At 41.8% G+C, this 119,521-nt stretch overlaps 1 protein-coding gene across 2 annotated transcripts; it reads left to right on the top strand.

Annotated features, from left to right (window-relative positions):
* The first annotated feature begins 18,593 nt into the window (after positions 1 to 18,593).
* PRTFDC1 (phosphoribosyl transferase domain containing 1) lies at positions 18,594 to 117,001 on the top strand. 2 transcript variants are annotated; one of them, XM_043564689.1, is made up of 9 exons: positions 18,608 to 18,747; positions 28,677 to 28,783; positions 34,788 to 34,971; positions 98,983 to 99,048; positions 110,625 to 110,642; positions 111,999 to 112,081; positions 112,542 to 112,588; positions 115,583 to 115,659; positions 116,842 to 117,001. In XM_043564689.1, the coding sequence occupies exons 1-9, from the start codon at positions 18,700 to 18,702 to the stop codon at positions 116,887 to 116,889; spliced, it is 678 nt and encodes a 225-aa protein (XP_043420624.1). In that variant the 5' UTR covers positions 18,608 to 18,699; the 3' UTR covers positions 116,890 to 117,001. The 2 variants fall into 2 exon arrangements, with proteins under 2 accessions (XP_043420625.1, XP_043420624.1); XM_043564690.1 differs by lacking the exon at positions 98,983 to 99,048 and having other exon boundaries at positions 18,594 to 18,747.
* Positions 117,002 to 119,521: the final 2,520 nt, after the last annotated feature.

The raw sequence follows: 119,521 nt of genomic DNA, 5'->3' as shown, positions 1-119,521 counted from the left end.
AGTGCCCATAAGCACCAGAGTTTGCTATCACATGCTCAAGGACCCCTGTTCACCAATAGAGTTAATCAAGACAAAGGTAACTGTCCAAAGCTTCTCATCAGCAAGGAAACCAACAGAACAGAGGCACTTAGCAGCTGTCTACTTTCCTTTCTATTCCCTGGCTTTTGTGAGGCCAATACAGAGGACAAACCCTAATCTTGTGCAATTCCCACACATGAACTGTGCTGGTTTGGACTAATGCAGGTTTCTTTTATCTTTCCTGGCTTTGAGGAGACATCGAATTTTCTTCTGGATGAGCTCTGTGGCTCTGCATAGCCAGCAGGCTTAGGCGTCAGGCCCAGAGCACCCTGGAGGCCACATGTGGCTTCATCTGGACAAATACTTTAAAACAAATTCCCTGGCTTTTCTTCAGACTTATAGAGATGACAGGCAAGTGCCACCCACGTAGTAAGATGGTGTCCAGCACTAACCTGAGGGCCTTCTAGGGTATGGGTAGTATAAACAAGTGAGATGGGTGAGTTAAGCCTGAAATTATAACATTATCGTAGAATTTGGATCACCATCTTACTATAGCATTGAACTGCTGTAGTTCTTTTGTAACGCATCTAAAGTTTTTTTTTTTTTTATCACTTTGACACACCCTTTGGAGAATTAAAATACGGTAGTAAAGCCTAAAAGACTCCGTTTCTTCTAAGTATATTTTATAAAATAAAAAGTAAAATAAAGAATGTGCCAAGATTCTAAGTGTTCAAAATTTCTAATTACTTTAGTACGAGCCAGGAAATTGATGGAAACTGACCCTTATGCTTTTAAAACTTTAAATAAAATGGAGAATTCTAAAAAAGTAAAATGTAAGCCAAGGGCTTTAAGCAGAATATGCTCTTTGTAAAAGACGCATTATTCTATCAGCATTTACTCTTATGTTTCTAGTATTATCTCATAAGTTTAAGTATATTTTAAGTAATAACCTGGCATTGATTCATCATCTGGTATTTGAGGATTTTTTTTAGGCTTTAAATGTCATGTAAATTCAATTCAATTCAGTTATAATGAGTCTTTAGATTGATACTTTATTATTACAATCATTTTAGTACACACATTGAGACCAATTTTCTGAAAAATGTTAGATTTTAAAACTATTTTAATTTGTTAGATTCTTTCACAGCTCACATCAGAATTCATGTGTGCTAGATAGTTTATTCAAATGTTTAAGAGAAAACTAAATCTAAAGTTATTATATTTGCTAACTAGTATTTTTCTGGGGGTCTTATGTTGTATGATCTTTCACTCCACCGCCACCTCACATATTGAACTTCTGCTTTTTTTAAATGTTTATTTATTTATTTATTTATTTATTTATTTATTTATTTATTTAGAGCCAGACTGCATGGGGAAGGGTTAGGGAGAGAGGGAGAAAGAGAGAATCCCAGTGCAGAGCCTGATGTGGGGCCCGATCCCACAAACCATGAGATCAGGTTATCATGATCTGAGCTGAACTCAAGAGTCAGATGCTTAACCAACGGCCACCCAGGTGCCCCTGAACTTCTGCTTTTCTACCGCGTATTCTCAAGATCAGATTTTCCTTATTCATCCTTCTCCCATGCCCATATCTCATTAAATCTATCATCATAGATATATCATTTTACATACCATTAAGAAAAAAAACCTTAACATACTGTCACAATGCTTTCTTATCACTCAGAATTTTTTGTTTAATAGGAAAAGAACCCTTTTCAACTTAAGATGCATATTTCTCCATGTAGTCTTATGTGAAATAGAAAGATCAAGGTTAAGGTAACCCTAAAATGTCTTTGCCTTCAGAGCTGCACTCCAATCCAGCTCATTTTGGAAGCATCCAGAACTGTAACCCCATTGGACACTTCCCATTGCTCACGGAACCCTATGAAGCTGCTTACATGGTGCTATTACGTTTGCCCTCTTTTTCAGGATAAATTCTTATGAACCATGCTGTAAGAATCCTCTCTGATATTGGTTAGCACAGCTGCCAGCTGAGAGTTGGGGTGATGCCCTTCTGGGAAATTAGAGCAGAATATAAAAGCGATGGGCACTAAGGTGCCTATTTTGATGGTCTGTTTATCAAACCTGGTTTGATCATTGGATGTGCAAAAATTTTTCCTTATATTACAGTTCGTATCCTTTCCCTCTAACGTCAGTCTAGTAAATCCACAATCTGTTGGATTTGACTCCCAACTGATGCTCAATTGATGTAGCTCAGACATTTGTGTGGAAATTTACTACAGTGACTCCTCTTCCATCTAGTAGGGAAAAAGTTTTGTTCCTATGGTAACTGTTTCAGAGCAACGCATACTTACTATACTTCTAAAATATGCAGCCCATCCTTATGGGAGTACACATCATCCTGAAAGATTTTTTACCCCTTCAACAAACATTGATTTTTTTTTCCTTTTCACCTGATTTCAGAATAACATAAAGCTTTGTTTGTAAGAACTGCTAAGGAAGAGCTTCAGGAAATAAGAACTATGGATGAGACTGGCCCCTGGCAGCTGTCGTGTGAGAGCAGAAACACAGTGCTCAAGTGACTTCTGGGAACCCGCGACCAGTCCCTCCATAGCTGTATTTCTACCAGACTCTTTCTATTTTCCATGCATCATCATGTTTGCTGTGTTTGGGATGTTGCTATGCAAAACGATATAAAAGAGTGGATTTTTTTTTTCCTGAGGCAATTAAGTTTAGCAAATGCTACTTTAGCATGATGCAAAAGTTCCTTAGAAAAATTTTAGAACTCCTTGGGGAATGATCTAAGAATGTTCATGATAAGAAAGGATAAATTTCAATAATGGCCTAAAATGTCATTCTGCGTGATAAAATTCATCAGTTCCAGGGGCTTTGTGACAACTGACATCACTTAAGCCACAGTTTTCAAAAGGGTTCTAATTTGTATTTTGCAAACAAAAGGCCCTTGCCATCTTTTTCTTCAAATTCATTGGCCTCTATCAATTTTTCCCTTTAAAAATTATATACTACAATCCTGTTATACCCAAAAAATAAAAAATAAAAAAAAAGGGAAGAAAGAAAGAAAGAAAGAAAGAAAGAAAGAAAGAAAGAAAGAAAGAAAGAAAGAAAAAAGAAAGAAAGAAAGAAAGAAAGAAAGAAAGAAAGAAAACACCAAAACTACAACTTATAGCATTTGTTAGGAAAGTTTGCATCATGGGGTGCCTGGGTGGCTTCAGGCAGTCAAACTGACTCTTGGTTTCGGCTCAGGTCATGATCTCATGGTTTGTGAGGTCGAGCTCCACATCAAGCTCTGTGCTTACAGCACAGAGCTTGCTTGGGATTCTCTCTCTCTCTCTCTCTCTCTCTCTCAAAATAAATAAACATTAAAGAAAAACTTTTTAAAAAGTGTGCATCACGGTCTCCTTTTCATTTTATCTTTCTTTTGTGGGTGTGTGTGTGAATCATTTTCAGAGCTCACTCACAGAAAGAGGGGTGTGGATTCTGTAGTTCTGTGATAGAACATGTAGAAGAGGAGTCATAAAGCATGTTCATAGTATCTTAAGCCTGTAACCACCCCCCCCCATCCTCAGCAAACATGGCGTATGGACTCTAAAATAGTGAGTCTTCATAACTAAAGGGGCAGCATGAACTTACCCAAGGTTTGGCAGCATCATCTTGCTGCTTATAAAGAAGCCAAAATACAAGGGTTGGGAGAGTAGAGAGTGAGTGCTTCTACATGATCCAGCTTTGGGGCCTCCATAGACAGCAGTGCTTATGTGCAGGTCAACCCAGAGTAAGATACAGAATTCCTAGGTAGATACTATGGGTTTCCAGACATCCTGCCTGCCCTCATCGACATGCTACAGTACTGGAAAAGTCTTATCAGGTCCTCTGGAATTAGATTATCCAAATAGGTAGAAAGGCCCCAATGGAAGGAGTCAGAGGGCACGTAAGGGAGTAGGGGCAGTGCAGGGACTGAAAAAAAAGCCATGGGCATGCAGTAATATTGTCAAGGCAGGTCTAGGGGGCAGGACCCTGGGGGAGCTTGGACAGCAAAGGATATTGTGAAGGACAGTGGCTGCTTGATGAGTGAGGGAGTGTCAACACCTGTAAAAGGAGATTGCTGAAAGACCTAGAAGCCTTTCCTTCTTGCTAAGTTTGCCTTGCAAGACACTAAATTGGTGTCATCTCATACCTCGTGGGCAGGAGTGCCTCAGCATGACTAGGCTTACATTTTTTTTTTTTTTGCCTTGTTCATCAGCCCTGGAAAGGATTGTTGTTAGGGAGAAAGCAAACAGAATTCTTCTTCTTGGGCCTAGGAAAACCTCACTTCCTGTATCGAGATCAGAAGGAAGAAGCAATGGTACAGCGAACATCTTACTTGCTGATAGGCTTTTAAAAAATCTACTAGGTAATGACATTTCCTACCATTATTTTCCAGTCCTTTGGTGTCCCAATGATGATTTTGTTGATAACCAGAAACACCAGAAGCCTAGACTGTGGAAATCTGTTAAAATATTCTTTAAAAATTATGCATTGCGTTACTACATTTCCTTTTATTTTTAAGATGAGTAACTTCTTAAAAAAATTTTTTTAATGCTTATTTATTTTTAGAGAGAGAGAGGGAGAGGGTAAGTGGGGGAGGGGAAGAGAGAGAGAGAGAGAGAGAGAGAGGGAGAGGAAGATACAGAATCTGCAGCAGGCTCCAGGCTCTGAGCCGTCAGCGCAGAGCCTGATGTGGAGCTCGAACCCACAAACGGTGAGATCATGACCTGAGCTGAAATCGAGAGCTGGACACCTAACTGACTGAGCCACCCAGGCACCCCAAAGATGACCAATTTCTTTCAGTGTTGGGTGTGTTAGGCCAAAACTATTTGGTCAAAATAAATATATATCTATACTTTTTACACACATATATACATATAGGTGTCACCACTGTCCAAGTAAGGACATAAAGAAAGGTCAGGATCATGGTGAGACTACTGGAAAGTCTCTTGTAGAATTTCTATTCAAGGATATAAATATTGAATTAAGCAAAGAATCATGCAATGAGAAATACTAGGGCTTAACTGAATGAGAAAAAAAAAAATACAATTTGTCAGCTTTCCTGCCCTACCTCCATGGTGAGTATTCAGCTCATTTGGAGGGATATTCTCATTTGTGAGAGCCAAAGCTTTTCATCATTTCTGGGCATGGCATCCATTAAAAGCAGGCCAGGCGGTGCCAGCTGCGTGTGCTGAAAGAAATCACACGGTTTCATTATGTAGAGTAATGACAGAAGAAAGGACAGTCTGGACCAGCTGGACCCATCTCTGCCACTCTCTCAGTGTGTGTGAGCACACACACATGCTCACACATGCACATACTACAGAAAAAGAAGGCTCTGAAGCTCTGAATTTGTGGAGGCAGAAATTGAACCTGGTACTCATGGAGTCTAAAATCTTGTGATCTTGGGGCGTCTGGGTGGCTTAGTGGGTTATGCCTCCGGCTTCCGGTCAGGTCATGATTTCACAGTTGGTGAGCTCAAGCCCCATGCAGGGCTCGCTGCTGTTAGCATGGACCCCGCTTTGGATCCTCTCTCTCTGCCCCTCCCCTGCTCATGATCTCTCTCTCTCAAAGATAAACATTAAAATAATTTTTAAAAAATACAATCTTGTGGTCTGTTATGATGAGCAAAGCAGTGGGTCTTGCTCATAGTGGGGACTAAATCTGTTTACTAAATTAAAGAAAAAATAACTGAATTGTTATATAACTTTTTGAAGCCACAAATAGCCAATAAAATGATAAACAGAGACATTGCCACATTTTCTTCTCCGTGACAGTAATAATATCAAACATCTACAGTAGTTACAGCATCTGTATTGTTCTAAGTGCTTGACTTAAATAAACTCACTTAGCCTTCATAAAAACCTTATGATGTAAGTTTGATTATCACCCTCTCTTACCAATAGGGAAACTGAGGCATAGATAGGTGGTTAGGTAATTGTCCAAGATCCCACCATTAATGGTTGGTTCTGTAAGGGTTGATATGAGAGTGTGGATGTCCATAAATAAAGGTATATATTCGAGCAACTGAAGGAGGCTAACTGAAGGACATCTTACAAAGCTTTCACTTCATCTCGAGCATTCTTCCCGTACCATATTCCATTGACCTCAATGCCTATGGATGCAGAGTGGCACGTTCTAACAGAGCGAGATTGCAGAATGGAAAAGGCATTTGGGAACCGGGCTGGCAGCACGGGCTGCTCAATTGACACTGGAAAGTGACTCAGAGGAAGATGTTTTGGGTGTCTAGAAAAAACCCTAGAACACTGGGAGAAAGGATGAAAGGAAACTGGCCAGGGGGCTGGGGGGAGGCGGCAGGCATGGGATCAGGAAGGGGTGTTATGGTCCCAGAGAATGTCAGCACTGCTTTCAAATTCAGTGAGAACGTTGCACACACTACATGTAATGGGGTCTTTCCTTGATTAGCCGCATTACTGTTAAGGTCTTTTCACATTATTTTTTTAAGAATGTTTTTATTTGAATATAGTTCACACACAACGTTACGTTAGTTTCAGGTGTACAACACAGTGATTCGACGTCTCCATACATTATGCGATGCTCACTACAACTGCAGCTACCGTGTGTCACCCTTACGGTGTCATTGCAATATCATTGGCTATGTTTGCACATATTTCATTTTTCTTCTCCAATTACAAGGGTGACATACATGCAAATTGCATAAAAGACATGTTCAAGTTTCTTTTGCTATTTTCTAGACGTCCCTGGGGAGGGGGGGGGGGTGTTCATTCATACTCCCTTGGGAGTGTGTTTGAAACTTATTCTGGAGAAAGCACGGTGAATCTGCATGTGTTCTGTAAACCTTTTACCTGAAGGTTCCGATCACTAGGAGTTCGGGCACCTTCCAGTTGATACAATTCCCAGTAAATGCAAGAAAGGAGACTAGGTTTCAGTTGGTCGGGTGGCTGAGGAATTAGTTTCTTTATTTTGTATCTGGTATGTTCACATATAAAGCCATTAAATGCAGCAAACGTATACGCCCATAACTTGCCAGTGGGCACGCAGCTCATCAGTGAAGGAGGAAGAAGATGAGGAAGATTCATTAGTGAAGGAGGAAGAAGGGTTGTTCCAGAAGAAAACCCAAAATGTACAAGGTAGGGCAGTAGCAATAATTAGAACTTATCTAGACGGGTCTGAGCACCTCTCGGTGGAAGTATCCTGACCACCTGTCAGGAACCTGCCCCATCCTAGATTAATTTCACAGAGAACTTAATTGTTTATATGCGTAGACATCTAAGCACTTGGCAATTTAATGAAACCACTTCAAGTAGTGATAAATTGAAAGACCACTCTTAATTTTTTGGAAACATGTGAACTTGGTTTTCTAAAAACCTGCAAGGTGGTGGTGATCTTTCCGTAGTGCTGGGACTCAGCATTGGGGCTAAGCAAGTATGCGAGGGCTGTGGCTCCAAAGAGCCTGGGCGTGTACAAGGAATAGACACAGCAGAGGGAAAGAAAAGGGAGGGAGGAAAATGAGAGTAACGTGAGTGACAGTGATCACGATGCTAATGTAACCATCACAACAATCCCATCAGTAAATCATTGTAATTCTCATTTTTCACTGGGAGGAACGGAGTCTTGGGCTCATGAGTCCGAAGGTCAACGTAAACTGGCAGAGGCAGGGCACAGGCTTTAGAGCTGTGACTCCTGATTCCAGGTTTGCCTGTGAGAACAGGTGGGCTCACCCATGTAGGAGCTTGTTCAACATGGCCTGCACAGCTCTATATTAAAGACAGGTGTAAGAAAAGAAGATCACTTCCAGATTCTGCTGTAAGCCTTGTGAATTCAAAGTATTGGTACTTTGGGAGTGTCTGGTGGCTCAGTCGGTTAAGCCTCTGGCTCTTGGTTTTGGCTCAGGTCACGATCTTGCAGTTCATGAGTTTGAGCCCCGCATTGGGCTCTGCACTGACAGCCCAGAGCCTACTTAGGATTCTCTCTCTCCCTCTCTCTCTTCCCCTACTCTGTTTGCTCTCTCTCAAAATAAATACATGAATTTTAAAAAGTTAAAATATTAGTACTTTGGGGGCACCTGGGTGGCTTAGTTAGTTAAGCATCTGACTCCTGATTTCTGCTCAGGTCATGATCCCGAGGTTCGTGAGGTCAAGTCCCGCGTAGGGCTCTGCGCTGGTGGTGTGGAGCCTGCTTGGGATTCTCTCTCTCCCTCTCCTTCTGCCCCTCTCCTGCTTGTGCATGCAGGCTTTCTTGTTCTCTCTTTCTCAAAAATAAATAAATAAGCTTAAAAACATTAATACTTTGGACAGTCTTGAGTGTATGGGTCATCCTCCCCCTGAGACTCATCTTTCTTTATATTAAATGGAAAGAATTTTTTTTTAACTTTTTTAATGTTTATTTTTGAGAGAGAGAGACAGAGAGAGAGAGACAGAGTTCAAGAAGCACAAACTGCGAGATCATGACCTGAGCCGAAGTTGGATGCTTAACCAACTGAGCCACCCAGGTGCCCCTCAAGTGGAAAGCATCTTAATGAACCTTAGGGCTCTATTAATATTATAAACTCAAATTCCTATTTTGAAGGACTAGGAGAAAATGAAAACTGATTGAGTCAATGAGAAAAATTGTAGAAACCAAGTTTTGGTTTTGCTTTTTGGCCCAAACTTTGATGTGTTTCTCTGTGTTGGAGACATAGTCAGTGTTTTCTTGATGTCTGGTTATGTTTCTCTATTCCAGGAAGCATGAAAGAGAAAAAACTCTCCCTCAAACTTTTCTCACATTATGCCACAGCCAAGAGGGCTATTAACATCCATGGGTCTGTTGGCTATCGGCTACCCATTTTCCTTTACCTCTTCAAAATAGAGTAGGAGACAGTTGAGGCCAGTATAAGAGCAGTTCTTCTAGGACATGCCTCACCGGGAACAATTGGGCTCCCACCCACTGGGAGGGGTGTTTGTTACTCTCTGGAAATATTTTTAACTACCACAACTGGGACTACTACATCCTACACGACGAAGACTGATTCCTCCTCAATGTCAATATTGCTAACGTTGAGAAACCCTGGTCTAAGTCCAGATAAAATGCATGAGAGTTGACCCACCAGGACACTGCCACTGGTGGAATCTTTTAGGCCTTCAAACCTAAGGAATCTCACTGCAGTGGAGTTGCCTAGAGCTTTCTGACAGATGGAGAAGGAACATCTTTCCTGCATTCGCCATTAGTTTTCAAAGTTCATCGAATGAGTTTAGATCATTACTTCTACCATCTCCTTTCTGGTTTTCTCATTACACGAAAGTAACCTGGCTTTTGAGAAATTTCGCTACTCTGTTGTACATCGCTTTTCGTAGTCTGATGGTAAAGCCAGAGTTTCCCTTTTATATATATATATATAAGAAGGAGAAAATGTGGAAGAAGATTTGGAGAAACTTTTCCAAAAATGTCCCATCTCTCTAAGAATGGGAGAAATCATTGAAAACCTGTTTTAGGTTTTCTGTATTAATACAAAGAGGGTTTCTAACTAAATGCCCAAATGACAACTTCTGTACCAATTCTCAACATTTATCATTTTTAAGAGTCTACTATTTTTAAAAACAATGCAATCCAGGGGCACCTGGGTGGCTCAGTCGGTTAAACGTCTGACTCTGGCTCAGGTCATGATCTCGCAGTTCCTGAGTTCGAGCCCCTCATCGGACTCTGTGTTGACATCTCAGAGCCTGGAGCCTGCTTCAATTTCTGTGTCTCCCCATCTCTCTACCCTCACCCCCTGCCTCAAAGATAAATAAACATTAAAAAAAAATGCAATCCAGTTGATTAGACCACTGCACCAGGCCCAGGATATGTGCCTAAATCAAGAACTTAGAAACACAGATTACTTTTAAAACTTAAAAAAAAATAGTGAAAAAGAAGGCAAAAAGGTCCCAGATAACAAACAAGTCATAACATACAAGGTAACACGACGTGGCTGTCAAGGTGAAAAGGTAATGAGTACAGAGTTCAGGTGTGACATTTATCACATTGAAGACTGTCTACACCACTTAAGATTTGGCAGAATCCCCAGACGGTCAGAAAAGCCTGACTCACTTGTCTCTCCTTCCTGTATTCTCTGTAAAAGGTGACCTGGTTGTATATTTTGTGGCCAAATGTGCAGAACGCACTGAGGAATCTGGGCTTGAAAGGCCAGTGACGTCAATCCTAGGTTGAGAAGGAAATTATTTCTCAGGTAAGCATTTGGCCTTTTAGCATACAAACTAGATTCTTCTGATCTCCAATTCCTTGGGATGGCCCTAAGTTAAAGGTGTGTTAAAATGTTTCACCTTTGTGACTTTGAGGACTTGTTGGCATTTCTGTGTTTCGTATGAACTGAAGAGAACCTGAAGGTTATTTCTCCAGCCAGGAACAAAGTCTGATAATGTCCATGTTGGCCTGAGCTTTGAGTTTAAGAGGCTCCTGATCGTTTGGCTGAGCCAAGAAATAGTGGAGAATTTGGGGTAAAGTGAGGACCAAACCAAGAAAGCCACTGGCCGCAGTAACTGAATAGCATCTCAAATGGCCTACAAAAACAGAGCTCTGCTTCACCCAAGTACTAAATGCAAATGCCCACTTCTGCACCAAGGGACACCTTTTCACTATGAGACCTTCCCGGTTGTTCCTTACAGAAACACTATGAAAAATGGTGAAGATTTTTTTTTTTAATTAAATAGGCTCCACACCCAACATGGGGCTTGAGCTCACAACCCCGAGATCAAGAGTCACATGCTCTACTGACTGAGCCAGTCAGGCATCCCTAAATGACTTTTTAATTTGGTCCATTTATACTTATTCTTTAGATATAAACTATAGATATTGAGATTAGTGATGCATTTATGTGTGAGAAAAGCTTATTCGAAGTATATTAATACACTTTGAAGTTCACTTTTACTGTTATCCTTCATATTCCAAAGATTAAAATCATTAAATCAAGCTAATTGTTTTCTTTCTAATGTAAAATTTAAAAATATAAAAAATAGACTTCTTACTTAAGAATCCATCATTCTTGGTGCTCACTAAACAGAAGCTTTTCCTGTAGGTTATTTTTGCTTCACACACACACACACACACACACACACAAACACACGCACGCACACACACACAATACATATGTAGAACAAATTGATAACACAGTTTTGAAGGAAAATATTAGCTCATTTACATGAAGAAACTTTTATAGATTGTAGGTTTATTAATTCAAAACTCTTCAACTGATCCATTTATTAATGTAGAAGTTCCACTGACTAGAAATTCCATTTAAAATTATTCTATTTTGATAATAGATGAAATGTCCTAGGCACTCCTGAGGTACTCAGTATTTTGAATACCTTATTTTATCCAAGCTTCACAATGACGTTAAGAAGTAGGAACTAACATTATCTTCAATGAACAGATGCAGAAACTAAGGCAAAGAAGTTAAGAAACTTGCCCAAGGTCAGCCGGTAGGTGGTGAGGTATGATTTTAAAGCTGACTTTGCCTGACTGGGAGCCAAAGCCTGAAACAGAGCACCATAAACTTTTCATTAGTCTAGGTATTACTTTATGGACTATGACAATAAAAGCACCTTGTTTTAAAGTAATCTTTAGTTAAAAATTAATCACAAATTCAAACTGACTTTTCTCATTAGTTCTCATTGCTAAGCTTCTAACATATGTTAACTAACACCCTTTTCCTCAAACCTCAAAGCGTTTTTGCAGTAAAATTTTACTCAATTTCAGTTAAAAATTGTATAAAGCTTACTATAATTTTCCATCGAAGAGAGACATTAATATTGGAAGCTAAATTTAGCAATATATGTCAAGAGCCTTAAAATATTTATACCTTCTAACTTAGAAACTCCATTTCTGGAGAATTTATCCTCCAGAAATGGTTAAAATGCATATAAATGTTTTATTACAAACATATTTATTTGTATATACTTATGAAATCAAAATTTGGAAGTGATAAAAACATATTGGAGAATGGCTAAATAAATGTTGGCATTGCTGTTTCAAGTGATGTTTACACAGCATTTGTTAGACCATGGAAAAATACTTGTGTTATGTGTTTATTTTGCTTCGAGTGTAAAACAGAGAAGTGAAGTGTAGAAATACAGAGCAAGCATTTAGCCACAACTATGTCAGATACTTTCTAGAGTCACAAATTGGAAGACCCCAGAACATGTTTAAAATGCCTTCATGTTTTACTTCTATTCTTCCAAATGTTCTGATTTAAAATTACTTGCACATACTAAATTTGAAATGGAAGAATGTATTTGAATATTCTTTTTAAAAAGTTACAGGTCAGCAAGATGGCAGACTGGGAGGTCTCTTGCTCATAACCCCCACAACGACAATAACTTGGCAGATATCCTGGGATACAAACGCCTCTGTGGAAGCTCTGGATCCAGGCTGGAGGTTATGAAGCCCTGGTGGAGCCCAAGACCATTTGGAGAAAGCAGGCCGACACCCACAGGGCAGACTCAACAGCCATGTACCTGGCTACAGACCCAGAAACAGCCCTGTGGACTTGCTACAGCCCTGTTTGGGGCTCGTCCTGCCACCAGCGCCATGCCAAGGGACACGGGAAGAGTCACACCCTCTGGGAATCAGATTCAGCTTGCCATGAATCCTACAGGTACAGCTGAGGCAGTGAGTATAGTAAAGAGATTCCTAGTGAGAAAACAAAAAGAACTCAGTGCCTTCAAGTACAAACCACAGGACTATTAATGTGAGTGCTGCAGTAGATGTCCATTGTCCTGGATACGATAGAGACCTCCTCGGAAATACCAAAAGCCCAGCATGCCCACATCCAGTGTAACTTGCTATAGCCCATGCCAACTTTGCTTACTGGTTCATCTGGATAGTCTCTATGTTGGCAATGTCAAAAACAATTGTCTTTGAAACCCACCACACTATCGTTAAGGGAGACCAAAGGGAATTGATGCGGTGAGATGGCGTTCTCTTTTCGCTACTCAGAAAGTTGATCTTGTTCACAAGCTGGGGGGAAGAAAGAAGGCATGTATGGGGTGGGGTAAGTTCCTTGTCTTGTAGGACTATGCAGAGTTTCGTGTCAACTTGAAAGGCAGTACAGAGAGGCAGCCTTGCGAAAGGCCTCAGCCATGTCTATTTAAGTTTTTATTGCATATTTTAAAAAAGAAAAACATAGCAATAAATAGTTTCAAAACAATGCTGTACTGAAATACTTCGTTCTTTCAGTGTATCTTTAAGACCACATAAAACCTCTTACTGAGAGATAATATTAAACGTATCAATTTGGGGCACCTGGGTGACTCAGTCGGTTGTGCTTCCAACTTCAGCTCAGGTCATGATCTCGTGGATTGTGGGTTTGAGCCCCCAGTCAGGCTCTGTGCTGACAGCTCTGAGCCTGGAGCCTGCTTCGGATTCTGTGTCTCCCCGTCTCTCCTCCCCTCCCCTGCTTGTGCTCTGTCTCTCTCTGTCTCTCAAAAATAAATAAATCTTCAAATAAAATTTTTAAAGCATGAATTTAAATATTTCATGATAGTGTAATTTTAAAAACCTTTTATAAAACACCCCTGCTAAGGTTTCCATGGTCAAAAAAGTTAGGGAAACACTGCATTTTGCTAAAGTCTTCTTGAATATTGACGGTACGTGTTGGCATATTACAAGCTCTGAGAAGTTCCACAAGATAGAAGTATGTTTAACTTTACTTGTCTCATTATTTCTCCAGCCTAATGAATTACAACCTCATCTTTTTCAAATATAAAGACAAGCGACACAAAACACACCTTGGGAGGTATTGCTCTAGGTACGCCGGTGTCCAATCTCTTTTTCTTTCTCAGTCTCCTCCCTCCCATGAGAGAACTCCAGGCCTCAAGCCACACCTCCCCAACCTCTTTCCCAAGCTCCCCCTACTTCCTTTCTAAAATACAATCCAGAAACTGGCGATAACTGGAGTAGTTCCTGGGATCTTGCCCGTGAGTATAAGACATCTATGCTGATCAAAAGAGGGTCTACGTACAGTTAAGAGAATAAACAGCTTGGTTCCAATTCCAGGTGGTCTTCAGCCTCCCCACATGAGCCAAAGTTTAAGGAGATCTCCTTGGTCTGGGGTTTTTTATTTATTTATTTTTATTTTTTTTTGAAGTGGACTTCTTTTCATCAGAAACTCAGCACTGGCTGAGGCACCAATTAATTTTGCATAAACTGCCACGGCACCATCAGATGCTAATCCGTTCATTCATAACCACAAGGTATTGTGTTAGGGTCATGTACATGACTTGTGCCTCCAGCCCTGTGGATTTATTTAGTGCTTAGCCTCCAGTTCCTGCAGCTGTGTCCTTTCAATGACTGCTTTATGGTGGCCAAGAGAGTTGAGGTCGGCTGCCAGGACTCTGAGATCTGGAAGGACACATGGACACATTATTCTTTTACTCTGAAGCTATCCGATTCCTGTTCCGGTCAGATGGGGAGATAGTGGGAGAATATCTCTGAGGCAGCCCAGCACTTAGTGTTGATGATATTACTCATGCCTGACATTATTGCAAAAAAAGCAGGCTTAAATCTACCCATAGTGGGTTCTTCCATGGAAGGTTAATTACTAATGAAAGTGTAATCATACAAAACATAATTCTGAATGTAGCTCCTGGCTTTCTTTGTAAGAACTACTATGGAGCCATTATTTCCTTTACTCTAAGACTACACATTGGATCCAGTCTGCTTCAAACAAGAGGCCATGAAAGAGGGCTTACTATGCTAATTGAATACTAATGAAGCTCTTGCTTATGTTGTTTTGTGTTACAATTATTTGCAACTATATTTCTTCTGGATTTATGTAAAGGGGAAAAATAGTCAAAGGTAGCAAGATTCTTAACTTAGCCTGAGTATTTGGGAGAAAGTATCTTGCCACTTTTTCTTCTGTTCTTGCAACATTTATAAAGGGTTTTGTGCAGCACTAAGGAAAAGCAAAATATCATCATCATTATTACTGGCCTTTGTCCACAGTGGATTTCATCCAGATTCTAACCAGTGACTCTGTGACTAACAATCTGAGTCACTAAGTTTCATATGTTTATGTATTTCAACACAATTCCCAGGCTGAGAGTTTTTTTTTTTTAATTTATTTTCATGTTTCAGGGCTCAGAAGAAATAAATGCCATTCTGTATTTTTGAATCCAGGGTTACTGAGCGACAGACTCTAAAGCAACTCAGTGCAAGGATTGAATTGCTCCTTCCGTAACAGATTAGTATTGGCAAAAGTTTAAAAACCACCAAAGTGTCAAAAAATCAGTATGTACTTTTAGGACAAAAGTCTTCTAGCCTAGTGGAGAATTCAGGTGCCTATAAATATTTGTGTGTTTACCATGGTAGCGGTACAAGATAATCTCAGAATTTAAAATGCAGGGAACATACAACTAAAAGGTGATACAGAGAATGACAGGCAAACTCAAGTTTGGTCACTGGTTGTTAACTTCACAAAGATGTACCTCTTTAATCTTACAGCTCCTTCAAGGAAATACCAGAAAATGGACAGTCCGAGCTAAAAATACCCTTTTTGTGTGGAAAATTCCATTATTTTAATAATTTTCTCATTCCCTTATCCATTCGCACACCAGCCCCAACTTCTCCGGATTGGTCATGTCACACCCCTCTTAAAAACGCAAGTACCTTACCATTTCCAGATCAACCGACTTTACAAGCATTTGCTCATACATTTTCACAGCATCTCAGATCAATGACACCTTACAGGCTCATAAGATTTGTCTAAGATTCTCTTCATGTCATCTTAGGTTAATCTCATCATTATATGCAATAGAGCAAATGATGCATCGCCCTCTCCTATAGATGAGCATATTAAGGCATATTATATTGATGTCATTGGCTCAGCCTCACTGGCTAAGATCATATGGCTTATTAGTAAAAAACCAGAATCTTATTCCAAAGCTCTTCCACTCGACATGCAGCAGAAATTTGAGATTTAAAAAGAATTTTTGCCTTCAAATTCTCATAATGCAAGATTGAGAATTAAGCCTGGACGGATGAGCTGTTATTCTTGGATATCGGTCCTTGCAATTACTATTTATGATATCACATATTGTATCTTATTACATTAAGGCTGTCCAAAGTACCAAAGTATAATTAGATCACACAACATGTTATCAAAATATAACAAGATAATAAATTTACTTTTTGAAATGATTTGTTAAAAAAAAATGGTACATTTAAAAACCGGAAGAAAGAAATCTAACCAGTTTGTGTCAACTTTTATATTGCTTATTATAATTTCTCCCAAGTTCTTCCTGGAAAGTTCATTAATCAATTATATTTGAAATCTCATCCTCTTCTTTTCTACTCCCTTTCACTTTAAGTCAATGCAATACATCCTGGAATACTCTTGATTTGCAATAACCAAGTCTGGAAACCACTAACCACATGTGGCCATTGAAAACTTTAAATGTGGCTACTTCAAACTGAGATGTGCTGTAAGCACAACATACACACTGGAATTCAAATATTATGAAAAAGTGAATAAACATGTCGCAATAAAGGTTGAAGTGATGTTTTTTCTATTGATTTAAATAAAATGACTTGTTAAAATTAAAAAACAATGATTTGTTCCTCATGCCTCAAAAAAATAATTTGGTCTTCTTAGAATGGTCCTATACAGGTCTATACAGCAAGTTCTTGAGCGTACATTCATAAGGTTCCTGTTGTCATTCAAGCAAGTTATATTTTTTTCACTGTGATCCTCTTTGGTTTTACATCTGAATTAATGGTCTTTGTAAGGAAAGATTTATGGACAGTTTTTCTTCCATCTTCCACAGTGTCTGAGCTGGGCTCAGAGTTGTTCCTTCTTGATTTCTGTCTAGCAGCTACACCTATCATTTGTTTTCAGGTTCTTGCCCCTAATCTGGCCCGTGCACCCACACTGAGCCTCTTATGGGTGAATTTGATTTTGACTTTGCAGCAGTAAGAGACCAAGTGGGATACTTTAAAGCATGCTTGGAGAACCACCTGCATTACATTCATCTGACAGCCTTAGTAAGCATGGATTCTCACCCACGGCTTCTCCAAATAACTTGCCTGGTGGCGGTGGGGGCGCTGGGGGGGGGGGGAGAAAGCGGGGGAGTGCTGGTGTGAAATTGCCTTAACTTGCTCCCCAAGGGAGTGTTGTGAACCCTGAAGTTTGCCCACACCGTAATGATAGTACCTTTCAGTTTCCTGAAAGGTTTAGTGACGTTGGTTGTGTAGATACTTCCTGGGTTTGGTTTTCGACAATGCCAATGCAAGGTAGACTTTCACCTTTGGGAAAAGAGGTGAGAGGCACACTATAAAAAACGGCCCTGAACCAGGACCGCTGACAAGTACTGAGCGGAAAATGTTTACCCATGCGCTAGGAAAAGGTATCACCCAGTTCATAGGGGCCAGTGGGCAAGCCTGGTGCCCAGTCTTGGGGACCCAGGGTGCTGTCTTCCTTCCTCTGCGCTGGCATCTGGGAAAGCCTAACAAACAGTGCTCAGCACGGCCACGTCTGAATGACTAATAGTTTTCCAACCTAGAGCGACATCAACTGATTATTATTTTCCCCTCAAACCAGGCAAAATCAGCATTCCTCTCCCTGCCGTGTGCCAGAACCCGAGCATGAGCAAAATAGTCTTTTGGAGAGAGAGGGCTGAGTCTGAGAACTGTGTCCAGCTCAGGGCTTCAAACCCAAAGAGGGGCTGCAAAGCACGCGACGGGACTGCTGAGACCAGGGGAATGAATATATATATGCAAGGAAAGCGGAGACTCTGAGGAATGGACAAAGAACCGGCACATTCGGTTGTGGGGAGGCTGGAATCAGGGGTTCAATTAACAAAAGATTCATAAAAGAGGCTGTCGAATCTGAGAGCGATTGCTGTTAACCGCAAGCCGAAAGCGTTAGAATCTGATCAAATGGTCTCACAAAAGTGGCAAAGTGGATAATCTGTCAAGAATCTCTCTTTTCCGCATGAATGCGGTGAAGGAAAGACCCTACTTGGAATTCCAGATCCCAAACTTTGGGCTCTGGCCGGGGTGAAAACAATCACAGGGCTCTTGCAAACTCCGGGCTTGGCGGTTCGAGGATTTAAAAACACACATTTGGGTTAGTTTCGTCCACAGCCATGCTTGGAGAACATCCCACATCGCAGACTCTTTGACGGATTCGCTTGGGATGAAGAGCGCGTAAAAAATTAGCAGGAACGATTCAACGACATTGTTCGCTTGAAAGCTGGGACCGCAGCCTTGGGGAGGCGGGGGCCATGAGAACACTTTCTCTTCCTGTAAAATTCCAGCCGCGGGCAGCCGGGTCCGCCCGAGTCCCAGCGGGGAGCAGGCGGCGGGGCTCCGGGGCTCGCAGACGGGCGGCGGCCGCGAGGGACGCGCCCTGGGCCCGCGCCCAGGTGGAGCGCGCGCGGCTCCGCAGCTGCGCCCCGCGCCGCCGCCCTGCGCTCCCCGCCGCCACCCGCGCCCCGGGACCCGCCGGGGAGGGGCCGGGCGGGGGGGACGCGGCGGCCGAGGCTCTGGAGCCGCGCCAGACGCGGGGTCGGCGGCGCGCGGTCCTTCTCCGCCGGATGGCCCGGGGCGGGGCGGCCTCGTCCCCGTCCCCAGCCGGGTCCCTAGTCCCATCCCCCTCCCAGCCCTCGGCTCTCCCAGATCCTTCCCCCGCGCCCTTCTTTGCTTCCCGCTTTCCCCGGGAGAAACATGGCCGGGAGCAGCGAGGAGGCGCCAGACTACGGGCGAGGCGTCGTGGTAAATGCAAACTCCCGATTTCTGGGCTGAGTCGTGCGCTCCCCGCTCTCTCCCCTCCCCTCCCCTCTTCTCCCCTCCCCTCCCCTTCCTTCTTGGCTCCCTCCTTTTAGATTAAATGCTTGAAATGCATTCGGGTGAAATGCAAGCGGGCCACGGCTTTGTTCTCCCGTCCCGGCTCGGATCGCTTCCATACTCTCCTCCCAGCCGCCCCTCCCCGCGCCCGACCTGACCCCACACTTAACAGCCCTTCACCCCGCGTTCTCAGTGTCCCCCCTCCGCGTCCCCTCCCCTCCACCCCCCAACTCGGGCCAGGAATCCAATAGTCTAGCGCTAAGGCTGTGCGGTGCCGGGTTCCCACTCCTGCTAGCCACCAGGAGTCACCTTTGGGAGCAGGGCGGGTCTGTGAAGACCCCCGCGTGCTGCTCTTGTGGGCCCCCTTCCCTTTGTGCTTCCTCCTGACCCTTCCACGGCAGGCTTTAGGTTTTGTTTTCCAAAAGGATACCGAGGATTCTCGAGGGCAGCTAGGAAATAAAGTAGCTCAAATGGACGGAATTTGAACTTTGAAACGTGGGCTGGGACGCTGGGGTCTTTGCAGGAGCTTGACACAGGCTAGTGCCTCTGGAGCGTCAGTTGCCTTGTCTACAAACGGGAGACAGGGCATGCTGGACCTTTGAGCGAATTGGAGAGGTTGTATGCAAAATATCTATCTAGTAGTGTGTCCGTATGGGAGGATGTGGGATGATGGGTTCCCAGACTAGAGCCTCTTTATGCCTGGGAATCCCTCCAAAAGTCCATCAGAGGGTACCCATCTCTCAGCGCCCTGGAATCAAATCTGGTCTTACCCTGAGGCCACTGGCCTCCACTCCCACATCCTGTCCAGAATGGTTTCTATAGAAGGTGGTGGGTTTTACTGTATCAGGTTTAACAATGGTGAGGGTGGAGAGTGGGCCTAACTTGCTACATTAACATTCCCTTTTCCCCAGAAATCTGTGGTAGTCACAGATAAGGCATCTGTGACTATGCATGGATCCTTGGAGTAAAGGGGGTTGGGGAAGGAAACCCCACATGCTCACATAGAACTTACCAGGCTGAAATGTGTTGCTCAGTTCTTAATTTAGCAGCAGGACTTTTCCATCTTATTTTTATTTTTTATGTTTTTCAAGTAGGCTCCATGCCCAACATGGGGTTTGAACTCACAGACCCTGAGATCAAGAGTAAGATGTTCTACTGACTGAGCCAGCCAGGTGCTCCAGGACCTTTCCATCTAAGGATGAGGAGTTCATTTATTTAATCACTCTACACCTGTTGACTGTCCTGCAGGATTCCAGCCGGTGTTCTAGGCTCTAGGGATACAGCAGGGAACCACACAAAGCCCTGTCTTCCTGGGGCTCACATTCTAGAGAAGGGACATAAGTAAGCAAATACGTAAAGAAGATGAGCTCACCTAGTGACTTGTGCGATGAAAAGAAGAGCGGGTAATGAGACACAGAGTGATTGGAGGAGAGCTGGGGAGCACTGCTTTTGCTCAGGTGGTCAGGATGGCCTCTTGGCAGTGATAGTTGAGCCATGACCTGAAGGGTGAATAGGAGGTAACCATGTGAAAACTCAGAAGAAGAGATACAGGGCATACTGGTTGCAAAGAAACCATTGTGTCCTGACAAGAAATCATCACACCCAATTTATGCTTTAAAAAAAAAAATCACTCTGGTTGCCATGGAGAGAACAGTCAAGCCTGGGGTGTGGGGAAGGAATGAAAATATAAAAAAGGAAATAAGTTCAATTCTGGACAAATTGAGTCTGTAAGACCTACAGGTCAAGATGCACTGCAGGCAATTTAAAATTCATTTTTACATTTGAAGAGAGTGATTGGATAGACTTGGAAATCATCAGAAAATAGAAAAATATCTGATGCTTGGAGTGGATAGGGAAGCCCCCAGAAAATAGAAAAAACATCTGATACTTGGAGTGGATAGGGATGCCCCTTGAAAATGGGGGGAAAAATCATAAACTGTTGTTACGGGTAGAAATCTGGAAAGCCCCCAATGTAAGAGGCAGAGTGTCCAGGAGAAGTCCAATAAAGAGACCAAGAATGAATAGCAAAGTCCGAGAGAACAGAGAGGGTGGTAGGTGTCTAGGGAACAGAGTTTTTTTTTTGGGGGGGGGGCAGGTAGGGGGGCCATTAAGAGTGTCAGATACTGCCGAGAGAGCAAATGGGATAAAGACAGAAAGAGGCCATTGTGTTTAACAATGACAAAGCCATTAGCAGTGAGGATCATTTAAACAACCATCCCATCAGTTAGAATGGCTACAATATAGTACTTCTATTTAATAACATATACTCTTAAAAAGGAATTAGGTAAATTTATATGACTAATAAGATAGGCAGATTGTTCAAATGTAAAAAGCAAATGATGGAACAGTATAAAGAGCCCATTCTCTTAGTATCAGAAGAAGCTCTCTGGGAAGCAAGATAATCTTGTGAAAGCTGGAGGGAGGCAGTGAGAGGGTCTCACGAGAGGTTGGAAACGACATGTAATGGGGATAGCCCTGGCATTGATGCCATTTTCTCCAGTAGAACTCGGGATAGTTAGATTAACTCAAGTTGGAAACAGGTAGGGAAGGCAAATTCAGAGTGAGTTCAATGTGCTGATGAAGCCCATGATATCTAGGGTAGAGAGGAAAGGCAAAGCTCAGAAGAGTATAGATACAGGAAAAAGAGAGCCCTCAGGATGATTGCAAAAAATAAAAGGGAAGATTTAGTACTAGTGAAAGAAGAGGGGGCAGGTATTAGTAGCAAGAATTTATTGACTTTATAAACTTACTTATTGACTTTATAAACTTATAAATTTATTGAATTTATAAACTTACTTTGTAGTTTTCCTGTGTTATTTGTTGGCTCCTTGACGATCTGTGACATAGGAGTATAATCTCTGTTTACAGAGGAGGAAATGGAGGCACAGAGATTAGGTAAATCAGTCACGTAACTCGCAAATGACAGAAGCAAGATTTGAAGTCAGGTTTTACTCACTGTGCTTCATAAAAAGCTGTGATTTCAGTGAAGTGCTTCAGAGGTGGGATTGGTCTGGAAGACTGGATTATGCTAATCTGGAATAAAGGTGTAGTAATTTGGGTTAAGGCAGGTGAAGGAGCCACAAGACAGAGTGGCTAGTAGGATGATCAAGGCAGGTTTGGGGGCTGTCTGGAAATGAGGTGGACGAGAAAATTCTCAGTTGGTAGAAACTGTGATAAAGATGACAAGGGGCATAGAGCCAGATGACTTAAGCGTAAAAGAAGTATGGTTTGTGCAAGAGAAGGGAATATTAAGAGATTTAAGATGCCTTTTGCCTACAGATGACTTTCAGGTGAATTGGGGAGATAGGACGCTAGTAGATTATTAACAATAAGTGCTAGTGGGGCGCCTGGGTGGCTCAGTCGGTTAAGCGTCCAACTTCGGCTCAGGTCATGACCTCAGGGTTCGTAAATTCAAGTCCCGCATCCAGCTGTCTGCTGTCCGCACAGAGCCCGCTTCAGATCCTCTCTCTCCCTCTTTCCCTGCCCTTCCCCCATTCACTTGCAATCTCTCTCAGAAAATAAACAAACATTAAAAAACAACAACAATTAGTGGTAGCATATATGAAGCCAAATAAACAATATAGACCCTGAGTTCAGAAACTTTGCTCAGGAGTGACTGGTCGCTTGATCTGGACCTAGTAAGGTCACCCGCCCATGGTTGGTACATCCTTGTTACTTTGCAGGGAGAGATAAAGATCTCTACCCATCTGGCCTTTTGAGATCAGGTTCTTAGATAGGTTTTGTTTTTTACCAAAGCATTATCGAGAGAAACATAGTACCTACACAGTGAGTTTGGAAGGAATAAGGAGAAGAGAAAAATCCAAAATGATTGTGGTATTTCTGTCATGGGTGGCTCCCACCTACCCCACCCCACCAAAGAATGGGGGCAGTATTGGAGATAAGTAATCAGATAATCCATCTACAACACAACTTGACTAGGTCGGGGCCAAACCCCCCACAGAAGAGGAAGGCAATGCGTGTGATATAAGGTATGAAGGTATTATTTGGTCTGTCGAGTCCCGTTTATTCTTCTGGTAGCAGAACCTGGAGCCCTTCTTTTAGGAAACTGCTTTCACACATTTTCTCCGTGTGTGTTGTGATGCCTCCATCACTGCCCGCCTCCTTCCCTGGACCGGTCAACGTTTGTGTGTGAGATTCTTGGAAGCAGAGAGGAGGGATGAGACTCCTTTCCTCTCTGACAGTCGAGGGGTAGATGTGAGCCTAAAAATTGGCAGCAACCATGGTCACTGCCTGAAGGAGAGAGTGGGGCCTAGGGTGTGGGGCTCAGAGGCCGAGAGGAGCAGGGATTTGCTTTTTGTATATGTTTCCAAACTATTTTTCTCCCTGGGGGAGAAACTTGAAAAATGGTGCAAGGCATGTTTTCGGCAAAAAGTTATTTTTATTGATTTAGAAGTTTCTCAATATATCTTCAGATGAGAAAAAAGAGAACCCAAGTGAGTTCCGGGTTTAAATTTTGTATAAAATGGCTCAGTTAGTGTGTTTGTCGCTTCCCCAGCTTAGCCATGTTTTCTGCCTTTGAACAGAGAAAGCATTGTTCTGAATAAACTTAGAGCATATTATCTGCGATACTGAAACTATTTAAAGATTTCTTGTTTTGATTTTTTGAAAAGCAGATGAATAACATAATTATCTGCAGTTCATAGCAGTCTCCATTCCTTCAGATTTAGGACTTCTTTGCAATGCAATTTGCATGCACCATTAAGAATTACAAGGATAAGCCAGTAGTTTCTCTCTCTCTCTCTCTTTGTAAACAGCATATTACCTTTTTTTCCCCATCATAAGTGTAGTCTTTAATCCCCATCACCTATTTCACCCATTCTCCCCACCCACCTCCCGTCTGTTAACCATCAGTTTGTTCTCTATAATTAAGAATCTGTTTCTTGATTTCTCTCTCTCTCTTTTCCCTTTGCTTGTTTGTTTCTTAAAGTCCACACATGAATGAGATCATATGGTTATTTGTCTTTCTCTGACTTATTTTGCTTAGTGTTATACTCTCTAGCTCCATCCATGTTGTTGCAAATGGTAAGATTTCTTTTTTTTTTTTTTTTTACGGCGGAATAACATTCGTTTGTATATGTATATATACCTCATCTTCTTTATCCACTCATCTTTTGATACATACTTGGGATGCTTCCATAGTTTGGCTATTGTAGATAATGCTGCTATGAACATCGGGGTGCACGTATCCCTTTGTTTTTGTACTTTTTTGGTAAATACCCTGTAGAATGATTCCTGGATCCTATAGTATTTTCAATACTTTTAATATTTTGAGGAACTTCCATACTGTTTTGCACAATGGCTGCTCCGGTTTGCGTTCCCACCAGCAGTGCACGAGGGTTCCTCTTTTTCCACATCCTTGCCAACATCTGTTGTTTGTACACCAGTAATTTCTTTATCTCTAGTTGCCTTTTATCTCAACAAGGAAAACACACTGAGACGCAGAATTAAAGCCCCCAAGGTCTCACAGCTACACACCCGTCCTCACATGTACGGGACTTCTAAGTCCATATGCTTGACCACTACTCCATGCTGCCTCTGAGCTACGAATTATCATGACAGCTCTTATGAAAAGGTTGGTTTTGTCATTTGCTTATCATTATTTTCTCCTCCTCCTCCTCCTCCTCCTCCTTCTTCTTCTTCTTCTTCTCCCTCTCCTCCTCCCCGTCTTTCTCTCCCTCCTCCTCCTTCCCTTTCCCCTTCCTCCTCCTCTCCTTCTCCTCCTCCTCTTCCCCCTCCTCCTCCTTCTTATTATTATTCCTCTTCTTCTCCTCCTCCCCCTCGTCCCCCTCCTCCCCCTCCTCCCTCTCCTCCTCCTCCTCCTTCTTCTTCTTCTTCTTCTTCACCACCTCCTCCTCCTCCCCACCTCTTTCTCCCCCTCCTCCTCCTTCCCTTACCCCTTTCCCCTTCCTCCTCCTCCTCCTCCTCCTCTCCACCTTTCTCCCCCTCCTCCTCCTCCTCCTTCCCTTTCCCCTTCCTCTTCTTCTTCTTCTTCTTCTTCTTCTTCTTCTTCTTCTTCTCCTCATCTTTCTTCTCCTTCTTCTTCTTAAGTAGGCTTCAGGCCCAGCACAGAGCTTACTGCAGGGCTTGAACTCACAACCCTGATATCAGGACCTGAGCTGAGATCAAAAGTTGGATGCTGAACTGACTGAGCCACCCAGGCACCCCTTTTTTGATCTTTTTGGTATCATTTATTAGGCACGTATTCACCAGGAAATGTCCTAGGAACTCTAAGATCTGTTCTATCTTTCTTTCTCTCTCTCTCTCTCTCTTTTGTTTTTCTTTATTTGCTTTAAACAATAGACATGTAGGGGCGCCTGGGTGGTGCAGTCGGTTAAGCGTCCGACTTCAGCCAGGTCATGATCTCGCGGTCCGTGAGTTCGAGCCCCGCGTCAGGCTCTGGGCTGATGGCTCGGAGCCTGGAGCCTGTTTCCGATTCTGTGTCTCCCTCTCTCTCTGCCCCTCCCCCGTTCATGCTCTGTCTCTCTCTGTCCCAAAAATAAATAAACGCTGAAAAAAAAAAATTAAACAATAGACATGTATTTCTCATAGTTCTGGAGGCTACAAGTCCAACATCAAGGTGCTGCCTGATTTCATTCCTGGTTAAGACAGTCTTGCTGACTTGTATGTGGCTGCCTTCCTATTCATCTCTTTGTGTCCACACATGGAAGAGAGAGAGAGGTAGAGGGAGAGTGGGAGGGAGAGAGAGAGAAAAAAAAAAAACAGAGAGAAGAAGATCACTAGAGATCTCATTATTTTTCTCTTATAAGAGCACTGATTCCATCACAAAGGCTCCACCCTCATGACCTAATGGCTTCCAAAAGGCCCCACCTCCTAATGTCATCGTAATGCTTCAACATATGACTTTTAGGGGGGCATAATTCAGTCCATCGTCTCGTAGAGGCAGCTTCTTTGCAGTAACCTTCCAATGGGGTTGTTCCTACCTGCTTTGGAGACTCTCCGTTCTCTGTTAATCCTCACCCCAGCCCTGTCCAGAGGTTTTATTGTGTCTTATTTAAAGGAAGCGGCAACAGAGTCTCAGACAGGGTGAGTACTTTCTCTAGCATCACAGCCGAGTAAGCGTCAGAGCTAAGGTCTAGAACACAGAGAGGAATGTAGGCTCTGAGATGCAGCCAGACCAGGGGGCAGTAAAGGGTTTGCATGGTCGGAAGAATGGGCTCCGAAGACCACTAGTGAATGATGCCACCACCTGGAAGGGTTCCAGGGAGTGGAGTGGGTAAGCGTGTGTGGTCTGGAAGGGGAGCCGGAAAATGCCGTGCACTTGAATGATCACCCTGGGGCCTCATGCTGGTTGGGGTTCTTTCCTGGCCTTTACTGTGGCTTGCCAGAGGATCTTCTGGAGGCTCCTCGCATACAGCTGGTGTTTAGGCTCTGACAGGGACCTGTGGTGTTAGCGGTTACAGCAGGCCCAGGGAGTTCTCAGGGCTGGAAAACAGAGCTGCTGTGTGCAAATTCAACAGTTGCACGCAGCCAATTTGCTGATAGAAGCAGAGCAAATGTGATACTTTTCAAATATGCAGATGACACACACCATTTGGCTAACAATCTGCCGGTGGTAGATGTGAATTCCCAGAGCCTTGAATAGTGGTGCTCTGTATTACAAGGAGACAAACCAAGACAAATCAGTTTGGGCTGGAGCTCAGGTAGGATTGGGTAGTCTGCGGGTGGAGAATGTGTCATTCGTTAACTCGTTGAACATTTTTGAGCACGTACTATATTCCAGATCCGTGTCCTGAGCACTGGGGTGCCAACAGTGAATCAGACAGCGTCTCTGTCAGAAGGCACTAACGTTCTAGTCGGGGGAGATAAGACAGAACACAGAGAGACATGCATGTGTCACATCCAGTGGGAATATGTGCTGTGAGGGAAAGTAAAGCTGGGTAAAAGGGATACAGCGATGAGTAGGAAGGAAGGGGGCGCTATTTTATGTAGGTGATCAGGTAAGGCCTCTCTGTGAAGGTGACATTTAAATGGAGACTGGAAGGAAGTGAAGTGTAAACCACGTAGAAATCTGGGGGAAGAGTACTGTAGGCAAGAGAAATAGCAGGTGTTGGTGCAGGAGCATGCTTGGCATTTTCAAGGATCAGCAAGAAGAATGTGGCTGAAGCAGAGAGAAGGAGGAAGGGAATCCCTGCAGACGAGTCAGAGAGAGCGGTAGCTCCTGTGGGCCACAGTGAAGACTCTGGATTGTGCTCAGAGGGAAATGGGAAGCCCTTGGGAGAAGATTAGCAGAAGACAGCCATGACATGATGTGCATTTTTAAATGAGCGCTCCAGCTGCCATGTTGGAATGGGGTGGAGGTGCCAACGTGGAAGCAGGGAGGCAAGCCTAACAACTATGGCAATGGTCCCGGAGAAATGATGGTGGCATGGACCGGGAGGCAGCAGTCGGGATGCTGAGAGCTGGTCCTGGTTGAATTTTGAAGGAATTGATCATGGGATTTGCTAATGGGTTTCGTGAGGGAACGAAAGAAAGAAGCCAACAACAACTCCAACATTTTGACCTAAGCAAGTAGGAAAATAAGTTGTCCTTTGCTAAGATAGGGAAGGGATAAATTTGGAAGAAAATGCCATGAGTTTGGTTTGGCTGGCATTCGTGAACCCAGAACTGGAGTGGGAGTGGGTGGGGGCTGGACCATAAGTTGCCCTTTCAAAACCTGAGCTAAGGTTTTGAGTCTTGGATGAGGAGGATGGAAAGTAGGGGGACATCCCAGCATTAAATGAAGTAAATGAGTTCTATAACAGGTAAGACCGAGTGAGTCAGAGGCTAGAAGAGGCAGGAGTCTTCTCAAGGAGCCTGAATGAGAGCCTTTAAAAAGACAGAGAGCTACAAGGAGCCCATTTACAAAGAGTTTGGGAGGAAAAATCAGAGAGCAGGCACAATCAGCAAGGCTTCCAGAAGGAAGTGGGGCCTGACCTGAGCTTCTGTGGAGGAGGCTGAGCTTGAGATACAGAGGAAGAGGGGGAAAGAAAGGGGCATGTGGGTGCAAGACAGACACATGCACAGAACCCAGAGAGCTGCGAAGGGTCACAACTTGATAGAAGACCACTCTGAGGATGGGAAGGCGATGGTTTCAGGCATTGGGCTGGGAAATTAAGATGGCTGTGCATTATGAAAGCTTAAAGCTGAAGAGAGGAGTCTGACAGAAACGTGCAGGAGTCATTCAGGAATACGAACCTGCAATACAGCTATGGAACGAGTTGAGTGCTAACACGTCCCTGTTGCATCCTTTCTCGATGATCTGAAAGTAACAGTAACTCACTCTTCACTTCATTTTCTCTCCCACATCTTCACTCTTCTAACCATACAACGTGCACAACCAGTGCTCAGCAAGAGTGGGATTTGCTGGCACTCTGGCCACTACATGAATAGGCAGTTTCTGGAGCAGTTTTTCCCGCTAGGACCGGCTGGAGTTCCTTATTAATATAATTCTGAACATAGTGTTACTTATAGTCATACACGACGTAACGTAGACATAAATTATGTATTTACACATATCCGCTCTTACAAACACTGCTATCAGGTGAGCCGTAAGACAGTAAGTTGATACTTGGTCGTATAACCCACCAAAAGTTAGGAATGGAATTCTCCGTTCATTTCAGGACTAGATTCTTTATCAGTTTTCGTGAAACAAATTTCCCACTGATCTTTTCATAGGTTGACAGAATGTAATTTAATGTCATATTGATCGTCAGACCTTTTCTCTGTTTTCAATATTATTCTTTTTGTTCCAAATGATCCTCTTTTTTTTGTTTAGTTATGCTTTAAAAATAAATTTCCAATGAAAAATATTGTAACCGAAGTAATTTGATTTGCAGATTACGGATGACTGGCCAGGATATGACTTGAATTTATTCACGTATCCACAGCACTATTATGGAGATTTGGAGTATGTCCTCATACCTCATGGCATCGTTGTGGACAGGTGAGTGTTATTTCTTGGCGTCAGTCTCGGTCCTGTGCTGGCTGGCCCTCTCTTGTGTGAATCATACAATACACTTTACACCCCTCCTCCTGAGTCTCTCGCACATAGAGGCAGACAGAGCTTTTATAGGACAGAGCATTTGGAATAAAATGAATCTCTACTTTGACTGAACTGTTTACCTGGACATTTCAGGGGAAATGGTAAGAATATATATATTATAAGTAGCAGCCTCAAAATAACAATGTCTTGTGCAAACTGGTAAAAAAAAAAAAAAAAGGATTTGGGAAAGCATTGCTCTTTTTGGGGGAGGGGAAGCATTGCTCTTTACCTGAGGACCTCTGTCTTACATTTTGTCACAGACTCTTAAATTAACCTGGAATAATTAACAGGTGAACTTTGCCTTCGTAGGACACACCCTTAAAGCCCAGGCTTTTCCTGCAACTAGCATTTAGCTGGGATCAGGCAACGTATCACAGATCGGCCAGTCTGTGCACGATTATGTTTTCCAGCCAGTGGTAATATTTTGGGAATAGGAATATTTTCAGCTTAAAAATATCTGCACAGCACTATTTCTAGAATACTATTTCCAGTTCTTTCTGACCATCCTGTATAGATATCCTTTAGCCCCTTCCTAGCCAGTTGCTTTTCCAAAAGACAACATTTTCTCTCCTGTTCTAAACCCCTAAGTCACCATTTGTTTCTTGGTTTTCAGAGAGCCTCCTCCACTTGAGTCTGCCCTAAGCATCAGGATTTAAAGGTCATATACGCCGTTTCACAGAACCGCTTAATGCCCAAGCTATTACCTTTCCATGTACCTCTCATTTCTTGTGCAAAGATCAAATACATAAGCCTTCACATGTATATGGAAAGCAAGCCTCATAGATTTCACGGTGCACTCCCAGGAACACAGAGGTTCTTCAGACACCCAGAAATGGGGGTGGGAGAGGCACCAGGGAATAGGAGCAAATTGAAACTTTGGACTCCCCACCCCTTATTTTTCCTTAAACCAGAGTACTTTTGCCTCTATTTTAAAAAATCTGTTCTATTCTTCTGAGTTAATATTTAACTTTATGAAATAAGTCCTTAGCCAAAGTAAAGTAAGAAAAACACAAGACAGTCACATTCCCAGGATATTATCTTTCCATCAATTCCTGTCTGTAAGCAAAAGGAAATGTCATTCTTTTCTCCAAGATTTTTCCATTGGATAAGACCTGCATATTGCATGTTCTCTCAAACTATAGTATTTTATTAAAATAAGGTCTAGTTTGGAGTTTCTTGTGGCCTAACAGGGCTGTCCGTGGAATACAAGCCCCAGTCTTCAGAAGGAACAAAATGTTCTGTGATCAAATAAACTTGGGAAATTTTGCATCTCCTGAATGGCCAGATCTCCCTGATGGCAATTCACATTAAAGATATGGAAATTCCTGCAAAAAAAGAAAAAAACAAAAGGGAAGGAAACTTGCTCGACTTTAACAATTATACCAACTTCTGTTGTGCAGTAAAACACTTGTATTCAGTTTCCCTCTTAAGAATTCAGAGCCATTTTTCCCTTAACATGGGTTCGAGAACCCTCTGGTTTAAACAAATTCCTGCTTTTCCCACCTTAATTTTGTATCTTTAGTTAATTGCATCCTGATCTAGTACAAGATTGAGTCCTGGTAAGGTTACCCAAAGCCAGTCCCCAGTACAGGAGACTTACCCAGTGAAGTCGTTAGATGCAATTTCTTGAGGCACCTGGGTGTCTCAGTCGGTTAAGCATCCAAGTCTTGGTTTTAGCTCAAGTCATGATCTTGTGGTTCGTGGGATCAAGCCCCACATCAGGCTTCCTACGGCGGTGCAGATCCTGCTTGGAATTCTCTCTCTCTCCTTCTCTTTCTGCCTTTCCCCAACTCTCTCTCTCTCTCTCTCTCAGAATAAATAAACTGAAAAAAAATCTTTTAAAAAAATGCATATTCTTACGTTTTATGTCTGGAAATTTTGCTTCAATGGTTGGGGGTGGAGCCCAGGAATGAATTCATTAAGATATAATTTACATATTGTAAAGTTTACCCATTGTAGATAAATGACTCAATGATGTTTAGTAATTTTTTATAGTTGGGCAAGCACAACTATCATTTTATAATATTTCTAGCATCCCCAAAAGTTTGTTGGCTGTCAATCCCCATTCCTACCTTCAGCATCAGGTGGTCACTAGTCAGATTTCTTTCTCTATAGATTTGTCTTTTCTGAACATTGCATATAAGTTAAATCATACAATACCTAATTATTGATTTACCAGTCGATAGTTATTTGGATTTCTAGTTTGGGGCTTCTAGGAACATGTATCTATGATCATTCACATGTAAGTTTTTGTGTGGATATATCTTTTCATTTCTCTTGGATAGATTCCTTGGAGTGGTATTCTGTGTTTGATAGTTAAGCTTGAGAAACTGCCACTTATTTCCAAAGTGACTGTACCATTTTACATTTCTACCAGCAAGGATGAGGGTTCCAGTTTCTCCACATAGTTGCCAACATTTAGTATTGCCTGTCCTTTTGACTATAGCCATTCTAGTGGATATATAAAAGTATCTCATTGTGATTTTAATTTGCATTTTCCTAAGGATTCATGTGCTTATTTATTTATTTATTTATTATTATTTTTTTTTTTTTGGAGAGATGACTATTTAAGTCTTCTGCCATTTTTACACTGTGTGGGTTGTCTTCTGATTGGGTTGTAAGGGTTCTTTATATATTCTGGATACAAGTCCGTTTGCAGATATAGGATTTTTGAATATCCTACCACCTTAGCCCGTGGCTTGTCTTCATTTTCTTATTTATATCTTTTGAGAAGAATGTTAAATTTTTTTTTTAACGTTTATTTATTTTTAAGACAGAGAGAGACAGAGCATGAACGGGGGAGGGTCAGAGAGAGAGGGAGACACAGATTCCGAAACAGGCTCCAGGCTCTGAGCAGTCAGCACAGAGCCCGACGCGGGGCTTGAACTCACGGACTGCGAGATCATGACCCGAGCCAAAGTCGGCCGCCCAACCGACTGAGCCACCCACGCGCCCCAGTTGAGAGAAGAATGTTAGATGCATTACTCTATAAGTGCTAGTTAGGTCCAGTTGATCTATGGCACTGTGTGGTTTAACTATATCCTTACTGGTTTTCTGACTGCTACATCTATCAATTACTGAGAGAGGGGTATTGAGGTCTCCGACTGCAAGAGTGGATTCATCTATTTTCCATTGTAGTTCTGTCAGTGTTTGACATTCTGTTGTTGGATGCATGCACATTAAGGATTGCTCTGCCTTCTTGGAAAATTGACCTCTTTATTGTTATATAATGCCCCTCTTTATTCCTGATAATCTCCTTGCTCTGAAATCTGCTTTATTTGAAATCAGTAAGTTGCTCCTGATTTCTTTTGATTAATGTTAGTATAGTATGTCTCTCTCCATCTTTTTACTTTTCATTTATGAGAGTCTTTGTATTTATAGACAACATATGTTAGGGTCTTTTTTTTTTAATCCACTCTAACAGTCTCTGTCTTTTAACTGGTGTATTTAGATCACTCACATTTAAAGTGATTATTGATATAGTTGGTTTAATATCCACCATATTTGTAATGATTTTCTGTTCACTGCCCTTGTTCTTTGTTTTTTGTTTTCATCTTCTACTCTGTGGAAACTGTCTCCCCCACAGTGTGTGGACTCTGATGACATGCAATTTATTTTTCTTGTTTTTACTTGTAAGTCTCACTTACTAAGGCTTAACCCCTGTGTCTGAATAGCCTAGTCTTCAGTCTAAGATTGGTTAGAGATTGTACTCAAATACCTCAAGCCAGTAAAGCTTCTGCTTTCTGCTGATGAATGTGTGTGGAGGCTGGCAAGTACGTTCAAATTGCCAGCATTTTTCAAGTTTTCCCTGGTTCTTATTTTTCACCGTGCTTTCTCGTACCTCTTCTGCCCATACTTATAGGCTCCATCTTTCAGGAATGTATGGGTAGCCTGGTCCTATGCTTGTTTCTGCTGTGCTTATGTATAGCTTCTGGTCAACTTGGGATATGTGAAGAGTTTATTGTCTACCCCTCTCCCATGACCCTAACCTTCCAAAACTCCCTATCAAATCCTTGACTAGACCAGTCTGCCAGTTAGTTGCTCAAAAAGGAAACTTTGTGATAATGGGGCCATTGGCTTTCTCTGGTCACATGCTACCAAGATGGCTGCACTAACTGATAATGCTCCCGGCCAGGTGAGCTCCCTCTGGCAGTGCCCCACCCTGACTGAACTACCTGGTTGAACAACAGAGCTAACGTGGGGCTCAGGGAGACGGAAACATTATTTATACCCATTGTTCAATGTTCTCATGAATAAATGATTCTCAGTTTGTTACATGCCTCTAGTTAACTTCCAGAGTGGAGAAATGGTTGTTTTTGACAGTTTCATCCAGCTTCACAGTTGCTTTTTTGTAGAGAGGATGTGTTGACCACCTTACTCCATTATGCTGAAGACAAATGTCCCTTTGAATATCTGGCATGCTGATATACATTTTCTTGATGATCATATTTTGAGAAACATCGCCTGAAGCCTGGTTGCCATTTTATATGTATATGTGTGTACATATGTAAGCACACACACATACATATAAGTTATATAATATATACAATATATAATATATTAGATATGTAGAACATATGTAATGTAATGCTTTCTGCACACACACACACATATATATGTGTATATATATATTCATATATATATATATTCAGATCATTCAGTTAACTCATTTTATTTTATTTTTTTTAATTTTTTTTAATGTTTATTATTTTTGAGAGAGAGACAGAGACAGAGACAGAGAGCAAGCAGGGGAGGGGCAGAGAGAGAGGGAGACACAGAATTGGAAGCAGGCTCCAGGCTCTGAGCCATCAGCCCAGAGCCTGACGCGGGGCTCGAACTCACAGACCGCGAGATCGTGACCTGAGCCGAAGGCAGCCGCTCAACCGACTGAGCCACCCAGGAGCCCCCAGTTAACTCATTTTAAATCTAATTCTGTCTGAAGTGTCAGTAGGAGTTTTTTGTTTGTTTGTTTGTTTGTTTTCAAGAGAGTGCACATGTGCATGAGAGTAGGGGAGGGGCAGAGAGAGAGGGAGAGAGAGAGAGAATCTCAAGCAGGCTCCACGCTCAGCACAGAGCCTGATGCAGGGCTCAATCTCACAACCCTGAGATCATGGTCTGAGCCGAAATCAAGAGTCAGACACTTAACCGACTGAGCCAGCCAGGCACCCCTGGAATTTGTTTTTTTAATATGCACCTTAGATCCTGCCTCCATTCAAGGTTTTAATGTTGTATGCATGTATTGGTAATGGACTTATAGACATGAAACAATTAGAAAAAATACAGTGACCGTTCCAAATTAGGCATTGGGCGCCAGCCCAAGGCTGCATCACTGCATAGCTCCAGAGAAACCTCATTCACATGGTGCTCCATGGAAATGATGTCTACTGGAAATTGCACTCTGGGCACCCTTCACATAGGTAATGTGCCACCTTTGTGAAATAGGAGACAGATGTTATTCTTTTGATAGTTTCTATGGGCTTGACTTTTCTTCCTGTGTCCTCTAGTGTTATAAGGTGGGTGAGTCATTCTCCATTTCCTCTCTCTCTGCTATAACATCACCAGATACTTTCACAGCATTGTTGTTAAGGTTATCAACCAGGCTCTGGAGTGATAAAATAATAGCATTCATGATCTCTGACATATATTTTACATCTTACTAATTTTTGTGACACAGAGAAGCAAAAATGTACTATTGATGATGCAGTTATCAGAAATGTGTTTTGAATACTCTCTCTTTGTCCAGCTTTCACAAAGCTTCTTTATCTGTAGCCTTCTGTCTCCCAACGTCTTCCACCTTCTCCTACATAATCTAATGTGTGTAGTGCATCATGCATTTTTTTTTTGAAAGGAACAAAAACACTCAGAAGTACTTATGCTTTAATATATCTTGTAATCCCTCTTTCAGAACTGAGCGGCTGGCTAAGGATATTATGAAAGACATAGGAAACTGTGACATTATGGTCCTGTGTGTGCTTAAAGGAGGTTACAAGTTCTGCGCAGATCTTGTAGAACATCTTAAGAACATCAGTAGAAATTCGGATCAATTTGTCTCTATGAAGGTTGATTTCATCAGACTGAAAAGTTACAAGGTAAGTTATTTATTCCATTTTCATTATACAATGTTTAGAATAGAGAATTTTCTAGAATAAAAGAATTGACAATGTGATGAAAATGAAGAATAATTTTTTTTAATTTGCTGTATGCAATCTGTAGTTCAAACAATAACGTCTGTGGGGAGAAAACCCCTCTTTCTGTTTTCACATATATGGAAAGTTGCTTGAGGAATGATTCATGGTTTCTTTTATGGTTATAAAGCTGAGTGGCCATTTCCTGGTGACTAGCCTCACAAGCGAGTGTGTTAACAATGAGTGTTAAGAAGGTCTGGTGAGCACTGACGTGTTTCCGCTCTGTATGTCACCGTTGGTCCTGGAGTTCTGTGGGAGGGCGTCCAGCCGCAGAGAGGACAGTATTAGTACTTGGGTGACTGCAGTCATGGCCTGGAAGTAGAGAAGGGAAGTCTGTAGGGACAGTGGGTTACCAAGTGCAAGGAGACAAGGTCAGAGAACCTCCAGCAGAAGGCCCCTCCACCAGTCTATCCTGGGCTCTCTTGGTCAGCACTGGACAGAACCAAGGGAGATTTTTTTTCCCCAAAGGTGTCATCCCTTTCGTGTTCCTCCTTCTATGATGTTACCTTCTGTGATGCTTTTTGATTCAATGGATAGTAAGTCACTAAAACCAGCCTACTATTGGGTCACCTGGTGGCTCAGGCAGTTAAGCATCTGACTCTTGATTTCGTCTCAGGTCATGATCTCACAGCTCATGGGATTGAGCTCTGCTGACAGTGTGTTCGAACCTGCTTGGGATTCTCTCTTTCCCTCTCTTTCTGCTTCTCTCCCCCACTCATTCTTTCTCTCTCTCTCTTTCTCTCAAAAATAAATAAATAAACTTAAAAAACTAGCCTACTATTTGGTGATGAACTCTTGGAGTCAAAACCATGAAATTATTCTCATTGATTAAACTGGCTTGACACATTTTATTTCACTCTTCAAATTGGTTTCTATTGCTGTGTGACAAATTCACTACAAACTTAGTGGCTTAAGCCAAAATGCATTTATCATCTCAGTTTTTCTAGGTCAGACACCGGGCGTGGGTTCTCTGCTCAAGAGTCTTCCCAAGTCCAAAGTCAAGATGTTAGCCGGGGTGGGATCTCAGCTGAGGTTTGCAGATGAGTGACCTTTCCACAATCACTGGCTGTTGACAGAATTCAGTCTCCACTTCCCTGCTGACTCGAGGCTGGAGATGCTTTCAGCTCCTGCAGGCTACTTTCGGGTCTTTGCCTCATAGTTCCCGGCACAGGAGAACCTTTCCATCTTTTGAGGGCCTGGCCCCTCTTTTAAAAGCTGACCTTGATTAGGTCTGGTTTACCCACGATATGCTCCCTTTGAGGAACTCAAAGTCAACTAACTAATCCCCTAATCACGGGAATGCCTTCCCATGGTTACTAGTCTCACCCACACTCAGTGGAGGAAATGAGGCACAGTGTATACACCAGGGGACAGATAGGCATGTGTCTTGGGTTCTGCCCACCACTCTCTGTGATTCAGTTGCTTCAGCTCTTGAGCATCTGGCAAATTGTTTCTCATTTCTTAAGACGCTCTGTATTCTCCCGATGACCTCTCAGGCCAGAATAAAGCGGTTTTTGAGGCGCCTGGGTGGCTCAGTCGGTTAAGCGTCCAACTCAGGCTCAGGTCATGATCTCGTGGTTCCTGAGTTTGAGCCCCATGTTGGGGCTCTGTGCTGACAGCTCAGAACCTGGAGCCTGCTTTGGATTCTGTGTCTCCCTCTCTCTCTTCCCCTCCCCCACTCACACTCTGTCTCTCTCTTTCTCTCTCTGTCTCTCTCTCAAATGATAAAAATAAAAAAAAATAAAGCTTGTTTTTGCAGACATCTTAACCTTAAATGGTTGGTTTCATCTTCTCCTGGAAACCATTCCTTTAAGTACCTTTCATCTTAGATGAAGTCACTGTGCTTCTTTGAAAAAATTTTTTTTCTCATTTACTTGGCTCTGATACTGTTTTTTTCCCGGGGGAAAACAGGTTTTTAAGCTCTTTTAAAAACTTAAAGTCGATTTGTTGAGGTATAATTTATATGCAGGAGATTTTATCTGTTTGAGTTTATAGTTCTGTAAGTTTTGACAATTGCATACAGTCATGTAAGTCGCCACAATCAAGACATAGGTCAGTTCCTCACCGTAAAAAATGCTGTGTCCCTTTGTGACCAACTCTTTCCCCAGATCCTGGAAACCACTGATATAGGTTTTTTGTCCCGAGAGTTTTGCTCTTTCCGGAGTATCATATAATGTAATCATATACCACGTAGCCTTAGTAAATCGTAGCATATTTCATTTGAGATTCATCCATGTTGTTATGTATACCAGTAGTTTATTTCTTCTTATTGTCAATTATGGTTTCATTATATAGATACATCCTAGTTTTTTTTTTAATTTTTTTAACATTTATTTATTTTTGAGATAGAGAGAGAACATGAACAGGGGAGGGTCAGAGAAAGAGGGAGACACAGAATCCGAAACAGGCTCCAGGCTCTGAGCTGCCAGCACAGAGCCCGACGCGGGGCTCGAACCCACCGACTGTGAGATCATGACCTGAGCCGAAGTTGGACGCTCAACCGACTGAGCCACCCAGGCGCCCCGATACATCCTAGTTTTAAAATCACTTATCAGCTGAAGGATATTTGGTTTGTCTCCTTTTTGGGGTGATTATGAAAAAGCTGCTCTAAGTATTCACGAAGAAGTTTTTGTCTGTACTTATATCTGCATTTCCCTGGAGATTTCTAAGTCGTATAGTAGTGTATATAAGAAATCGTAATGTATATAAGAAATCACCAAACCATTTTTTAGATGGATTGAATAATTTTGCACCTTCACCTGCAGCAGATGAGAGTTCTAGTTGCTCCATATTTTCAACACCACTTGGTTTTGCAATGATTGTTTGCAATGATTATATATCATTGTGGTTTTAATTTGCATTTGTTTCTGTGGTGAAGTGTTTGTTCAAGTATATTTTCAAAAATTTGGGTATTTTGCTTTCTTATTATTAAGTTGAGAGTTCTTTATCTATTTTGGCCACAAGTCCATTATTAGGTACGTTGTTTCACATATATTTTCCAGCCAGTGGGTTGTTCTTCATTTTCATAACAGTGCTTTTTTTTTTTCAAAGAGCATAATTTAAACATTTCTACAAACTCCAATTTATCAGTTTTTTTCTTTTATGGATCATGCCTTTTGTGTATCTAAATAGTCTTTGCCTCGGGACGCCTGGATGGCTTAGTCAGTTGAGTGTCCGACTTCAGCTCAAGTCATGATCTTACAGCTCGTGAGTTCGAGCCCCTCGTCGGGCTCTGTGCTGAAAGCTCAGAGCCTGGAGCCTGCTTCAGATTCTGTGTCTCCCTCTCTGTCTGTCCCTAACCCACTCGCATTCTGTCTCTGTCTCTTTCAAAAATAAATAAACATTAAAAAAAAATTTAAATAATCTTAGCCTCATTCAAGTTCACAATTTTCTGTTCTCTTTAAAAAGTTTCACAATTTTAGATTTAAATCTAGATCTATGAGCCATGTTGTGTTAATTTATTAATAAGGCACTCCTTTTTGCAAGGACTATCCACTCGTTTCAGGATCGTCTGATGAGAAGACTGTCTTTTCCAATTGTGAGAGACCTTTGCTCTTTCACTGAACACTTGACTGAGTAAGTGTGGGTCTATTCTGGACACTGTATCTAGTTCTATTCATCTGAAGGCTTATCCTTTCGTCAATACCACACTGTTCCAATGACTGTGGCTAATTAGTCTGGATATCAGGTAGCATGTACTCTTCCAACTTTGTTCTTTTTCATAAGTGTTTTAGCTATTCTACTTCTTTGCCTTTCCATGGAAATTTTATTTTATTTTTTAAATATTTGTTTGTTTGTTTTTTTATTTTGAGAGAGAGAGAGAGAGAGAGAGGGAGAGAGAGAGAGAGAGCACGTGAATGGGAGAAGGGGCAGAGAGAGAAGAAAGACAATCCCAAGCAGGGCTTGATCGAACCCCACATGGGGCTCAGTCCCATGAACTGTGAGATCGTGACCTGAACGAAAATCAGGAGTCGATGCTTAACCAACTGAGCCACCCAGGTGCCCATCCATATAAATTTGAAAATCATATTGTTGATTTCTACAAAGCAACCTGTTAAAATTTTTTTTTTAATTTTTTTTTTTCAACGCTTATTTATTTTTGGGACAGAGAGAGACAGAGCATGAACGGGGGAAGGGCAGAGAGAGAGGGAGACACAGAATCGGAAACAGGCTCCAGGCTCTGAGCCATCAGCCCAGAGCCCGACGCGGGGCTCGAACTCACGGACCGCGAGATCGTGACCTGGCTGAAGTCGGACGCTTAACCGACTGCACCACCCAGGCGCCCCAACCTGTTAAAATTTTTATTGGGATTGTTTTGAATCTATAGATCCATTTTTGGGAAAATTAACATCTCAACACTTTTTAGTCTTCCATCCATGAACAGGATATATTTCTTAATTTTTTAGGTCTTATTTTTAATATCCATTTGTCTAGTTTTCAGGAGTCAGATCTTAGACATCATTGGTTAGATTTACACCTAAATGTTTAAAATGTTTTTTGGTCCTATTATATTTGGTAAGTTTTCTTTGAATTTAAATTTCTAATTGTTTACTGTTAGTATATAGAAATACTACTGATTTTGTATATCAAATATTATGACTTTTCAAAACTCTTATTAGTTCTAATGGCTTTTTTATAGATTCTTTTGGAATTTCTATGTTGACAATAATTTTTTTCTGTGAACAGAGATGGTTTCACTGCCTCCTCTCTAATTTGTAGACTTTTTGTTTCTTCTTATTGCCTTATTGCAGTGGCTAGGACTTCCTGTACAATTCTGAATAGCAATGGTGAAGGAAAACATCTTTGCCTTGTTTTCAATCGGTAGGATATTGACTATTGCATCTCCCAATTTTTGATACATTGTTTTCATTTTCATTCAATTCAAACTATTTTCTAATTTCCTTTGTGACTTCCTCTTTCACTCATGAATTGTTTCTTGTTTAATTTCCAAATACTTGGGGATTTTCCGGAGATAGTTGTGTATGGTTTTCAGCTTAATTCTGTTGCAGCAACTATACTTTGGGTGATTTCAATTCTTTTACATTTGTTGAGGCTTGTTTTATGACCCAGAACGTGGTCAATCTTGCTGAAATTAACAGGGTTGTAATCCATGTGAGATTAAACAATATTGCTATCTCGCATTATCCATTTCTCTGAACATCTTATCCTTATTTGACCAATGTTTTAACCTAGAGGCACATATCTTAACACTTACATGGCCTGTTAACTCATATTTATGTGATACTAGTTCAGAACATTTGCATTTCTAAAACTCCAGTAGCGTTGTGGGCATTCTTGCCACATTTAGAAAGATATTTCCAAATCAGTATATTTTTCCTAGCGATAGGGATATGGCGGTTCCTGCCCAGGGTTCTGATGAAGGAGGAAAGCAATGGTTTTTTTACATTTTTACATTTTACATCTTCACCATCTTCATCCATTCTCACACACTGTGTATTTTAGCTTGCATCTCACATTTACATCCTGTAGGACCCTAGAACGATTGCCATGTTTCTTTTCTTACTAAATGTTCTTCTTCATATCTATCAACAAGGTGATACAGATCATCTCCTGAGAAATTAACTCACATAAAATGTAAAAGCCTACCTGCTCACTCAGAGCAAGCTTTTCCCCTAATTAGCCTCAGAAATGGATGGAAAAACCATATTCATGGACTGAGGTGTGATATGAATGGTTTTCTGCACGTAAGCTGTCCCCATCCAGTGATGAATTAATTGCTGTGTCATGTTGGGCTTGAGCTGACCATCCCTGTTACATACTTGGGCTCTTTCAACATTCCTGAGGGCAGAGATGTATTTTTAAAGAAACCAAAGACTAATAAACACCACCAAATAAGGGGAACAGGACCAGCTCATTTTCCTCTGAGGGTATTTGGTGTTCTCACATACCTCTAAACCTGTTCGTAGGGAGCAGACATCGTGAAAACATCTCAGCAGAAACAGTGACCACGAAAGTGTTCTTTTTATTCCTTTCGAAATTTCTGGAGGGAGAGCAGGACTTCGTAGAGTTCTGAGTGCTGGTCAAAAGCGTTGTGTAGTTTTACTTCCTTCTAGCCTCTTGCTCTGTGATTCTTTGTAGGTTGCTTATTTGGGGCAGAAAAGTTGAAAGTCCAGTTTGCTCAGAGGCAATGTTTCTTCTCCCTGTTATAACCATTGGCATTCAAAAGTCACTCGAGGGGCTCTCATTGTTTGATGCCCTCCACTCTTTGCTGAGGGACCTTCCTGAGTGGTGGATGTCTCCAAACATCTCAGATTCCAGGCAGTCGGACTTGTGTTTGTTGTTACATGAAACTTTCCATAAGACATGGAATGAATTTGCATGAATGATAGCCATCTAGCCAAAGATTATTTGGAAATTAGCATTAGGCTAATTCATTGGAGAGCAGGGCCAACATAGTCCTGTTCTTCAATGAAATGAGGAGCACTGGCAACCTCCCTTCCTTAACAGTTCAAGTTTTTCCTTCCTTCCTCCCTCCCTTCGTTTTCTCCTTCTGTCCTTCCTTCTGTCTTTCCACCCAATGTTCATTCAGCACCTGCTATATGAATTTATTCTCTCATTGAATTCTGACTGCAGCCCTGCTGGGCATCTCTCATCTCTGCTTTTATTGATGAAGAAAGGGAGGCCCAGAAAGGTTCATTAACTCATGTAATGTTACACAGCCAGTAACTAGTACAGATGGCATCAGAGCCCAGGCCTTTTGGTCTTTCAAGCCTGTGCCCTTTGCAACTTATCAACATTTTCTGCAAAATTTTCCGAGGTTTTCCACAAAACTTTGTTGTTTCATGAAATGTGAATGTATTTGCTAACGTTTATGAAGGAGTTAGCTATCTTTTTCTCCTAAAATATATGTCAGATCCATGCAAAGTATATGTATACAATTATAATCATTATGCAATAATGTGCCTTTAAGAAATGGGGGCCTTGCTTGGTACCATCCGGAAGTTGCATGGGAGAGAGAACTAATTACACATATGACATCCCATATGCACACGGGTGGCTATACTTTGTAGCTTGTCTTGTAAGATCAGCAAAATTTGTGGAAGTATTCAGTGTTTATTTAATCAAGAATCAAATATCAATTATTTCTCACAAGAATTTATTCACCTCGAGGCCTAAGTTTTCAGCAGATCTAATCCAAGGATATACCGCATCTTCACGAGTATCTATTTGTATTATACCACCACATGACACATTTGAAAAACATATTCTTTGTCTCAAAGTAATACGTTCAAGGAGGTTAACAGACCAAACAGAGAGTTTGGGTGTGACAGTTTTACGGACTAGGCAATCTGAAAATCCCCTTGTTATAACCACTTAAGAATGCTAAATGAGGGGTGCCTGAGTGGCTCAGTCGGTTGAGCTTTGGCTCAGATCACGATCTTGAGGTTTGTGAGTTCAAGCCCCGCATTGGGCTCTGTGCTAACAGCTCAGAGCCTGGAGCCTGCTTCAGATTCTCTGTCCCTGCCCCTCTCTGCACATTTCCGGCTTGCACTCTCTCTCTCTCTCTCTCTCTCTTCCTCTCGATAATAAATAAACATTAAAAACATAAATTTAAAAATGCTAGATGAAATATAATAATATATACTTTTTAAAGATTTTCAATGCGGGGCATGTGGTGGCTCAGTCAGTTGCGTGGCCAACATTGGCTCAGGTCATGATTTCCCCCTTTGTGAGTTCGATCCCTGCATCGGGCCCTGTGCTGACAGCTCAGAGTCTGGAACCTGCTTCACATTCTGTGTCTCCCTCTCTTTCCGTCCCTCCCTTGCCCACACTCTGTCTCTCTCTCTCTCTCTCTCTCTCAAAATAAAGAAACATTAAAAAAAATTTTTTTTAAAACAAAGATTTTCAATGCTTCCTGTAGCTCACAAGAAGGTACAGGGCACCCAAGAGGCAGAAATGAAAAGTCTAAGAATCAAACCAGAGATGAACTGGGAGCTGGGGTGCTGGAAGAGGAGTCATCTCAGCATCTGATTTTCACACCCATGCAGAGACAGATGATAAAGCCTTGGACCAACATAAAGTGGGAAGCTGAATGAAACCCTCCAGCAAAGCCACTGCCCTCAAAGGTGCATACCCTTGGCGAAAAAATCCATCCCTTTTTTAAATTTTTTATTTTGTTAACATTTGTTTATTTTTGAGAGACAGAGAGACAGAACACCAGCGGGGGACCCCGGGCAGAGAGAGAGGGAGACACAGAATCCAAAGCGGGCTCCAGGTTCTGAGCTGTCAATACAGAGCCTGACATGGGGCTCGAACCCACGAACCATGAGGTCATGACCTGAGCCGAAGTAGGATGCTTACCTGAGTGAGCCACCCAGGCACCCAGAATCCACCCTTTAGTAATGGGAGATCTGAAGAAACTAGCTTGTCTTTCTTGGCCTGGGCTGGAATGGTAAAGTAAAATGTCCTGTGGGAATTTTTCAGTTCAGATCTGTACCACGTGTGAGTTAAAGGTTTTCATTTACTTTACCTGCATTGTCTGGGCAACTCCAGCCAGAGAATTTAATATTAAAATTGGTCCCCGACCGCAATGCCCCCAAGGTGCCTGGTAGATGCAAGCTGAAAACCTCAATGGAGGGAGTGCCTCAGCCTAGGTGGGATTCCTCCAGGTAAGCTGCACTTAACCTGCACAAACCCAAAACACAAAGGATAATAATCCACCACGGGCAAGGTCAGCTGGTAAAAATAAATAGCAGAAATAGGCACACAAACTGTCTGAAAGAGAAATATAAAATAATTATACTCAAGATGACTAAAGACGTAAAAGAGGGGTGCCTGGGTAGCTCAGTTGGTTAAGTGTCGGACTTCAGCTCAGGTCTTGTGGGTTCGAGCCCCATGTCTGGCTCTATGTTGACAGCTCGGAGCCTAGAGAGCTTGCCTTCGGTTCTGTGTCTTCCTCTCTCTCTGCCCCTCCCCTGCTCATGCTCTGTCTCAAAAAAAAAAAAAAAAAAAAGACATAAATGAAAGGATTTAAAGAAAAGGTAAGACAGCACGAGAAGGAAAAAAAGAAATGAAGTAACAGGAGGTCTAACAGCGAAAGAGATTGTAACTGAATAAGATAGTAGCTCAGATGACAAGATAATGTTATTATGGATGTGAATTCTGAACTGGAAGGTGGATCTGAAAATAATTAGCCAGAAGGTAGCATGGGCTAGAGATGGAATATAAGGAGAAGTTAAGAGACCTGAAAGAGTCAATGAAAAGACCCAAAATACATCACGTAGGAATTCCAGAAGGAAAGACTGTTCCTGAGACAGAATTGAGTAGAGGGAATTTCCAATAAGATAATGCCTAATCTTATTCTAGAGCCATGAAGGAACGTGTCTGTTCAGATGTAGGAAGCACGAGGAGACCACACCTAGCATGCCTAAGTGAAACTGAGAAGCAAAACACAGGAGACAAAGAATAGATTGTAAAAGCAACTAAAGAGCAAAGAGAAACTGTCACCAAAGGAATCACCACTGTCAGATCAACAGACTTCTCAAAGGCAACAGCAGAAACCATAAGGTCTGGAGTAGTGTCATCTGAGAGAAGATAGATGACTGACCACGAATTTCATTCCCGGTTAATCTGTAAGTCAAGTGCGAGTGCTGGCCTGAGACATCAGCAGCCACATGCTGGAAGTTTCCGGGTAACAGATGCTGGGCTGAAAGCATCTCTTAAAGGGTATATTCTAGTAAGAAGGAAATCGAACCCAAAAGAATCATTGTCAGGTGAAGAAATTGACAAGGATGTCGGTAAATCAAAAAAGTTACGATTGGTTAAAATAAAAACACTGATGATGACGCGTTTTGGTGCTAAAACAAACAAGATGGACTTCAAATGCCAGTCCGCATTCAGTCGTAAATCACCAGTGAAAGCATTCTAATGTTGTGCCTTGTTTAGGAGAAGCATGGAGATATTGATAACTGGCAAACTTTTAAGTTAGCCGTGCCTATTTAAAAGTTAAGGAGAACCATTGAAAGAATAAGAATATTACATATTTTATGTGTAACTTATCCGTAAGTGGAAAGTACGGGAAGGAATAAGAACACTCAAAATTAGACAGAAAATGAGAAAACAATTAGGTAACATTATATCCATTTTTCAGAGGAGGAAACTGAGGCCCGAGATGTTAAGTAACATGTCCAAGGTGAGACAGCTTGTTAGTGGAGACTCTCGTATTCAAAGTCAAGGTTAATTCCAAAGCCAAGATTGTCATCACTGAAACATCCTGTTCATCTTGAGATGTGTTGATGTGTTGAGATGTATAAGGCTAAAAATTTCACCCAAAGGAATCAACTTTATTTTTTTCCCAGGTTTATTTTCATACCTACCTAACTAGGTTAAGTCAGCTCCTGTAATTGTTGGAAAACACAGCAATATCTATAAATAGACAATTAACTGCACAGGTTTTGAAATATTTTATACATGATATTAATGAACCATGAAGAAGTACCCTCCAAGAAAATGAATAATAAATGTTGACTGTTGGTTTTCCTGTAAATTAGAGGAAACTATGCTTTTCTTTTCATCTTCCCCCCTCACACCATGGAGACTTTCCAGAAGATATGAACATTCACTACACCTGCTTGCTCTCTGGGTTCACTTAAAGGTGATGCTCTTAGGAAGCCACATCCAGCAGAACTGCAAAAAAGCCTTGAGTACCAAGCTTCCTACCAACTCCTGAAGGTGCAAAAACTTGAATCACAGAGAAACAGGCATACTTCAGCTGCCTCTTTTTTTTTTTTTTTTTTTTGAGAGAGAGAGAGGTGGGGGGGGGGGAGGGGCAGAGAGAGAGATTGAGAGAGAGAGAGAAGGAGACAAAGGATCTGAAGCTGGCTCTGCCCTGACAGCAGAGAGCCCGATGTGGGCTCGAACTCACGAACCATGAGATCATGACCTGAGCCAAAGTCGGACGCTTAACTGACTGAGCCACCCAGGTGCCGCTCAGCTGCCTCTTGAGCTACCCAATTTAGTGTGTGGGAAAGGGTCGGGATGGAAGAACATCTGGAATATCTGTTCTAAGGGGCTTAGAAATAGAGAAACATAGGAGGATTTGAGAAAAGTTGGAAGGGAGTATCGGTGAGTGCCAGCAAATGACTTTTCAGCCAGCTTTTTTGTATGTGGATGTATTATTTGCCAAGCATTTTTCCTTTATTGCCTCCAAAATGTTGCCCTATTTAAAGGCTCGTTACTTTATATGCAACCCAATGCGAGGGTAAAATGGAATATTCTGATTTCTTTGTTTTCCATCAGTTTGGTTAGCTAAACTGTGAGCAGAGTAAAATCTTCATCAAACTTCAAGGGCTTTTTAAACTGACGAGAACTTTATTTTAGGCGGTCTGGAGTTTCCCGAGATCCTTCCCCCATGCTGTTTGAACATGCACCGCTTTGTATTAATTAATAATTCCTGTGTGTTGGCGGCACCAAGAGAAAGCTTTCTGAAGATAAAATACAATCCCGAGATTTGCCATGCAGGGCATGTGGGCCCCTGGGGAAGCTGGTGTCTTTATTAAAGAGGCTCATTCAAGCTACGGGTTGGCCATAACCCTGTTCCCATGAGGGAAGAGAAAAATTAAGTGTCTTCTCTCTCATTCCTGGACTTCAGAACAAAGAGTTTAGGTCAGTCCTTTATTAGGCATGCTAGTGAGGGATGGAGACTGGATAGATAAACCAGATCCAGCATCCTTAGTGTTAACGAGAAGTTTTCACTTTGCCCTACAGCTGACTTTTCACTGAACTTTTCCTACAGAGTAAGAAGGCTTTGAGTTGAATGCGCCTTTTCTTTTGGAGACAGGAACACCACCTTGGGCTTGGGGTGAGGAAAAGGACTCTAGTTCAGTTCTTTGGAGATGAACAGGTAGAGAAGAGAGGTCCCTAGTTCTTTTGGGGGGTATTGGATGGGTCCAAGCCAGGTGTATATTTGTGTGTAGAGTATGTGAATATATATGATTCGTATATATGTACATTTATATCTACATATATTTTCAAGAGAGGAAAGGAGGAAAACTAAAGGAATAGGAAAGTCGAAGAAAACAAAGGAATAGAGAAGGAAAGGTCAGAGAGACAAAAGAAATTCCAATATTTACTATATTTCATTAAATCTAAGACATTTATAGACCGAAAAGTATGTCACTAATTCATGTACCGCTAAGAAAGAAAAATTGTTGTAAATTAAGCCATGACATGGATTGTGTGATGCATCCTGATTTTAGGTATATTAAAATGTGAAAAAAATGTACTACTTGGAATTGATGAATTGGTAGTTCCCCATCCCCCCCCCCCCTTTTTTTGCAATACCAGTTTCAAGGGTTAGAATAGCTGAAATGTAGCCTTGTCTTTACTCTTTGATTATTCTTGTCTCTTAGGTCTTGTGATATTATTCCAGTACCATTTTGCAAATGGTGAGATATTCCTCTGAAGCCACAGATTTTTTTCACCTTTTGTATCTAAAATATTTTTAATATCTTCCAAATACGTTTGCAGACTTCAAAGGGAGAATTATTTACCAAAGAATAAACCAGGGAGAGGCCTGAGTGGTTTGAATCAATCCACCAAAATCCTTAAAATTAATCAAAAGCATTTCTGAAAACCACAACATAATTTCTATGTGGCCTCTGGACAGAGACACTGGAACATCTGTCATGTTCATGCGCCTGCTGAAACAGAGTGTTGACATTACCTGTTTTGTCGTTGACCTTTGGTTCTTAGGATGTATTTACTACTGGCTTTCAACATGCATGGATGAAGAAACTTGGCATGAAGCAAATATCTGGTCTGACCTTAAAAGAGATAATTTAGCTTGGCTCTAGGCAAGTTTACTTTGAGATTTCTAATTCTGTCAAGTAAAAGATATTAAAAACAACAACAACAACAACAAAACCAAAGCCCATTGTGTAATAAGGTTAATGGTAGGCTTATAGCAACATTTATAGTTATCATTCCTTATGGTCTTCATTTTGTAAATAACTCTGCAGTTTATTGGTATACATTCTTTGTATTCAAATTTGGTTTTCTGTAGAGATGCTTTTTAGGGTTTGTCTGTCCTTGTGATAAGCAAACACTGTCAGGGCAAGTAAGACAATAATGTGGAAGTAATTACTAAATTACAGAGACAACCAAGTTTTGTAAGACTACTGTGGGACCAAGCTGTGCTTCACTCAGTAACTGCCACAGCCTGGGGTTGAATCCAGGCCAAGAAACAAGACCCTGCAGGGGTGCCTGGGTGGCTCACTTGGTTGAGCGTCTGACTCTTGGTTTTGGCTCAGGTCATGATCTCACGGTTCAAGGGTTCAAACCCCACATCGGGCTCTGCGCTGCCCTCTCTCTCTGCCTCTCCCCCACTCATGTGCACCTTCTCTGTCTCTCATAATAAAGAAAGAAACTTGAAAGAAAGAAAGAAAGAAAGAAAGAAAGAAACAGGAGCCTGGGGTAGGATGTGCCGAGGAATGGACTGTGCTGTCGGTGGAAGTTGAAATCCAGTGCAGCAAGTGTAACAGGTAGTTGAAAACTGGGATGGAGGACCACAGACTTTAGAGCTCTGAACACTAGGCTGCCAGTGTCGGCTGGCTTGTAGTCTACCGTAAGTTCTACTGTTAATAAGACCTGGTATTCACTGAGTACTTATATACTACGGCCAACTGTTCTAAGTACTGTAAGATGTATTAACTATTAAACCCTCACAACATCCCTAGGAAGTTGGTGCTACTAATATCCCCTTTCCACAGGTGAGGACACTGAGGCCAGAGAGGTTAGTTGGACCTCCCAGCTCTGTCCAACCCCTACATTAGGGCTATTAACCACAACACCATGGCTCCCTTTGGGAGGTGTGGGTGAGGAATGTTATGCCCAGAATTCGTGATCCCCAAAGACCACCAGGGAGCCGAGTCCGATGCAAAAGCAAAAGAGCCTTTATTCGAGCTAGCTCGAGCTCAATCCCCTACCTGCACCGACACAGTGGTGGGATACCAGGGAGAGAGAGCGAGTTTCAAAAGGACAAAGTTTTATTGGGGCCTAGGGGCAGTTGGTGAGGTAATGGCTATGGCCTCAGCCGATTGGCTGGGGAAGGGTCTTGGGGAAGGGTCCGAGTCCTGTTAGGCAGGTAAGGGGGTGGGTTACTCAAGGGGAGGAGGTGTGGTCAAGGTGAAGGACACAGAACAAGATGGAGTCGGCCGGCGTAGGCCCGCCCTTTCAAGGAAAAGGACCCCAATGCCTAGCAGGCAGACAGGCAGGAGAAGGGAGCTCCCCAGTCCTTTAGGAGTGCTGGGCGAGTTTCCAGGAAGGGGCTTGGGCACAGAAAACAGGACAAGGCATAAATACAGAACACACGGTGGGTACTGGATCTTGAGAACAAGGCAGAATGCCAAAGCCAGCAGGAGAGACATAATACTGAGTCATGGGGCATTAGGCTCTGGTTGCCTGCCCAGTAGTTGCAGGGTTCCAGTCCATCTAAGGTTGGGTTTGTTCCTGGAGATTCACTTTAGTAGGTGAAGTGGACGTGGGAGTTGAGTGACTTAGGTAATAGGAGAGGGGGCAGCAGAACCTGGGAACTAGGCAAGGCCTGGCCCAGAAGACAGTGTGTGATCTTGGAGAACTGACTGCATCAGGTGCCTCAGGATTCCTGTAGGATCTTAATGTCCCTGCCTTTGCCCCATTTATCTTTCCCGTGCATTCTGGACCCAAGGAATTTAAGCATGCTACATATCCACAGTGAGTCTGCTGTTAATCATTTTAATTTATTTGTACCTGACCTTTCCCAACAAAAATGCAATGTGGTGTTTTGTTAATTAGGTCCAGAGAATGTCTAATTTTCAGCACAAAAATAATTGCCAGCTGCAAAAATCCTTGCCCTGATTTTATTAAGTTGGGCTGTTTTTAACCACATTTTGTAACTGATGTACAATATAAAACCTAGCACTGAGGCCATAAAAGTGTTTATGAAATTACATATTTCATACATATCTTATAAAACACATGGACTTTATATGCTAGATAAGATACCAAGAAATAATTTGGACTTGGAGAGAAAAAAAAATAGATAAAATAAAATGACCTGGGGAAATATTCATGAGAAAATAATCTCTTTAAATATCTTTTATAATGGTCTTGTCCTATAATACAGTTCGAATTTAATGTTTTTATTCTCACTTTAGATTGTAGTATGGGTTACTTCATGGCATGAGTTTGCCGTTACGAAGTGCAATGTTATTGTTAACAGTCTAGGTAATTTCAACACGTATAAGAAAATGCTTGAGATCTGCAGCTTTCAAGGCCAGGAATTATTTAACATTTTCTTTATTAACTTGGCATTCATTTGGAGGATGGTTTCGAAAAGATTTCTTTTTTGTGCGTCTAACATTTTTTTTCTCCTCGAGAACAGACGTGGAATCCAAACAGACATTGACAAATTAGGGAATAATCCACAAAAACAGGATGACTCTCCATGAGCAAAAGGGCACGACAATACGTCAAGGGCCCCGAAGCTCACGCCACAGAAATGACGAGGCACAACTGCCTCAGGAAGAGACTCAGCAGTCATGGCAGACCAGTAGTTGGTGATGAGTCAGCAACGCCTGTGCTAAAAATGCTAATCTAATACAGTAGTGGGAAGTATTGGCGGCCATGTGACCTGTATAATCCCGGAATTACTCCTTCCTCTCTCACGAGCTCTTGCCAAAGCCCTGGCTTGGGCTTTGGTGCCCTACTAACCTCTTGTGTGTTTTGTTGTAGAGCCTCTTCTAATCAGCAAGGGCAGCTGGAAGGGAAGTACTCAGAAGCTACCCCAACTAGAATTCTAGAAAGGGTGCACTTCTGAAGCTCCCCTGGACCTGTGTTTAAGAGATCTAAGAAGTGAAAGTATACAGTGTTATCCTCCCCTATTAAGAAAATGTCTTCAGATGACAATCGGGTTTTCCCTTCTTCCCCTGCTTTCTGAGTCCAGGTCATAGGAAGATATCACTTATGCCTATATTGTTCAATTCTCTAAATCACTTTTCACTGTTGTTGAATTACAGGCCGGGGAATGCCTAACTATGAAAGAAGCATATCCTAGTGTTATTTTGTTATTTAAAGCAGAAGCCACTCCCTTTTAATGCAGATCGGTTGGGACCAGTGTAAAAGGCTAACTTCCGATGTTTTCAGGTAGTGTCTTATAAGAATTAGAATTGTTAGTAATTTTAGATGATAAATGAGCATATTTTTTTTTTAATTTAAGTTTATTTATTTCTGAGAGAAGAGAGAGACAGAGTGTGCACAGGGGAGGGGCAGAGAGAGAGGGAGACACAGAATCTGAAACAGGCTCCAGGCCCTGAGCTGTCAGCACAGAGCCCGACGCAGGACTCGAACGCACAAACTGCGAGATAGTGATCTGAGCCGAAGTCAGGCACTTAACTGACTGAATCACCCAGGCGCCCCAATAAAGGAGTATATTTTACCTTGTAAACCATCATGTGGTTTAGTTTGTTTCTTTTACTGGATAAATCTAAACATATTTCAAACGGGTGGGTTTATGCAGACTTTTCCAAGGGTGGTTTTTCTGTCAGCAGTCTTGTTAGGCTTATCTCTACATATAGAACACGTATACTAGATTAATTACCGCCAATATTATCTGTACAAATTCTTAGATTAAGATCTCTTTCTATTCTAATAGTATTCTGCACGGGATTTTTAAAAGTTAAGTTAGATGTCTCCAAACTAATAATAGTAATGTTGGTTAATGGACTACTGTGTGAAAGTGCTATTTTAAGTGCTTTACAAATAAAAACATTAATGCCAACCACAACCTGATGAGTTACGTAACTATTATTATCACCGTTTTACATATGAAGAAGGTGAGTGACAGATAGTTTAAGAAACTGTCTTAAGATCACAGAGCTGGTTGACAACGGGGCTGAAATGCAAAACCAGTCAGCCTCAGTTGACAGCATAAAGGCCTGACAATGTCTTCATGCTGTCTTCCAGAAGAACCTTATGACAACAGTTCACTTTAGCAAGGAACGCGGTTCTCGTGGCTTTCCTTTCTTCTTTTGTAAAATGACAAGGTCCGCTTTCTTTTTTTTTTCTTTTTTTTTTTTTTTTAATTTTTTTTTTTCAACATTTATTTATTTTTGGGACAGAGAGAGACAGAGCATGAACGGGGGAGGGGCAGAGAGAGAGGGAGACACAGAATCGGAAACAGGCTCCAGGCTCTGAGCCATCAGCCCAGAGCCTGACTCGGGGCTCGAACTCACGGGCCGCGAGATCGTGACCTGGCTGAAGTCGGACGCTTAACCGACTGCGCCACCCAGGCGCCCCCAAGGTCCGCTTTCAAGATTGGTAGGGTCCTAGCATTTTTGAATTGATATGACCTTTCACATCTTTGATATCTGTACGAAAATGACAAATTGACCCCACACCTTTGATTTGCATTCTCCACTAAAATGACACTAATATATAAATGTATCCACACGCACACATACACACACCCCACACACACATATATACCCATAAATGAAGCCTCGATTGACAAACTTAACAGGAGGGGCAATAACAGTGCCAGAGATGATGGACCTCATGTCATGGGAGGACAAAGGACCCAAGGGCCTGCACAGAGGGACACCAAAGAACAACAAAGAGCAAGTTTAGCAGGGCCTTGAGAGTGAATCAGGTAGAGCAGATAGTGCTGATGTCCGCACAGACCCTTTGCACGTCCTCCCCTTCCCTACCTCAAGTCCCTTGTTTGAAGTCAGGTGACTGCTCTCCTCCCCTCCCGCCCCACCCTTAGCTCCCTCCTCCACTGTCGCAGGAAAGTAAAGTTTAATTTTGCAAGAACAATTGAACCAAAAAGGGGTCAAAATTGTGGACACCAAGTAAAACAGAAGCCTTGGAGATTTAAGCTTATATTTCCATGTGAGATTCTGGGAATGTCAGCCACCTTTCTTAGCAACCAGGCACACTCCCCACCCCATCAGTGAGGCACTGAGGTTTGAGATGAATGCTCTTTGAAGAAATTGGATGGTCCTAGAGAAAAGACCTCCACCTATTGCTTTTGGGAGTCCCCCCTTCCCCCAAAAGAGGACATCTCTCTCCAAGGGAATCCTCTAGTAAATCCATCTATCATCACTGTCTGCCCCTTGATGCACGCATAACTCTTAATCGGTTTGTTTGGTGTCTCTCTTTTAAATATGCAAAGACAGGGGTGCCTGAGTGGCTCAGTTGGTTAAGCGTCTGACTTCGGTTCAGGGCACGATCTCACAGTTTGTGAGTTCGAGCCCCATGTGGGGCTCTGTGCTGACAGCTCCGAGCCTGGAGCCTGCCTTGGATTCTGTGTCTCCCTCTCTCTCTACCCCTCCCCTGCTCACACTGTGTGTGTCTCTCTCTCCAATAAACGTTAAAAAAATTTTTTTAATATGAAAAGAAAAGCAAGAGGAACTGTCCTTAACATGGATGAGAAAGACCACACAAAAATAAGACAAAATTAAAGAAAACCTATAAAGGGAACTTTGAGAAAATAGAGGTAAAGCAGGGAACAGAAGAAAACTTCGAAATATTATGTTTAACATTCCTTTGGAGACAACATAAGATATAGTATCTCTAAAGCAAGAACAAGACCCTGTAACGGAGTAAGAGAAGATGAAAAAGAGAGACGTAAAATTTCTTAGAAGTCAAAAATGTGTAGACCGCAACAGACACTCTTGCTTGCTTATCCAACGAGGGTCCTTACTCCTAACGCCACAACTTTTCTGTCTTCCCTGACAGAGGCTGTTCATGCCAGCTGGCCTTCTCAGCCTCTCTTTCGCTTGCAAAATGGGCATGGGACACAGAAAGGAAAGCCTGCTGCAAGTCTTTCCAGAGGCAATGGCTTGTTTCCCTAATGAGGAAATCTCTCTCTTTTTAGTAAGATTTACTTTGTCATAAAGACTGTGGCAGTCATCTCGGGCCCACAAGAAGACAAGTGTTAGGACTCCACTAATGGCTGAGGATGGCAGAGACGACAGAGAGCCTGGGTCTTCCTTGCCACTGCTGAGTCCAGGAACTAACTCTGATCTACAGGGCACTCAGAAGACCTGAATATACGGCAACTGGGCCATAAGGGGAGGCCTAAAGTTTAGGTGGCGAAGACAGTCTTGTCAGGAAGTAAGAGATGACACGATCGGGGGTTCTGCGAACACAAAATTGCCACAGCGCCGTCATTCAACAAATGGTTATACTACGAGTCAGGCCCTGTGCTAGGTGCTAGGGATACCGGCGAGGACAAAACAAATTCTTGGCCATTCTGGAGCTTCCATTCTAGGTAAAATGGGCGGGAAATAAAAAGTGAGAAAAAACAAACAAACAAGCAAATATGAAATGTGTTAAATAGTGAGAATTACTGTAGAGAAGAATAAAGCTGGGTCCGAGAGAGGGGGTGGGCTGAAGGGGGGTGCGGGAGGAGTGGTCAGCGAAGGTGGTCAGAGAAGGGGGTCATTTGAAACAAAGACTTGGAGGAAACAAGGGAGCAAACAGTGGGGATAGGGGAAGTAGGTTGTGGCAGAGGAAGCAGCAAGTGTAACAGCCTTTGTGTGAGATTATGCTTGTTTGGCACATTTGAAGAAAAGCAAAGTGGGGCAGAGAAGAGTAAGTGAGGGGAGATTAATAAGAGCTGAAGTCAGAAGTGATGAGAGGGAAAATCATACAGAATCTGGCAGGCTGTGGGAGGGCCTTCGCCTTTTGCTCTCAGTAAGCGGGAAGTCCTGGTCGGGTTTTGAGCAGAGTGACATGACCTTCCTTATGTTTTCAAGAGTAAGTCTGTCTGTTGTGTTGAGAATAGAATGGAAGGGGTAGGTTGACGCAGGGAGATGTTTGGAAGGCCCCTGCGGTAATCACAGTGAGAAGTAATCACAGGCGGCGGTGGTGGTTACAGAGGAGGTGGTGAGAAGTATTTAGATTCCGTATTTATCTCAGAGTCAAGCCAAGACCGTCAACCAGATTTGCTCATGGGTTTGACACTGCTTCTTAAGAATGACTCCAAGATGAGCACTGGGTGTTGTATGGAAACCAATTTGTCAATAAATTTCAGAAAAAAAAAAAAAGAATGACTCCAAGGCTTGGGGCCTGAGCGACAGTACGAACTGAGTTGCTCTTTACTAAAATGAGGAAGAATGTGAAAAAAGGAGATTTGGAAGGGGAAACGAGGACTTTGGTTTTGAACTGTGTTGCCCCTTGAACATCCAAGATGAGCAGACCGTTGGCCATACCAGTCTGGAGTTTAGGGAGGAGGCTGAGGATGAAGACGTTAATCTGAAAGTGGCCAATATGTGTAAAGCCATTATAAAGGATGAGGTCACCCAGGAAGTTGGGATAGATGGGGAAGAGATCTAAGGACTGAACCCTGGGTTCATTTAGAAATGAGGAGGACAAAAAGAAACTAGTAAAGGAGTCTGAGGAAGAACAGCCAGGGAATCATGTCCTGGAAGCTAAGTAGTGAAGGAAAAGCTGATCAACCATCAAATGCAGTTGATAGATCAAGTGAGAAGAAGACTGAAAACTGACCACCAAATTTTGCAAGATGGAGCTCATTAGTGGCCTTGACAAGAATCGCGTGTCTTTGTGAACAAAGAGAGAAGGACAGGTTCAGCAAATGATGATCTGTCAGCAATAGCCCCTAATCTAGACAACCAGTTATAGGAAGTGGAGTGAGGCATTCACAATGACTCCTTGCCTAGGATGTGTGTGGAATTCTGACATTGCCTGTAGGGGTATGGAAACCAAATGTGGGGAAAGGTCTTTAAAAAGAAAATAAGAGGGGCGCCTGGGTGGCTTGGTCGGTTAAGCGTCCGACTTCGGCTCAGGTCATGATCTCACGGTCTGTGACTTCAAGACCCGCGTCAGGCTCTGTGCTGACAGCTCAGAGCCTGGAGCCTGTTTCAAATTCTGTGTCTCCCTCTCTCTCTGCTCCTCCCCTGTTCATGCTCTGTCTCTCTCTGTCTCAAAAATAAATAAATGTCAAAAAAAATTTTTTTAAAAAAGAAAATAAGAGGCTCTGGTTTTGCCATTTAAGTTATGCTCTTTGCAACTTTTATTTATTTGCAATCATTGTAAAGGAAGCAAATGATCCATTTCCCTGTCCGAATGGCAGAGTCTTTGGAAAGAAATACGGAAGCTATACGCACAAACTTGCAAATAAAGAGGTAACCAGTACACATTCCAATATCATATACTAATTTGTGATACCAAGTTACTGAGCCTTTCTGCATCTTAGTGTTCTCATCTGTAAAATAAGGCTGTTCACGTCTATCTCCTGAGAAGATTTTATGAGCAATAAATTGGGTAACATATGGAAGAGTCCTCGTATAGAATCATGCGAACAGATAATTAATAAATAAAAACTATGACGATGATGATGACGATTTTTATTACATCCTAGCTAGGCCTGAGACAAGAGGCCACTCGCTTTGAATGTGGAAAAGATGAAGCATTTGTTGACATGAACCTAGTTGGAAAACGGGTTGGCTGTGCCTACAGTTTTAACAAAATTCTTTGAAAGGCATTTATTATGGCCTAGACCTTGTCAGAAGCAGAGCAGGGCTCAAGGCCATATTTTCTTGATGGATTCCAAAATAAATTTCACTGACTTTTCTTAAACTCCACTCTTTAAACTAGATCATAGCATGTGTAAGGTTAAGATAATCCCACACCCCTGGGATGTTGAGGGCAGAAAAGAGAACACCTTGCTGTCTAAGAATGTCGCCAGGTCAGGAAGTACATCTTTGTGAAGCACTAAATGGCCCTGAGCTTACCTTCATCCTATATTTTTCTTCTCGTTCTTACATATTTTTACTTCAGAACACTATGTACACATGGGTGTTGGTTTTATTCTCTCACTGGTTCACAAAATAGAAAGCAGATAGCAAATGCCTAAGAAATAATTTTGTGAAAGTACATTATGGCTTTCTTTTTATTGTTGTAGTAACTCGAACCAAATTGAAATATTTCTAGTAGAAATAGACACATTCCTCACACTTGAATAAAATATTTGGAAATTTAGCAAATGGGCTCTATGTCCTAAAACAATGTTTACTTGTAGCTATTATTAACTTCATTTTCTTATTTAAATATGTAATTTTGAGTCCTAGTCCTCTGATTTATTTTCTCTAGCTGACTTGACTGTGAAACTTCATGGCATTGAAGCACTTCAGCCAAGGGATTCATAGGGCAGTGTTAGTTTTGGATTTTGTTTATGCATTACAGTCCATGGGCATTCAGTGTATCAACATAAAAAAATTCAAACAAAATGGGCATTCCCAGAAGTCAAGCTCAGACAGTGCCTGACTTCAGATTGTTTTTTGAATTTATGATGAGGCGAAAGCAATATGTATTCAGAAGAAACCGTACTTTGAACTTTGAGTCTAGATCTCTTCCCGGGGCTAGTGGCATACAGTCCCATCCACTCTCGTGTTGCTGGGTCTGAGCGAGCCACTGCCCACCATCAGCCCCTCGCTCACAAGGATAAACAGCCGATAACGTTTACAACCATTCTGCACTTATACATACAACCACTCTGTTTTTCACTTTCAGTATAGTAGCCAATAAATTACATGAGATATTCGACATTTTCTTATAAAACACTCTCTGTGTTAGATGATTTTGCCCAACCGTAGGCTAATGCAATTGATCTGAGCACTTTTAAGTTAGGCGAGGTTAAGCTGTGGTGTTCGGTAGAGTAAGGGTATTACATGCATTTTTGACTTAACGGTATTTTCTGTTTACGATGGGTTTATCAGTGCATGAGCCCATCGTAAGTCAAGGAAGATCTGTAATTTCCCCAGAGGGAAACTAAAACTTCATTGGTTCCCAAACTTAAAAATCCTAACCCTATTTAAAAATAACCATGAAAATTCTATTTCTTCACATGTGACTCAAAGAAAGATTTGCTTGTGCATCTTGAATGTATAGCTGCTTTGTGTATTTCCTGACCTTCACTTATATGAGTTCTAGTCCCTGTGTTAGAGGTAAATGGATTCTAAAAATTGCTTTCAAATTATTGCCTGAGTTGCCCTTGTACTTCTTAGCCTCTGACTATAATCTGAATGAAAATACATTCTAATAGGGGCGTTGAAAACCACTTAGGCTAACTTGAAAGGGACATTTCTGGCAGAAATGCCAATTCCTAAACACCCAGATTCGGTAAAGTAAGACTAATTTGACTCTGATGTCTCTTTGTTGTGAAGATCGTAGGAGAATTTTATTAACAAATTTCTGGGCATAAAGAATGGTCAGTTCCGGCCTGACATAGGTTAAAGTATCTGGAGTCACGGAACAATCACGTCAATGATAGTAGCCAACGGACAACTTTATTATAATTAAAAACTGCATAATTAATCATCTCATACATCTAACATATACACATGAAGTTCCTTAAAGTGTCAAGCTAAAAGGAACAATAAGATTGCTTGACATTCCCTGACTGCATACTCTTTTAACTAACCTAATTTTGAACCAACGGGAGGAAACCAATGACAGGGTTATCTCTTTTTCAGCATAAAGTTACTCTACTAGGTGACTCTGCCTTGGAAGCTGGGAAGCCCTAGAAAAGTTAGTGTTTTCTCCAAAAAGTGGTTGAAATTTCAGTGACCAATGGTATTAGAACTAGTTGCCGTACTTGAAATTCTTTATATTTGATTCAGTGAAAAGATTTTATTGTACTGCATTGTCAAAGCTAGTTTCAAAAAGCGAAATGACGTTTTCTCCGTTTTAATAACCATCTGTAATTTTTGACTTAGTAGAAAGGAGCCTTCGGTAGGTTTTGAATGGAAAGGTAATATGTTGTGATGTATGGTTTAAAAGGATCACTCAGGATGCTGTTTAGAATAGAATGAAGTGGCAAGGGGGACCCGTTAAGAGGTCACTGTTAGGAGGTCCTGGCCGTAATCCAGGTGAGAGGAGATGGAGCCTCGCAGCAACAACAGAGGTGGTGAGAAAGGTCAGATTCTGGATACATTTTAAGGTACCGCCAGGGGGATTGGATTAGCAAGCAAGTGGGAATAAGGGATGTCAGGATACACTCTAAAGTTTCGGACTTGGGCACCATTTAGAAGAAAATATTTGCATAACATACCTGATAAAGGTCTCGTATCTAGCCATATAAAGAATTCTTGTAAGTCATTAATAAGAGGGCACATAACCCAATTTTTACAAGTAGGCAAAAGATTTCAACAGGCAGTGCACCAAAGAGATACATGAAAGGCAAATGAGAACAGAAGAAGATTCCCAACATCTTGAGCCATCAGGGAAACACAAATCAAAACCACAATGAGATCCTACTTTGCACCTACTAGGATGCCGATAATCAAACAGCCAGATAGTAACAAGTGTTGGAGAAAATGTTGAGAAATTGGACCCTTTATACACTGCTGGTGGGCACGTAAAATGGTACAGCCAGTGTGAAAAGTTCTTTGGCAGTTTCTTATAAAGTTAAATATGATTGACCACTGGACAAGGTAGAGCTTAGGGACATTGACCCTCCTCAAAGCCAAAAACCCAGCTGTACCTTTTGAACTGGAGAAGGGATAATCAAACTGGGGTGTATTCACGAGTAAGATTCTGCTCAGCAATAAAAAGGATTGCATGATAACATGCAACAACATGGACGAATTTCACATGCCTTATGCTAAGTGAAAATCCAGACTCGGAAAGCTAAATGTAAATGAAATTCTAGGAAAAAAAAAACAAAAACAAAAAAATATCAGAGTACAAAGCAGAGCACTGTTTGCCAGAGCCTGCAGATAGAGGCCAGGGAAACAACTTAAAGGGGCCCAGCGGAGCTTTTTGGGGTGATAAACATATTCTACATCATGATTGTATTGATGGAGACGTTACTGTCTCATTTGTCAAAACTCATTGAATTATATGCTCAAATTTGGCATATGCAAATTAAACCTCAAAAGAGCTGAATTTTTAAAGTAGTGCTAAATATTACTGGTTTTCCTTTTGAGGTTAGCACATGTTAATTGGAACTCGATAAATAAATGCACAGGTGTGCCGTGTGTAAGCAGTCTTGAAAAATCTACCTACCTCTGTAGCCATCTGTCTCCTCAGCTGTAAGTTGGAGGCCCCATAGTTCCTGATTTAGTGATTTTTTTTTCAATCTGAAAAGTCAGGTATAATAACTATTTTTATAAATTGTATGGAATTTTAATTGCCTCAAGTTTAGCTTTAATTTATTGGAATCCGGTGGTGATTTATTTTGTAAAGTATCCTTTTGTCGTAAAGTAAGTGGGCTTGAATTACTTTTGTAGTCTGGTATTTTTGAATACTAGATTTTATTAAAGCTGGTTGGATCTGTAATTACATATTCCTGAGAGGGGGAAGTGCTTGCTCTCATATGGACAAGCAGAAATTCTTGGTTCTTAGCTGATTCACACTCAACTGACATTGATTACTGTATTCAATGCGATCACATGCTGCATTTTCACATACGTTATCTTAATCTTCCATAGCCTTTTGAAATAGGTGTAATTATCCTCACTGTGCCCAGAATGAGGTAAAAATCTGTGAGTTGCTAGATGCCTTATTCGTGGGCGCTCAGCTTGTAATTGGTAAAACTAGAATTAAATCTCAAGTTTTCTGGCTTTACGCTCTTCCGTCAACCAAAGCTAACTTCCAGCTCTAGTTCTTAAAATAGATGTGAGTTGTCAGGGTAATCATTGACCTTAACGTACTGAATCCCCAGCCTCCACCATTATTCAGCATATGGGCCAAATGTATGCATCTTCTTAGAATATATCTGCATAGGAACCCAGTCATGTCGGTAAGGTCTGGTGATAGGCCCCCTGTGCTGTTAAGTTAGCCCTTCACCTAATTTCACTGAGGTGCTAAATGCTTGACAGACTTTCAAAAGGAGGCGAGATGAAACACAGTGGCATTTTTCAATGCAGAGGGCAAAATATGGAGCCAGAACATTCGAAATCTAAATGTAATGCCAGGTGCAGCATATTAGTCTTTCACTTTTGGAAGAAAAGGACATTTTTTCCTTATACAAAGCTATAAAAATTAAGAAGAAATACATGCAATATTTTAATATCCAGCCATTCAAGTGATTTGCTGAAAGTCTGCATCAGTGATTCTGCTAGATCCTGCAAATTTGGGAAAGCATTCCATAATCAGACACAATCCCTGTCCTTAAATGGACCCACAGCCTCGTAAGGGAAACAGATGTTCCAACAAATGAATGCTGAACAGCGAGATAATGGGTAATGGATACTTTTATATAATAAAAAGGGAACTTGCATCCTAGCTACTTACTAAAAGTCCTGCAATGTCTTTCTCTAATCTTTGTGGTAGACCTTCCTTATCTCTACTTAACATATGAGGTGACTGAGGCTCAAGAAGGTTAGATGCCCTGTTTAAGGCTGATCATCCCAGTATGGGAGTGTATGTTTAAAATGCCTGCTCCCTTTCCTGCATATACTCACCCCAGCCAGAGATACTCTGTTTTTTTTTTTTTTTTCCACAGGAGCTAGAACCAAAGGGGCTATTTAGAAGAGGGGTTAACTCCAAATGTTCAACTCCTGCCTCCAAACCCCACCTGAGTTACCAGGGCCAGAGTGGAAATAGGTCTAGGTCCAGTGAGAAGGACAGTAGCACATGGAAAAGTCCAGCATTCAAGCCCTTTCTAGCTCCCTCAAGCCCTGGCTCTGCCTGTGGTCCTCGGGTGGGGAGGGGAGAGAATGGGACACTTTGTTACTTGGTGGTATAGTTCTTCCTGCATGAGATTGTGAAAAACATCAAAATGTGTAAAGAAACATTGTTTAGGGATTAGAAATACCGCCTTGAAATAGAATAGGGTGGTCTTCCAGTTCTTTCTTTGATGAAAGATAGAAGGCGTGCCCAATTAAGTGCAATTCAACAAAAATGTATTGAGGGTCTTCTGTACCACATTGGTTGTGATACAAGCATGTGATGTAGCCGTGGGCCTCTGGGGACTTTGTTGCAGCTCAAGCAAGAGTCAGTGAAACTATTCTAAAAGGCCCTATTCAACGTTCACTTTCAATGTCTTGGACCAAATCCTAGAAAGCAGTGCTGCCCTCAAGTAAAATTTTCCCACATTCAGCGTTCGAAACACTTGGTTGCTAGAAAACTCTATAAAGAAATTTTACTGAAAATCAAACTCTTAGGGCAAAGGTGATGACATTTTGTTGCCCGACTCCAGAATGAAATAGGCTTTTATTCCATGTCCTCTATTTATACTGGGTTAGAATACTTCACTTTGAAATGCATTTGCATGTGGTTTTAAAATGAAAGAGGACAGAAAGAAAAAGAAAGAAAACAATCGTTCCAATTTTTTTTTTTATTGTTAGACATTATATTTGAAAATGTAGAACTTCCTCAGTGGTGTTGGTGAAGACTTCGCAGGAATTTCAGAACCCAAGTGAAATGTAGTAACTACCCAAAATGATTATGTTGCTATTTTCATAGAAATTATTTTTTTCCCCCAAAGAATTTGCCTTGAAGTGATTTAAGTCAGATACTTTTATCCTGTGGAAAGTCTAACTCAGACAACTCACTATCTCTCAGTCTCCATTTCCCGGGTAATTTTCCATTTTTATACTTATCTACACTATCTCATTTTTCTGTAATGCGTTCATGTGACTTTTATATTCAGGAAAGTAAGACACAAGCTGCTTTATGTCCTCAACGGATATAATTATAACATAACTGTATGCCTATATTCCAGAAAAATCCACTTAAGAAAAAATAAGCCAGCAGCAAAACCAGAAGGCCTCCCAAGATTTCCTGACATGTCGATTTCCCTATTCCTTTGACCCCACGCCTTTCAGAACCAGAGCCTGTGGTTCTCAGATGGGAGCAGGCAGCTAGAAGCCCTCAAGACAGCTGTCAAGAGCAGCTGAGGAAAACCTCTTATGTGAGGGCCTTGGGGCCACAGTTGCTCCCATGAAATGAGGTCTTGTAGCAATCCCACTTTCATTTCCCTGATAAATAAAAATGTTCCAGTTCACTGGCCTCTTAGCAGAAATGCCAAGGATATAAAAAAAAAAAAAAATTAAAGACAGCCTTTTGTGTGCCTTCTGTGTGGTCTATATTCTGACCATTTACCAAGGGAGATATTATTCTCTTTGTTCCACATGGGAAGTAAGACACATTCATTCATTCATTCATTCAATCATATGAGTCATCTGTTCCAAGGTTCAGTGTAGTCCACCTGCCTCCAGCAGTGTGTGTGTGTGCGCATGTGTGTGTTACGCAAGCATTCAAATATGCACATTTTAAAAATTCTTCATATTTCTTCATATTCTGTATCTTCGGACCTCATAAGATGAGTGGCCCAGGCCTCTCTTGGCTTTAGAGAGGAGCTAGCAGTCACAGTGTAATCAGAACTGTAATGGGGCATATATGCAAAGGATGGGAGGAGAGAGAAGGTAGGGGAGGCTCCCTCAGCTGAGTCCTGGATGTGTAGTGAGGCTCTCCCGACAGACCAGAGGAGCTAAGGAGTTAGAAGCTGAGGAAGCAGCATCTGTAAGTGCACAGGGAAAAGAGGAAGCCTGATCTGGAATAGGTGGAGGACCACGTGGATGGGACATGAGAGGAAGCAGATCAGCAGAGACGAGCCTGGTCCTACCTCTGCAGTTGACCCTGACCCTCTGGTCTCGAAGTTGGGAAATCATGGGAGGATTTTAAACAGGGAAGTGATACACTCAACTATGTCATAGAAAGTCATTCTGAGCATGGCGTGGAGCATTCGAGGCGGAAGAGAGGGAACAGGAAGGCCAGTTAGGAGCCTATAAGCAGTAGTCCAAGCAAGACGGGAAGAGGGTCTGAACTAAAGCAAAGACCGAGGAAAAGCAGCAGATAGAACAGGCTTAGTTTACTTTGTGGACGTCCTTTGAAGGCCGTTGGGCAAATAATTGAATATTTATGAGCCTCAAGTGTCTAATCTGTGAGGTCAATATAGTAACACTTTGAAGAATTCTATCAGGATAAGATGAGATCACCACCCCCACCATTGAGCCCTTCTTCTTTCTACTTTCTATGCCAGTCATACGGGCCTCCTGGTGTTTCCTGAAATACACTTTGTACCCTCACACTCAGAGCCATCCCCCTCCACTTCTCTCCCTGCTCAGATGCCTCTTAAATGTTACTACACCAGAGGTGTTATTCTGACTTCCCTATCTAAAATGGTGTCCCCCGCTTCCTTTGTTCCCCTATCCTGCTTTATTTTTTTGGTGGAACTTACCACCGCATGATACATTATTTGTGTATTCATGTATGTGCATAATCCCTGTCTCTGTTCACTAAAATGTAAGGTCCATAAGAGTAGATACTTGTTTTGCTCGCTAGTGTCCCCAAAGCCTAGAAGAGTTTCTAGCATATAGTAGTTGTGACATTGTGATTTATAATAAGAAATATACAGGGGCGCCTGGCTGGCTCAGTCGGTTAAGCGGCCGACTTCGGCTCGGGTCATGATCTCGCAGTCCGTGGGTTCGAGCCCCGCATCGGGCTCTGTGCTGACAGCTCAGAGCCTGGAGCCTGTTTCAGATTCTGTGTCTCCCTCTCTCTCTGACCCTCCCCTATTCATGCTCTGTCTCTCTCTGTCTCAAAAATAAATAAACGTTAAAAAAAATTAAAAAAAAAAAAAGAAATATACATTTGGTTTTCATCCAGTTCCTGACACAGAGCTCCTAAAACCCTTGGAATTTCCTGTGATGAGAGTGATAAAGATGTCTTTTATTGTTTAATGAGTAACTTGTGGAAAACACCTACGCATGGGGGCTGGTTGCCAGTGGAGCCCACCATGTAATGAGAGGATTGGAACTTTCAGTCTCATTCAATCCCAACCCACACCCTGACTTTCTGGGAGGGGAGAGGGGTGGGAGATTGAGTTCAGTCACTGATGGCCAATGATTTAATCAACCATGCCTATGTAATGAAGCCTCCCCCAAAACCCAAAAGGATAGGCTTTGGAGAACTTCCAGGGTTGGTGAACCAGAAATCGTCCATGTGTTGCTGTGTTAAACTCCAGACTCCAACAGGGACATAAGTTCCTGTATTCAGGGACTCGCCCTGTGTATCTCATCTGGCTGTTGATTCATATCCTTTGTAACAAACCAGTAATCTAGTGAGTAAACTGGTTTCCTTAGTTCTACAAGCCACTCTGGCAAATGAATTGAACCCAAGGAGGGGGTTGTAGGAACCTCTCCGATTTATAAATAGATGGTCCGAGCACAAGTAACAACCTAAACTTGAAATTGGCATCTGAAATGGAGAGTAGTCTTATAAGACTGAGCTCTCAACCCGTGGAATCTGATGGCATCTCCAGGTAGACAGTGTCAGAATTAAGTTGAATTGGAAGACACCCGGCAGGTGTCAGAAAATTGTTTGGTGTGGAGAAACAACCCACACATCAGAACTGGTGTCAGCATTCTACAAATATTTTGAATGAATAAGTAATGAATGTAAAGTGTCAGATACCTAAATTCTGTCGCTTTTTGTATCCATCTATCTTTCTGTCCATCTATCCACCCATCTTGCTGATCAAAGCATCTATAATAGTGGTGATAATACTACAGGAGTAATAATCATAATTCATTGGATATTTGTTACTCAGGCACTAGGAAAGTGATTTACATGGACTTTCTCATTTAATTCTTAAAAAAATATGAAACAGGTAATCAATAGCAACCAATTCCTCTAAGTGATTCAATTAATAGATAAGTGATTGAATATGGTTGATACAATGAAGAGAAGAGAATTTTATGGCTCTTGGCTTCTGGCTTGTGTATCTGTTGGATAATGTATCCTCACTGAGACACAGGAAAAAGAAATCATTCAGCAGGAAAGACAACAGTCACTTCTGTACAGACTGACTTTGAAGAGCCCGTGGAACACCATTGTAGAGATTTCCAGTAGACTATTAGAAATATGAAGTTTGGTGCTATAAAGATACCTTAGCGAGAGGTAAAAATAAAACGGAGTCATTGGTATACCAGTGGAAGTTGAGACTGTGGAAGAGATTGCCTACCGAATGTAAATGTGTGTTGGAAGTGGGTGATAAGATCTTGGATAATATCCATGTAACAAGTGGGGAGTGGAAAAGGAGCCCATGCTAGGAAGGGTCAGTAGTACAGGTAAAGGACCCAGTAAGAGTGGGCTCTGTAAACTAGTGTTTAGTCTTCTGTAGGTGCTTCTGGGATAATTAGGGGTCCCTAGGAGTTCAGATGTATTCCTAGGGTTTCCAGAAGAGATGGCCCTGGAATGTTAAGTCAGGGAGAGAGGATCCAAGAGATGGCATAGAAGATGACCGGCGCCATGGGTCTGAGGTGCGCCAAGCCTTCCAGACAGCTGACTGGCATGCCCCCTGACTTGCTCTCACAATTACTGGCATGCCTGCAGGAGCCCCTCGGTACCACTCACTCTTGATGTGGAGGCACAGTTGATTGGGCAGATGTCCTTAGGAAGCGATATCTCAATGAAGGTATGTCAGAGTGTGACTGGTTCCTCAAAAGTGGCTAATTGATACATACTGGTTTTTGTCAACTTTGGAAATGGTGAGAAAAATCTCAGACTTGCACATGTCAAAAAGGAAACATTTCCGACGAAAGAGAATCTTAGTGGTTTAAGTTTGCAGCCCACTTGGGGGTACAGAGGCAACCTTCTTTGTTTCTATCAAATAAACTTCATCAAAAGGAGGTACCTGTATCAAATTTCAGAAATTTACAGTTTAGTATTTCAGAATAAAGACTCAAAATTTCAGCTTAAAGTTAAGGAAGACTAGAATAAGGCAAAGAAGAAATGAAATGATACATTTTTCTGAGTGACCCTCTTCAAACATGGCCCTTAAAACAGAATGTCATACTGGTGAAGAGAGGAAGTACAGTGTGGGACAATATCAACCAGGAAAACCAGCTCCTACCCCTGCCTCTACCAAAACCAGCCATGTGACCTTCTTAGGCTCCAGTATTTTCCTTTGTAAAATGAAAGAGGAGGACTTCTTTTTTTGTTTTCTATAAATATAGTAGTCCTCAGTTATCTATGGGGAATTGCATTCCAAGATCTCCAGTGAATGCCTAAAATCATGGATAGTACTGAAACCCATAAATATTATATTTTTTCCTATACCTATATACCTATGATAAAGTTTAATTTATAAATTAGGCACTGTAAGAGATTAACAACAATAATAGAATAAAACAATTATAATACTGTGCAGTAATGAAAGTTATGTGAATGTGGTCTCTCTCAAAAAATCTCAGTGTACTATATTCACCCTTCTTTTTTTTATATTTTTAAACGTTTATTCATTTTTTGAGAGACAGAGGAAGACAGAGTGTGAGCAGAGGAGGGGCAGAGAGAGAAGGAGACACAGAATCCAAACCAGGCGCCAGGCTCCAAACTGACAGCACAGAGCCTGACGCGGGGCTCGAACTCGTGGACCATGAGATCATGACCTGAGCTAAAGTCGGACTTTTAACCGACTGAGCCACCCAGGTGCCCCATATATTCACCCTTCTTTTTATAATGATATGAGATGATAAAATGCCTGTATGGTGAAATGAAGTGAGGTGAGTGACATAAGGTGACATAGCCTAACGCTACACTTCTGATAGATCAGAAGTAGGTTCATCTGCTTCCAGACCACAGTTGACTGCAGAAAACAAAACTACAGGTAAGGGGGGACTATTGTATCATAGGATAACTGTATTGAAATATGTGCTCCTTGGGGTGCCTGGGTGGCTCAGTCTGTTGAGCGTCTGACTTCAGCTCAGGTCATGATCTCAGTTTGTGGGTCTGAGCCCCACATTGAGCTGACAGTGCAGAGTCTGCTTCAGATTCTGTCTCCCTCTCTCTCTGCCCCTCCCCTACTTGTTTTCTTCCTCTCTCTCTCTCTCTCTCTCTCTCTCTCTTAGTCCTTCTCAAAAATAAATAAACATTAAAAAAATTAAAAATTATGAGCTCCTTGAGAACTGGGATTGTGTCTATTAATTGCTTCCTATTGTTTGCATGTTTTGAACATGTTTTATTGAAGGGTAACTACATACAGAAAAGTGTTCAAATTGTAAGTGTTCAGCTTAATGAATTTTTCACCAGGAGACTATGAATGCACTCATGTAATCATTACCAGCTAACCACAAATAGAACGTTACCGCCTGTTTGCTTTATTAGTTTTCTACTTAGCAGGGAGTGCTCAGCAAATAACAAGTTAGTCTATGAAGAGGACCCAATCATCTTTTCTCACAACAGTCTCTATACCATGTTATTCCATTCCATAGTGGGGAATTTGTGCTGAATAGACTACTCAGTCTTTTCTGGTCTTAGGAGAACAGCAGATATTTGTTGAAAGAATAAATGAGTGATTATAGAAGCAAACAATTATGATGAAGCACCTAGACAAGGAAAACGAAAGAAATCTAACTGTAATCTTGTTTTAGACTGTATCTTGCTTGCTTTTCTGCCTCTTGTCAACATGTCACTGTGTGGTGACAGAAGAAAGCCCTTTAAGCTCCACTGTCACTCCTTTGATTCAAAATGTGAAGAAAAATGTAAAGGTCAACTTTCCCCGGTGTTTCTAGGAAGAGTCTCCTTTCTTACGAGAGGCAGTTTTCACTAGACCAGAATTTATGAAGATGGGATTCCAGTCCCGGTTCTGATATGTCCTATTAAATCACAAGGTCTTGGATGCAGGTAGACCGGGTCTCTCATCTGCGAAAACAGAGACCCGGACAATTGCTAGAATTCATCCCTGCTCTAACATTCCAATGACTGGAATCTTTACAGTGACTGGCTGTAGCTAAGGGTGTCATCTCTGCCCACAGAGCAGATAAAAATGAACTGGGGCCTCGCAATAGTTAGCCATTGGCATAGGTCCACGGCTCTATGAGTTGGCTGATCAGACTAACCAGGTAGAGATGAATGCCTAACTAGAATGTGAATTGTTGTCTTTCAGAAGAGCAATTTAAAGATTCAGGAAAAAAAAAAAAATCCTGGGCAGTCACATTCCTCTACCTTCCAGCTAAAGGGGCAGCTTTGATGAGTAATGCGTCCCCTGCTGCAAGCCTTCAGCTTTCTTCTTTCGCCCACTTTGCTGCAGCAGAGTTTTCGTCACCAAAGCAACCCCAGCTGTGCAGATTCACCTACCTAACACTCACGCTGGGGAGAGGTGGAGCAAGGATTGTAGTGATAGTCATGGAGAAGACACTGGGGCTTTGGCCCTTGTGGACGGATACCCATGACCAGTCACCACACCTTTAGACCATCTCTGGTGCGGGAGTTGGGCATTCATAGATGCTCAGGGAGAGAAATTCACTGCAGGTGCAGAGTGATTCAATACATCAGTAAGACACTCTGGGTGTGCCTGTTATACAGCATGGGGACATTAGAAATGTTCTGTTTCAGCCTTTTGAAACACATATTTCAGCATGTATGAAAGAGGGTAGGCCATGATAGTCCTTTCTCTTTAAAAGCAAATTTCTGTCTTAACTTCTATTTTTTAGCTCACGATTACAACGTGGGCAAACGTTCACCCCTGCCGGTTTCCCTTCCCCTTCTGATTGCTGACGTGATGCCAGCAAAGAAGTTCTCAGTTTCTTTCTCACACGGTTGCAGGTTCCTTTTTTCTTGCTGACTGATGTTACCCTGCTCGGCCATTCAAGAAACAAGAGCCCAACGACTGAGGGATTTTAATTGTGGCCTTGTGATCAACTACACATAAACAAAGGAACTGAGATACAGTTGTCTATTAAATAATGTTATGGTGTCTGAGGCATATGATTCTAAAGCACGTTAGAATCCTAGACAGATACTTTGCTGATGCTAAAATGTGACTTCCAGGTTATAATCACTTGGTAAGAGGTTTGACTTTCAGACCAAAGATTTCAGGCTCTAATTTCAAACACCAAGGAGTGACTGGTGGCCATGAAATAATCTCCTTTCCTAAAGACATGCACAGGAAGCAGCATTTCTCCTGCTTAAATACAGTCTTTATGCATAGATTTGATTCATATAAAATGCTTGTCTGGAGCCCTTGTAAATGGCACTTACCCTAGTTGTTTGGTTTTTAATTCTGGAAATAAACATGCACAGAATTTAGCAACTAGAACTCAAACTCCCTGGGCTTGCAAGTTATGTTATACAGATATGTTGATTTGATTTGTGGGAGAAACAATTGATTTTTTTTTAAATCCAATTTCTGGATTTGATGAGAATATTTAAAAGACTAAAGAGCTATGTATCCCAAAGAGCATTTTTATTTCACCCAATTTCTCTTTCACAAATTGATGAGCACATTCTTCTCTATCTCCACTTAAGATTCTGGAAGGGTCTGAGGTATTGCCTTTCTGTTAATTGGCCAGAATAAGAGGGCAACTTCTCTAGAGAGCTGCAGAAGTTGATGGGAAAAACTCAGTTACAAAAATACCAGGTTACATAAGGTTATATAAAACGTCAGCTACAAAACCAAGGCCTCAGACTTTCTGGCTTTTTGGTTCCTGCTTCTCTTTGAGCCTTGGCATGAAATGGTGTGTGAACTACCAGCGTTTGAAGAGTAGTTGGTCTCTGGACCAACACCCCTGCCGTGTTCTGTTTCTCACATCTCCACAATACTGGTTTAGGTGTTCACAAGAATTTATATTTGGAAAGAAAGTCTAAAGAGGCAAATATTTCCGTTCTCTCAATTTAACAATATGAGAAATTATATAAGCGGTGTTATTTTCAAAAAGAAAGCTAGGTTACATGGGTCAATTAGGTGAGCTGTGGAGTTCTGCCTCTTGATGGACAAAAAGCAACAACTAAAGTTTCTTTCAACTGATTTTCAAACCTTCACACATTTATTACTTTCTCCATTTAAAGAAATCTGTGAGTTCACTTGCAATCCATATTCTACTTGCTTGCTAAATCCCCCAGTTCTATTAGATGAGAATCCACAGATATCTCTGTCCGTATAATAAAGAAAATCTGTAAAAGCAGCATTGCTGTTTAATTCAGAATACCTCTTGCAGTGTTGTCGGCTATTCTCAAACAGAATTAGAGAATTTCACTGCTATGGCAACATGTTTAAAATAACCATCATTTGCCATAGTCATTTGTCTCTGTTATCTTGAAATACCGGTTATTTATTTATTTATTCTTTTTTAATGTTTTACTTATTTTTTAACGTGTTACTTATTTTTTTAGAGAGACAGACAGACAGAGCATAAGCAGGGAAGGGACAGAGGGAGAGAGGGGGGACACAGAATCTAAAGGAGGCTCCAGGCTCTGAGCTGTCATCACAAAGCCCCTGATGCGGGGCTTGAACTGACTGAACTGTGCCATCATGACCTGAGCCGAAGTTGGAAGCTTAACCAACTGAGCCACTGAGTTGTCCCGAAATATTGGATTTTTAAAGGCTCACGAGTGTGTTTCCCTTTCTCTTTCTCTCTCAAGTATATGGTTCAAATACAGCATCTCTAATGATAGCATGATAGAGTTCATTTCTGATTCGTTACATGTCAGTATGTTTCAGAAATACTGTAGTGGATTTCTGTGTAACAGATAAATGGCTGTATCCCATGACCAGTCCTTACCCACTAAGTATTGTGCAGGATGTGATGTCTTTTGTCAGTGGTGGCAGCTCATGTGTCCGATCCCACCCAAACAGTGTGGCTAGGGATAGATCCACACAGTTCTGACAGTGCACACCCTACCCAATGCCCTTTATCCCAGGACCCTTCCCAACCACACAGTCAAAAGGAATCCCTTTCCTTGAAATAAAGTAAGACAAAGGTACTCTTTAACCTCACAAAAAGACTAGGACCAACTACTGTGGAAAGCACTGACAAATAATATTATCAACTACAGTTGTGGGAGACAAATTAGGATGGCTCCCCAGGTCTCTGCAATTGCCCTAGTGGCCCTAACTGTGCTATTCTGTCCACTCCACTACTCTCATGGAAGGTCCAAATTGCCTCATTGATCACAGCTGTTCCCTAAGGGTAGTTATCTGACACAAGGCAGGCCGATTGCTGCCGCTCGGGTGTACTTGACCATGAGGATTGGTCCAAGAGGCAGTCATGTGATCCAAGCCAGATCAGTTAAATCTACTGTGGAATTTTTCACACTCAAGTTTAGAAGGAAAGATCTTTTTCTCTTGGGTGGTGAGGTTGTTAGGATGGGAAGCTAGAAATGGAGTGGAAGCCGAGACAAGAGAAAGAGTCTTGGAGGCCATCTGAGGTCCTGGTTCTAGATCCTCCCCGTTCCTCAAACTGCCCTGTATCCTGCCTTCTTAAACTTGGCTTTTCAGCTCTTCCTTTGAATCAATCACCTTTCTGTTTAAATGAGTTCAAATGAGGTACCTGTCCCTTGCACTTGAGAAAATCCAGAGTGGGACACGTATCAAAAAGAGTACTTTACAGTATCACTTTTAATGGCAGGGAAGCACTCCACCACCTGCCTGTATTTACAGATTTTTTAAGTAATCCCTCATTCTTGGACATTTACATACTTAAAGTCTTTCTACATCATAAATAATGATGTGATGAACCTCCTTATTCATAAAATGTTGTGCACATGTCTAATTGTCTCATCAGGCTTGCTCCTAAAACTGTGTGTACTTTGAAAGCTTTTGATATGTTGTCACCAGATCTTCCTAAAAGCTTTGTTTTTTTTTTTAATTCAAGTATTGTTAGCATATAGTGTCATAGTAGTTTCGAGTGGACAATATAGTGACTCAACAATTCTATGTGTTCCTCAGTGCTCATCGCGATGAATGTGCCCTTAATCCCCTTAGTCGATTTCACCCATCTACCCATCCACCTCCCTTGATAATCACCAGTTTGTTCTCTATAGATTTCCCTGAAAGCTTTTGATATATCAGCACCAGATTTCCCCAACAAACAATTGTATTTCACGTGTATCTCCAACAGCAGTCTATGCAAGTGTCTGGGTTTTTTTTTTTTTTTCACGTTGTCACCACCTCAGGATACGATCATTCTGTTTCTTTAATATGTTTCTCATTTTTACAAACAGAAAGTGCTCTTTGTTTTTTTAGTTTGCACTTCTTGGGAAAAGCAGGTCATTCTTATAAAGAAGCCCTGGATTTCCATCACATTTTATTCTTTTGTTGTTTTTATTTTATATTTGAGAGAGAGAGAGAGAGCACACGCGTGAGCACAAGCAGGGGAGGGACAGAGAGACAGAGACAGAATCTGAAGCAGGCTCTAAGCTCCGAGCTGCCAGCACAGAGCCCAATGCGGGGCTTGAAATCACAATCAGTGGGATCATGACCTGAACGGAAGTCCCAAAGTCGGACGCTAAACTGACTGAGCCACCCAGGCACCCTTCCATTACATTAAAAAAATTTTTTTAATGTTAATTTTGTTTATTTATTTTATTTTATTTTTTTTTTTGAGAGAGAGAGAGAGACAGAGCACGAGCAGGGGAGGGACAGAAAGAGAGGGAAACACAGAAACCAAAGCAGGGTCAAGGCTCTCAGCTGTCAGCACAGAACTTAACACAGGGCTTGAACTCACAAACCATGAGATCATGAGCTGAGCCTAAGTCCAATGCTTAACTGACTGAGCCACCCAGGCGCCCCTCCATCACATTTTAGAGCATCGTGCCGGTGGTGCTCTTATCACTCAGTTGCTGCCTGACTCACTCTATCAAAATGCTAACAGAGTTTCCTGCCATCAGAGGGTTTTGTCAAAACATCACATTGCCTAATTTTGATCCAAAATACCAACAGCTTTCTTCATGCCAAGAGGAAGAGAAGAGACATATCAAGTAAACATCCTAAAAGGTGATAGCAGGTAGCAGGAGCACTTTTGCTTTGTTTTGTTGAGTTTTGGGACGTTTAGATGTAGTGATTGAGGGGGATGGGAAGGCCCTCTAACTGGCAGAGAAACTGACCTAAGGGACTTTCTTTTGACTCATATTGCTCTCAATTTTTTTTTTTATGCACTTACAATAGTTTGTTCTTTTGCTATGGAGCTGGAATAACCTTGGATCTCACAGAGGCACTTTTCAGGACTCTTTCACGCCATCCTTTTCCAAAGCATTTGCAATGTTTGACCACCCAGTGCTCCTCACAACGGACTGAATGACACATTTTCTCTTTGCAGCGATTCCAAATAGGGTGCATTTGCACTCCCTTCCATTAGCAGCAGACTAAAACGAGCGTTACATTGTCAGAAGCTGAACTTCGTGAACTCTGGGATTCTCAGGAAGAGGCTCCAAGTGAAGACAGGCCGTGTTTCACAATTAAAAATGTGGGGAAGCATCCCTTAGAGCTCACGCCATTGACTTCTGTGCTGCTGTTGTCCCGGACTACAAGTCCCTATGTGCATACATGGCATGAGTATGATGTGGCCAGAGAGTTAGCTGATGCTTGAGATTTTCACTGTGTCAGTGCAGTAAAGGAAAGAAAGAATGGGCGCCTTGGTGGTTCAGTTGGTTCAGCGTCCAACCTTGGCTCAGGTCATGAACTCCGAGTTCGTGAGTTCGAGCCCCGCATCTGGCTCTCTGCTGGCAGTGCAGAGCCTGCTTCGTATCCTCTGTCTCTATCTCTTTCTGCCCCTTGCTCTCTCTCTTTCTCTCTCTCTCTCTCTCTCTCTGAAAAATAAATAAACATTTAAAAACAAAAAAGAAAGAAAGGGGGAGACTATTTTCATTTTATCTTTCTATATAGGTGTTGACCTAGCTTCCAGTGGTCTGAAAATTATTATATGAAAAAAATGTTTAATATAGTTGAATCTGTCCTGATATAGCAAAAGGTTTCACTAAGGCATTTGATTTTCATTTTTAATCACTTTGTATTTTTATATATATGAAAAAATATATGCATATATGTATATGTTTATACACATCTATGAAAAGCACAGACCAATTTAAAAGCGAAAATCAATATGCCTTAATGCAATCTTATTTTAACCTATTACTTCAATTATACAGTGGAGGGCAGCCCCAACTCAACTGTTTACCTCCTTAGTTTTAAGGTTTTGTCTTACTTGTACTGCTCCTATCAGCACCACCCTAGCCCAGAGTTTGAAAACTACTTTACTGGGGCACCTGGGGGGGCTCAGTAGGTTAAGCGTGAAACTCTTGGTGGTGGTTCAGGTCATAATCTCACGGTTTATGGGTTCAAGCCCTGCATCGGGCTCTGCGCTGACAGCATGGAGCCTGCTTGGGATTCTCTCTCTCCCTCTCTCTCTGTCCCTCTTCTGCTCATATTCTTTCTCTCTCTCAAAATAAATAAACAAACCTTAAAAAAAAAAAAAAAAAACTACCGTTCCCTGATGCTTATTCTGGGCCAGGATGTATTTGAGGTTCGGCAAGTTGGTTCATTTGCTCCGTGAGGCACACGGTCCAGAAATGATAGAACCTGGACTCAAACCTACATTGTCAAGCCCCAAAGCCACGGTCTTTACCACTCTGCCATGTCATGTCCCATCAGGCTGGTGGTTTTCAAATGTGTTTTCACCACTGAAACATTTTAAGTGATGTCTTCCATAGAACCTTGAAAGCGGAGCTGCCCTGCATGGCGTAGAGCGGGAACCTGGCTGTCGGCCCCTTTGCCCCATCTGCAAGCCTAGGCTGGCCCCACTGTGCCTCCACAGAGCCTGGACTGCGTGAAGTAGAAAAAGAAACCACTACACTCCCATGACTATACGAGGCTGCGATGGAGTCGAGCCCACCTTGCCTCCTCCCCAGAGTCTCTGGGTGAAGATCGAGCAGTCAGTGTCCACAGAGGCAGAGGCCCACTCACAGCTTAAGCAGCACGTCCAACGGCCAAAGGGCCAACAGAGCTGCCCTATTTTAATACTTCCTTTGGGGGCCACAGTAACATCATCAGGGGACAAGCAGTGTCGCATTTCCTCTGTCCTGGCCCCATCACATTTTTAAAAAGTTTTTTATTTAGCTATTTTGAGAGAGAGAGAGAGAGAGAGAGAGAGAGAGCGCGCACAAGTGGAGTAGGGACACAGAGAGAGGGAGAGAGAGAGAATTCCAAGCAGGCTCCACACTGACACAGTGCAGAGCCCGACATGGGGCTCGAACTCACAAACTGTGAGATCATGACCTGAGCAAGGGTCAAACGCTTAACCCACTGAGCCACCCAGGCACCCCGGCCCCATCACTTTTTTAAGAATTTCTTTTTAATGTTTATTTATTTGAGAGAGAAAGAGGGGGTGGGGAGGTGGGGAACAGAGAGGGAGACACAGAATCTGAAGCAGGCTCCAGGCTCTGAGCTGTCAGCACAGAGCCTGGTCAGCACAGAACCCGATGTGGGGCTTGAGCTCACAGACCGCGAGATCATGATGTGAGCTGAAGTCAGACGCTTAACCGACTGAGCCACCCAGGCGCCCCTCCCCATCACATTTTTAATAGATAGGATAAGTGGGGACCTTCAGGCCCTCATTTTTGAGTACTGCTGCCCCTAGCATTGCCAGTGTGATTAGTATCAATGTGTATCATTTTTCTGAAGTTCAACATAATGAAGTGTGAGGACTGCCATGGGCAGGCCTGGGTTCCCATTCTGGCCGTGAAGACTACTGAGTAGGTTTGGACCAGCTATTTAATTAAGACTCCATTTTCTCATCTAGAAAATGACATCAAGTAAGGAAAGCCCAGCACTGTATCTATCACAATGAAGATTAGCTATTAATATTAATATTGTCAGTTAATGAAACAGTTCCTTCTAGTTATAAGAAAATGAGAAGAATCAGTATTTCCAGAAACTTTGCTAACATATATGGCAGTCTAGTTATTAAAAGATGGACGCCTCTCTTTAAAACCTTTTTTTTTTAGTTTGGATACTCTCCTGAATTGTATCTGAAATTTTTTTTGTTTATATGATTGCACAATAATAACCATAACTAATGTAACAATAATAATTGCCACAATAATTAGCACCAGCAGCACTTAGTTATAAATTTTTTTTCTTACGATAGGAACTTTGAAGATCTACTCTCTTAGCATGATGCGATGTACAACACGGTGACCATAGTTAATAATATACTGTATTGTATATTTGAAAGTTGCATTAGGATTTTTTTCAATTTTTTTTTAACATTTATTTATTTTTGAGAGACATAAACAGAGTGAGAATGGGGGAGGGGCAGAGAAAGAAGGAGACACAGAATCCGAAGCAGGCTCCAGGCTCTGCGCTGTCAGCACAGAGCCCAACGCAGGACTCAAACCCATGAACAATGAGATCATGACCTTGAGTGGGAGTTGGACACTTAACTGACTGAGCCACCAGGCTCCCTGCATTTGGATTTGAAATGAGGTTTCTTTCTCAAATGCATAACATCATATAATATAGGATGTGTTACTTCCAAGTTCCTGGTGGACAGGTGTGCCATTAGAAGGACAGATGCTATAATAATCAGAGTGTAGGTGGAATTTATTATCTCTTGATAGCTAAATCCCAGGGTTTTAAGAGAATTTTTTAAAACATTTTCAAGTACTTAAAGCTGATGTGAAATCTTCCTTGAAAATGGCCAATCAATAAGCATTGTTACAGGTACATGTGGGCATAGCACCCTTAGCACAGAGGTCTTTCCTGGGCATTCATTCATCCAGTTGCCAGTGTGAGTCATTTCCATTTTCTGTGTTTAGCGCTACCCCCCACCCCCACCCTGCCCAGCCCACCTACTTGGCACCGGTTGATGAACATGTGGGTAATTTCCAGTTTGGGGCTATTACAGATACCGTTGCTATGAATATCTGTAACAGGTCTTTCTATGGACATACACTTTCTTTTCTCTTGGGTAAATAAATACCTGGGGGTGAATGGCTGGACTTTATAGTAGACATGTGTTTCATTTTCTAAAAGACTATTCAACTGTTTTCCAAAGTGGCTGTACCATTTTACATGCCCTCCAGGAAAGTGAGAGTTCCAGTTCCCCTACGTCCTCACCAACATTGAGTATGGTTTTTGACTTTAGCCATTGAAAGGAATAGAGGTATCTCACTGTGTTTTACTTTGTATTTCCTTAATGAATACTGATGTTATATGTTTTTCTGTTTTTTTTTTCCTTTAACCTGTTTGTTTCTTAATAGAGAGAGCTGGTATCTTGAAGGCAGCATATAGCCAATCTGATACAGTTTGCCTTTTACCTAGGATGTGGAAACTATATATATATTTTTTTAATTTTTAAAAATTTTTAAATTTATTTTTGAGAGAAAGGCAGAGAGTGAGCAGGAGAGGGGCAGAGAGAGATGGAGACACACAATCTGAAGCAGACTCCAGGCTCTGAGCTGTCAGCACAGAGCCCTGCACAGGGCTCAAACCATGAACTATGAGATCATGATCTGAGCCAAAGTGGGATACTTAACCGACTGAGCCACCCAGGTGCCCCCCATATATATATTCAATGTGATTATCAATATGGTTCAATTTTTTCATCTTGTTATTTGTTTTATGTTTGTCCCATAGGTTCTCCCCCATTGTTTCCTAGTTTTTGCCTTCTTTTCAATTAATTATTTTTTGTGACTCCGTTATATCTTTTTTGTTTGCTTACTAGCTATAGCTCTGTTCTTTTCTTTAATTTAATGGTTGTTCTGGCATTTATGAAAACATCTTTAACTTACCACAGTCTACCTTGAAGTTGTAATATACCATTTCACCTATAGTATAAGAACCTTATAATAGTACATTTCCATTTTTATTTTTCTGGACTTTATACTATTGTCATGCATTTTACTAAAACATATGTCATAAATGCCACAACACATTATTACTCTTTTTTGTTACTTTTGTTTAAAGAGAATTATCTTTTAAAAGGATATAAATAATAATAAACTGAGTCTTCGTGTGCCCTCATGTAGTTACAGTTACTATTTCTAGTGCAGTTCCTTTATGCACTTCCGTATTTGCACAAATAAGATGGATTCCAAGAATTCTAAGTCATTTATGCAGATACTCTTTTCCCAAGAGGAGGGAGAGCAACTCCCCATCCCTGGAGTGTAGGCTGTGCTTAGTGACCTAGTAGAGTATGGAAAGCAGGGGAAAAAAGAGGCACTGTATAGTGGAGAGAACTGGCAAACTGACCAGGTGGAGACCAGGTGGTGATCAAGGTCAATATCATGAGAGACAAGTCATGTTTATAGCAGGTACCCTTGGTAGGATGTAATGAAAATGGCACTTCACCACTGTGATCATCTTGTCAAGCACCCATAACCCAGTCTAACTATGAGAAAACTATCACACAAACCTAAATCGAGGAACCTTCTATAAAATACCTAACTCGCACTTTTCAAGGCTGTCAAGGTCATCAAAAAAGGAAAGTCTGAGAAATAGTTCCAGACCAGAGTAAGCTAGAGACATGATGACCAAATGTAATGTGGTATTCTCGATGGAATCTTGGGACAGAAATAGAACATTACAGATATCCAAAAAAATCTTCAGAGTTTAGTCAATGTAATGTGTTAATACTGGTTCCTTAGTTGAGGCAGATTGCCCCCGCCCCTCTGAGATGTTAACAATAGAAGAAACTTGGTAGAGGGTATACGGGAAATCTTGCTACTAACTTTGCAACTTTACTGTAAATCTGCAATTATTCCAGAATTGACAGCTTATTTTTTAAAAAGATCTCAATACCAAGATTTTAGTACCAAATATAAAACTATCTTTTCTATTTTTTTATGTAGTGACCATTTCTGGTCATGTTCATTCCTTTGTGCAAATCTGTATTTCCTTCTCAGATCATCTTTCTCCTGCCTGAAGTTTTCCCATTAACTGTTTTTGTAGTGTAGCTCTGCTGATGATGAATTATTTCAGCTTCTGTATGTCTGTAACCATCTTTATTTCACCCCCGTTTCTTTAAAAAAATTTTTTAATGTTCATTTATTTTTGAGAGAGAGAGTGCAAGTAAGGGAGAGGCAGAAAGAGAGGGAGACACAGAATCCGAAGCAGGCTCCAGGCTCTGAGCTGTCAGCACAGAGGCCAACGCAGGGCTTGAACTCACAAATGGTGAGATCATGACCTGGGCTGAGTCGGACGCTTAACTGACTGAGCCACTCAGGCGCCCCTCACCCCCCTTTATGAATAATAATTTTGCTGGGTACAGAAGTCTAGGTTGACAGTTTCTCTTCAGTACTTTAAATGTGTTGTTCCATTATCTACACACTTGAACTGTTTCTAACCAGAAATACAGTGATGTTATTTTTATGCTTTGGCATCAGTTTCTTCACGTTACCTGTACCTGGGTTTCCTTAAGCTTCTTGGATCTGTGGATATATACATTTCATCAGACTTGGACATTTTCAGACATTATTTCTTCTAATAATTTTTCCCCACCTCCCCTTGTCAGGAACTCTACTTACATGTTGATTAGGCCATATCGTAAAGTGGCTTCACAGCTCACTGATGATCTTTTTACTTGTCAAAAATTGTTTTTTTGTCCGTGCATTTCATTTGTTGTCATCAAACTCATTAATCATTTCTGCTGCAACGTCTCATCTGCCATTTATCTTGTTCGCTTTCATGACTTCTCTATTGCCATATGACAAATCACCACGGCTAACAGAGGAAAACAACATACATGCATTATCTCACATTTTCGTGGGTCAGGAAGTCTGGTGCCAGAATGCTGGATCCACTGCTTAGGCTCTCACAAGATTGTCAGCTGGATGCGTCCTTATTTATACTCTTCCAAGCTTCTCCAGGTTGTTGGGAGAATTCGTTTCCTCCAGGCTGTGAGTGGAGGTCCCCACTTTCTTTCTGGCTGTCAGCTGTGGGAAGTTCTCAGCTCCTGGAGGCTGCCCACCATTCCCTGCCACTCAGCTCTCTGCACAGCATGGCAGTTCACAACACGTGTATCCGCTTCCCTAAAGCCAGCAGGCAGGTGTCTGCTTCTTCTTCTTCTTCTTCTCCTTTTTTTTTTTTTTTAAGGACTCTCCTGAGCTGTAAGGCCTACCTGGGTCATCTCCATTTTGGTTAGCTAAAATGAACTGATTTGGGACTTTAATTGCATCTGGACAATTCCTTCTGCCATATATGGTAACATAATTGTGGGAGTGATAGCCCATCATATTCATGGTCCCTTTCATACTCAAAGATGTGTATGCCACAGAGGATGGGGAGTCCTGGGGCCATCTTGGAATTCTGCCCACCACACACATGTATTTTTCATCTCAGATATTTCACCTTTCATCTTTAGAAGCTCCATTTGTGTCTTTTTAAAATTTTATATCATTCCATGTCTCTATTTAACTCTTGAGAACATAGAATACAACTCTAAGAACTGTTTTAATGTCCTTGTTTTCAAATATTGGTGTTCTTTCTTCATCAGTTTTGATTGATTTTTATTTTCTTCATTTTCCTGCCTCTTTCTGTTCCTGATAATCTCTAATTAGATATCAAGCATTGTGATTGTATCTTACTCTGTGATGGACTTAATAAGTGAAATTATTTAAATAAATAAAAAACACATGACTTTTGCATGTGTTTGACTTATTTTGCACTTTTTTTTGTATTTTTATTTCATTTATTTTTTTTAATTTACATCCAAGTAAGTTAGCATATAGTGCAACAATGATTTCAGGAGTAGATTCCTTAATGGCCCTTACCCATTTAGCCCATCCCCCCTCCCACAACCCCTCCACTAACTCTCTGTTTGTTCTCCATATTTAGGAGTCTATTATGTTTTGTCCCCTCCCTGTTTTTATATTATTTTTGCTTCCCTTCCCCTATGTTCATCTGTTTTGTATCTTAAAGTCCTCATATAAGTGAAGTCATATGATATTTGTCTTTATCTGACTAATTTTGCTTATCATAATACCCTCTAGTTCCATCCACATAGTTGCAAATGGCAAGATTTCATTATTTTTTATTGCTGAGTAATACTCCATTGTATATATGTACCACATATTCTTTATCCATTCATCCATTGATGGACATTTGGGCTCTTTCCATACTTTGGCTATTGTCGATAGTGCTGCTATAAACATTGGGGTGCATGTGCCCCTTCGAAACAGCATACCTGTATCTCTTGGATAAATACCTAGTAGTGCATTTGCTGGGTCATAGGGTAGTTCTATTTTTAGTTTTTTGAGGAACATCCATACTGTTTTCCTGAGTGGCTGCACCAGTTTGCACTCCCACCAGCAGTGCAAAAGAGATCCTCTTCTCCTCATCCTCACCAACATATGTTATTGCCTGAGTTGTTAATATTAGCCATTCTGACAGGTGGTGAGGTGGTATCTCACTGTGGTTTTGATTTGTATTTCCCTGATGATGAGTGATGTGGAGCACTTTTTCATGTGTCGCTTGGTCATCTGGATGTCTTCTTTGGAGAAGTGTCTATTCATGTCTTTTGCCCATTTCTTCACTGGATTATTTGTTTTTTGGGTGTTGAGTTTGATAAGTTCTTTGTAGATTTTGGATACTAACCCTTTATCTGATATGTTGTTTGCAAATATCTTCTCCCATTCTGTTGGTTGCCTTTCAGTTTTGCTGATTGTTTCCTTCGCTGTGCAGAAGCTTTTTATCTTGATGAGGTCCCAATAGTTCATTTTTGCTTTTGTTCCCCTTGCCATCTTAATCATTTTTAAGTGCACAGTTCAGTGGGATTAAGTATTCCACATTGTTGTGAAAGAGATCTTTAGGACTTTTTGTCTTGCAGAATTGAAACTCTATGAAACTGAATGACTCCCCATTTCCCCCTCTCCCCAGTCTCTGGCAGCCAGCAGTCTACTTCTTGTTTCTATGAGTGTAACTACTTTAGACGTTTCAAATAAGTGGAATCATACCAGTATCTGTCTTTTTGTGACTGCCTTATTTCACTTAGCATAATGTCCTCAAGTTTCATTCATGTTGTAACCTGTGACAAAATTTCCTTCTTTTTGAGGATGAATAATATTCCATTATATGCATATACCACATTTTGTATATCTGTCCATCTGTTGAATGTTTGGGTTGTTTCTACCTCTTGGCTGTTGTGAATAATGCTGCAGTGAACCTGGGTGTACAAATATCTCTTCAACATTCTGTTTTCAGATCTTTCGGATATATACCCAGTAATAGAATTGCTGGATCACATGGTAATCCTATTTTAAATATTTTGAGGAACCACCACCCTGTTTTCTATGGAGGGTGCACCATTTTACATTTGCACTAACAGAGCACAAGGGGTTCTGGTTTCTCTCCATCCTCATCAACACTTGTTATTGTCTGGTTTTTTTCATTTTTTAAAAAATTTTTTGAGAGAGACAGAGTATGAGCTGGGCAGGGGCAGAAAGAGAGGGAGACAGAATCCACAAGCAGACTCCAGGCTGTGAGCTGTCAGCACAGAGCCCAACATGGGGCTCGAACCCGTGAACCATGAGATGATGACTTGAGCTGAAGTCAGACGCCCGACTAAGCCACCCAGGCGCCCCTGTGTGTTTTTTTGATACTAGCCATTCTAATGGGTGTGAGGTGACATCTCATTGTAGTTTTGATTTGCATTTCTCTTAGGATTAGTGATGGTGAGCATCTTTTCATTTGCCTGTGGATGGGTATTTTTTTTTTTTTATTCCTACATGTATTCTTAAGCCTTGTTCTGAGGCTCATTTGTTATTTGGAAGCAGCTTGATCGTTACAGATATTGCTTTTATGATCTGTCGGGTAGGTCCAAAGCAAAACTCATGCTAAGGCTAAGATTCTTCACCAGTGAGGCCAGACCCTCCAGAGTACTGGACGCAACTCCCTGTGGATCATGGGATTTTCCGTTCAAGTGGGAACAGGCACTACAGTTGGCTCTGCTTATGTTGGGTACTGTTCCTTCTATTCCTTTTGGATAGTTCTTTCCTTGGTGTCAGGTAGTTTCTTCATCTGCATCTGCAGATCTGCCTCGTGCTCTGCTGATTCTGCTTCTGAGCAACGCTTCTCTCCAGTATCCTGTTCTGAGAACTAGCTGTCAGGTTCTCCCCGGGCGCTCAGCTCCATCCCCTGCACTCAGAGTCTCCCAGGCTCCACCAGGGCTCTCCTTCCCTACCCTGTGGCCTGAAAACTCAACCAAGACTTCAGCGGGCAGTCAGAGGGTCCACTTCATTGGTTCCTATCTCTCAGGGATTGTGGGTTGCTCTTTGTTGCCTGGCATCCAGTGTCTTGAAACTGTTGCCGCCTATATTGTGCTTTTTTTTTTTTTTTAAAGGAAAGGAGATAAATCTGGTCTTGGTTATTCCATCTTGGCACGAGGCAGAAGTCACAGGGACTTATCAAAATATAATGAAATTTTAAAACTACAACAACAACAAAAAGTCATTCCCTTAACAATGTTTTCAAATTAAAAACCGAAGCGGCAGGGTGCTCGGGTGGCTCAATTAGATGAGCATCCAACTCTTGGTTTCAGCTTAGGTCATAATCTCCCAGTTCATGGGTTTGAGCCTGCATCGGGCTCCATGTGGAGCCTGCTGGGGATTCTCTCTCCCCCTCTCTCTGTCTATCCCCTCCTTGCACGCTCTGTCTCCCTCAGAATAAATAAATAAACTTAAAAAATAAATGAAGTGCCATTACAGGAAATCGTTTCATGAACTCTGTTATGTTAAGGACATCATGAAGTTTACAGCAAATGAATTTGATGTAATTGGAGTAGTTGATGTATTCAAAATTTCTGAAACCCAAATGTCATTTGCTGTACAGCCCTCACCTTTGGCATTACCCATCGGTGACTACAGAAGTAGATCTGTGTAGGGGCGCCTGGGTGGCTCAGTCAGTTAAGCATCCAACTTCGGCTTGGGTCGTGATCTCGCAGTTCGTGGGTTCGAGCCCCGCATCGGGCTCTGTGCGACAGCTCAGAGCCTGGAGCCTGCTTCGGATTCTGTGTCTCTCCCTCTCTCTCTCCCTCCCATGCTCATGCTCTGTCTCTCTCTGTCTCTCAATAATAAACATTAAAAAAAAAAAGAGAGAGAGAGAAGTAGATCCATGTAGGAGTCTGCCAAAGTATGCTGATTTGGGCTTCCACTTTTCCCACCCGCCCAATCAAGAATTGATCCTTCACGTATTTCTGAGAGCCCCGCAGTGGGTCCTCACATGTGTCCACAAGTCAGTCTGTCAGCTGCGGTTACCACAAAGTGTCTGTCACCTCCTCCACCAGCCCCTGCTCCGGTTCCTGCATTTCATTTTTCTGCTAGAGAAGCCTCTCCTAGGATCCTTTGTGAGGCCATTGCTGACACTCTGTTGTGAGCGTGCCAGTGCCTCTGCCAGGGGAGCTCCGAAGACTGGCAACCCTGCGGGTACCAGGACACGGCCAGGTGTCTCACAGGGGCAGGGGCCCCAGAGGGTTGTGAACATGGCCCTGCCTCGGACCTTCGACCCGTCCCAGAATCTTAGTCGTTAAGGAAAGCAGGCCTCTCACATCAGGGCTCAGGTGCAGTGAAAGGGACCAGACAGGGAACAGTGGTCGTCTCAGCCGCCAGCCTGCTCTCCTCTCTTCCCTGCCCCCTCTGGCTCAAACAACTTCCGCCACCCTTACAACACAAACGCCCTTGTGCTCATCGGCCAACGACAACGAATCCTTGACGGGGCTAAAGAGAGAAGAGCGGGTATTTACGCGTTCGCAATATGTGGATGCACAGACGGCCCAAGGGGCCTGTCCCGTAGCTGCTGGCCCTCTGAGGCCAGCTCGTGTGGACGTTCTGACTTTCAGCGCCCAAAGGGGGTTGGCCCTACAGTTGATTGTGTCATTGAGGGGTTGTTCTTAGATCATGCGGCAGAGACTAAGAGCGAAAGCCACCCTTCCTGGGTGATTTGGTGCTCCTCATTGGCAGTCTAGACTAGGGTGCTCCCCGTACCTAAGTCTGTATTGAACCCCACCTCTCCCATGTCGCAGAAGGCACGGCTGCTCCAAGTCAGACACAGCTGTGGAGCGCTTCCTCTCCTGCTCCTCTTCCAAGCTTCCACCAACAAATTGGTACTGCAGCGTCTCATTTCCTTTGCTGTCCCAGACCTTCCTTTCCACTGTGATTATAAAAACATTTATTAGAGAATAATTTATTCCTCGGGCACATTAATGGAGTCCAGATTCTGTTTGTATAATATGGACAGACAGATGCACAGTGTGTTGTGGTCCTTTCAGATGAGCAAACGCTGTTTACTCAGAATTTTCCCGAGACCACCCAGCTCAGTTCACATGTAGTCTTCAGCTACTTCCAAGCCCTGGCCTCCAGAGGGAGAGAAAAAATTTAATAACTCAGCGCCCCACCCAGTTTTGAAGACATGACTTAATACTGAAGGAATTTGCAAGCCTGCACTGCCAATCAACATGCCTACATCATATAAACCATCTTTTCTTATTCTGAACAATAAAAGGTGGCTCTAGAAGCATTCTGCTCTCCGACCTTCTCACGTAATGCTCAAGTCCCATGAGACACCTGGAGACGTCGGAGCAACACCGTAAACCTAAAAAACAGTAACAGTAGATGAAACGCCTGACATTTGCCACCCCCCACGTATTCCACTTTCTTTGTATTTTATATAAGTTGCCTTTTCCCCTCTAGCTTTGTATTATGGCTGAAGATATTATATTAAGACGTTTCCGCATACGAAAAGTTTGCTCTATTGTTCAGAGCGTTTGCATGTATTGGAAAATCTGTTTGCTCTTTGCGAGAACTCTGAGAAGCAAGTAAGGCAGGTAGTAGTATCCCCATTTTCCAGATGAAGTAAATGAGAAATCGAGGGCTTGCCAAGGAGTCCCAGTGAGTGACTGGTTAAGGCAATCATTGTGCCTGACGATAATCATTCATTTCTTCTTGTGCGGTCATGTTACCTGGAAAGCATTACCTAATTGTAAATTTGGCTGTTTTGAGTTGCATAGGCATACCACTAGGTTAGAGATGTGTATTAAATACATGTTACATTACCTTATAGTTTACTGACACATTTATTCCTTCTAATCGTAAGCCCTAATTGAATCTTAATCAGTGATTTGTACAGAAAATGTGAACCAGGAAATACTACTCCAGGTTTTTTTCTGTAAATGCTGACAAACTGTAGTTACATGAATGACTGATAAATTTAGAGTTACTCACATAAGCAAAACAAAGTGAAGCAGAGCTTGATAGAGTGGGAAAATCACATGAATCAAAGTTAAGCTACCTTGAGGGTAGGCCTGGCTTTGTCCTTAATTCACTCCCACACCCTCCCCCTTCCCTTTTATGGATAACAGGAAAGGAAAGTCCAATTCAATAAGTATTTATCAGGGGCCTAGTGTGGGCAAAGCATTCTACGTATGATGTTTCATTTAAACCTCACAACAGTCCAAACTAGTAGGTGTTATTGTCCCCACTTAACAGAAAAGGGGATCACATCACGTTCCCTTCCGTATGCGAGGCTCTGCTCAGTGTTAGGAACCACAGATGCAGGCTCTAAAGTCCCTATCCTCAGGGTGCTCGCGGAATAGCGGGAGTGAACAGATACGTAGACAACGAGCGAGAAGTAGCCAGTAAAACAAGGACGAAACGAGGGCTGCAGAATTGGCGCTAAATGCAAAGGAAACACGTTGGCAGGAGAAATCAATTCTGGCTGACGGTGGTGATAGGATGAGGATCAGACGATGATTTATTATGCAAGTAGATTTTAGTCTCCATGTGCAGGGAAGTTATAATTCTGACAAGCAGAGACATGGCAGAAAGAAATTCCGGGTGGAGGGAACTTCCATAAGGGACGCAATGATAAAATGCAGGGTGTTGCGCTGGACTTAGCAGGGTGGAACAGACATCCCGACGACTCAGAGTGTGGCCTATGGTCCTGCCCCATCGCCGTCACCTGGGAGCTCGCTAGAAATACAGGCTCTCAGGCCCCTGTCCACACAGGGTAAACAGTCCACACGGGGGATTCGAGAGCACATCACCTACGAAACACTGGCCAAAAGGAAGTGTAGTGCCAAGTCACACAGAAAGGTAGATTCTGATCAGATGTGACAGAAAAGCTGTAGAATGTGTTGATTACATGGAGGCTTTGGAGCAAGACAGAGGGTTACCCTGTTTTCAGCTCCCTCACTTTCCAGCTGTGGGACCTTGGGCGACGTTACTTAGCCAAGTTACTTGAATTGGAGTGATAACAGCACCTGTTACCTCATAGGATTGTTTTTTAATGGACTTTATTTTTTAGAGCAAGCAGTTTTAGGTTCCCATCAAAATTGAGGGGAAAGTACAAGAGAGTACCCCATACACCCACAGCCTCCCCCACTATCAACATCCGACACCAGAGTGTGACGTGTTACATCTGATGAACTTACATCGGTGCATCATAACTATGTGTTTGGACAAATGTGTAATGACATGTATCCATCGTTAGGATATCCTAGAGTGTTCTCACTACCCTAAAAATCACCTGTGTTCCACCTATTCGTCCCTCCCCCACCAACCCCTGGTGAAAACTGATTTTTTTTAATGTTTATTTATTGATTTTGAGAGAGAGAGAGAGAGAGAGCACATACGTGCACACACAAGTGGGGGAGGGCCAGAGAGAGAGAGAAGGGGAGAGAGAGAATCCCAAACAAGCTCTGTGATGTCAGTGCAGAGCCCGATGCAGGGCTTGATCCCATGAACCATGAGATCATAACCTGAGCCAAAATGAAGAGTCAGATGCTCAACCGACTGAGCCACCCAAGCGCCCCAAACACTGATCTTTTATTGTCTCCATAGTTTTGCCTTTCCCAGAAGGTCACGTGTTGGACATATACCACTACAGTATATACACTCTCATCAGATTTCCATCTTCCCTTAATGAGTAATATGCACTTAACCATCCCTCCATGTCTTTTCGTGGCTCGATAGTTCATTTCTTTTTAGCACTGAATGGTATCCACTGTCTGGGTGTTACCACCATTTATTTATCCTCTCACCTGCTGAAGGACATCTCAGTTGCTTCTAAGTTTTGCTAATCATGAATAAAACTGCTATAAACACTCAGATGCAAGTTTTTGTGTGGACGTAAATGTTCAACTCCTTGGGTAAATACCAAGGGTATGGTTGCTGGCTGGTAGAGATCCCTAATGGGATTTTGTCAGGATCCATATAAATAATGCACTTAGCGTAGTGCCTGGCACTTAGTAAATGTTCAATAAATGCTTCTCAAAGTCAGGCTTGCCTCTAATATTTATGGGACCCAAGGCAAAATTGCAAATGCAGATCCACACACTATTTCCCTAAATATTTAAGGTTTTGAAACTTTATAGCTTGGTCCATGGTCGGGCTCATGTTTCTACCCAGATCACCTGAGCTGGAGACCAAAGGAGCTGGGCTCATCCCTGCAGCCTGCAAGCCTGAGCAGAGTCGTGTGTCTGCGGGGCAGGGCAGGGCAGGGCATAAGCTGGGCCCAGGCGCAGCTCCTGGGTGGTGACTGAGCCTGCCAAAAACCCGGATGAGACTGACCCACTTAAGCTCTTCTTAAGGGAGTTGGGGCAGCTGGGTTTTTCTCCCTCATGCCTCTTTCTCTTCAGGTGCCTCTAAGACTCTCCCATCTGAGCAGAGAGGCAGGAGGGAACACGGTTATCTGGGGAGTTTGGCCTCTGAGACACCTGCTTTGGGTGATTTTAGGGTGGCCAACTTGAAAAAAATACCAGCCTCTCTTTTTCTGGTTTCCCAAGATAAGGCTGTGTTTTTCTCTACCACCATCCTCCCCTGCACAGACTTGACCCTGCAAGGGGGGAGGGGGCAGGGCCCAGCTCAGCACACGTGTCCCTGTTACATAATTCTCATAGCTCAAACTGTTAGAGAATTGTCAAAAAAAACTTCCTTATAAGACCAAAAAGCAAAAAAAATCAAATGTCTTTGTGTTTTGGTGTTTGTGAATATGCAGGGCCCCTCTTGCCTGGCTCTGAGGGTGGCAAAAAAAGAAGAAGAAGAAGACAAAATCAGACTTCATTTTGCAGGCCTGGGAATTTTCAGAAATATTTTGAGCTGAGAAGTGACACAAGATAGCAGAACTTTTTGGACCCAGAGTACAATTGGATGGGAAAAAAGATAGATCCAGCCGAATGCCGAAAAGTGGTGTGTGTTCTGGAGGTTTCTCTGGCATGCTATCTGCTGCCAGTTCTCTCCCTTGGTCCTTCCTGTTCACCGTTCCTTCTCCTGGCAATCTTAAAACCAGTTCATGAGAGCTGGTTTAAGATTTCATTACTGTTGAACAACTGTTGTCAATTGGTGTGTGTGTGTGTGTGTGTGTGTGTGTGTGTTAAGATATAATTATAAATCTTCCCTGGGTTACTTAGGAGAAAAAAATTATACGGAGAAAATGGTCTTCTGAGTAATAGTCACCACCGGGGATATGAGTGTCCCCATTTTAAAACAAAGATTTTACTGAAGTCTTTCAGGGTCACTCAGATGTTTCAAGAGCCTCCACCGGCGTGTCCGTCTGACCCAAAATGTAAAAACAAAACTTAAACCAAAACAACAGTCCATACCAGGATTCAAAACAGAAGGATATCCTGCTTCAAGGTTTCAAACAGAGTTCACGTAAAGCAAAGCCACTGAATCCATTTTTAAACTGTTTCCTCCTTTCCTGGGGTCTCTTATAACTAAATTAAAATAAAGGTCCATTTTCTTCTCCCTCCTCCTTTTTTCTTTCTTTCTTCTTCTTCTTCTTTTTTTTTTCTGATGACCCCTCATTATTCCTACCAGCCTATAGATTCTTCACATGATTGTGTCCCTTCTTCTAACCCAGCACCCCTTTATTTCTCATAAAGAAAAGAGCCTTTCTCTGTCGGGTGGAGATTACTCTTAGCTAACCAGTACCCCTCTTAGAGACTGGGTGGAGTAGAATACCGATCACAATAGAGTAATAAATCATTGTCATTAAACAGAAAGCCATTTTGTCTTCGAATAAAGTCACATCATGTTTGCAAAGTTAGACACACGAAATTCAGGAAGTGCGAAATACATGTGTACTTTCAAATGAGTGAAATTGTACATCCTAACCTATATACTTCTTTCCTGGCTAAAATACTAGTTTGGCTTTCAAATATATCTTTTGCTAATTATGAAATGAATTCCTGACACTAAAATATCTTAATAAATCAGATTTTCATATTTTGAGTATTCAGAATTTGCATGGATGTTTGCATTTAGGTTTGTAAAAATATTGAGGAGACTGGGAACTGGGATAATAAAAGCATGAAAATAAAGAAAATATAATTTGGGTGCGAACCGAACATAATGGGGGAAAGGTCTATATTTTTCCAGTCTTTCTGTCTTCTAAGTTACTCAAGTCAACTTTATCTAAGTCCTTCTCAGTTGAGCTTTACAGCTATTTTCTCGTGTGTTTGCTTATAGTTTTCATTTTTCTCTGACTCCCATTAATAAGTTCCTCTAGGCTTCTGGACAGCCGGAGAAAGAACTTAAAGGAATAGAAATGAAGTGCTTACCTGAGAACACTTTTCTAAGCGGGTAGGAGAAGAAGTATTAAAAATCAGGGCTCCTGGGTGGCTCAGTCAGTTAAGCATCCAACTTCAGCTCAGGTCATGATCTCGCGGTCCGTGAGTTCGAGCCCCACATCAGGTTCTGTGCTGACAGCTCGGAGCCTGGAGCCTACTTCAGATTCTGTGTCTCCCTCAATCTCTTCTCCTCCCCCACTCATGCTCTATCTCTCTCTATCTCTCAAAGATAAATAAACATTACAAAAAGCATTATATATATATATATATATATATATATATATATATATAGCTAACACAGGGCACCTGGGTGGCTAACATAGGGTGCCTGGGTTAGGCACCTGACTCTTGATTTGGGCTCAGGTCATGATCTCACGGTTTATGGGCTCAAGCCCCACGTCGGGCTAACACATGTACTCAGATGCAGAGGGTTCAATTAAGATGAAAATAAGACTGCAATGCTGAAGGGGTTTTTCACTCCATTGGCAATTACTACGTTCACAAAAAAATCCAGCTGGACATGGTCTATTAACATGCAGATCTGTGTAGAGTGTTATTGGGACACATATAAAGTCCAGGGAACTCGAGGAAAACTTCCTGGAAGAGATGGTGCCCGAACTGGGTCTTGATGAAAGAGTACGAGTTGCCCACGTGAAGAAAGATGGAAAAGTATGGTGTGAGCAACCACGAGCTAAGATATGGAGGATTCAACAGTAGATTGTGTGCCGGAAACTCCTGAGGTCTCAGTGTAGCATAGCACTGTTTATTAGTAACGATGAGGTGCGTCACAAGTAATTTATCACTAATACTATTTATCAAAATTTGCAAATAGGGACTTTTCCTGTAAATTAGCATGATCTCTTAGTTGAGGTTCTTTTGTTTACAAGTAGTCTATAAATCAATTTTAGATGACTTTAAGCTAAAATGGTGGATTTACAGGAAGGCATTGGGCTAGCTCATGACCCCCCCCCCCCCCCAAGACAAAAATGCATCCAGGCCTAGAAAGAGATCAGAAATCCAGACATCCATTCTCATGTTCTGCCACAGATCTGCTGCTGCCATCTTGTAAAGCAATTTCAAGGTTAACAACCCCTTGCTCTACTGACTGTAAATGGCTCCCTCAAGGATCTAATGAGAGCTAAGTGGGTCCAAGCACAGTCTCCAAGTGGCTTCTACCTAGTGGGAAGAAGGATGAAAACAGCAAAGTAGATTGATAGAAACTATGCCCACCAAACAGTCCACTGTAAAGCTTCAGACCCTCCAGGGTGGGAGCTGGGAGGTCACCGAGAAATCCCAAAGGAAAGCGCCTATGAGGTCGTTTTTAAGCAAAGCTCCAGTCGTGATACAGACTAGCAGTGCAAGGACATGAGTCTTCCTTACACACAGGCCTCATGGGCAGCGGTCAGCCTCATGAACGCTAACCACAGGATGTATGGCGTAGTAATGTGCTGAGTGAACCGAGCAAAGAATACATCACAAAGTCAGTGTTGGGACACCAGGGAGCCTTGCAAGTTTCTTAGGAGAATACAGGGCTTACTTTATGTACTGCTAATTATTACATTCCAGGCACTTTTCTAAGTCCTTAAAGCACTTGATTTCATTTAGTCCTCCAATAATCCTAAGAGGTAGGAACTATTAATATACCCTTTTTATAGATAGGGAAGTTGAGGCACTGAGAGTTTAAGTAACTTCCTCAAGGTCACACAACTAATGGAAGGTGGAGCTTTGACCAGAACCCAGGCAGTCTGGTCCTTAAGGGGACCTGGGGAACCCGGGTGCCTGGTCACTTAATCTCCACATTCAACTTTCCACAGCATACCCCCCGTAGGTTGTAAGAATGAGTTACTAAACAAACGATGTCAGAAGCAGATGGATATTTAAATGAACAGAAAACCAAAACGTAAGTCCATTTCAAAGGAGAAAACCTTAACATGATGGTTTTCAAACTTTTTTGCCAGCACCATCTTTCTTGGAATCCAGTCGATATAAGAGGGACAAGTGGAATTGCTCTGCTTGAACCAAGGGGCACAGAAGCCACACAGGCTCTCACCCCACTGCCCCCTCCACCCTGACACAGGCAGCTTAAAGGACTGAAGGGCCCAGTTAAGAGCCCTGTCCTACATCAACTGCTGGTTGAAGAGAAAACTGGGGATACTGAAAGAAATTCACCTGCCCTCGTTCTCTGACTTGGCATCAAATGTTAGAGCTTAAAAAAAAAAACATTAGGGGGCTTCTGGATGGCTCTGTTGGTTAAGCCAATGGCTCTGGGTTTGGGTTCAGGTCATGATTTCACAGTTGGTGAGTTTGAGATCTGCCTCAGGCTCTGTGTTGACGGCACAGAGCCTGCTTGGGATTTCTCTCTCCCTCTCTCTCTGCCCTTCTCTGGCTTGCTATAAATAAATAAATAAACAAACAAACGAATAAATAAGGGCATTTGGGTGGTTCAGTTGGTTGAACATCCTGTTCTTGATTTTGGCTCAGGTCATGATCTCACATCAGGGAGATCAGGGGATCAAAACCCCATGTCTGGCTCTGCGTTGTCAGCGTGGGGCCTGTTTGAGATTCCCACTCTCCCCACGCCCTGCCCCTCCCCTGCTCATGTACACATGCATGCACACACTCTCTTAAATAAATAAACTTAAAAAAGTTTTTTTTAGTGGTTTGCACCATTTTAATAAGAAACTTTCCAGTTTGGTCGCTAAAACTCCTTATAATGAACTCTTTCTGTTTTTTGTTTTGCATCTCAATCCATTTAATATAGGGCACAGAAGAGCTGAGAGGAAAGATCAGGCTAATACCGGGGGAAAGCAAAGTTAGATTGATGGCAGCTGAGAATATTGAGAAAGCTTTTGTCTGCACAGAATTTGAAGCAAGTGTCTCTGACTTTGGAAATGAATGGTTTAGAGAGTGGTTCTTTTGTTTATTTTCCTTACTTTTCCGCTTCCTGTTCCTCAAAAGGGCAGGAATTCAGGATATTTATTCTTCAGTAATGCTTTTTTTCTAAAGGTTATCTAAGCAGCGCCAAGTCTCCATTGGCATTGTGGCACGAAGAATCGCCACACCTGCAGGGCTGTGTGGGTGTGCTCTTGTGCCTGGAGATCAGGCCAACCTGATTTCCAGAATATTTCTTCCAAGGAACCCTGGACTAAATGTCAGAGATTTCCTTGGCTCTTTAAAGGTATATAACCGCTGCTGGCATTTTTACCAAGATGTCAGCTTCCCTTGGCCATGTCAGCTTATGTATTTCACTTCACTAGTATAAGCGGGACCCACCCCTTCTCAGGTTCCTCTCAAAGACCAATTATGTGCTTCTCTCTTCTAGGGATACTGGGGTGTGGGGCAGGGATAGGTTACACCAGAGTAATATGGAGCCAGGCAATCTAGGATTGAACTGGGTCCCTTTACCTATTAGCAGCTCCTCTCGGGCAAGTTACCTAAACACTCAGTGCTCAGATTCCCTGTTTGTAAGTTGGGGATTAAATAATACCTACACTGAGCTCCACAGAACCTCAGCAAAACAAATCAATCCATTGGTATACAAACTTTACTAGAGCATAGACAAAAGATAAAGCACCACCCAGTGCATTATATGAGGCTAGTATAAATTTGCCTTAAAACTATAAACCAGGGGCGCCTGGGTGGCGCAGTCGGTTAAGCGTCCGACTTCAGCCAGGTCACGATCTCGCGGTCCGTGAGTTCGAGCCCTGCGTCGGGCTCTGGGCTGATGGCTCAGAGCCTGGAGCCTGTTTCCGATTCTGTGTCTCCCTCTCTCTCTGCCCCTCCCCCGTTCATGCTCTGTCTCTCTCTGTCCCAAAAATAAATAAACGTTGAAAAAAAAATTAAAAAAAAAAAAAACCAATGACATTTTAAAAAAGTACATCAATCCTAGGAATATAAGGATGCTTTTGAACTGCTAGAAAAATATCATGGTTAAACACAGTGGATTAGATGCATACAATTAGCTCTATTCCTTCCTGAAACCCCACCAAAATGCCAGTAAAGAAATGAATGAAGTATTTTCCCACAAGGACAAAGAAAGGGGGAGAAAACCTCAGTAGGCAAGAGATGTCAGTGGTTTTTAGGAGGCAAAACTGATTAAGGAAGGGCACTGACTCAGCTGAAGAGTGAAAGTGAAAATCCAAATGCCTATAGAGGGAATTGTCAATGAGAAGTACAAGATTCATGCCACAGAATTCTTGAAAGGCTTACAAGTTAGTAGCTAGGTTCTTAGAAGATGGAGTGAAGAAGGAATGCCCTACAAGCAGCAGGGTGCTGGGGAGCTTATGAATGGAGAGGATGGTCCTCTAGGCTGCCTTCTTCATCCCAGCAAGACACAAAAGCCTTCTTTGCTGGAGTCATTAAACCAGGAGAGCTCCAGACTCCAGTGTACCAGAGAGGACTGAGGAGTGACCATTTCCTGGGAAAGAAGGAGGGGAGGGAGGGAGGGAGAGAGGGAGGGAGGAAATGAATCACATCCAGCATTTACTGAGCCAGGCTCTGTTCTAAATGTTCAGTTTATATTAATTCATTTGATCTTCATAACAACCCAGCAGATAGGCAAATAAATAAAGGTACAGGGGCGTCTGGGTGGCTCAGTCAGTTAGGCATCAACTTCGACTCAGGTCATGATCTCACGGTTTGTGGTTTCGAGCCCCGCGTCAGGCTCTGTGCTGACAGCCCAGAGCCTGGAGCCTGCTTTGGATTCTGTGTACCGCTCTCTCTCTCTGCCCCTTCCCCGCGCGCTTTCTCTCTCTCTCAAAAATGAATAAACATTTTTCAAAAGTTAAAAAAATAAAAGTACTAAAGTAGCTGAGACAAAAAAAAAAAAGTAGCCAAGACAATTTTTTTTAAAAGAACACAAAAATGAAACTTTCTTTACCACGTATCAAAACATAATAAAAAGCCATAATAGGGGCGCCTGGGTGGCGCAGTCGGTTAAGCGTCCGACTTCAGCCAGGTCACGATCTCGCGGTCCGGGAGTTCGAGCCCCGCGTCAGGCTCTGGGCTGATGGCTCGGAGCCTGGAGCCTGTTTCCGATTCTGTGTCTCCCTCTCTCTCTGCCCCTCCCCTGTTCATGCTCTGTCTCTCTCTGTCCCAAAAATAAATAAACGTTGAAAAAAAAATTAAAAAAAAAAAAGCCATAATAATTTAACAGCATGGTTTAGATGTTAAAATAGGCATTTTAGGCTAATGAAACAGAAGAGCATAGAAACTGACCCTCACATAGGAGAATGAAGGATATGATAAAAATGACATTCCAACCAGTTGGGGAAAAACAATTCCATAAGTGGTATTGGGACAATTGACTATACACATACTTGGAAGACCTAAGTTCCAGATGAGTTAAGGATAGATCTAATAATAAAAACATGTTATAAAAGTGGACTCTGATTAAGGCCTTCTGAAATTAAAACAAAAAATACATCAATCTGAAATAAGATTTTCTTGGCAACATGCTGAATATGTGACTTATAGCATAGTATTTAGCTTTCTGATATATTGTGGGGGTTTTGTTTTCAATCAATAGAATGAAGATGATAATAGAATTATTATGAAGTTTGCTCCAATCTGGCAGAGTGTAAATCTCATTTGTTACATTAAACTTTGTGGTTTAGTAGTTGGGTCCAGTTCTGCATATCTCAGTCCCCTAGGGATACAGAAATTTTTATTTTTCCTGCTGCTATTAACAACATATTTGAGCCTGTTATGCAGAAATTCCACCTACGTTTACTCCTATATCTCAGCACCTCTAGAAGTGACAAGAGAATCTTCTCCTTTGACATTCTTTTAATTTTTTTAAAATGTTTATTCATTTTTGAGAGAGATGGAGAGAGAGAGACAGAGCGTGAGTAGGGGAGGGGCAGAGAGAGAGAGAGAGGGAGACACAGAATCCAAAGCAGGCTCCAGGCTCTAAGCTGTCAGCACAGAGCCCGATGCAGGGCTCAAACCCATGAACCGCGAGATCATGACCCGAGCTGAAGTCGGGCGCTCAACCGACTGAGCCACCCAGACGCACCCTCCTTTGACATTTTTGACAAGTTCCTAACCTACTGTGTGACTGCTTATGAATACATGATTATATATGCCTGTTCGAAACCAGCAGAAGATCAGTAAATTCTGGATGTTCTTTGACTTTCTCCTTTTGAGATCAGTTCCCATAAGAAGAAAATTATTGGATTTATCTACTTAGTGGGCTTCCTCTTTACTTCTTTGCAGTACAGAGTGAATGCTTTACCGAGTGGAAGTAAAAACATTCTAAGGTTATTTTCCCCCCTCTTGAGCAGTAAGGTGAAAAGACAAACCTGCTTCATTGGTAAAACTGTTATATTGGTTATTTGGCTGCTTTCCCCCTTCCCAGGTGACCGATGTCTATGCCTAGATAGAGACTCTGTTGCAAGTGACAAAATCCAACTCAAACCAACCCCAGAAAATTCCTAAGGGAACAGAATTGGCTTCGGTAGCTGGCATGTAGCATCAGGCATAGCTGGTTTACATAGGAAAGGCCTAGCCCCACCTGAGCCATAAGGAATGAATGATGCCCCCCACCCTCCGTGAAAGAGGCAGAATAAGGGAGGAAAACCCTGAACTGGCAAAAGTCACAACGGTTCACAGCAGCGACCTGAGATGTTTCCTGGTTCGGCACATCATGCACAAGGTACCTGCACCATCGTCTTCTCCCTTAGATTGCTGTTGGAAGGGATTGCAACATTACAGCATTCTTGCTTGGTCATGAAGCCACTGTCTGTAGGGTGTTTTTGCAGTGAGGCCAGAAGACAAGCGGCCTGCTCTATTTCCTGTTTGGCTTCTGTGTTATTTGGTTGTGATATGCACTCTGTAACAATCCATATTTAGTTTAGTGTGTGTGTGTGTGTGTGTGTGTGAGAGAGAGAGAGAGAGGTTTAAGTAGCACAGGACAGTGTGTGATATATATATAAACCTCATGAAAGTGAATACTCATAACCTCTGAAGGAATTGGAGTGAAAGTCTCCTAAACATATTCCTGGGACTGTAGAAATTTCCTGAGGCTTCTTCGTTCATGTGTGAAGGTCTAAATGCAAGAGTGCTTGATCTGTGAGCTGTTAGAATTGCCCTCAACGTCAGCAGAGAGGCTGGATCTGTGTGGTAGGAGGCGAGGAGGCCTCAACTGATTGCTCAGCCACTGTCTGATTGCTCCCCGCTGAGGGCTAGGACTGGGACTTGTTGGCACAGCAGACAAATGTGCGGCCCACTTCTGGGGATCCCGTAGCCCCCTCGGCCCAGGGAGGTCCAGGAGCATGACTGCCTTCGCCAATTCCATCTGCCTCAGTATAGGCTCAAGCACCTTCCATCATTTTTGTATTCCAAAATTAGGTTTATTTGTTTTCTCTCCACTCCTTTTATCATCCCCTCTCCACACAGTCTGTCCCCTCCCCGAGCCATTAGAATGCTTTGTCCCCAGCACAGTAGCAGGAGAGTGGCTCTCGGTAACCACGGGCAACCAGGAATCTGGACCAGCTATTTGTGCTGTATTTGTAAGGCGCAGTCTAGCCGCTAGCTGGGTAGACGGCGGGGGGAAATGTGCTGTAAAGGTTTTTCTTGTACAGTGAAATATTATCTTCCCTTTTTTTAGAACGACCAGTCCATGGGCGAGATGCAGATAATTGGAGGCAATGATCTTTCAACACTGGCTGGAAAGGTTTGTTAATGTAACTCTGCTCCCTAAGCACTGATGTCATGGGGAAATCAGTGACCTTCATTTCAGGTCAGCACTTGCAATGCATTTCAGACACTCTCCCGGGTTTGCTAATTCATGCAAATGGATGTGTGAATCCTTTTAATGATTTCTCCCTTATAAAACACTCTTTTTATAATGCTTCCAGGACCCGATGCCCACCAGATCTCCAACCTTCCTTCCAATCTTATTTCAGACAACCTCCTATTACAAAATAAATCCCTGGGCACTCCCGCCTGCTTCCTTTTCTCCTCTTGCCGGTCCCTCCTGAAAAGGAAGCTTTTTCCTTTATTCGTCTGCTTTTTGTCTCATCTATGCCTCAGCATCTCGGCATTGCAGTAAGACATTTAAACAGGTTTGCCAAAATGTTTAAAATTTAAGGAGGGAATCAAAGAAAGGTTTCTAGAGAGCACATTTTTCAGCCCCATGCCTTTTTCCTCCCATGCAAAAGAATGTAATCCATTAGATCATGGGTCAGACACCGCCACTTTGAACTTGGAGTTCCAAACATGCCAATGCTTAATAATTAAGTGAAAATCTGTTTGGATTCTGACATAAATACATACATTGGAAGGAAGAGTTGTTTCCTTTGTGGAATGGATGTCCTTTGTGGAAATGTGACCTGAGATTCGAGTTTTGCTCTGAAAAGCAGGCAGCGGCTGCTGCCTGACATATCTTGTATTCATTATCCCTGAACAACTTCAGCCTTCCGAATAAAATGGATCAGTCTCTTACACAAGTTTAATCTCTCATTTTGGTGGTTGCTACTGTTTGTTATGCAATGCCCGGATGGGGAAAAGGAATAGCAGGCACATTTAATAAAAATGTGTTTAATAACATTGGGAACATTAGAGAGCTACAGGAACTCTAACTCCAAACCAGCTTACTTCCCTCTACTCTGAAGATAGCATAGTAGCCATCCAAGTGTGACACGACTATCTAGAGGGAGATTATGTTGCACAGAAATTGGAATTAACTTGTTGATGTTAATGCATCACTAGGCCACCATTTGATGGCCTTACTACATCAGTGCCTGAAATAACATCCTGGAAAGCTAAAATGCTCCGAGCAATTTCCAGAAATTCACAACTTTTCACAACTGTGGAGTGGCCTTTAAATGAGAAGTCATTTTAGTACTTTGTTGTAGGACATTGCCTTACAGGTGTACGACACAAGAGAAATACCGTGCCTTGTGCGACGTTACACAAGCATCTTGCCTTGGGGAATTACCATGGGGTCTGTCAAAGTAGCAATTCTAAGAATCCCAAATGAATACCAAGAAAATGTTGTGCATAAAACTGTGACTTTTCTCTCCTGCTTTCTAAAGTCATCTTCTTTTTCATTTTATTTTTTTTTCAATTTTTTTTAACATTTATTTATTTTTGAGACGAGAGAGAGAGAGAGAGAGAGAGAGCATGAACAGGGGAGGGTCAGAGAAAGAAGGAGACACAGAATCTGAAACAGGCTCCAGGCTCTGAGCTGTCAGCACAGAGCCCGACGCGGGGCTTGAACCCACGGACCGCGAGATCATGACCTGAGCCGAAGTCGGACGCTTAACCGACTGAGCCACCCAGGCGCCCCTTCTTTTTCATTTTAAAGTAATCTCCCTCTTAGGTGAGCACCAGATACTCTGTTCCTTTAAAAAATAGAGAGGAGGATGGGCAAAGTTTCTTACTAGGGGTGGAATCAATAGGAGGGGTGGTAGTGCTGTGCCTCAGAATCCCCTCCCAGAATCACTACAAAGACCCACCCCTCCCCATGAGAAAGTAGGGATTACGGAAGTTCGGGTAAGAGAGATGGAAAACCAGCCGGCACTAAGGACAAGCAGGAGTCAGCTTGTTTTTTGCTCGTGTGACAAATGATCCTTCCGGCTTACCAGGTGCTATTTCATGGTATCTTTTTACTTGCATTTATGTGTGCATAGATGGATTCTATATATGTTTAAATGTATGCCACGTAGAATCCTTTGAGCTTAGAACGCACTGAGTAAATATTTCTAAGATGAATCAACATTGATTAGCCAAGTTCTCAACTGTCACAACAGCTTACGTTGAAAGATTATGCATCTTTATGCAGTTCAGGGCACCTACGCTCACATCAGAAGAAGGGAGTGCTTAATGAACCAGTGTAGACCATGCTCAGTGCTCTCAAATGAATCTTAAATCTGTCCACGTCTCTCTGTCTTCATGGTAACCACCCGACTCTAGACTCTTGCAGTAGCAAAGTGTGGTCTAGGGCAGGGGTTAGTGAACTTTTTAGGGAAAGGCCAGGCCATACATGTTTTTAGATTTTGTGGGCTATACCCTCTCCGTTGCAACTACTTAACCCTCTATCATAGCATGAATCCAGCAAGCAGCCACAGATAAAATGGAAACAAATGGACATGGCTGTTTCAATAAAACTTTATTGACAAATATAGGCAGCAGGCCAGATTTGGCTGATGAGCCGTAGTTTGCTGACCTTTGGTCTGGGAACCAGCAAGGTCAGCACCACCTGCAAACTAGAAATGCAATATCTCAGATCCCACCCCAGATCTTCCGAATGAAGTACCCACTTTAAAAACATCCTTAGATGGTTCCTTTGCACACTAAAGTTTGAGAAGCACTGGTCTTCTAGGGCCAGACTGCTACTATCCCTCCTCCAGGAAGCTATGGTAGCCTAACTAGTCTCCCTGAACTTCCACCTTCACTTAATTCTTGCCACCCTCCAAGTCATTCTCCAAGAAACAACAGCCAAAGGGATCTTTTTAAGATACAAATTGGGTCACACCCCTTGCCTACTGAAAACCTTTCAGTGGCCTCTCAGGGTTGTCAGACTTAGCAAAAAACAAAATGGAGAACAGAATGCCAAGTTAAATTTGAATTTCAAATGAACAACGAATACACTTTTAGTATAAGCATGTTACATGCAATATTTGGAACATACTTAAGCTCAAAAGTCATTTGTTATTTATCCGAAATTCAAATTTCACTGGGTGTTCTGTATTTTATCTGGGAACCCTACTCCCAAGGTTCGGAGAATACAATCCAACCTCCTTCTCCCAGCCTGTAAGACCTGTGTGATCTGGCCCTGCTTCCCTCCCAACATCATCATATACCACTCAGCCCTCCTTATGGTGTGATAGCCACACTGGTTAAGCTCCTTCCTGCCAAGACTTTGGATAAGCTGTGGCCTCCAACCCGAAATCTATTTTCCTCCTATCCTTCAGGCTTCAGCCTAATGGCTCTTATATAAGTGAGGCCTGCCCTGAGTCTGTCTAAAATGAGCACATACTCTTCCCTTACACAGTTCCCACCTTCCCCATTATAGCTCTATATTAGTACTCTGTTTCAGGTCAAGCCCTTTCCAACATTTGCTGTGTTTCCTTTAAGGCTAATTTTCTGATGTGTGTATTTCCCCCACCAGAATGTCAGCGTAAGGTGGGCAGAGACCCTGCTTATCTTACTCACCATCCTGTCTCTTGCATTGTGCACAGTGCCTAGCCAACAGGTCGGCATAAGTATTTGGTGACTGAGTGAGTGAAGGCTCCTCTTTCTCTTAGAAAGAAACCAGAAATCTTTTCAATGAAGTCTGGGAAAGGGAGGACATGGCAGAAGCACAGGTAAAAAGAAGCCCATCCAACCACACCAAAGGACACATCAGCCAGCTAGTTTGATTTAGGTTGGATGAGAAAAGTGTTGAGTGAGGGCACCTTGTTTTCGAGAAGCAGAAGGGCTTTGGTGTCACAAAAGATTCAAGATGGGAGGACTGGGTTGGTGAATGCTGTCCCCCTGAGCGTGGAGGAGGGAAAACAATATCACTTAACTTTTGGAATTTCCTTTTCCTTAAACAGATGATGGCTGATCTACTCACCCATTCTTCAGCTCTTCAGAGAAAGGCTATGCATCAAGGGTTTGAGAGAACTTTAAAAATAAGTCTCAGAGGCCCTCCAGAATCTTTCCAACATGCAGAATGTATGCCAGCTGAGGGCAGAAAACAAACTTAAAAAGAAAAGGCACCCAACAATTAGTGCTTACGTTTTTCATGGTTGTAGAAGGAAGTCAAGCTGTTGTAAACACCTGCATAGGGTGGAGGGCTCTTGTAGATCATCATCTGACTTTGCCCTTGTATAGTAATCATGTGATTTCTTCAGTCAATAAATTTATATTTAAGCTGAATTTTCCATTAATATTACTACTCTGCCATGAATTTGAGCACTCCTCTTTTTTTAATGCTTGGCACTCAGAGAAGAGCTGCGGGGATCTTTCCCCACGAGACTCTTTCCTTGAGCTTAAGGAAATCCAAAGAAGGAATGGTTCCTTGGGACTGTGACTGTCTTCACAAGGGGAGTCTGAGGTCTTACTCTGGACTAGATAGCCTGGGAATAACACAGGAAAGGGAGAAGAGCATCATGAAATGAAGGATGAAGGAGGGAAATGGGAGAGCCAGAGGACAAGAGCAGACCAATGTGACTGGAGGAAATCAGTCCAAAATAGAGAAACAATTTAAGACACTGAAAATGCAAATTGGATTTGGTTTGTAGAATATGTTGAATATCTCAACAAAGAATTTAGCTTGCAGAAAAGCAAGGAGGAGTTGCAAAGGTTTTTGAGCAGAAGTGACATCAAGAAGTTGTGTTTTGCAGGACACCTGAGCGGCTCAGTCGGTTGAGAATCTGACTCTTGATTTCAGCTTGGGTCATGATCTCACTGTTCATGAGATCAAGTCCTAGGTCGGGCTCTGCATTGACAGTGCAGAGCCTACTTGGGATTCTCTGTCTCCCTCTCTCTCTGCCCCTCCCTGATGTGTGCTTTCTCTCTCTCTCTCTCTCTCTCTCTCTCTCCTCAAAATAAATAAATAAACTTAAAAAAAAAAGAAGTTGTGTTTTGAGAAAATTACCTTGATAGAGGATAGAATAACTGAGAAAGGGAATGAGACTTCAGGCAAAGAAACTAGTCAGGAGGCTGTGTGGGTTGAGCAGACATGAGCACTAGAACCATAGGAGCAAAGTAGGAACACTGCAGAAGACACAGCGCTGTCCAAGGGAGCAGCAGCAGAACTAAATGATGAATGAAGAAGGGAGGGTTAGAAGAGATTTTTAAAAAAACAAATTTCTTTATAAAAGAACTTTTAAAAACGCAGGGACATAGCTCACCTGTATGATTCTCCACACATTATAAGCATCATAACTGTACTACGTAACCTCTTAAATTTTCTAAAGATGTGTGAGTTAAAATATTTGGAAAAGAGACACTGTACAGCCCCCATGGACCTTTCTATTTCATGGCTTCTTTCTTTCTTTCTTTCTTTCTTTCTTTCTTTCTTTCTTTCTTTCCTTCCTTCCTGCCTTCCTGCCTTCCTGCCTTCCTTCTTTCTTTTTTCCTTCCTTTCTTGTCTCCATTCTTTCTTTTCTTTAAAGCAAAGAAAAGGAAGCTCATAAGGGAAGCTGGCTGAGTCATGGTTCTAAATAGGTCATGGCTCTTGAATAAAGGGAACACTCAATGATTAAGTTAAATGGCCTCAACTTACAGTGTTTAAAAGCATTTTCCTCGGTGTGCGCAAGCTGTCTGCACAACGTGCTCTCTAGCTGATTTTTTTTCAAAGTTGATTTAATCCTGGCACTTCATAAAATGTGTGTATCCATTAAAGCAAGAAGATTTTATTCATGTTCAAGAGAAATCTCTGAAAGGGGTGGAATAAAACCAAATGCATGGAAACAGACCCAGATCTGGCAACAGGAAAACACAGATGTGCAGGTTAAGTGCAAGATTTCAGGAGACGTGCCACCTTCCCCCACCAAATAAGTTTCTAATCAAATGCCAGAATGAAGCATCAGAACCTGCCAAATTTCCTCCTTGGCTGCCTTAACTATTTAAATCATTCCTTTTTATTGCATCTGACTAGGCTGAGAACAATAATGGAAATGCCCACCAACTGATGATTCTGGCAATTTTGGGAATTATCACATAGAGTGAAATGCTGAACTACATTCCTTTCTCCCTGGGGTTCATATTCACACTTGTACCCATGCTCAGCACCCACAATGAGCCCATCATCATTACTGCCATCCCTCCGCTCAGCGTGACCATAGCCACAAAACTATGCTGCCGAAGATTAGACTGTGCTGTGCTAATAATTTTGCACTTTAAAAGACTGAAAGTGGGAATAATCTATCTACGAAAACCACTGAAATTTGTATAATGCCTTCCTCCTTTCTTTTCTTCTTTTTCTTCTTCCCTTTCTTTTTCTTCAAGGAACTTGAGGTGATAAGCTTCCCCTGGGATGGCACCATAGCAAAGAAAGGATGCACTCCAGAGACTCCGCATAGAATTTTTGCCCACGGTCCCCAGTTTGCAAACTTTACTTACTTTCTGGGAAGAGATGAGCTAGGTGTGATGAGATGGCCTAGGCAGCAAGTGGTTCAGTAATCAGAGGTATCAGATTGGAAGTGCTTAGGAGCCACAGTGTGCTCTGAAAAAATGTCCAAGGCAGGGTGCCTGGGTGGCTCAGGTAGTTAAGTGTCCAACTTCGGTTCAGATCATGATCTCCTGGGGTGTGGGTTCAAGCCCAGTGTTGGGCTTTGTACTGACGGCTCAAAGCCTGGAGCCTGCTTTGGATTCCTTGTCTCCCTTTCTTTCTGCCCCTCCCCCACGTGCTTTGTCTCTCTCTCTCTCTCTCTCTCTCTCTCTCTCTCTCTCAATAATAAATAAACTTAAAAAGTTATTTTAAAAAATGTCCAAGGTTGCCACTCAAAAAAACAGATGGGGGGAAATTTAGAAGATTTCTTAGTGCAAAATTAAAAGCAGTACACATTAATGATAGGTCAGTTAAGGAGGAATTGTACATCGTTGAGGGGGGAAAAATGGAGGAGATGTGTCAAAAGAATAATAAACCAGAGAAAGAAATGAGGTCAAAATTGTTCATTTGTTCCACAGGCATTCTTTCAGCACCTGCACATACTGGTCTCCATGTTACAAAGATGAATTTGTCTTTGTCCTTTAGCTTGTGGAGCCTATCCTGACATATTAAAGTTTAAAGAGATTGCTTCTTGGGGAGCCTAGGTGGCTCAGTCAGTTGAGCGCCCGACTTCGGCTCAGGTCATGATCTCACAGTTTGTGAGGTTGAGCCCCACATTGGGCTCCATGCTCTCGGTTCAGAGCCTGGAGCCTGCTTTGGATTCTGTGTCTCCTTCTCTCTCCACCCCTCCCCCATTCACGCTATGTCTCTATCTCTCAAAAAATGAACAAATGTTAAAAAAAATTTTAAAGAGCTTAGTTCTTTTAGACACTAGTGAAAATGCTTCCAAAGTTGGGGTCACTTTCTCTGTACTCTTGGGCTACTTGTTTTGTATGGCAATCTTCCAAAATGGTACTAAACACATTGCTTTTTTGGAGGTGAGCTTTTCATACAACAGGTAGGCCACTAACAATCCAGACAGTAAACCCACATATTACTAAGGAAAGAATTTGAAAACACAGTGTGGTGTTTTGTAAAAGAAAATAAATATATATGTAATGACTGCTCTATTTAAGTCACTAAAGAATTCTAAATTTCTACTGAGCTCCCTTTCAATAGGAATTTTTTTATATCAGTATTCCACTGCCCATCACTTGTGAACCCACTAAATAATTTTACTATTTAAACACTGTACACAACTCAGAAAGTTTTTGTGTTGTTACAGATGTTATCAACACACTTAGCCTCCTTAATCCTCCAAGATCCTTTGAGAAATATAGTTAAACCATAATTAACCAATGTTTTCCTCATAATAATCATCCCAAGAAAGAAAGAAGAAAGAAAGAAAGAAAGAAAGAAAGAAAGAAAAAAAAAGAAAGAAAGAAGAGGAGGGAGGGAGGGAGAGAGGAAGGAAGGAAGGAAGGAAAGAGAAGAGAAGGGAAGAGAAGAAAAGGGAAGAGAAGAGAAGAGAAGAGAAGAGAAGGGAAGAGAAGAAGGGAAGGGAAGGGAAGGAAAGGGAAGGGAAGGGAAGGGAAAGGAAGAGAAGAGAAGAGAAGAGAAGGAGGGTTATTGTAGTTTAAGACACTGGATGATGACTAGGAAAACCATTGAAAGAAAAGAATCTTTAAAAGGAAACGTAGTACTCTACTTGACTCTGCAGTGGGGAGAAAGTGTGAGCAGTACAAAAAGATACAGTCATAACAAAGCATCTGCATTGGGAGATGGAAAAAAGAAGTGAAATAGTGTATAAGAACTAAATTCTCAGGGCTCCTGGGTGGCTCAGTTGGTTGGGTGTCCAACTTTGGCTCAGGTCATGATCTCACAGTTTGTGGGTTCAAGCCCCATGTCAGGCTCTGTGCTGACAGCTCAGAGCCTGGAAGCTGCTCTGGATTCTGTCTCCCTTTCTCTCTGCCCCTCCCATGCTCACACTCTGTCTCTGTCTCTCTCAAAAATAAATAAATGTTAAAAAAATTTTAAGAACTAAATTCTCATCATTATATAATATAATAAATAGATGATGTCTAAAATTTTTAAATTTAGAAATAGAAGTACAGTAAGAGAGACTATTTTTAATTAAAAGAGAATTAAAGACCCAATGCATGGACTTCAATTAGACAAAGCAGCTACAAAGGCCATTTTAAAGACAACTGGAGAGAGGCACCTGGGTGGCTCAGTTGGTTAAGCATCCAACTCTTGATTTCAGTTAGGTCCTGATCTTACAGTTTGTGAGGTGGAGCCCAGCATCAGGCTCCATGCTGTCAGTGCAGAACCTGCTTGAGATTCTCTCTCTCTCTCTCTCTCTCTCTCTCTCTCCTTCTATCTCTGCCTCCCCCCACTTGTGCTTGCTCTCCTTCAAAATAAATAAACTTATAAAAATAAAGACAACTGGGGAAATTTAAATATGTACTAGGTTTTATATAATATTAAGAAATTATTTCCAGGGGCGCCTGAGTGGCTCAGTAGGTTAAGTATCCGACTTCGGTTCAGGTCACAATTTCATGGTTCATGCGTTTGAGCCCCGTGTTGGACTCTGTGCTGACAGCTCAGAGCCTGGAGCCTGCTTCAGATTCTGTGCCTCCCTCTCTCTCTCTCTCTCTGCCCCTCCCCCCCCTCAAAAATAAATAAACGTTTAAAAAAATTATTGCCAGGTAAAGAAGTTATCACACACGCGCGCGCACACACACACACACACACACACACTGGAATAACAAACTAGGAAATCCTGCCATTTACAACAACATGGATGGACCTTGAGAGCATTATGCCAAGTGAAGTAAATCAGACTGAGAAAGACAAATACTGTATGATCCTACTTTCATGTGGGATCTAAAACAAAACAACACAAAACCAAACTCATAGAAAAAGAGATCAGATTTGTGGTTACCTGAGGTAGGGGTGGGGGGCAGGGAAATCAGGGGAAGGTGGTGAAAAGGCAAAAACTTTTAGTTATAAGATAAATAAGTACTAGGGATGAAATGTACAATATCATGACTGTAGCTGACATTGCTCTGTGATATACGGGAAAGTTGTTAAGAGAATAAATCCTGAGAGTTTTCATCATAAGGAAAAAAATGTTTCCCTTTTTTGCTTTCTTCTTTTATTGTATCTATATGAGATGATGCGTGCTAACTAAATTTGTTTAGGTAATTATTTAGTAATAGTATATAAGTCAAAGCATTATACTATACAGCTTAAAGTTATACAGTGTATGTCACTGGATCAAATGTATAAAACTGTATAAAACTGGATCAAATGAAAAAACAAAATAGATTATTGTCATTTTTGTTAGATGTGACAGTATTGTGGCTATGCATTACACAGAATGCCATGATAACTTTAACATAAAGTGCATAAGCATTTTAAATACTTTACAGTTAGATGCACATCAACATTTAGAAAACCTTTGACTTTTCTATTTGATTTGAACACATATATGCATTACCTTGCTTTTAAAATATGTTTAAGTAATTTTGACAATATATTTCTGGATTAGTACATACATTCAAGTCTCACTTCCCAGCCACCACTGTATCTTATAGTTATAGCTAAATATTTTCAAAGATGACTCTTGTTTTGCAAGGTTCTAAGCTTTTAAAAAACAGATTTAATTATGTTCAGTGCACTTTATTTAATTAGGCAAGAATGCAGACTAACAGAGTTTTAAAAGGCCTTTCCTTATTAGATTGAAACAAAAAAAGATTATGAGCTAAGGAATCAAATTAACCAAGTATTCTCCAAGTATTCAGGTTGGTTAATAGGCATGGTTGGTAAGCGTCAATCAAACTAAAAATGCACATCCTAACTAACTGTTACGGGTTAATTGTTAAGAACACAGCAAATGTGCTCAGAATACCAAGGGGATTTCTCTGTTCCTGTGATCCTTAGGCTAGGGGATATGGACACGATAACTTTACATTTTAATGATAAAACCAAGATTTTGTAATGCATTTAATGACTAAAAATACTATACCTGGGAGAAAATCACTTCTAGAAAGATACTTCCTTCTAAGAAGCGTTGGACACATAAAGTAATGTGATTTGGGTTGGTTGATTAACATTTTCATTACTTAAATCTCTCTGGCATTAGACATAAGTAAGATTTCTAAGGTGGAAGGCTTGATAGGATTTTTAAAGTCTTATATGAATCACAGGGATAAATGAAGAGTTATGTAAAGAAAGACAACATTACGTTGAGGGAATATCCACATCATTTAGTTCATTGCAATGTCATATTAGCACAGTCACATTTTAATTTGGTGAGATAGTACTGACATGTAACTACAAATCCATTTCATTGGTCAGTTTTAATTAATTAACCAGTATAATCGGTTATTATTCCTCCACTCAATAAATTACTGAGCATCTATATGCAGGTATATATGCTAGGGGCTGCGAATATAATAGTAAGCAAGACAAACATGATTCCTACCCTCATGGAGTTTATATCTAGTGGGAAGGCAGGTGTCAAACAGAAATTGAAATGAAACATAATGTTTTTAGGGGAAAAGGAGCGGTATGCCTCGAGAGCACATAACAAGCAACCCAACCATGTTTCTAAAAACATCAGTCAGGCACTTCACAGCACTCTCTCTGGCCCACCCCTTCCTCAAGGTTGAAAATTTGAGAATAAACACAGAATCCTCAATGACTGGTGGCGACGCAGGGTTAGGACTGCCCCCGGCAGAGTCCATGATTCTTCTGCAGAGTACTGTCTCCATTAACAATGTAGTTTATGTGACTTGTTTTCCTGGTAAACTCTTAGTACACTTTGTATGCCAAAGAATTCTGGATGGGGCTGCTTGCCAGAATTATGGACCTGGGATGACCTTGTGGGTAGCTCTTCAGACAGGGCATAGGGCCTGAGATGACCTTGCTGCTCCCTTGAATGTAGACACCAATATTGCAGCATCAGGTAATGGCCGAGAGAGTGTTCGAATGAATCTGGAATACCCAGATTACCTCCAAGCATTTGGGTTAGATGGATGGTGGAGGGCCAGCTCAGCAAATTGTGAAACTCCTAACTTTAAGCAAAAATGTGTGTTTCTCTTGTGAGCCAGATTTGCATCATATTCTAAATAACTGTTTTGTTTCATTTTTAATTTCAGAATGTCCTCATTGTTGAGGTAAGCTGACTTTTCCTTACCCGTATTTGTTAGATGAAAGAATCTAATGGTGAGTTTCGAAGTATAGAACTTATTATCAAATTGGTCAAGGATTTGTTGAATTTCCGCTGTGCACATGGCTCTCCAAATTTACTGCCTACGAACCAACTAGAATCAGTGGCTTGAAACAATTTAGAAAAAGAGCTTTGCGGTAATAGTTGTGTAGTACTTTATCCGTTTTTATGTCTGAATTGGTTCTTATACTTACTAGCAAGTCAGGCATTTTTACAGAAGAGGAAACGAGCCCAACACAACCAAATGGGTTTAATAGTAAAACCAGGATTTGAACTCTTTTCACCCTTGATTCATTGTTTGTGCTAATGACCTCCCATGACTTCAAACAATTCTGCCTTCAGCAACCAAAGGATAAATACAATCAATTTTAAAATGGCAATCCAAGAGAAAGTGAGAATTTAATTTTTCTGCTAAAAAAAAAAAAAAAAAAAGGGAGAATGGGCCCCATAGCAGCAGTGGACTAATTCAGCAAATGGCCACTTTTCCTTCAAGAGCACGCCTGTCTTATCAGCTGGCAAAAATTCAAGGGAGCTGTTTTCAAGCTTTTGTTACACAATCGCCTGTGCGTGCCATATGTATCTGCAGTCGTCCTGGCTCGGGCATCACCCGTGAAGTAGACCCTCTAGCCAAACGAATTGCCCAACCCTGGCTAAATTCAGACCTGTTGTTTTGATAATCAGCTCCTGACAGCTGATTTCTGTCCCAAGGACAATGCATTTCTGCTGCCCATTCTCCTCTAATTGTGTAGCAGCTCATCAGCAGAGATGAGCTGAGGCTCACTGCAGCCTTGCACCCTCAGAATTCACAGGCTGTCACCAGCTGCCGTCCAGACACATCTCACTTCCCAGGCATAGAATCCCCTATTGACTGGGGAGGGCAAGGGGGAGGTGTTTATCCATTCAGTGTATTCAGATGTACATCCCATGTCCATGAAAATTCATGCGTCCCGTATTGTGTTGCGCATAACCTCAGGGCCAAATTTAGTCCTTGAATGTGCATGCACGAGTCCAAATGTACTCAGTAAGGAGTCCCACATGCTCTCCAAAGGCCGGACTTAGCTTTCAACACAGCTGAAGGATTCCAAGAGGAAATAATTCACCAATATATTCCCCTAAACCCAGCTTCACAGAGAGGCACCTGTCTAAAAAATATAACCAACCCTGCTTCCTACTTTTACTCCATTTGATGGCAGTTCTAATTGTGATGCATTATTAATAAGGACTACAGTCATCTGTCTGGATGAAAAATCTATTATGCTGCCCAAATGCATTCAGGTTGAATTTGTCTGTCCTCTTTGCAAAGGATGTTGTTGGAACGGGGAGGACCATGAAGGCGCTGCTCAGTAGCATAGAGAAATACAAGCCCAACATGATTAAAGTAGCCAGGTGAGTAGGACATTCACATCATTGTTGCTTCTGTCTTTCTAAATCAGCCGCAGAAGGATGCTAACACAGGATGCTGTTTCCAAAGAGAGCAGTCTATTCCAAACCAGTGACCCTTTGCCCTGGCATGTTATGGTTTGACCACACTGAACAAATAGCCCATTTGACCACTAGCCTGAGAGAGAGGAAGGGGAAGAAGGCACGCTTTGCTGGGTGTCTGTGCCTCCATTAGCTGCTTCCAGGAGCAGCTGGCTGAGCCTGGTGCCAGTGTCCCTCTCCCTTTTATCTAGAATCACTGATGTGGTGCCGTGGTAGCAGGAGCATGAATTAGAAGGCTGTGACGATGCTCCACACGCTCAGGGGGGGCGGGGAATACATATTTTAATGATGTTCAGTTTTGAATTTGGAATTCACAGAAGTTATATCTGGATCACTAAACACCTTCTTTTCTTTTTCATGGTAGTTTGTTGGTGAAGAGAAGACCTAGAAGTGATGGCTTTAGACCTGACTGTAAGTCCTTCTGGGTTTTGTTGGTTGATTGGCTGGCGGGTGGTGGTGTTTCATGTTTAAGAATCTCTGTTTCCTATTCAGCAGCATTCCACATAAAGCTGAAGCTATGAAGGTTTGATAGTCCCACGAGTCTCCCGACGTCTCCCCAGCCTTGCCAAGAGGAAAGAACCCTTTACAACAAGGGTTTTTAATTTTCCAGTTTGCGGTTTTCACAGAAACTCTGTGCATTGGATATTTTTAGTTTTAGGTTTTCCATAGCACCTTAAAATCAAAGGACTTAGCTAATTGGTTGCGAGGGATAGAGGGAGACTTGACCCCACGGGACTGGCTGGCACACGGGATCCCAACCTCCGCCACTGCCCCTATCGGTCAGACATGGGGAAGGCACTGTAAAGGCTTAGAAGGATTCCCTTTCTGCCTCCAAGAACTGTCACCAGACAATGCACAATGCCTCCCTTCAGCAAGCCTGAATTTTAGAACACAGAAGGGGAAATCTGAGACACCTCCCATCACCTCCAAAGAAAAGTTCAATAACACAGAGAATTAGCAGAGCAAATAGCTCCAGATATCATCTTCACACTTGACTTCAAACATGTGTTTTGGAGGACTTTCCTCAGCTAGGACACTTTGCTACCCTCCTCCCCATAATACGATTAATTCCAATGCCAGGAAGAATAAGCAAGCAGCTTGATTATTTATTATTCTAACATGAGAGGCAATTTTTTTTTCACTTGCATAGGCAGACTTCAGCTTGACTTTTATAACTTACATTTGCTCTAAAGCCCCTGGGATAATCTGGCTACAGTCCTCATCAGCAAGCTGAAAAAACACCAGAGCAAGAGAGGCACACTATGGATGGGTAGTGTGCCAATGACATTTTGCCAGTGACTCTTTTTTCTAAAAACAAATTTCATTCCTATGCTGGATGTATTAAATCTAGACATCGGTTCTGGGCAGGTAGACCCAACGTCAGTTCTTGCCAGATGTTTCCGTCCCGTTACTGGTTTAAGGAATATAATCTGGATGCAGTAAGGGTAGGCAAAGTGAGTAAACAGAAATCTTCTAAGGATGTCATGTAAGATACCGTATAGATAAGATTTTAACTGAAGTTGAAAGACATTCACTTCAGACATATCCAAATAATTACAGATTTTTTGTGTGTCATTTATGGCGGCCACATTAATAAAATACTAGCAGGTAACACTAGTGAGAGGTTATGGTGTGACCTACACTCTTCCAAGAGCTACTCAGAGATTAACCCCTGTAATCCTCACAGCATTCCTCTAAAGGAGATGCTATTGTTATGCCCATTTTATGGATGAGGCAATCGGACAAGTTTAACAAGGTTAAACAGCTTTCAAGGGTCACACTGCTGTAAGGGTAGAGTCAGTATTGAGCCCGGGCCGTCTGGTTCCAGTCACTGCCCTTACTCTTACACTACATCTGTAAGTAACGATTGCAGATAGAAGTGTAGGGACTGCACCCATTTACCAACTAGAGACAGGTCACTCTGACTCCTAACCGGTCCCCTGATCTACTGATCCAGGGGATCCGGGTCCTTCTTTCACCCCATGATAGCTCTGAAGGTTGGGCCTTTTGAACCGGCTTGTCCCAGTCCCAGTTGCAATGCCTGTTGTAGAGATTGCATTAGTCACTGTAAAGTCATTATTGTAGTTACAACCAGGGTTCTTTGGGATTTTCTGATATCCTTTTAGCTGGTTCCGAATCTCTGTTTCTTCTTCCTGGATTTCTGAGGCTTGGTACTTTTCCTCCTTTCTCATAATGGACTCTTTCCCATAGGCTCAATGACATCTTTCATATGTTCAATGACATCTTTTATGTGCTCTGACATCTTTTCTTCCACTCTTGCTTCTCCTCTTTGATTATTTTTCTCAAGCAACCCTGGCAGTTTGGAAGGACCAACTGGGCTTTCTATCAGTGACACATAATGCAATCTGCTAGAAAGTAAGTCCCTCCCCTCTAGCACTTTCTGCAAGCAGGAACCAGTTGCTTTCTCCATAGAAAAGCATCTCTGGTCAATAGGGATAAAAATGTTGGGAGTAGTCGCCAGAAAGATAACTTTCTCCGTGCTGTAAGACCATTGGCTATACCAAAGTACGGCTTCGTAAAAGTAAGCAAGTACATCTTTCATCTGCAATGCTGTAATTAAAAAAAAAGATTAAAAAAAAAACTGGAAAGAGTTTGAAAACTCATTGGACCAGAGGCACATTTATTCTGTTTCAAGACCTCTGAGGAAGGAGAGCTATTCTCTGTTCCATAAGGATCCTTCTCAATAAAAATCATTTCCCTTTCAATAAAGGTTTCCCTTGGTTAGCCTAAATACCTCATATTGCATTTAAATCCACTGCTATTCTTCCCTCAATACAGATAGAAAGTTAATTAGTATCATCTGCATCCTGGATTCAAAGACTCGGGTTAGAATAACCCTTAGCGTTCTCTTTCTCAAACGGAACAATCCTACTTCATCTTGTCTCCCACGTTTTGCTTTCCAGCCCTTTGTCACGCTGAGGACATTGGGCACAGTGGGAGGAGCGCTTCCCAGTTGCAACAGTCCATGCACTTAGTCACATATCACAGTGTTGGAATACCTTCTGCTTGAACTGCACTTTATGCTTCCAAAGTGTTTCCTTTGGCATTGTGTCATTGGATACCGCTCACTTGGAAACAGTGGGGCTACATGACTAAGTCATGCATACTTCTTGTTATCCACTGGGCTGGCTGAGCCCTTACTCAGCTCGGTACGGTAGGCGTGCAGCCATCCTTCCTGGTGTATTTGCTTGTTTACCTTGTCTCCCTGGCTGGTCACTCTGGTCCAGGTCCCAGTGGGCTCATCCTATGCATTGCTTATCATTTTTCCCACTTGCGTCTGCCTAAATGAAAGGTCTTCACGGTTTAAGTACCAACAATAGCTTATGGTGGCTTATCTACTTATGTTGTCTAAATTTTATTCCTCCCTCCCCCCTCTCTACTCAGATGTTGGATTTGAGATTCCAGATCTGTTTGTGGTGGGTTATGCCTTAGATTACAATGAATACTTCAGAGATCTGAATGTAAGTCATGCATGCAAATCCCTACCCTCCTTTGCACAAGAATTTAACAGCATCAATTTAACACATTATTGAAATAGTAGTAATGATGGTTGCCACTTATTGAGTAGCTTCTGTGTCAGAAATGTGTCAGGAATATCTTGGGCACTTTGCATTAAGAATCCCAATCACAGTTGCATGCAGTTTGTAACTATCCCCCTTTTGGAGAAATGGCTTCAACACATATACCCAGCGTAGACCCCCAGCTGTGTGACCCCGACCCACGTTGAATGATCTAGAAGTAGGCATCCTAGTCAAAGTGGACCAATCGTGTCTCTCCCTCCTCAGAATGAGAAATTTAAACCAAAATTCACAGAAATCAAGGGGTTTGGGCCTTCTACCACTGACTAGCAGGGCCCCAGAGAGCATATCCACAAGCACCACGGGCTGGAGTCAGGAGTTACCCTGCTCCCTCCTTCCAGTTGCATCATTGCTTAGCTCTTCCTTTGATTCTGTGAGCTACTTCCTTATCCTACCAATAAATCCCCCCCTTTTTTTTTGCTTAATTCGTCCGGTCCCCCCTCTATTCCTTGCAATCAAAATATTCCTGACACATTTCTTGTTACCTAAAAAGGATCAAGTAAGAGTCAATGTTGTGTTTACCATGGCTGTTTCTCCATTCTCCCTGGAGGCTGTAATTTGACCAGGTGGAGACTTCTATCTCCACCATGGCTAACCATACCACTTCTCCAGCATTTCTGGTTGTTATAGACCTGGGGAGCCATGTTCAGAACAGGGCTCAACAACCAGAACAATGAGGAAATTTTCCAAGCATTCAAATGGGTCTCTTTTACATATGCACATATATACATATATGTACATATATACATATATACATATATACACATATATACATATACATATACACATATATATGTACACATATATACATATACATATATACATATATACATATATGTACATATATACATATATGTACATATATATGTATGTGTATATATGTGTGTGTATACACACCCATAGCATATATGTGTGTATACGCACACACATACATACACGTAAATGGACACATATATTTGAATGAAAAATAACCAATTACAAGATGACATTCTGTTATCACTGCATTACATTTTCTGCACCTCATATTTTAAGAAACCGATGCATTTAAATCCTTTATTGTTTCAGCACATATGTGTGATCAATGAACACGGCAAAGAAAAGTATCGAGTCTAAAGAAGTAAACTCTCACCGTCGAATCTCCGGATAACATCATGCTTACGGACTACAGTCAGAAAGCCAGCATGTGAAGTTTGTCTCCCCAGGCACCTTCACTCAGCAGGATATATATATATAAAAAAAAAAAAAAAAAAAAAAAAAAGATGTTTTAATGAGAGAGCTTTCTTTTCAGAGGTATAACATAGAGTACCAAAGGTTCTTAAGAAAAAAAAAGCAATGCTCTTATTTGACTTGTTCCAAATTAAATATTCCGCGTTGTGACTCATGAATTCTATCTACCTTCACACTCCTGAACTTTCCCCCTTTTTTTTTTATTTCAATGCAGTCATTATGCTTGATTACTATACCCCCACCTAGTTACTCAAATATTTTTCACCTAATTTTTTTTCAATATTCCATTTTGGTAATGTTTTGCAATCTGAAAACTGAAAACCTTTTAAGTTAAGCTCTGAACCCATATACTGGGAATGCAGCTAGATTCCCATCCTTTAAAAAGGAGGGAAAGGACAATTTAATATAAATTTGTTTGTGCATTTCTGGCAGGCCATTACTATTTGCTTTGACAAACCCTTTTTGAACTGTAGCGTATAATGAATCTTAATGATGTTATGAAATGAGCCTTTGCTCAGTGCTCTTGATCGGAGCTTCCGGTATGTGATAACGGTATGTCATGTATGCATGGATGTACTCAACTGTGTTTAATACTCTGAATTTTAATTAGAAAAAATACAATGACAGCAAGGCTCTCGTTTCTAAGCTGCATCCTTTTATTGATGTGGGACATGAGCAAATGGCAGAATTGGCGGGAGGTGAAGGGGTTGAATTCTCGACACTAAGTATGAGTTTTTCCTCTTATTTGCATCAAAGGACAAGACGCTATTATACATTATCATCAACATGAACACAGAGGTTGAATTTTTTTTTTGGAGTGGTCTCATAAGACTTATCAAATGACCCATGGCATTACAGAAAACAAGCACACTTAAAGTTTTTGCTCAGTAACGTTTTTTTTCCATTGCCATTGTTTTATGAGATGTTTTCTAATTTATGGGGATTCTAATTGAAAATAAACTCGAGTGCCAATAGAACTGTTTTTTCTCATTCCTAAAAGGATAAAATGCAAAATAAATAACTAAGCAGGCTTTGTTTGGTTCTGAACCATATGTGGCATATTGTTATCAGGTTCTAGCTTCCTTTGAACTAATAAAGAATAAGAAACCTTGTTACATTTCATAACTGCTGTTTTTCTTCTGCCTTCATTTCTTTTATATACTTTCAGCCCTTAGAATGTGTGTGAGCCAGTAGCTTAAATATGTCACTGCGTATGTCTTTCCTGTGGCTTTATTTTTGGGAAGCTGGAAAAAATCCAATATATGCACCAGTATAAGCAAATGATTAAGGCAGACTTGATCTACTGTTGTTTTTTTTTTCCCCCTCCTTAAGCTTGTTTGTGAGACAAAGAATTTTAGATGTAAGAGATTTTCCTGAATATCTTTGTTTCAGTCAGAGAAGAAAATAAACCACACCCAGATATCCCAAGTGAGAAACCAGCAAAGGGAATTCCTTTTAGCTTTGTTGTATAGAAGAATCGGTATCCAAGTTAGAGATTAAAAATTCTAATTGGCCAGTTTCTTGAACTATCAAATTTGTGTTCTAAATACAATTTCCACTATACCACATCTATATTGGAAGACCCAGAAAAACCCAGATACATTAGATTGTGAAGGTAAAATTAACCATAATATTTATTAAACTATTTTCTTTGGAATGTTGAATTTTAATAAACATCAGTATAATTCTGGAGGCTTGTATGTTTATTCAAATTAAAAGGAAATCGATCTACTTCACAAGATTTTGAGAAGGACTTAGGCTAGTTAATGCTAAAAAAGAAACATCCATTAAATACACAAGAAGTTTAATCATTCTTGTAATTTTTTCCTATCAGACAATATTTTGACAGTGATATCCAAGAATGTCATCTTGGGAAAAATAGTATTTCCTTTTCTCTTGCAAAATTCTATTTAATACCACTGAGTTTTTTCAACCTAGACCAAAAATGTGAAAGCTTATAACTTGATTAGCGACCAAAGCATTTATTAATTTACTGTTCCAAAGCTGATTAGTAGGGAGAGAAGAAGTATGTGACATGGTTTATGTGGATTCAGTTACAATAATTAGTAATACTTTTACTACAGTAATACGACAACATAATCAGTAATATTTGGGATATTGCAAACAAATTAGAACCCTTCATTATATATTGATTCTTTCTTCCTGGACTGGAATATATCACATATTGAACTATGCATTCCCAGCGTGAACTGCAAATAGTCAAACCTTGATGTACCTTATTTAACCTTTGGATGTATTTGGATACAACGTGGTTCGCCATGTTTCAGACCTTCTGAGACTATTAAAATATATACACACACACACAACTTTCAGAGCACAAGGACACATTTTTGTCAGACTCCCAAAGGATGAACTTGTGTCCAATGGAGAAAGAAGGCGACCTATCCCACTTCTAGAGAACTAAGGTTATGGAAATATTTCCTCACTTTTGTAATAGAGGTAGTATGTTCTAGGAAATCGAAACCCTAACCCGCACTCCCCACCCAGATGTCTGGCT

The sequence above is a fragment of the Prionailurus bengalensis genome, chromosome B4 (assembly GCF_016509475.1).
Source record: "Prionailurus bengalensis isolate Pbe53 chromosome B4, Fcat_Pben_1.1_paternal_pri, whole genome shotgun sequence".
Taxonomy (NCBI): domain Eukaryota; kingdom Metazoa; phylum Chordata; class Mammalia; order Carnivora; family Felidae; genus Prionailurus; species Prionailurus bengalensis.
Note: the sequence above shows the minus strand (reverse complement) of the source record. Positions and strands in the feature narration are given on the sequence as shown.

Coding starts and splice junctions, on each gene's coding strand:
- PRTFDC1 (XM_043564689.1), top strand. CDS start 18,700: ATGGCCGGGAGCAGCGAGGAGGCGCCAGACTACGGGCGAGGCGTCGTG. Junction 34,972..98,982: donor TCAGACTGAAAAGTTACAAG/GTAAGTTATTTA, acceptor CCCTTTTTTTAG/AACGACCAGTCCATGGGCGA. Junction 115,660..116,841: donor AATACTTCAGAGATCTGAAT/GTAAGTCATGCA, acceptor TTATTGTTTCAG/CACATATGTGTGATCAATGA.